The sequence below is a fragment of the Emys orbicularis genome, chromosome 10, assembly GCF_028017835.1.
Source record: "Emys orbicularis isolate rEmyOrb1 chromosome 10, rEmyOrb1.hap1, whole genome shotgun sequence".
Lineage (NCBI taxonomy): Eukaryota > Metazoa > Chordata > Testudines > Emydidae > Emys > Emys orbicularis.
In genome coordinates, this window is record NC_088692.1 from 3,901,011 (window position 1) to 4,045,189 (window position 144,179).

Sequence of the window (144,179 nt, forward strand, 5' to 3'; positions counted from 1 at the left end):
CCACCCCTGTTTCTGTGCCACTCCCTTTCTGTAGTGTTTCTAGATCAGAGATGACATTACCCATAATGCGAGGCATCTTCTTGCAGATCTCATTTTACTGGCTGCTGCTGGTACAGGCTGGGTGCAGGTAGCACAGGGAGGAAGAATTTCCTGTGAATTGAGGACTTGGGTAAGGGCCCAGTTCAGCCAACTATTTATTCAGGTACCTAACTGTAAGCATATGCATAGTTGCACTGACTTCATATGCTTGAAGTTAAGCATCTGCTGAAATACCTTGCTAGATTGGGGCCTATCACTCCCTCCTTCTTGCATTTAGGAGTGTCCCAAGTGCTCACCCGTTCCCTGAGTGCCCCTTTTCTTCTGCCCTGTTAAACTCTAATCTACAGGGGAGGCTTCTTCAGCCCCCAAGTAACATCTGTTTGGAATACAGGTGTATTGAGTTTTGGTGCATCCTGCGCTGTGATTGGTGGGAAAGGTTCATGTTTCTATAATAGAGCTGGAAAAAGCCTGAAATCATTCCTGCATCAATGACCATCTTAACACTATAGAGAAAGAAATGCCTTCAGGCTCAAGAAGATCTTGCAATGTGCTTAGGGGTAGTAGCTGGATTTCAATCCCATTTTACGTTCCCCCCCACCTCCATGTCCACGCAAAAAAAAACCCCACTTGAACATGGAATTGCTGCCTTCAGTGAACTGAATATAACAGAGCCACAATTAGAACTCAATAGCCATTGAACAGCTGGAGTTTTGCATTTTAATTTCTAAGTTCTTTGATTGGGGTAAATATTTAAGTCTCGTTTGAGGGGGAGGGAAGGGGGGGAAGTTTACAGTAGATTTATGCTTTTTGGCTTAGCAGAATTTGAAGCTACTTTTATTTGACATCTGCTTCAAAGCAAATAGGTTTATTTAGAATTCATTTATTACAATTCATTAAGCACTTACATAGACTTTTACCCGTGTGCTAAACTCTGTTTGCATTGGGTTTTAGACTATTGCATAATTAATGCAATGTACATCCAGGATAAAAAGCCTGACACTTGAAGATATTCGAATTGCTGGACAGGCTTCCTAGTATATAATGGTCAGGGCTTCCTACAGAATATACAGCATAGCCCACCTTAAACCACTGCTCCGGGGACCAGCAAAAATCAGTGGCTTAATTGTTTTCTAAAAAAGGTAGGGTAGGAATATGTATTTGAGAGTAGTTAAGGATGGTCTCTGAAAACAGAAGGTTGCCTGATAATCCATTCACTGTCCTTTGCCTTCTTTTTCTACTTACACTGGTAGAAATAAAAGTTTGTGCACAACCGCCTTATGTCCATCTTCTCCCAACGAGGTCCAATGGGAATCACGAGGCCTAAGATCTAGCTCTCCCTAGATTTGCTCTGATCTTGGGCAAATGACTGAATCTCTGCGTGTCCTCCTCTTTCCATAGAGAGTGCAAAGCAGAGGAAGCAGCTGAGGTTTACTATCTATGGATGAAGAGTATGCTATAAATGCTAAGCAGCATTATTTTTCTGCGTGGGGGTAGGAAATACAGACAAAGGCAGGAAGGGCGGATGTTCACAGAAATCAAAAGGTCCAAAGTGCCAATATGCCCCTCAATTCAATTCCTTCCCAACCCCAAAGCTGGGCATCACCTACACCCCTGTGTTGTCAACATAACTCACCCTTGTTACACACCAAACTCCATCTCAGCAGTGGTTGAACGAGGATTCCCGAGGACAGGGGGCTGGTCTTCCCCATGCACATGGCACTTTGCTCAATTGCTCAGACTCATGCTAGTACAAGGGCTCAGCTCCTCTGTTGCTGCCTCTTTCCTGGGGCTGTGAGCTGCCTGTTTATTCCTTGCCCTCCATTGTAAATTTTGCTCTGGCCAATGTTTGTCCATTTTAAGTTTCCCAGCTAGTTCCATGTTTTCCTGTCCTGTTTTCAGGTGGTGATGTACAATGCGCTGGAGTCACGGTTGATGTCTGATGGAAACATCAAGAGGTGTTTGGGTACCCCTGGCACTTGTGAGTGTCCCGGGCCTGGATGGTACACCTCTAGGGCAGTGGGCCAGCCTAGAGGAACCCGTACATGCTGTACTCGGGTTCTAAGGAGGGTCACTGCTTCATGGTCTTGAACACCCTTGTACAGAGTAACACGGATGATTCTCTTGCTGCTGTTCTCTAAGAGTATTAAACCTTTTAACCCCACTCAGCTCAGGTGTCAGTTTTAGGAGGAGCCTGGGAGCAATGTTTAATCAGGTCTCTCTTTTTACCCCAACTCAGGCTGCGGCTGACGGGATTAAGACAACTTCGAGAATGCAAAAGCCTCAGGGAGGTTTCAACGCTTGGAGAAAGGCCATTGATTTATTTCTGCTGCAGGAGGAACCTGTACAATGAGAAGAGAGCTCATAAACTGCACAGTCTTTTCTTCTCGAGCTGGATGGGAGGCAATATTAAGTTGTAAGCCTGTTCCGGGTTAGATTTATAGAGGTAGAATAACCTGTAGAAGAAGGGTTAGGCATTTGCTTTATATATTTTTAAAGTGTGGCATGGATTTAGACAAGCTGCCTAAGGCTGTGAGCACCTCCTGTTTCATAAGCTAAGCAGATGCGAACCTGCTCAATCCTTTTATTACCATGGCATCACGGTTTGGGCCTTATTGTGTTAGGTGCTGTACAAACACAGAAGTGGTCCCCCCCTGTAAAGTTTGTAATCTAAATACAGGACAGTCAAAGGATGGGGGGGAAAGAGGTACCAAAAAGTGAAGTGACTAAGCCCCAGCTCCACCAGGGGTTAGAGGCCAAGCTGGGACTAGAACCCCAGTTTCCTAAATATTAGACCAGAACCCCCACCTCTGGACATGCCTTCTCTCAGCTCTTTGCTGGGGAAAATGATGATGCTCTTCCCTTAGGGTTTGTATCTAACCAATGCTCCAGCATGGTTGGGAGGGGAGGGGAGTTTGTGCTGTGTTGTCTTTAGAGGAGATATGAATGTAGGGTCCACATCATGTGGTGCCCATGGTAATTTTTGCAAGACGTGGCGGCCTGGCTGAAATGCCAGGATGGAGAATGCCCTTCTCACACTCCGGCTGCAGCTCCCAGTAGGCACAAGATTCCTCTTTGCTTGCTGTTGTGTAGTATTGCTGTGCCCTTTTAGACAGCGGTGCACCTGCTTTACCAGCCTAGCCCACCCTGCTCCATGCAGGGTCCCCATGCCCCACACAATCTGACCTGCCACAGCACATAGTGTCATCACTCCCCTCGTCATCTAGCAGTATGCTAATAGACAGCCTGATGTCGAGCAAAAGGAGCCTGCCACTTGCCCTCAGAGAGGTCACTGCCAGGCTGTACACAGTGGCACGTGGGGGGGATTGTGTGATTCAGGCCATGGTGAGAAGTCATCTAAACCTAACTGAGAAATGGCATCCGTCCATGCAATACAATAGAATTCATTCCTCATTTGTCTTCCAGGCTCCTGACCTCACCCTCTTTGTCTCAGCTTCTCTTTCATTTACTTAAGCCCCTTCTTCCCAGATTGCTACCCAAAAAAACCACACTGGTCAAAATAGCTGACATGAAACCAAAGCTCAGAGAGGGCTTGGTGGGACGCTGAGCTGCGGTGGGGATCTTCCGTGGCTTCCACTGGCCGCTCAGCTCCCGGGACCTGGCTTCAGCTCCCAGAGGAGGTAAAAAGGTAAGTAAGTTAGCTGGACTCAGTCTTTCATCTGAGAACATCACAACCCCCCCACTGAGGTAAATGGAACTGGCAGCCTCTGTTCAAGAGAGGCCCTGGCCAGGACTAGCATTGATTGCTGCATGATTGGGCAACCGACTGACAATGGGGTCTTATGGTCAGAGCTTTGGGAGTGGGGTTCAGGCATCACAGAGAAGTGACTGGCCCAGGATTCGGTTACATTGCAGAGCCCCATCCCCTGTCCTCACCCCACAACCACCATTGCCCTGGCACACCATCCAGGGGGGTTGTTAAGCAGAGTCACCACTCTGGATTCCTGGTACCTTCACACTGGATACAGTTATTGCATTCATCCATGCTGCATCAGGAGACCTGCAAAGAAACTGCAGCCAAGACAAACGAGGCACTCCTCGCAGGCATGGGGAGAGGATCCCTTCACTTGTCCTTCAGTTATACAGGGAGCACTTGCTCTAGTATTTGTAATCCACCATGCACTCGCTCACTTAACCTTCAGGTACATCTTTGGAGTGGAAACGCTCCGCTGAGCTAGGACAAACACTATTTGCATACCTGGGGTGTGAAAAGAAACTTACCCGGGAGGCAATTTTTAGTCTCACTGTCTCCAACAATTTTTTCCATACAATTCTACTTACAAACACAGATGGGAGGGGCACCTCGATATGGAAATTTCCAAAGACAGTCGAGACAGGCTTCTTACTGGCGGCCAGTTAAGTTCATGCCTCAGTTTTTTCCCCCCTAACTTGGAGATTATGCAAAGTTTTGTTTGACCCGATTTCCTCCCTGAGCCAATGCCAGACTCCTCGTGGGTTTGCTCATTGTTCTGTAGATTCCAGAAACGTTAGGGCGTATTGATTACAGCCAACCTGACTGCCTACCCTGGGAATTATGTGGGACTGACGAATACAATCAAAGTCAGGGAGGGAAGCACAGGCGCCGAATCTCCCAGCTCATGGTGAGCGAATGCAAGAAAAAGCCTCAGGAAGAATTACTTTGCGACTCCCAAGCATTACAAGACACTTTGCAAAGTTAATGAATTAAGCCCGTAGCATCTCTGTGAGGGAGGTAGCGATTCTTACCTCATTTCACAGGTAAATGTCAGCCAGACACGGAGGCTAGTAACCTGATTCCCAGTCTCCTGTTCCAACCTGTAGCTCATACAGCTGCAACAGTTCCAGCACAACTCAGCCAGGGGGAATTCCTAAAAGGGCCCAGCCCTGTCAGCCTGGATGCATGATAATCTCCTCACAACAGCCACTGGATTGCAGGTTCTTAGTCTACAGAGTGGCTCCCTACCGACCCAGAGAATTTTGTTTGGTGTCTCAACTGTGGAACACACAAGATGCAAACTTAGCAGGCTTTGTGTTCTAAAGGACAGGTGTGCAAACGTAAACATGTTTCTGTACCTAATTTGCACATACAGTTGCCATGATTGTGCACGCAGCCTGGGTATGTGCCTGTGCAAGCTCCCTATTGTCCGGGTACAGTCACGGTAAGTGAGCACATGAATACACCACTGATTTTTTACACACGTGAAAATCAGACCCTGTGAGACCCAATGGGTTGACCATTTGGACAGCTTCAGGGTTTGGGCATCGGTTGGTGGATGCTGCCGCATCCATGCCCAATTTTACAGCCTCACCCTAGTGAGATGTGCTCCATAAATTTACAGGCAAGTGGAGAATGATTCCTATCAATTGTCAGTGTATTGGGGCATTATCTTTTTTAAAGGCACAAGTGGAAGTGAGCCGTGTGCAGCAGGAAGAATCCTGCATTTCACTTCCCCAGCTTCCTGTCCCATTTTTCTTCTCTCAACAGTCACCATAGCAAACAGCCAACCTACTCCTTCTGTCCCCCACCCCACCCGCCGAGCCCAGACCCAGGGATCCACTGAGAGAAATCACAGTCCCAGGTGAATGATCGGAAATGTGGATATTCCTTTCACTTGTTGTGCAGAATCCCATTAGCTCCCCTGGAATCAGCATCCTCCCTGTTCTAGCATCCTGGCAAGGAGGCCAAAATATTCCAAGTCCTCAAGAGGTGCTGAGGCAGCTAGTTCCCGTGGATTTCAATGGAAGTTAGGAGCTAAATGTCTTTCAGGATCCGGGCCCAAGTGACTGCAGGAATGGCTCCCCTAGCCCATCCATTTTGTACTCCAAGGAGCCCAAAGAGGGTTCTCAGGACAAGCTCATCTCACGGAGTCCTTGCCATGACCCCATGGCATGCCTCTCACGCACTCCAGAAGGAAAGGTTCACGTGCACTTTCAGAGGAAGGAAGGATCAGTGCCATCTACAGTCAAAACGCCGGGAGGCTATTAAGTCCCAGTGGCAGAGTTGGGAAGAGAAGGTGGGAGGCCCAACTCTAACCACTGAGGTCACTGGGAGTTTGGGGTGTACCCAACATCTTTTGTTTTCCCTGAATATCTGAATTCTCTTATTCATTGTACTCCTCTGTCAGTGCCCAGGCAGCAAGTTCTCCTCTCAGTCACACTGAAGTCAACAAGCTGGCTGGGTGCCATGGAGAGAAGTACACCTCTACCCCGATAGAACGCTGTCCTCGGGAGCCAAAAAAAAAAAAAAAAAATTCTTACCGCGTTATAGGTGAAACCGCGTTATATCGAACTTGCTTTGATCCGCCGGAGTGCGCAGCCCCGCCCCCCCGGAGCGCTGGTTTACCGCGTTATATCCGAATTCGTGTTCTATCGGGCCGCGTTCTATCGGGGTAGAGGTGTATTTTGGACTTGATTGCTTGCCAGCAGAGTCATCTCTATCCAGTATCAACCCCCGTGACATGGACTGAGGTACCAGCTGTGGCTTCACGTGTGTTGAAGTCTGCATAAACCTCTAGCTGCAAGGGAAGGGTGCCCACAAGAGGGACCCCCAGCACCAGCCATGGGCCATTGGTCTCTGGCGCAGGAGGATTTGGGGCCAGACAGCCTTGTGGGGCACTTGTGGTGAAGTCCCGCTAGAGCCCCCCAGGACGGTTCTGATCTGAGGCAAGTGCAGTTAGAGCATAGCTAGGTCCGGCTTCTTCATCTCGGCGGATGGGGCTGTGTGCTTTGGGAAAGTGTCGGTCTAGAAGCCAGGCGGGGAACCTGGGCGGTAGCAGTGCTCTCCCTTTTATAAGGGTTGGTGATTCTAGAGGCTGGAGTTTGAGGGAGGACTGAAGCTGGCCTAATGCTGCAATCATTTGTTTGTTATTGCTGGTCACACAAAAAGGCCCAGACCTGGAAAAAGGCCCTAAACTCCAGAGAGCGTTTATCCCTGCTTAGCCCTGGGCCTGCTGCTCAGACCCTCTCCAGCAGCTCGATTCCCAGCCGTCAGGGTGATTTTTAGAATTAAAGCAGGCCATGTTTTCATCCCCGTTGTCTTCTGCTGTCCTTGAGCCAAAGGGTTTGTGTCTTGCTGGGCTGCATATTGTGTGTATCTAGCGGGGAAAGTTACTACACACTGCCATCTGCTGGGCCCAAAATCTGGTGTGGGACCAAACCCTGAACAGCTCTTCAGCCATAGATCTCAAATCACATTACAAAGGAGGCCTGTACCATTGTCCCCATTTTACAGATGGGGAAACTGAGGCACGGAGGTGCCGTGACTCGCACCAGGTCTCCCAACAGCTGAGCCAGGAACAGGGCTCCTGGGTCCCAGCTCAGCGTGGCTCATACTGCCTCTCAAAGTGCGGGGACACATACTCACCCGGTCATCCCATTCAGCTTAATAGGACTTCTTGCATCATTGCTACTCAGGGTGAATAAGGGATGCAACACTGAACCCTTCATTTCCACTCAGTTCTTAGGCAAAACTCCCACTGATTTCAGGGGTGGTTTGCCGAACTTAGGAACTGGTCTAGAATGGGGGAGAGAACATTCAACACCAGAGATGCCCAAGCCAAATAGAAGGAAGAGAGACAAGGAAAGCTACTAAGCGAGCTCCTAAGGGAGTATCGGTATTGAGTGGTTAGAACCGGGACTCCTGGGTTCCATTCCCATGTCTGCCCTGGATGCTAGAAATTATTATTACACTTTGATCCTGGCAAGTCAGACACACAGTACAAGCGAGAGCAGAATTTGGATCCATTTCAGCAGGTGCTTAAAGTTCAGCACACGTTTTGCTGAATTGGGGCCTAAATTGGTGTCACTGAGAGCAGAAATTGGGCCCCCACATCAGAAACTGGGCAGCCAGTGCTGAGAGAATTAATCCCCAGGGCAACAATGAAAAACAACAACACACCCAGGTCAGGAGGGGAGTGCAGGAGACCAGCCGGCTGTCACCCAACAAGAAAGTCGACATTCATTCATGCTGATCTTCACAACAGCGGTTTCCTCTCTTGTAAGGAAAAGAAACAGACCAGAGGCCCTGCTCCCAGTCCAGCAGGCGGGAGCCGCACGGAGCCTAGGGAACGAATTGGTTCTGAATAAAGAAATGGCAGAAATACATACAAGAGGCTCAGGAGGGGTTTAAGGTGGAAGCAGCAGATAACAGGGATCAGCCCAGCTCATCTTGGATCCTTCAGAGTCTTATCCTCTTTGGCCTAGATTTTCTCTTTGCCTGTGAAACCCGTAGCTGGCAGGTGCTTGTTGGAGTGAATTCAGAACATAGCGAACTGGGGACATCAGAAAGCAGCCACTGGGAGCAGAGATGCAGTTGTACATTGGTGAATGGGATTAAATCCTGTCCACAAACATCACAAGCCAGATTCTGCCCTGCCAAAGCAAGGCAGCTCTTGTGCTGCCATAGCCACCCTTGGTGGATCCCCCCAGTGCCCAGAGAACCTCCCGTGGCACTGAGGCCGCGCCAATGTCACTTCCCCGGCTGCTGGCATAGGGGGCATGGCCAGGTAATGGAGCAGCCCTGGGGCTTCCCTGGTGACTTCCAGCTGTCCTCTCGGCCCCTCGCTCTGGAGTAAATTAGAGCAGCCAACCCAGGAGCAGGGGAGCGCAAAGCTGGCTTTGAATAAGTCTCCCTTGCTTGCCCACAAGAGCACTCCCTGGGCCAGATCCTCCTGAGCAGGTTCGGGCTCTCGCTTACCTGTGGATTTCACCACAGCAGCTTCCGCTCTGGCAAGGAAAAGAAACAGATGGAAGACGTAACAGAAGATGGAACCTTGCGGCCTTGAATGGGCTTCCACTGGTGTGCCAGAGAGCAGAACGCCACCGATAATTTTCACAGCCCTTCAGTTTCATCCAAACCATTACACAAGTTCTGTAAAGCTTTCCGCCTTCTGCCTTCACCTCTGGGAAGGTCCTATAGAACTGAATGGAGATGAAAGCCAACAGGGTTCTACAGAATCAACTCAAACTCTATAGAGGAGGCTATCCTTTCTGCAGGCTATTTAACCCAACCTATAGGATTGATGCAGAGGGATTAGTATGCCCAGACATTGTTCAAATAGTCTGTAGAGATCCTAGTTCTCATTTTGCTGAACAGTTCTGTAGAGCTTCCCCATCCGGGTAAGTTTAGGACTTTCACCAACTGACAATACCCACTTAAAATCCCCAAAGAGCACTGTATCAGAGGGGTAGCTGTGTTAGTCTGGATCTGGATCAAAGAGCGCTGGGATCCATTCCCAAATAGGCAGAATATGAACTGGGAGGGTAGAGGACAGACTGATGTGACAATTGCTAGGGAAGTGAAAAGATACTTGATTATTTGACTGTGATCCCCTCACTACACAAGTATTCATACCAAAGTGAATGAGACTAAGTGGAAAACACAACGTGGCCCTAGATACAGAGAATGTCCTGCTGGGGCCTTGGAGTGCCAACTGCTAATGGGTTCAAAGGAACTAATTTGGATTGGTAAAACAGGGCAGAGCTGGTAGCTTCATGAAGCAGAGCCGGTTGTTTACAGTGGCAGGAACACAAAGGCCAGGGAGGTGGGAATGACAGGTGAGCTGGCTTCAAACACAGCAGCAAATGCAATATACAAAGACAGCCCTGTGTACTGTCAATACAAAGGGAGACACATTCTCCAAAACAGCATTTATTGCTTTAATAATTCCACTGGCTAGGAGCTGGAAAGTCTGCTGAAAATTCCAACATGGGGGTGGGGAGAAGGGGGAATTTGAAATTTAGGCTTTTTGAACAAGCTTTCCCATGAAACAAATTCCCAAATAATTCCATTTGAGACCATCAAAACATTTTGACTATCATTTTATTGGGACTTATCTGCATTGATATAATAATATTTGAAATATTAACCTAAACATTGTAAAGTCAACACAAAACTAATCAAAATGATATTCCAACCAAAATGGTTGGACTTTTTCCCTGTCAAGTTTCATCAAAATCAACACGGTCCCGTGAATCATTTCAATTTCAACAAGATCGCATTTTTTGACAAAAAACTTTTACCAGAGCAGTTTTCTGACTGGCTCTAATTCCACACCCTAACAGTGCTTGTGTCATCAGAATCAGGCCCACGATTCTTAACCGGACAGGGGTGCCTCTGAACATCTTTTACCGTATTTGATCCGGGGCATGGACCGGAGTACATTTTCTTTTGTGAAACAACTGGCAAAATAAATATCACAGAGTCGGTCCTTGTAGAAAATATTCTGCTCCAATGGAAAACCACGCCACTGTCACTGCCCCAGTGCTGCCATCTCCGACGAGTGCTTTTCTAGACCATTGCGTCCAAGCCTCTGCTGGAGCACCGCAGCAATTCTTCAGTCCGCAAAAGAGCGGCACAATGGCAATGGAGCAAGCTCCCAAAAGAGCAAGAGGCAGTTTTCTGCCAGGCTGGAGCAGTCAGAGGCACCTTCTATTTGCCGTTAAAAACAGAATTGAGAAAATAGGCTGCAGATTCAATTCGGAAATCAAATCTAGCAAGGCACCAAGAGCGAGTCGCCTTCCCCAAGGGAGAGGAGCACACTATTGTCCAGGAGAGTTTGTAGAGATTGATTGAATCCAAGGCTGCAGGTTCTCGGCAGCTGTTCTAGTCCTCGCCACCAACTACAGCAAAGAGAGAGATTGGGTTCCTGTTATTTGGGGGGAGGGAGGAGGCAATATTTAAAATATGCCAACACCAACACTAATTAAAATAGAGACCGGAAGAAGGGCTCTGAGCCTTGAAAGCACGTCCACCAACGGAAGGTGGGCCAATAAGAGGGATGACCTCGCCCACCTTGTCTCACATATTAAAAGAGCCAGCCCACGCCCCATCATTCCTATCACCCCCCCAGACTTCACTCCAGAGCTCTCAGCCCTCATAAGAGCCTGGGGAAACATAAGAGCACCAGAGTTTCAAAGCAGCTCCGTGCTCAGTTCCCATTCAGGCACCCAAGTAGGCAGCCAGATTTCCCAAAAAGCAACAGAGGGTCCTGTAGCACCTTTAAGACTAACAGATTTCCCAAGTTGCACCAGAAGCTCCCATTGCTCTCAGGGGGAGGTTGGGAATTCCCCCCCTTTGGGAATTCCCCGTTGCTCTCAGGGGGAGCTGAGCACTTTTTGAGACTCTTGCCCTTATGTTACATTTCTTTAGATTTAAAGCATGACAGAGATGCTCAGACAGAGCGCTAGGTGGTCTAGCAATTAATTAAATGTACAGTTCCATAAAGGCAGCCCCCCAGCAACACTGAGCTGTCATAGAGGTGACAATGTAAGCCTGTCAGTCAAGGCACTGGATCAACAGAAAAGACCCTTTCATCCCTCTCCGCCTCCCCAGGGACATTCACTCAGCCTTCTCCCCAAGGCCTGTCAGACAAGAGGCTTTTGCAGCATTCTGATTAAATGCACAGTTTAACTTCAGCTAGTGGAATGTATCCTGTAGGGCTTAATTTGCCTGTTTGCACAGCACTGCTCTGAGTCTAAACTGCTGTTATCTTATCAGCGGCCTGGCCAATTTGGAAATGGGCAAAGTGGAACTGCGGAGATAGTTCTCCTAGTGGTTTCTGCGTCTCCTACCTGCTATCTCAATTGTCTCTTAATTGCCCTAAGTGAATTTAGTGCGAGGGCATTGTCAGCCCTGGGGCTGGTTAGCTTCACAGCAACACAGTACAGCGGTTCTGCCTGCACCCACTGACGCCTGCCAATGTTCCTCAGCCCTGCCCTAGTGTTACATTAGCAGAGCCACCACTCAGGGTGAGAGGAAGATTCAAGCTCCATGGTTGGCGGTTGCTGAGAGGGAGCCAGATTAGTGCAACAGTTAGAGGGAGTTCTGTGCGGGTCACATTGTCACTGGGACTCACCAAGGCATTGCACCCAAAATGCCTGCAGACCACTGCCACCCTGGGCTGCAGGGAAAAGGCCCAGCATCCCGGTGAGACACCCAGGCCCACACGGGCAAGATGCAACACGCTGTTGGGTAAGGAATTGGTCTGGGCAATGCTTGGGCAGAGTCAGAGAAGAGGAAATTCCTTGGGGAGTTTTCTTCCTCCAACTGTACTTTAAGGGCCCTGCAGACATTGTTTGCGTGTAGACACAGGGCCCCTTCGGGAACTCGGGCAGGTTCCTCTGAAAGCTTTTGATTCTTATCCCGGGGCCCTGCCCACCACTGACGCAAAGGGTCTCCAGTGCTCTGAGCACCAGGCTCAGGCTGCCCTGTGGGTGGAGGTTGCTCTCCGTTGCGAGGGGGCAGGGAGACTGGGAAAAGGAAACTGCTCCGCCCCAGGTTCAGCCTGGGATCAGGGTGGGCCGGCTTCCTGGCTCAGCCCTGAGCACTTATGGGGCTTTATGTGGCCTTTGGAGCGGAATAAACAGAAAGCGTATCTGCTGGCGAATGGATCGGATAACTGGGTGAACCTTGATAAACTCCCGCCACCCCTTCCAGGAAACCCTCGCTAACCTCAGTCACGTTCCATCCCCTGCAGCTGACAACCGCAAAACAGGCTACACGGGTACAGGATCAAACCTCGCCATGGAGCAGCCGTGTCAGGGATGGGCTCAGACCACAATCCCAGATCCGGGCTCTGGATCCAGATCCAAACTTCATGTCTCTAAAACAGGCAGAGCCAAAACCCTGCACGTGAATGCACCCACCCACACCTCAGAACCCAGCTCGGCCCTGGAACCGTCTCGAAGTTCTGATACCGGTTCAAACTCAGAGCTCCAGTCCATGTTTGGCAACCATCTCGAGTCCAAAGGGAGGCCAATTGCAAGTTACAGGTACAAGGAAATCAATCTGGCATTGTTTAGCTTCGGGATACACCCAGCTGCATCAAACAGGAAACCTCCCAGATCAGACACACAATGAAGTGAATGCTCCGCCTTGCCAGGAGAAAGCATATAAATACCAAGGCAGGTTCTAAGCGGCCCTAACTGTCCCTCCCACAAGCTGTGATGTCTGTCACCTGCAGCCTCAGAAACACGTGAAATTCCTGCCTGCCTTAGTGCCAGCAGCTGAGCCAAAAGACCAAGGGGCAACAAGCACATCCAAGTCTCCAAAGATCAGGATGATGTCTGGGCTTGCCATGTTCAGGACATGGGCCCAGATCCCCAAAGGTATTTAGGCACCTAACTCAGATTGAAATCAATGGGAGTTGGGTACCCAAGTACCTTTAAGGATCTGGGACATGATGCTTAGATACGATGCTGCTGATGGATGCTGTTGGAAGCCTTTAGGCGTATTATGTGGATAGACAGACAAATCTCATCTCTACACAGAGGTCTTCCGCCAATAGCAGAGAGGGGCCAGGCAGCATGCGGATGGGGGGCTATGGCAAAGGAAAGGCAGAGGCATTTGGTCCTACTTTGGACAGAATTCACAGCAATTCTCAAAGAGCAGAGCCTTGATGGTCTAGTGGTGGGTGCATTCACAAAATAGACAGGGGCCCTGACCCGCCGCTGCCCTGCGCTATGTACAGTCGTTTACACCGGTGCAAAGTGGGGATAAATTGCTACCTGCTCAGAATGAGATTTGCTTCCCACTTTGCACCAGGGTAAAGGGCTGCACAAGGCAGGGGCATGCGCAAGGGAGGGCAAGGTGGGCCACAGCCCCTCCCCCAAATCAGTGGGAGCACAGAACTCTGGGGCTGGGGTAGGGAGAGCGAGCTCCTCCGGGCCCAGCGTGTGTGTTGGGGAGGGAGAGCGAGCTCCTCCAGCCCCAGCTCCTCCAGCAGAAAGTGCCCCTCCCAAAGCAGCCAAATTTTTATTCCTGTGCACCCCTCTGGTGCAAGGCAATGGAGAACCAAACCCAGGCAGGGTAATGAAGGTCTGACACCCATTAAGGCAGGAATCATCCATCCACTCTGCTGGCTATAAACAGACAAACTAGACTAGATAACCATGTTAAAGGCATCACCCCCAGACGCCCACCTCCGGTTTTTTGACCCATTCATCTGGCTGCAAAACCTAGGATCAGGTCCTAGGTCCCGCGACGCCGACGTCTGAATAATGACTCTGTCGAAGCAGTCTCCAGCTTTTGCTATTTGGGTTCTATACTCACCAGTTCCTCCAACTCACACAGAGGTTCTTCACCGGATTGGCATCACTGTATCTGCCAGGGGTCGTTAACAACGGACATGGAATCAACATCATCTTGGCATGACCACCAAGTTCAGGATCTAGTCGAGCTGTATCCTCTCCGTGCTGCTCTGAAACATGGACACTGGGACACTGAGTCTGGGCAAAGCTGGAGGCTTTCCACACAAAATGCCAATGCCGTATATTGGGCACAAAGTGAAATGGCTTCATCTGTAATGCAGATGTTTAGTCACGCTGCTCTGCAGACTACTGGGCCATTGTCCGCAGATGGCGTCTTACGCTTTTCGGACATGTCGCCAGAATGCTGCAAGATGTTCCAGTGAATGCTGTTCTCTGGGGGGCTTGTAACATCCGGGATAGAATTCCACCAACCAAGGGTGGGAACAGCCCATGGACAGACCCCCTATTACATGGGTGCATCAAGTCTGTTCCGACATTAGACTTTTGGCCCATCAAGGCCTTGTGGCCGCACAGGAACAGACCAAATTAAAAACGATCACTACAGCTGATCTGGCTAAACTTTGAAGACAACCTGGCTGTCCTCTTGTTTTCCTCTTGAAAAGAAGCGTGTCTCCAATTTATACCAAGATATGCCCTCCAAAACCAACAAGGAATAAAAGGCAAAACCTGGCCATCATTCCAGTGGTTCCAATTCTCTGTGGTATAACTGATTTACATGTTTCTTAGGTAGCTCCCTCCTGGGGTATGACCTCACACAGTGAAGAGGGCTCCCACCCACAGGACGAAAACACTCGGTTCTCTGATAGCATTCCCAAGTCTGGCCATGAGATGGCACTCTACACCTTTCACAGGTTTCCTTTCCCTGGAGGTTCTGGTTGTGCTTTTCACTGAGTTTACAGGTGTTTGCACTTGATTTGTGCTAGATATAAAAGTCTCCCTGAATCCCTCAAAGCGCAACAGTCCCTCTGATGGGGGCAGGGTCCTACCCTTATTTTGTAGGGCTTTCCCACAGGTAATCAGTCGTCTTGAAAGTTGTTGGCAGTCAGCAATACAAATAATGGAAGTTGGTGACTTTCGATCCAGCTGTCTGATTATTATTAATCATGTTTGTTGTGGTAGCATGTAAGCAGTGCCACTCACTGCTGTAGCACCCCCTAGAGTCAGGTCATGGCATTACAGGGGTCTTCACCACTAGCACCCCCAGCTGGTCAACTCTCTGGCCTTGTATTGGCCTGTTTTCTTCCACAACTCAGCCCTCCAGCTGAGTCCAGACCCCTTCTGGGGTAACAAGCCCAACTAAGACTCCAAACATCCCAACAAGAGATTCTCCTGCCTCCACCTCAACCCGTCCTCTGGGCTCAGTTCTCAGCTCCACTCTGGGCTTGTGTTGGGGCTTTTACGCCCCCTTCTGTGGTGCTGGTAGCAGATCCCCACCTCTGCTCTGGGTGCCAGAGGTACCTCGTTCTCAGCAGCTGCTTGCTTCTTCAGACCTGCTGCTGCTTCCCTGGGCCACTTGCTACCCCCCAGCCCCTCGTGCTGGTTCCCAGTAGCCTGTGGTTAGTACATCCTCTCCTCTGGTCCCCAGGCCTCTCCCTGGCTCCTCATTACTCCCACAAACACCAAACCACAGGGCAACCCCACTGGGTCTTGCCCCTTTTCCAGGGCCCACCACAAGTGACTAACTCCATGCCTGGGACTCTCTTCAGCATGCCTTCACCAGGGCCTTCCCAGAGCACAGGAATGCTTCTCACTGCATTCTCTCCCCTCTCTCTTTAGTTCTCCCCAGGGCTTAATTTCTCAGAGTATTTCCCAGGCCCCCATGGGGTGCACCAGGGCTAGGGGCGGATTTGAAAATATTTACCAGAGCTCCGCTTTGGACAGCTCTGACTGAATTTAAGCCCTGGCTCTCCCTGACTTGTCTACAGCTGAGATGACTCAGTTGCAACTGAGTCCAGACCAGCTGGAGGTTAACGGCTATGTCACAGGTAAGGCTGAGCCCAACTCCCCTTAAAGAGCCAGCCAGCCTGTGACCTAGCCCCAGATCCTCAAAAGTTAGGAGCTTAAATACATTTGAGGATCTGGGTCATAGAGCCTAGGGATACCCAGGGACCAAACAAGTCTGGGGTCCCATTGTGCTAGGTACTGTACAAACACAGAAGTACACAGTCCCTGCCCGGAAGAACATGCAGTCTAAGTAGACGGGACAGACAAAAGGAGAGGGAGGAAAGAGGGATATAATTTATGCCATGCTCATGACCATGGAATCTGAGCATCTTCAGTTCCAAATACACACTCTTGAAGACGCCCAGCATGCTACCTAGAAGTCACCACACTATGAAGAAGTCCCCTTCTGGAATCTTTGCTTTGTGATGCTGCTTTTGGCTGAATCCAGGCGTTGTGTGCCCCAGAGTCACATCTGGGTGCGCCCTGCTCTGCTTTCGTCTCCAAGCCCAGAGAGCGCCTAACATATGTTTAAATCCCATCTGCTTTTTTGTAAACCTGGCTATATCTGAAAAGACTGATAGTCCATCTGGTTTGGTTCAACTGTGCTAATGCTGAATATTACAAAGGAATACACAACCCTTCCCAAAATTCCTGTAATTGTGCAAGACTAGATAGAGGGGGAAATTCCTTTGTGTTCCCAGGCTGGTGATCAGCTTATGCCTCTGAATAGAATCATAGAATATCAGGGTTGGAAGGGACCTCAGGAGGTCCTCTAGTCCAACCCCTGCTCAAAGCAGGACCAACCCCAATTAAATCATCCCAGGCAGGGCTTTGTCAAGCTGGGCCTTAAAAACCTCTAAGGAAGGAGATTCCACCACCTCCCTAGGTAACCCATTCCAGTGCTTCACCACCCTCCTAGTGAAATAGTTTTTTCTAATATCCAAGCAGTAGAAAGAATCATTTTACAAGTTTATAACTGAAGAAGCCCCTCTGCTATTTCTGCCCTGGTAATTGGCGGGTAAACAAGTGTTTCCTTCACACACACTGGAATATAACACTCCAATTCCTCCTCTAATCACAGCCTTTCAGCAGCCTCTTCGTGTGTTCTCCCATACAAAGCTGACCTTTACATTTTGCACCTCATTTTATCACTTAACTCCATCAAGAATGGTAATCTGCTTCTATGGCCACTCCAGGCACTGATTGACATTGTTAACAGGTACAAACCCCAGTCCTCTGAAAGCCAGCAGCCTAATGGATTATTTTTAGTCAATGTGACACAGTATTGAATGCAAACAGACTCTAGAAACTTTACAGATTTGAAAATAGGGGAGAAAAAACTTCAGATTAGTAGTGAAGTTGAATTTGTGAAATGAATTTGGTGACATGTGTTCAATTCCCCCTTGATAAGTGCTCACATCACAAAATCCTCAACCGCCATTTGGCACCCCCTTGCTACCCTGGGACTTTCTATGCAATATTCCTGGGGAAAGCACGGACTGTAGGGGAAAACATTCTGGGAAGGTTTTATCTGCCTGTTCCAAACATCCTGCTCTTGTCTGATGCGGATTAGTGCAGCTCAAGGATTCTTGAGCCCCCCCACAAAAGAGTCATGCTGCTCCCGCAGGATACAAGTCAGCCACACAGGTTAGATCTGTCTAGGCTGGTACCAGGGTTGAAAGGGAACATCTAACCGCTGCACTCGACATTTACGTGACTAGGCTGTTCGCGCTGCAGTTTAACATAAGTACTTGGAGAGCCATGGGGAGCCAGCCAGCCATGTTCAGCACATTCCCTGTCCAGAAAGGCAGGGAATGTGTCTTCTTAGATACATACACAGCAGGGTATCCAGGGGTTTGTGCTACATACATTCAGGCATGTCTTCTGCAATGATAGGCCAACTTCCCCACCCCCCTTTCCGCTGATGCCAGCTTTACTTGTCAGCTGAGCATTGTTGAAAAGCAGGAAGTTCACTACAGGAGAGAAAAACTATATTGAAGTCACCTGCTGTTGTGTTTCATTATACAGCTGAAGTTCAACACTGGGCCAGCGGAAGAGTTATTGCCAAAGTTTCCAGACATTCCAAGGCCACCTGGACTCGGTTTCCCACAATGTCAGGGATGAGGTTTTAGGGGCAGGCTGAGGCCCCAGCCATTTGTGGTGTCCGTGGCTGACAATGCCTGCTTTGCAAGGGTCAGTGGGAGACCATCACCACCAACCACCTCAGAGCTGCTGCAATAGACACTCCATTGACTCAAACTCTGCTCCTGCACTTGCAGAAGGCTAGAGCACTCATGGTGGCATAAACTAGTATTACATACGCTACCCTTCCAGGTCTGCAATTCCAACAGCAAGGGGTTGTTCGGGGCACTATTTGCATAATTCAGATCTGAATTTGAGTTTCAAACATCCCCAGAGCTCAGGCGTGCTTGGCTTTGGGCTCAGGCCAGTCTTTGACTTCTAGTTTCACAGGACTCCCTTTCACTGCACAAGGAGAGGGGCAAGATTTGGGGGGCACACATTGGGTGTGAGCATGCATGGACATGCAGTGAGCTGGCGTATTATTTATCTAGGTATCCTCAGAGTGCCCAGGCAAAGTAGAGGAGCATTATCTCCATGTTCTAGATGGGAAACAGGCATGGAGAGATTAAAGGCCTAGTCCAGCAAAACACTTAAACATGGAGTTAAGTTTACACACACAATTCCATTGACTTCAGTGCAACTACTCCTGTGCATAAAGTTAAGCAGGTGCTTGTGGACTTTTCCCAAAGGCCACATGTAATGAGTTGGACACCCCCCCCCATGTGCATTCTAGTGGCCCAGGTACCTTCATGCTCCCTCTTCTACAAACACCACACACTACTCATTCAATCATCACCCTCCCCTGGATCAGGGTTTCTTCAGACAAATAACTCAAAGTCCCAAAAATCTACCCCAAGGCCTGGCTCTTACCTCAGAGCCTGGGCAAGCGAAGGGTTCCTGCAGAGAGGCCCTTCTAGGAGTTCTTCGGGGGTGGTCTACCCTGTGGCTCAGCTTGCAGTTGGCCTACTCGGCACTGACTTCCCACTGTCAGCCTGCTCAAAAAGCTGCTTTGGCTCTCTCTCATAAGGAACCAGCTATTTGAGGGTCCCTCCCTGTGCCAGGTGTCTCTGGTTAGCCCATTTAGCAAGCCTGCATCCAGGGTTCAAGTCTCCTGCAGGCAGTTCCTTCACTCTCTCTGCTTTCTCACCCCACACATTGGGAAAGATGTGGACAAACCAGAGAGGGTCCAGAGGAGAGCAACAAAAATGATCAAAGGTTCAGAAAACCTGACCAGTGAGGAAAAGTGGACAGAGGGGGTAGGGACCTGATAACAGTCTTCAAATAAGTTAAGGGCTGTTGTATAGAGGATAGTGATCAATTGTTCTCCATGTCCACTGAAGATAGGACAAGAAGCAATGGGCTTAACCTGTAGCAAGGAAGATTTAGGTTAGACATTAGGAAAAACTTTTTAATGTTAAGGGTAGTTAAGCTCTGGAATAGGCTTCCAGGGGAGGTTGTGAAATCCCCATCATTGGAGGCTTCTAAGAACAGGTTAGGTAAACACCTGTCAGGGATGGTCTAGGTTTACTTGGTCCTGCCTGAGCGCAGGGGAGTGGGCTTTATGACATCTCAAGGTCTCTTCCAGGCCTCCACAGCTATGATTCTGAGGACAGCAGAGGACTGGGACCTGAATGACTTGCCCCCAATCACACAGGGAGGTTGGAGAAGGGGTGTGAATCGGACTCATATTTTCAGCATCCTAGCCTAGGGCTGTAACCACAAGACCAGCCTTCCTTAAGAAGCTGTTTTGATTGTTCAGAACTTAAAGGGATCAGTAATGAGACTCATCCTGGAAAATAGCTTCCCTTTGTAGGAATGATTAGCTCCTAATCTGCTCTGCCCTGGACACCATAGTGTCTAGAGCTCAGAAATTGCCCATAGTGACTTAGAGGAATCCTGGGAATTTCTCAGGGAATCCAGAACTATGGGTCATCTTGTTACCCCTCTGCCTTAGCAAAAGAGAGCCCTACCTGGGCTAAACTGTGTGTCACTTCCCTGATGCTCACAATCAGTTAACCACCCAACAATGGCCTCCAAAGCTCTGCCAGCCTTTACTTTGCCCGGCAGGTAACCTTTGGTGCCCTCCACTTCCCAAGCCCCCCGGAAGAACGTTCCACTGCAAACAACAATCAGAGATCTAAGCTGACAGGTAAATCAACATTCCTTTGTCTGGGAAAAAATTGCTTATTGACCCTGCCTGGTTACGTAGTAATTAAACATATTTTTAGTATGTACATACAACTTCTTGCATAACACCTGTACATACATCTCACAATGCTTATGATAACCAGTATGATATAAGCTTTTATTTGATACCTTACCTGCCATTCTTTATAAATAAATATGATGACAGCAATGTGTTCGGTGCGGTGAGTTTGTGAGGCCTGATAGGCGTTGCTGTTATTTGACAGTGAACCCTTTGGCAGCTGGCATTTAGGAGTTCACAGGATCATGGTGAGGTGGAGTCACAGTCACAATATTATAAACTTCAGACCAGCTAAGATCTTCTTCATTCAGGGAACCACGTCAAGGAGATGGCAGCTGCGGTACTTACTAGTGCAGGTGTCTCTTGTGGCGCCGCTGCGAAGATGGGGATTTCCCGTGGAAAGGTGGCAGAAGCAGCTGCCATATGGCTGCAGGGAGGGAATTGGTCAACACCACCCCCACTGCATACCAGGAGTGATCGATTGGGGACACTCGGCCATGCACCGTGTACAGAGCAGGATTCTGATCTCTGCACGTAGGGGGAAATCCAGTACCCTCCTTCTGTTGAAGTTCACATCCTGGGGTGAAGTGGGGTCACTGTGGTCCTGCTGCATGCTGCAGGGGCAGAGTATGGGAGGTCGTGCTGTGCGCAACTCCCCTGCGTGCTATGGTGTCTCCAGCCCACGGGGAGGGTTCAAGGAGCATTGGAACTGGGGGATTTACCACTGTGTGTACCCACCTACTGCTGCCTGTCCCCAGGGAGTGGGGGTGCAAAAGCTACTGCAGACCCTGGGTGCAACTGCCGCCTGTGAGTGGGACTTCTCTCCCCTCACCTTAGAACACAGGCCAAGTCATTGCCCCGTGGCTCAGTGACTTCACTGGGAGCTTTGCCTCCGTGAGGGCGGCAGGACTAGCTGAGATTCAATTTCCGTGGCTCATTACGCAAACAGCTGTTGTTTCAGTTGCGCCGTGAGAAACTGGCCAGCCCCTGATGCCAGAACATACCATCCTGTGCAATAGTTATAAGAAGATGGCTGGGCAAAACAGGCGGGTGGAGAGCTGCACAGTATGCAGCAAGTCCCCGTTGAGTGTTTGCAGGCCCTTCGCTCCTTTGCTTGGGCGGCTGAGAATTCTCCTGCCCTGGCACACCGAAGGCGGAGGTTGTAGAGTCCTTGGGATGGTCTGTCAAGGCTTTTGGAAGAACCAAAGAGCCTTTCTCCCAGCACATGAGTCCAGGAGTTTCGTGAGCACTGTGCATGGACACACTCCCGCAGATTGCAGACGAGATCAGTAAGGCTCATAGTGACCGAGTGAATCAGTGCCTTGGTTTAAGGAGCTCTCAGTAACATGGGGGTATAATGGGTGACTGTTCAAAGGTCTGTTAGGTTATTGCTAATGCTCATGGCCACCTGGGAGGCAAACCCATCTTGTAGCTGTAGGGAAAGTGACATTTGCATCTGTGCAGGTAGTGGGCAGTCATTCTTCCATTTACACCCATGGCTCAGACTGGGAAGTGAATGTTTCCAAACAAGAATTTAAGGTCAAGCGCTTGTTCCTAAAGCACAGGCAGTGGAGTCAAGAAATCTGGGTTTTATTTTTGCCTCTGCTCCTGACTCACCGTGTGCTCTTGGGTAAGTCACTTACAACCACATTTTTGAACGTGTTCACTGACTTGGGGTTCATGAGTTTTTGGATGTTCAGTCTGAGAAACTCTGGGCCTGCTGACCTCCTGCAGCTCTCACAGGACTTCAATACACTCCTGTTCCATCTTTATCTAAAGCCCGCGGGCCGTATGCCGCTCTCTGTTACATCCACAATGAACTCAGATCTGTTACAAGGGAGTAGCTACGAGTGGGTTTTGTTCTCAATTCTATTAAGCAATCAAATGTTGACCGTCCCATAAGTGGGCACTTGAGACCAGCCTCCGGATGTTCTGTGGCCTCATCTAAATTATAAAGAAGACCAGATGACATGGAATGCCCCACAGCCCCCTCGACCGGTATTAACATAGTTTAGCTGCTATTTCATTAAGACAAAACAAAGCCATATATGAGGCAAAATAATTGTCAAGATGATCACAGGAAGCGGGATTGAGAACCTCTCGGCCACCTCTCTTCAGACACTCTGAGGTCTGGTGCTTTGAGAAGTGTGTGTGCAGGGGAGTTTCAGAACTCCTGGTTGTGGTCACATTTCTCCTCCTAATTCACTGTGACCTTGGACAAGTCACTCTGCCTCTCTGAGCCTCAGTTTCCCCATCTGTAGAAGACATATATAATAATTCCTACCTTTCTGAGGTGTTGAGAGACTTGTTTGTGTTAATTGCTTGTTGTAAAGTGCTTTGAGCTCAGTGAATGAAAGTGCACGACATTATATTTCTTCTAGCAGACAAAGGAGCCATCCTCTTTTTCCATGTGATGAGAATGCGATTGCTTGGACTTTGATCTAGGCCAGGGCCAAAATTGGAACCTTTAATACTAATCTTTTGAAAACCCAGATTCCCAATCCAAACCCAATTCTAGGGTCCTGGAATAAGTTCAAAACTGGGACAAGATTATTTTCCCAGCTATCAGTTCTGATACAGAAACCTGGCAGGAACAGTCAGTCCAGGGGTGCTGGAACAATGTGTCTAGTGGGGGTACTGTGAGACATTGAACCAAACTGTAAACCCTGCATGTGATGGAAACCACTTCAAGCCAGGGGGTCGGGAGCACCCCCAGCCCCCCTAGTTCCAGCACTCATGAGTCAGTCTCACAAGCGTTTAGCCCAAGCTAGTGGGAGTCTCACGAAAACAGCTCATCTGGCTAGACTTATCTAGGGAGTCTGTGACATCTCCACCACTGGAGGTTTTTAAGAACAGACTACACAAACATCTGTCAGGGATGGTCTAGATATGTATTAATCCTGCCTCAGCACAATGAGATGGACTAAGTGACCCCGTGAGGTCTCTTTCAGTGCTAATGTCTATGATTCTATGATTTGGGATCAAAATCTGCCAAGAACAACTGATGAGATTTCAACACCTTTGAATGCATACCCAGACCCTGACCCTCATTTAGTCTCGGACCCAAAACCCGCCAACCCCAGCTTCATCTGGATCCCAAAACCTCAACTCAGCTCAGCTCTGGTTTAAATGAATCAAGGTCCAAGCCCAAAAATAAACATTAAAAAAGTAGGAACTTACAGCATCTTCGCTCAACCAAGTCCAGTAAAGATTTCTATATACTTATTTATTATTTTAGTGGATTCTTAGCATGATAGTAAATATATAATGGGTCATAAAATAGATTCATGGTAAAGATGTGGAGGAAAATATTCCAAAGAGTTGAAACATCACATCAGAAAAATCTGGGAGAAATCAAACTACTGAATTATCTCTCCCAATTCTGTCCCAGTTCAGGTCTTGATAAAAACGTGTAACACAAAGAAGCAAACATTTCCTTTGATTCGTTCAATTTTAATGAGTGCAGGTTCCTAGAAAGCAAACAGTACATATTGTTGTGATATTGCTAAGAAGCTATTACAGAGATCTAAAAAATAAAGAAAATAAATATCTTCTCTTTGTCTCCATGGTTATAGCACTAGGTCAACTTGAAAACAACAGGAATTTATCACTGTGTTTGCACAGTTGGTATAAAACCAAAGAGATTTTTTTTTAAATGGCAATTGTCTATATGTTTTCATAGAAATCAGAGTGTCAGGAGAACCAGCTTTGAATATCTTCCCCGTCCGCTACAGGAAACAGTTTCCAAGTCAGGCAACCATTGCTCTTCGAATGTCTCTGTTGGGCGAGCTCAGCAGATCAGGAACTATATCTTGGACTCAGAAAGACTGTCGGGAGAAAAAGAAATCATGTGTTTTTCTTAGGTCTGACTGATATGTCTCAGTTGTGCCAGTGCTCAGATATGTTGATCTGGGCAAATCACTTCCCCTAACCATATTTCAGTTTCCACCATTGTAATATGGGGATAATGATACTTAGTCTTTGTAAAGTGCTTTGAGATCCTCTAAGAAATGGCAGTGTATATGGGCAAAATATCAGCATCAATGGAAGTTCAGCTATGGATTTAAATGGGATCAGAATTTGATTTACATTTATTACAGACTTGCTTGCTTCTGTTATAAATTAGCATGTATACAAACCAAACCCCCAGATCCAAATACTCCCAAATATCAGGGTGCTCTAAATTTGACCCCCTTGATTGTGGCTTGGACGGATCTGTAATATACATACACACAAATCTCACCCTCCCACTGAAACATACTCACAGAGAAGAAGCAGAATTACAACCTTAGCACACACATGTAAATTCTGCCCTCAGTTACCCCCAAGCCAACTGCAGTGAAATGAATGGGATAGCATAGGTGTAGTTAAAGGCTGAAGCGTCCTCTGTCTGTACTTTTCAGGCTTGTAACTTTAAACCTCTTAATCAAACCTGGCGGATAAAAAAATAGGGCTCCCCAAATTATTTGTAGGGAAGGGTGGAAGGCAAATTGGCAGAGCACTTCGGGAACAAATTCTACACCCACCAAACTCTCACAGACTTCAGAGGGCGTCTCCAGGGAAGACAGAGTTAGATCCCACCATAAATGTGAGCAAAAGGTATTTAATATTTGAAAGCAACCCCCTGCCCATGCAGATAGATTGTTGCTTTGGTATTACTATAGTCCAAGTTAAAAGCTGGGCTTTAAGGGGAGGGAATGAACGGAGGGGTAGAAATTTAGATCCACATTCTCAAATGGCTGTGGCTCCTTTTAAGTCCATGGAGCTACTCTGTTTTACACTAGCTAAGGAGCTGGCCATTCAAATGGGGTGGGACTGCTGCTCTTTGAGAATCAATGAGAGATGCACTCTTGGAATAGGCTGAGCCTGTGTTGCAGAACGTACCTAGTTAATTTCTATGCTTTTAAAATGAAGCACAAACCTTTTCAAATGTAAATATCTAAGTGGTGAGAGAAATAGCATTATGAACCAGATGTTGCCAGGTTAAGCAGCCAAACTAAAGTTCAGAAACCTACATCCGCAGCATATATTGTGTCATGCAAAGCAAGTACTTGGATTATTTTTAAAGGGTAACAAAGACCCTAATGAACTTGGTTAAATAACATCCATGAGGCGTAAGTGTGAGGTCAGCTGCCAAAGGAACACATTAGCCAGAGATGGAAAAGACTGTGTAGGTAATGGAATCCACACCCCTGTTTGTATAAGCACCTTATTTTACTTTACTGTTTGACTGCAACTTCTGTGCATACAGTCAAACATTTCAGCAACAGCAGACAGACGGGCTTTGGCTTTTTGCATTAGCTTTGGTGAAGCATCAAGTGGTACCAAACCCCACCGTCTCTTGAGTGTTCAATTTAAGCTCCCGAGCCTTGAGAAAGAACGGGACAAGTCTTGACTGCGGCGTTTTGGTGCCTTTCCTATACACACCCAGATAGGCTCGGTGCTGCTGTACTGCTAGTTCCGTCTCTTTCATCCCGGAGGAATAATTCCCGGTAAGGGCTGTGAAGTACCCGAACTGGTCATCTTTCTTTCTTGCTGCCAAACACCCTGACAATAGAGCATCATTTAATAATCCTGAGTTCTCAGCACTGCACAGAAATCTTTGTCTACAACTAGCTTCTGTGTATGCTTCCTTCCAAACAGCCTGTATCTCCAGTATATCCCTCCCCACCACCAAACCAGAGGAAGGTACAAACCAGAAGCGAGCAGCCACCTACCAAGAGGTTTCCAAGAAAATTCCATTGTTCGGCTCAGAGCTGAGAGACAAAACTATTCATCTCAGTCTCCGGTTGAATCGCTAGTTTCAAGAATTTCCTGGCACCTCCAAAGCTCTGCTGTGATCAGTAAATTCGCTGATTTCCCTTCTCATGTGGATTTACAGCAAACAGCGGAACTGCTGCTGCTTCTGCCTGGTCAGGAAAATCTCACTAGGTCACAGCTTTAAACCATTTGGAATAAAACAGTCACCGGATCCCCAACCCATTGAAATCCGTGCCCAGGACTGCCATGGGCTTAGCATCAGGCCCTCAGAGCATGGCTGAGTCCGCAAGGAGAGGAGCGGAAATTGATCAGGGGACAGATGAGTGAGACTGAGCCTGGGAGGGCTGTTGTGCCTGTGTGTGTCAATACACGTCTCTGTTGTGAGAGCAAGAAGGGCTCTGCTGAAGCCCCGGCAGCGGGTCCCCGCTGGGAACCCATCCTCACCATCATGCCATTAACAAAGTAAAGTGCTGGCCGCTCAGCCGACCCCCTAGTTCAAAGCATGGCCACCCGGGGAAGCCCGGCTCCAGGGACCCTGCAGCCACGTGGGGGCTGGTTTCTCTCCCCCCCTTGAGTAGCGAGATGGCTTTTCTTTCCAAGCCTCATACTTACTGGGGGAGATTTACCTTAAGTCCCCGATCCCCTCCTCGCTGCCCTGCGGCTGCTGCTTCATCGCCGTCTCCAGGAGCTTTGGCCTCTTCTTCTCCCGGGTCCCTCCTCGGCTCCAGGGACCCTGCTGGGCGGGCAGCGCTCGGGCTCGCTGCGGGAGGGGGCTGGCACCTGTCTGCAGGGGGGCCCGGTGCTGAGCGATTGTTCGCCTGGCTATTAAGTCCTGCAGGCCCAGCCGTGTGAGGGCCACGGGTTCTCTCCCACGGAGCTCGCCTCTGGCGGGGCGGGGGGCTGGCACCCCGGATGCCTGGGTCCGCGGCCCGGCTGCTCTGAGGTCTGGCCTGCGGTTCTGCAGCAACCTGGGCGCCCTGTTCACCGAGGTGGGGGGCGAGCCCGGGCTCTCTCCTGGCTCATCCCCCAAGTCCCGGCGCCACAGGTACGGGGAGCGTCTGATCCCCATCAGCAGCCCCGAAGCTCGGCCCACCGTGTGGTACCGGGGGCTGGCCACATGCTTGTACCAGGCTCCTACCGGATCGACCAGCAGCATCAGCGCCAGCAAGCCCAGGGTTTTCCATGCGCCCCCAGACGCCTGCCTTAAATTCATGGCGAGCGCAGAACAAACTTCGCGGGGCTTCAGCTAGTCACGGCGGCGGGGGCAGGAAAGAAAAACCGTGTAACTAACTAACTAACTAACACGGGATGAGGGGTCCGCTGGCTCCAGGCGGGAGCTGGCCGAAGCCTGCAGAGCAGCAAGGGCCGAGGGCTGAAGTTAGTTCCCCTTGGAAGAGTTGCTGGAGTTTGGGAGGCTCTGATGCTTGGGGGTCGCTCTTCCCCCCTTGTATATAGCCACCGAGGGGGCGGAGCGGCCAAGCCAGAGTCCCCGCCCCCAGCCAAGGTAACCGCGTGGAAATTGACTAGCATCTTCAGCCAGTCAGCCCTCCTGCTGACTCCCCGCCACCCCCCTGAAAGTGACTAAAGCATCTCCGAGCCGGCTCGGGGGAGGGGGGCAGCAGCCACTCAGCTCCTTCTCCTCCCGCTTTACCCGTCCAGCCCTCCTTCCCCAAAGCCCGGGGCTGCCTGCCCGGTGACAGCAGCACCCGCTGTTTCATGGCAGCAGAAGGGAAGGGGCGAGAAATCCAACCCCAGCCGCCCCATCAATGCCCACGAAGGAGCACTGCACACACACTCACGAAACTAGGGAGTCCGTGACTCACAGTAAATAGGAACCGAAAGCAGGGCTAAATTGCTGTGATTTTCAGCAACATTAGTCCTGAGCCCGGGGCTAAATGGGCTTTGATCTAGCTGGTGTAGATGAAATTCCTGCCTTTGTTATCTATCTCTTGCAGAAAGGATGTTGACTTGTAATTAGACAAGGATGATCCTCCCCCCCCTCACACACTTCTCCCTCTCTTACACATACACACACACAAACCCCCGATCAGTGCAGTTCATTTGTCCTTGCAGTACAAAACCCGCTTGTGTCCACAAAGGGATAATACATTATTAATCATTAATAATGCAAAACCTAGACTCCAATCCTGTCTCCTGCAATTCACTAGCAAATATCCCAGCCTAAGGATGCCCAGGAGATTTCAAAGGCCCAAATGCTCACTGACTTTGGATGCATGGCATTGCTTTGGGGCAGGACAGTCCCAGAATAATTAGTTAATAGTTGCAAAGTGATTAGATAGATAGATAGATAGATAGATAGATAGATAGATAGATAGATAGATAGATAGATAGATAGATAATCACAGCATAACACATATTGAGCTATCTATCTATCTATCTATCTATCTATCTATCTATCTATCTATCCCCATCCACCCACTCTATCTATCCCCATCCACCCCATCCACCCCATCTATCTATCTATCTATCTATCTATCTATCTATCTATCTATCTATCTATCTATCTATCTATCTATCTATCTATCTATCTATCATTTTTACATCACATCTTAAAACAATTGAGAAAGACTGCCTGTCTCCCTATATGAGCAGCTATCTGACTAAATTATAACTTCTGATTTCTCATTTCTTCCTGGGAAGTGGGGGGGGTGGGGGGGTGGGAAAGCGCCTAGCATTTGTTTAGTTTGGAAAGTCTATTAGTTTGCATTCTTTCAACCTTATAGAGTCATAGAATCGTAGGACTGGAAGGGATCTCGAGAAGTCTCCTAGTCCAATGTTGGAGATTCCACAACCTCCCTGGGCAATTTATTCCAGTGCTTAACCACCCTGACAGTTGGAAGTTTTCCCTAAAGTCTAACCTCCCTTGCTGCAATTTAAGCCCATTGTTACCATCCTCCTGATCCAGAAAAACCAGGCAGACCTGACGTTTTCCGCCCAGTCATCATTTAGCTCCTCTAGAACTCTGGGTCAGGCAGGCCTGGCCTTACAGGTGGGTGACATGGGAGACCGCCCAGGGAGCCGTGATCAGGGGTGGGGCACCGTGGTTAAGAGGCTGCAGAAGGGCTGTGCCCACCTGGGGGGTGAGGGGAGGGGCTAAAGGGCAGGAGCCAGGCAGCATGACACCTGCAGGTCTGCAGCCACTCCACCTGCTGCGGGAGTAGTACTTAAGGGGTGCCAAAGATGGTCCAGGGCACCATTTTCCCTAAGATCCTCAGCTGATGTAAACTGGTGTATAACTCACCTCCTCAATGGAGCTACATTGATATCCCCTGCCTGAGGATCTGGCCTAGGCCTCTCAGTTCACCTTTTCTGTTGTGTGAGCAGCCACTTGGAAGCAAATTCAGACCTATCTTTTGTCATACAAAACGATATTTAATTCCTGTATATTTTGCCTGCTATGTTTTTATTATTAAAAGGAATATGTAGCCAGGTGCACAGACACCACAGCACCCAGCGATGCTGCAAACATGCAGCCTCATGAACAGGCTTTCTGCTCCAAAACCACTGCCTTCTAGCCTTCGGATTAAAGGAGAGTCTCCATTATCCGCCAATACTATTTAGCCTGTTTGTCACTTTCCATCCCGAAGAAGGCCAGACAGTCGCAGACACTTGCCTTGAGGCACTCTGATTCAGTGCTGTCCATGCCACTGTGGGCATATTGCTTTTCACCAGAAGCAGTGCGAAGGCAGGTACATGATTACTGCCGTGAATTTGGTCCAAGGATGCCTGTTCCTTATGCAGCCACGTGTCTGATTGTGCACCCTGTTTATTCATACAGGATTTACCAGTCCTTACATGAGTACTGATGCATTTGCATCAGAGCAGGAAACAGATTTCACTTTAGTGACTGCTTCTCTTGTTGGAGTTTGTTCTTTCTAATGTTGCCAAAGTAACAATCCTTTCCTGTAGCTGAGAGAAAACTCCAGAGTGGTCTGGAGAAGAAGGAGGGTGAGGGATTTGGTGAAAAAGCAAAAAGTGGGAGTGAGATGCAGTGAACTGTAAGAGGACTGGCTTGCTGAGCGGCATGCCTGCTCCTATTCTGAAACTCTCTCATGTTCTGCAAAGGATACAAGTCAGTGACAAAGTGTTCCTGGCATGTGAGAAGGGAATTCTGAGCTTTTCCTGAGCAGAGCGCACAAAAATTACATGTGTACATAAGATGAATCCGTTTTTAACTAATCAGACTCTGAGAGCCAAGTCCACTCCTGGTGTAACTTCATGGAAGCCAGTGGAGTTGCACTCAGGATGAATCTGGGCTGTAGTTTTTAACAGTGGTCATTGATGAAGGTGCTATTTCTGGATTTTTAGCCCTTTGAAAGTTATGAATGGCTCCACAGCTTTCATTTTTAATAGAGCCATTAAACGAATGACATCAGTACTGTACACAGACAATCATGCCTCATCCGTCTCTGATCACCAAATACTGGCTCACAATCAGATATGCATTATCAATTTTATTTCATCCAATAAAGAAGTCATTATTCTTCCTTCTCCCTGCTATAGCTGCATGGACTCTGAAAAACCCTGGGCTAGAAAATCATTCGCATTTGGAAAAGTTGGAAGCTCATTTCTAACTTTGCCCCAACTTCCAGTCTAGCAGGGGGGTTGGCAGTTTATGTTGTTTTGTAATGGTAAACGGACACAGGTTAATAAATACCTATCTCTCATATAACGTTTTTCATCAGAAAGTCTCAAAGTGCTTCACAGTCTTTACCGTATTTATCCTCACAGCACCCCTGTCAGGTAAAGGAGTGTTGCTATCCCTATTTTACAGCTGGGTAACTGAGGCACAGAGAGGCTAAATGATTTGCCCAAGGTCACACGGGCCACAGTAAGGTCTTGAACCTGGGGGTCCCAGTCCTGGGCTAATGGCCTAATCACCAGATGATACAGTGTATAACCCTATTCCTATTGAGTCATACCTACCTCTGACAAATACATGAGGGTCTGTATTTTCCTTACACTTTGGCAGCATTTGTATAGTTTGTCGTGCCAATAAAATCTCATTTCACTTCTGTTGGTGAAAGAGACAAGCTTTTCATCACAGAACTGAAGTAGCCTGAAGAAGAGCTCTGTGTAAGCCTGAAAGCTTGTTTCTTTCACCAGCAAAAGTTGGCCCAATAAAAGATATTCCCTCACCAACCTTGTTTCTCTAATGTAAATGTGTACATCTAGGTCATACTGCCAGGAAGGGGGACTCTATCCTGGGAAGCAGAGACAGAAAAAGATTGGGGGGTGGATAATCAGCTGAAAATGAGCTCCCAGTAAATTGCTGTGCCCAAAAGAGCTAATGAGACCCTTGGATGCATAAACTGGGGAATTTCAAGTAGGAGCAGAGAGGTTATTTTACCTCTGTATTTGGCACTGGTGTGACTGCTACTGGAATCCTGTGTCCAGTTCTAGTGTTGACAATCCAAGAAGGATATTGACCTGGAGAAGGTTCAGAGAAGAGTTGCGAGAATGATTCAAGCATCAGAAAACCTGCCTTTAGTGATAGACTGGAGGAGTTCAATCTATTTAGCTTAACAAAGAGGAGGTTGAAGAGCGACATGATTACAGTCTATACAGTCTACCTACATGGGGAACAAATATTTGATAATGGGCTCTTCAATCTAGCAGAAAAAGGTATAACACAACCCAAAGGCTGGAAGCTGCAGGTTGACCAATTCAGACTGGAAATAAGGCATAAATTTTTAAGTAAAGGTAATTAATCATTGGAACAATTTACCAAGAATCATGGTGGATTCTCCATCACTGGCAATTTTTAAATCAAGATTGGATATTTTTCTAAAAGATCTGCTCTAGAATTATTTTGGGGAAGTTCTATACCCTGTGTTATATACAGGAGGTCAGACAAAGGTCCCTTCTGGTCTTGCAATCTATGAATCTATAAGACCCGAGTTCAAGATTCTGTACTGCCCCTGCAATAGCTGATAAAATCATAAATATCTAAACAGAGCCATGAATAACACTCTCTGATCTGTTTTGTCAATGTCAATATCCGATAAGCACAAAACTCAGGCCCTCCTTGGCAGGTAAAAGGCCATTGGGTAAAAGCTTGGCCCCACTAAAGTCAACTGAAGTTTTTCCATTGACTTTAATGGGGCCCAGATTTCACCTTCCTCTTCCTCTTTGAAAGTTGTAGGGTGGGATTTACAAAATAACTCAATGTTGGCCCAATTCTGCTCCCACTGATAAAAAAACCCTCCTTTTGACTTCAATGGGAGCAGAGTTAGTCCAACATTGAGTGCTTTTGAAAAATCCCACCCATACATCTTAGGCTTGGTCTACACTTACCCCCCAAGTCGAAGTAAGGTACGCAAATTCAGCTACGTGAATAACGTAGCTGAATTCGACATACCTTACTTCGAACTTACCGCGGTTCAGACGCGGTCCACACGCGGCAGGCAGGCTCCCCCGTCGACTTCGCGGTACTCCTCTCGTCTAGCTGGAGTACCGCAGTCGACGGGGATCACTTCCTGGTTCGATTTATCGCGTCCACACCAGACGCGATAAATCGAACTCGGAACTTCGATCCGCAGCCGTCGAACTACCCGGTAAGTGTAGACTAGCCCTTATACTAGAAGACCTGAATATACAAATACAACTGACTACATTAACTCAACTACCAACAATGCAAACAACAGGCCAAATTTTGCTCAGCTACTTTGGTGTAAATCCAGCTTAACTCTATTGACTTTGTGGGAGTTATTCTGAATTTACATGGATGAAAATGAGCAGTATTAGGCCCAACAACTGTTATACTGAAATAGATTGAGGTGCTTTCCTTTTAATTCTGCATGGAATTAAATTCTATCAGAGAGATAAACTCTATCACTCCAACACTATCAGAGAGATCAGATTTAATGTGCATGTTGTATTAACTCTGTCTTCTCAACACACTCATGTCTGCACGCTTCAGGAATTGTGGCTCTTCTTGAGGAATGGTCTAAATTAGGGGTGGGCAAAGTACGGTCCGCGGGCCACATCTGGCCCGCCAGCCGATTTTATCCAGCCCTCGAGCTCCTGCTGGGGAGCGGGGTCTGGGGCTTGCCCCGCTCCTGTGCTCCAGCTGGAGAGTGGGGTCAGGGGGCGCTCCGCATGTGCCACAGCTCCGCACAGCTCCAAGAAGCAGCAGCATGTCCCCCCTCTGGCTCCTACATGTAGGGGCAGCCAGGGGGCTCTGCACGCTGCCTGCACCCCAAGCGCCACCCCTGCAGTTCCCATTGGCTGGGAACTGCGGGCCAATGGGAGCTGCAAGGGCGGTACCTGTGGACAGGGCAGCGTGCAGAGCCGCCTGGCTGCGCCTCTGCGTAGGAGCTGGAAGGGGGACATGCCGCTGCTTCCGGGAGCTGCTTGAGGTAAGCACCGCCCGGAGCCTACACCCCTGACCCCCTCCCAGGCCCCAACCCCCTTCCCCAGCCCTGATTCCCCCCGACACCCACCGAACCCCTTGACCCCAGCCTGGAGCACCCTCCTGCACCCCAAACCCCCCATCCCCAGCCCCACCCCAGAGCCCGCACCTCCAGCCAGAGCCCTCACCTCCCCCTGCATCCCATTCCCTGCCCCAGCCCGGAGCCCCCTCCCACACCCTGAACTCCTCATTTCTGGCCTCACCCCAGAGCCCGCACCCCCAGCCAGAGCCCTTCTGCACCCCAACCCCAATTTCATGAGCATTCATGGCCCGCCATACAATTTCCATACCCAGATGTGGCCCTTGTGACAAAAAGTTTGCCCACCCCTGGTCTAAATGAATCTGAAAGAGGCATTTGGAAAATAAACCACTATCGTTTAAAGATAACTTTCTTCCCATTTTTATTATAATGACTCTGGTATTTACTGGGAAGGTTCACAACTCATCCAAGCATGAAAGAAAAGCAACCAGAGAGGCCAGGCTGACTGCAGGGATGGGTCGCTATTATGGTTTGGTTGTTAATGCTCATTTCATACTTGGCACTTTGGTTTTTGCTGTCTGGGGATTAAGTGTTCTGGTGATTTCTACCATTCGGGCTCCACTGCAGCTCTTCCTGGGAAAATAATGTGGTGATGCAGATGCAAATGTCTTGGATGAAGGACCTTATGGATTCTTATGAGGAACATATGTTTTAAGCAGTCCTAACAGGATGATACTACTTTGCCCTTCTCTAGCACCTAACACCCAAGGATCGCAAAGCACTTTGCAAGTCTCACAACAGATTTGTTAGCTATTATTATCCCCATTTTCCAGGCAGGGAAACTAAGGGCAAGAGAGGTTAAGTGACTTGTTCGAAGTCACACAAGCTAGTGGCAGAGCTGGTAAAGAACCCAGAAGTTCTTAGACAAGGAACTGCTCTAATAGCACACCACACTGCCTTCTGACACAATGAGCTACATTCATCTGTAGGTTAAATGGGAGTGCAAGTCACACACTGGGTGTAAGTTAGTAAGAAAATCTGGGTAAGTGCCAAAGTACCATAAGGCGCACCAATATGGAATTCATCAAACGTGCCGAAGAGGCAAAATTAATTGAAGTCTCTGGTGTTACCCTGGTGATGAGTTTAGTCCATTTTGTCTCCTGCACTCACACAAACATATTTTACAAATTAACACTAGTTTGTGTATCTTAAAAGGGTTAATTGCTTCCCGCAATTCTAAGTGTTTATGTGTGTGCATACCCTTTTATAACAGAATCATAGAGATGTCGGGCTGGAAGGGACCTCAAGAGGTCATCTAGTTGAGCCCCCTGTGCTGAGGCAGGATCAAGTAAACCTAGACCAGCCCTGACAGCTGTTTGCCCAACCTGTTCTTTAAAACCTCCAACAATGGAGCTTCACTATCCTTATAGTTAGAAAGTTGTTCCTAGTATCTAACCTAAATCTCCTTTGCTGCAGATTAAGACCATTATTTCTTGTTCTGCCTTCAGTGGACATGGAGAACAATTGATCCTCTTTATAACAGCCTTCCCATATATTTGAAGACCATTATCAGGTCTCCATTTGACCTTCTTTTCTCAAGATTAAACATGCCCAGTTTTTTTAACCTTTCCTCAGAGCTCAGGTTTTCTAAACCTTGGATCATTTTTATTGCTCTCTGTGATGTTGTGCAGTCTATATGGTTTTATAAAAATATGGTAATGAGTGAATATAATGTAACTGGAATATGCTTCAGGCAAAAGGTCTCTTGTAAGGTATCACTACAAAGCTTATAATCTACTGAGTGTGATCATCCTATTTGTATAAATGTACCACTCTTGTATCTGGGAATAGAAATATGAAATTTAACTCTGAGGGCCTATTGTAATTATGCAAAGTGTGGGTAATTAATGGTGGTTTGGAATCTTAATGGCTCCCATCAGCCAGGACAATTGACTGGGGCTCTGTTTGCAGGCAGGCCTTCCTGTGAGTCAGGCTGGGAGGAATGAAGGCTTGGGGTCTTACAGTGACATGTGGTCATGTCACATGAACTGGAATCCATCTTTAACCTGGTGCTTTTCCAGTGAGGGGGGGTGGAAACCCAAAGAGAGACAAAGGATTATGCAAAAGATATATAAAGGGGTGGAACAGAACAAAGAGGAGAGCGATCATGAAGAATCCCCTAGCTACCACCTGAGCTGGAACAAGAGCTGTACCAGGGGAAAGAATTGTGCCCAGGCCTGGAAGGCGTCCAGTCTGAGGAAAAAACTTACTGAAGCATCTCTGAGTGTGAGATTATCTGTATTCAGTTTGATTAGACATAGATTTGCGCATTTTATTTTATTTTGCTTGGTGACTTACTTTGTTCTGTCTGTTACTACTTGGAACCACTTAAGTCCTACTTTCGGTATTTAATAAAATCACTTTTTACTTATTAATTAACTCAGAGTATGTATGAATACCTGGGGGAGCAAACAACTGTGCATATCTCTCTATCAGTGTTATAGAGGGTGAACAATTTATGAGTTTACCCCGCATAAGCTTTATACAGGGTAAAATGGATTTATTTGGGTTTAGACCCCATTGGGAGTTGGACATCTGAGTGTTAAAGACAGGAACACTTCTGTTAGCTGTTTTCAGGTAAACCTGCAGCTTTGGGGCAAGCAATTCAGACCCTGGGTCTTTGTTGGAGCAGACGGGAGTGTCTGGCTCAGCAAGACAGGGTGCTGGAGTCCTGAGCTGGCAGGGAAAACAGGAGCAGAAGTAGTCTTGGCACATCAGTTGGCAGCTCCCAGGGGGGTTTCTGTGATCCAATCCATCGCACTCTCCTCTGGACTCTCTCCAATTTGTCTATATCTTTCTTAAAGTGTGGCACCCAGAACTGGACCCAGTACTAGAGCTGAGACCTCATCAGTACTGAAAAGAATAAGACAATTACTCCTGTGTCTTACATACGACACTCCTGTTAATACACCCCCAAAATGATATTAGTTTTTTTTTTGCCACTGCATCACATTGTTGACTCATGTTCAACTTGTGATAAACTATAACCCCCCAGATCCTTTTCAGCAGTACTACCACCTGGGCAATTATTCCCCATTTTGTAGTTGTGCGTTTCATTTTTCCTTCCTAAGTGTAGTACTTTGCACTTGCCTTTACTAAATATTTTTATTGATTGAATCCCATGTTTTGTTACTTCCACAGTCCTGCAGAATGGTGGCTTTTAAGATTTAGTGAACGAAAAATCCATGGAGATAGCAGTCAATAATGACTGCTCGTAATGAAAAAATGAGATTGAAAAAGAATGGATGTGACTTCCCATTATTTATTATTATTATTTGTACTCAGGCAGCCTCTAAGAACCCCAACTCCATGGTGCAAGGCCCTGTACAAACACAGAATTGAAGACAGTCCTTGCTTAATTTCTAAATTAACTGTCTGTTTGCCATCAAACCCCACCCCACCCCCTATGTGCTGGCAGCACACTCATCCTGCAGCTATACAGCCCTGGAGGCATGACCTCTTCAGACCTCACAAGAGAAGATGTGTCAGGCCTGATTAGTATGTAGATGGAAGACATGTGAAACCCCAGATGCTGCAGGACATGGTAGTGATTCAGTAGGTATCATTTCTGAGTCAGTATCAAGCATGGAGCCGTTTTCAGCTGAGATATACAGCTCAGGATATGAATGACTGGTCATAAAAGCTCCCATGGCCCTTTTCACAATAGTCGTGGTGGTAAGCATGCTGGTCAAACTAGGAACATTCTGCCTCTCTAACCTCTACCTCCCTCCTGAAAGTTTCGTTTGCAGATGGTGTTTTTCACTTCCTCCCCTAGATTTAAACAACTGCCACGTTTTTTCACCTCACAAGTGATTGTATTTTTTAGTGGTAGAAAACATCATTCCTATATATGTGGTTTGCGAAGTGCTTTGGAATCATGATCATTAACCACCCAACTCTGGTACATTCCCACGCACATCCCACATGAGAGTTTTCTTGGTGAATCAGAATGAGTGCATTTTGTTAATGGATACATATGAGCCACTTCTTAGTGATTGGAACCCAAACTGGCTAACCCAATCCCTAAGGTACCAAGGTGACAGGTGTCTTAGATAGGTAGTCCTAGGTATAACAACGTTTGCCATTTTCTCGCATCTAGCATATGTCCTAGTTTAATAAACTCAGATTACTCAGTGGTTCCTTTCATCAGTGATTCAGAACATGCTGATTAAATGCTATTTCCTTGTTCCTCTGAAATAAAGGAGCTACAGCTGATACAAACAAATTATGATTTCACACTTTGAGGCAAGGAGCACCTTGATTTCATTGTAAAGTCTCCTATGTATTTTGTTGTCTCTAGAGAGAAAGAGGGAGAAATAATAGGTGTCTCATGATGTTTTAATTCCTCTTATTAAAGTCCATTAGGTTAATCACTAAACTCTTAACAAATGTCTAACTCATCACTACTTTACAAAAAAGTCAGATGCTGCTTTGAGAGATTTTTTCCTCCAGGGTCCGTGAGTCTGGAAGTTGAGCAGCAAGCTGCAGAGTCTCCAAAGGATAATAAACTCTCCCAAATTACTCTCCTAATGGAACAAAGAGTGTTATAAATGTCACACGCAATGTAGCAAAAGCACAGGAAACCTTTACGTGAAACAATAGATCCATTAGCACTAAGTTAAAACAAGCCAGTCTCATAGGACCGTTGCATGGTTTTATATAGCCTGCTATTCCAAGCCAAATGAACCTGTTTGCTTGCTCCGAAACTCTGGAGCTGATCTCACACCATAGCACGTGGCAATACTAAGAATGTACATGCTTAAACCACCCTTCATCTGAAGATTTCAACGTACTTAACAGACAGTAACTCAGCCACACTACACCCATGTGAGTAAGTGTCATTATCCCCATTTTGCAGATGAGAAAACTGAGGCACAGAGTGGGAACAAAACGAGTCAGTCATTGGAGATGGAAACTGAGCCCAGGTCAAGACTCAGTCTTAGGCTCTAACCATCAGACCACACTAACAGATCACACCACCTGTCCCAACTTTAATGGGGCAGACCTGCATCTTACAAACTAAGGGCATGAACTTGTAAACTTTGCTCACATAAGTAATCCCCACTTAACTTACCTGACTGCAAAGGGACTACTTGCGGGCACATAAGAATTGTCATACTAGATCAGACCTGTGATCCATTTTGTCCAACATCCTGTCTTCGACAGCAGCAGCCAATATATGATTAAGAGTGCCCTTAAATATCTCAGGGGCTGATGCAATGTCATCATAGTGTGATGCCGATGTGGCAACTCAATGCCACAGAACTGTGATGCAAACATCATGAGACTCTGAGGTACCGATTTTTGTCCTAGAGAAACAAAACTGAACAACAAAGACAAAGATAAAAAATGCAGGTGAAAGAGCAGAAGGAGAAGATGACGTCAGGTGGATATCTCTAATGCGAGCAAACTTTTCAGCCCCCTCTGTTCCATGATTCAACCTTTCTCCTGGAAACAATTTATAATAATAATGAAAGTGAGTTAACACCTACCTGTATGGAGTGCAGAGTAAATATGGCTCTGACATGATGCATGTTTTCTGTAATGAAGGACACAGCTGAGAAGCGAACCCTAGACTTTGACTGCTCTAAGAGCCCTTACCTAAAGCCCACATGGCATTGAACTACTTGCTTATTTAGCTGCAAGGCTTAATTAGTTGAGGTAAAATCCTATGCTCAGCAATGTGCATGCAACTTAATTAACTTCAGTAGTGTCAAGAAAGATAGCTGAGGACTGAATCCCTGGCTCTAAGACCACAGTCCTGTAACTGGATCTGCACCGGTGGACCATGTTTTGTATAGCACAGGGTCTGCTGCATTGACCTGAGTGACAGATTGGGGCCTATATTTGTAAAACCCTTTGAGATCCTCAAATGGAAGGCATTCTAGCAGTCCTATATGGTAACAACCATTAAAAAATGGAATTCAGTACACCCAATTGTGTCATAGCAGCAGGAACCAGGGTCATCTCCTCCCTTTGATGCATGTAATGTCTAGTGACATTTAGCAGGAGTGATTTGTGGAGACAATGAAGTCTGAAAAATCTAATGGAAACGGACAAAATCAAGTCCATTCAGAGGCAGTATGGTCTGGTGGACCAGATAGGGAGCCAGGAAAGCTGGGTTTTATTCCCAGGTTTATCAGTGACTTGTTATGTGACCTCAGACAGTTTACCTCCCTGGGCCTCAGTATTCCTTTGTGTAAAATAGGGATAAAATGTTTATCTCCATTTATAAAGCCCTTAGAAATATACAGATGAAAAGTATTATATGCTAAGTACTATGCTGGACCTGGTTGTAATGACACACACAGTTAAGGTTGAGTTATAGATCTGTTTCACATCTGTTATATTACTAAGGTTGCCATTCTTTGCTGAACTCAACGCAGAGTGCCCCCGAATGGCTGCCCAGTATCTGTCTGATAGGTGAGATCATGTGCTTTCCTTAGATCCTATGGATATTCAGACATAAGGCAGTGAGGGAGCGCTTGACACTGAATTGTCTTGCTTTTGCCTGCTTAAGTTAGCTCCCTTAATATCCTTTGAAAGCAGAGCTCTCTCCAAAGGTTGGATTCTGTTCTGGGAACTCACATATTGACTCCTTGACACCTAGAAAGCTCTTTCTTTCTCCCCCCCCCCCCTTTCCTGTGTATGTATATTTTCTCCCCTATTATCTGCTCTTATCATGCTCTCTTATCCTCCAACAAGCAGTTGCTAAATATATACATTTGCGAATTCCACATAAGGCAACTCTCCTTCACAGCATGGATCACTCTGCAGACTTTGCTTACACTCCCAACGCTCACGTGAAGGGCTCACTTCAGTTTTGTTCTGTTCAGAAAAGTTAGTGCCATCAACTTCTATAAAAAACTCCATCATGTTTTGAGAAAAACATTCTGTATCTCACCCCAGAATCTCAGTGGCTTGATCTAAGGACCTTGCCAATAACCTGGAACACAACTTCAACTCTTGCAAAAAGAGCCATATGGCCAGGACCTTGATTTAAAGTTTCACTTGAAATATGGTACATCTGGCAGCACATCTCCTGTAGCACCACCATGAGGAGCTGTTCAGTATTGTCTCAAAGGGAGGAGCAACACCTACTGAACACCAACAACCGTTCCCTGAATATTGTTGAGTTTTCTTTGCAGGACTCCCATCCAACTGCTGCCCAGGCTTTAGCTGTGAGATATGATGAGATTACACCCAGAGGTGGCAGAGCTACAAACTCTTTACCACTAACACATTGAGGGCCAGACCACTTTACTACTAAACCCGCCGATTAAACAATAACAATGGCAAGGGAAACACTGAAAGAATGATCACTGTTAACAGAAAACTTATACAAAATCATCTCTGGCACTTATTCCCTATTTATTTAGCATTTGCATATTTGCCGAGCCAAGCCATAGCGTTCTTAGTGGCCAAGTGGAGCTCTCGGACCCTACCCACACTCCTCAACAATGTGTATCACTGTTTGCTGTGCCGCATGGATTGTCTCGAAGACCCCAACGGTGCTGATTGGCTGCACGGAGGCCTTGCCCAGTCCGGAATGGTTACGAAGGGCCCACTGATGATGTGGCAGGTTGAAGCCGGGCAGGCGAGCAGCAGGGTGTGTGATGAGGAACTGATTGGTGATTGATGTTAAGCCCCAGTCTTCCCACCACAGAGACTCGCTGTCACATCCTGGTGTGGCAGCCTTGACTGCAGTGGGGGCCATACTGAAGAGCTCCTCATTGTGCTGCTAGTAGGAAGTGTACTGCCAGAGGTACCATATTCCAGGTGACTTTAAATCAAGGTCCTGAGATCGTATTCACTAAATATATCCACTGCACATGTACTGTCTCTATTTCAAGTTATAGAAATGAACTTAATCCAAGACGTGACCTTAAAATTTGCACTTTGACAATATTTTGGTGCTAAATTATAAATATTTGATCTGTTGCTCTTCTAAACACGATGGATTTGTTATGTTCATCTGCACAAATATTCATTATTTCAGAGAACATTGCTGATTAAAGTGTCCTTTGCAAGAAGTGTCCTTTTCCTCTGACATTATGTAGTGTTCAGCTAATAAACATGGAAATTAACCAGCAGTAGCATTAATATTAGCTCTTTATCTTTGGAGGCATATATTTCCTGTTAGCCAAGGCATAAGACTAAATACCAGCTGAATTATTTGCACTGCACATTGAGCATAATTAAATATGCATAACTATATTTCTTCATGGCGTTGGTTCACATCAAGTGCTAACATCCAGATTCCATTTGTAATTAGTAGGGGAGTAAGAATGACTTCTTTACGTTATCAGCGAAGAGTGAGTCAATCCACTGAGAGGACATTATAAACACCTCTTTGCTTTTACACTGTGAAAGAAATTTATCTAAATCAGGACTCACATATTGTAGTAATACAATTTTTCATAATCATAATGACTCTGAAGTAGGCTTCAGAGAGAACTTTAAATATCGGCTACCTGTAATTTCATTTTCCAGCTTGCTCTGGATAGGGACTGTGATGCTGCACTCCATATGTCTCTGGGAATATGATAATGAGTGTGAATATAATGTAACTGGAATATGCTTTATGCAAAAGGTCCCTTGTAAGATATCATTATAAAGCTTATAGTCTACTGAGTGTGTTCATCCTATTTGTATATATTCATCATTCTTGTATCTAAAACTAGAAATATGAAGTATAACTCTGAAGTCCTATTGTAATTATGCAAAATGTGGGCCATTAATGGTGGCTTGGAATCTTGATGGCTCCCATTAACTAGGACAATTGACCATAGATGGCTCTGTTTACCTGCAAGCCTCCACTGCATACCTGCGGGTCAGTCCTGGAAGAATGATGGGGGGCTCATAGGACATGTGAACATGTCACATGATACTGGAATCCATCTTTAACTTGGTGCTTTTCCATTTAAAAGGCGGGGTGGGAACCCAGAGAGAGACAAAGGATTCCTGCCTTGTGCCAAAGATATAATAGGGGGCGGAACAGAACAAAGTGGGCTGCCAGTCATGAGAAATCTTCTAGTTACCACCTGAGCTGGAACTAACAAGGACTGTACCAGGGGAAAGAATTGGGCCCAGACTAGGAAGAAGTCTAGTCTGTGAAAGAAGCTTATTGGAACATCTCTAAGGGTGAGATTTACCTGTATTCAGTTTCTTAATGTATCAGGCTTAGACTTGCGTGTTTTGTTTATTTTGCTTGGTAACTTACTTTGTTCTGTCTGTTATTACTTGAAACCACTTAAATCCTACTTTTTATACTTAATAAAATCACTTTTGTTTATTAATTAACCCAGAGTAAGTGACTAATACCTGGGGGAGCAAACAGCTGTGCATATCTCTCTATCAGTATTATAGAGGGCGGACAATTTATGAGTTTACCCTGTATAAGCTTTATACAGAATAAAACGGATGTATTTGGGGTTTGGATCCCATTGAGAGCTGGGTGTCTGGGTGCTGGAGACAGGAGTACTTGCTGAGTTGTTTTCAGTTAAGTCTGCAGCTTTGGGGGCGTGGTTCAGACCCTGGGTCTGTGTTGCCGCAGGCTAGCGTGTCTGGCTCAACAAGACAGGGTTCTGAAGTCTCAAGCTGGCAAAGAAAATGGGCTCAGAGGTAGTTTCAGCACATCAGGTGACAGTCCCAAGGGGGTCTCTGTGACCGAACCTGTCACAGGGACTTCAATAGAACAATAATTAGCTCATCGTAATTATTACTAGTAATTGACTAATATGGAACCTAGACAGATCTATGTTTATACATCTTCAACATATGGCATACAGCTATGGAAGTCACTTACAATATGCATGTTTGGAGCAATAGTCTGTAGTACATCAGGCATAGAGGGCTGCTCAGATCTTCTGTTGAGCAGGGTAACAGGGAGATAACTGTATTAGACAAAGAAATTGAGGGGGGTCCAAATTTTGTTTCACTGAAGATTCCTTTGGCAGCTTGCTAGAAGTCTGGGGACTGGACTTATTTGGCATATATGTGTACATACAATTAAAAATAAAAAGCATAGCATGCAGCAAACCTGCTCTCTCTTGTTCTCTCTCTCTCCCTCTCTCTGTTGCATCTACACATGGATGACTACGAAGGGCCTGATTCAGCTTCTAGTCAACACACCAGTGTTAACTCTATTAACTTCAAGGGAATCACACTTGATTTACATCAGTGTATGTGAGAGGAGGATCAGGCCTCTTTGTTAGATGAGCATAAAGCTATGGGATCTGATTCTCTTCCCTTAAGGGAGAATCATATATTGCAGGAAGGGAATAGGGCCAGTGCAGTCAATCATGTTTGCTGTCCACCTTATGGTTATAGGTAGAGGATGGCTGCATTTGGCCTCCAGGCTGCATTGAGGGTGCCCTAATTTTACTTGCCCTTCCTTCAAGATCAACTCCTTGGCTTCACTCGTAAAACTCCAGAGCTAGGTGAGTTTGGGAAATCTGATCTGATGAGCAAAAAAAGAAAAAGTTCTCTACATTCAATGGCTTGTTAAATCTGAGAACATTAAGCCCTTAAACAGCTCCCCCTTCAGGCCTTGATCATTCTAAAGATTAGCAGAGAAGCAGAACATGTCACAATTGATCTGTTGGCAGAAAATGTTGCCTGCAAGGTGCCCTGATTATGTAAAACAACATACTGGTAAATGGCAGGTTATTTCCCCTCAGCAGACCAGGCCCTGCTCTCTAGAACACCTGAAAGAGACTAGTCACAGGGGTAAGGTATACTTTATATGAGTAAGGTCTGTAGGCTCAGGCAGGGCCGGCTCCAGGGTTTTGGCCGCCCCAAGCAGCCAAACAAAACAAAACAAAACAAAACAAAAAGCCGCGATCGCAATCGCGATCTGCAGCGGCAATTCGGCGGGAGGTCCTTCGCTCCGAGCGGGAGTGAGGGACCGTCCGCCGAATTGCCGCCGAATAGCTGGACGTGCCGCCCCCCTCCAGAGTGGCCGCCCCAAGCACCTGCTTGCCAGGCTGGTGCCTGGAGCCGGCCCTGGGCTCAGGCCCCGGACACTCCAGAGCCAGCATTCAAATGCCTGGTTTACACTTAAAAGTTAGAAAGACACAACTACAGCACTCAGGGGTGTGAAAAATTCGCACTCCCGAGGGCAGTAGCTATGCCAACCTAGCCCTTGTGTAGGCATGGCTAGGTTGATGAAAGAAGTGTTCTATCTACCGCTGCTCAGAAAGGTGGATTACCTACATCGACGGAAAAAAACCCTTCCTTCGCTGTAGAAAGCATCTACACTACAGGTCTACAGAGGCATAACTGCAGTGTCATAGCTGTGCTGCTGTAGTGCCCATAGCATAGACATGGCCAAAGAGTTCTAGATGACTGCAACAGGCATCAGTTCCTACTGACATAACGTGAAACCTTTGAGACAAGAGCTGAAAAGTACGACTAGTGGTTCTGCCCAACTGCTTTGTCACAATGATCATTATGATGAGTAACGTCATTTTAAAGCCTAATTATGAAGGTATATTTATTATCCCACACTTGGCCGTATCACTGGGGTACTTGCGTAATTTCACAGAAGAGTGACACTTAAGGCAGCCCATTACTGTCAGCAGCCTCCATCTCATTTCATGCTAATTGCTCTCCAAAATTGGTAGGATGCAGTTTTGACATGAAAACATTTTCAACAGTATCATTAATTTAGGGGGGAAATTTCATGGAGTAATTACAGCCAACATCCTCAGCCGGTCCTCATTATCTCCCCCAGCCCCTGCACACTTTAATGCTGATTACCAAAAAGGCGTATATTATCTACTCCTAATTCTGAAGTACCATAAATGGATCTCTTTAAGCATCTTCAAAGAGAAGGTAAAGGTTACCTGATATATCTAATGGCCTGAGTCGCCAAAATACTTAGTTTTTCTTATGGTCAAAAGACTTAACTAATTTATACTCTCCCCGCCCCCGCCCCCCCCCCCCCCATAGATATTATTAAATGCTATCAGTGTTGAATTGGAGAAGAACAGTATGTGTAGATTTTCCTTTAGCTCAAGTGTCCGAGCCCAATCATTTTTGGAGCAGGAGGATCTGAGTTCTATCCCTGCTGCTGCTTCTGCCATGAAGTTCCAAGTAGGCACTACGTGCAGCAGAATGATGCCTATCGAGGCCTACATAGCCTTGAATTTCTTAAAATATTTAATACATTAACTTAATACATTTCTGCTCCTCTTGATTCTTTCACCTCTGTAGAAAATCTTCTTCCAAGGAAAAGGTCTGTTCTCCAGTTCTTGCAAGTACATAACCCAGTCCCAGTGGGGAACAATATCTTATCTGTATTTGCCCAAATAGTCATGCTGTGACATCCCATCTCAACGTAACAATATTCATTTATTTATATTGTGATGTCATATTTTCACATGTCAATACATTATTGCGCACAGCCACAGCGGGCAACATCTACATGCTTCACTGCATCATCATGGGGCCTTGAAACATTTTTGAATTGTCCGGTGATTGCAGGTGCAGGAGGGATCCCATGGAAGTTAGAACCATCTTGCCAACGCGAGGAGAGATGGCAATCCTTGGGTTAGTGGGAGTTAGGCACCTGTATTTCAAGTGAGGTGGGGAAGCAGATCTTTGGTAATATTCTTTATCCCGAGTGAGCTTGATGTCTCATCTGATGGTGGCAGAGTGAGAGCTTAGAGCACAGACCTTTGCTTTTTTTGAGACACTACTTGGAAAGACCGAGGAACAGAAATGATAGGCTCTAAAGAAATCTGCTCCAGCCCTCCACAAATGGAAGGATAAGTCAGCCCAAGATGGGTCATCTGAAGGAGACTGGGGAGAAAAAAGGGGTGATTCTGAAAGACTGAAAAAAAATATACCAGTATCTCTCATTTTATATAAACTCCCAAGAAGATTTTATATTTTCAGATTAACACAGCTGTTCAATCCATGTTAAATCCATTCTCTGTATTACTCAGAACCCTCTTCAGAATCACAAATTTCCCTATTAAAGAAACAGACACGTTGATGGTTAATTCTGGCTCACATCACTAGCTTACCTATCAAAGCCTTAAAACAAAACCTGACCTTATTAAATGTTCTGATTCTGTGTCACTCTTTGCAGCATGTATCTACACAATCTCTTAGTGGCTCTTCACACTACATAGTTCTTAGGATCTGTAACATTGGCACTATTGTAAGTAACATCTTTTCTATCTATTTTAAATTCAAAGTATAGACATCCTGTCAGGGCCGGCTCTGGCTTTTTTCTGGCTGGAGTGCCGGGGGAGGGCGGCCCCGCTCTCCCCGGCCGGCCAGAGCGCCGTGGGGAGGGCGGCGAGCCAGGCCGCGGCCCCGCTCTCCCCGACCGGCCGGAGCGCCGGGAGGAGGGCGGTGAGCCCGGTCGCGGGCCCGCTCTCCCCGGCCGGCCGGAGCGCCGGGGGGAGGGCGGTGAGCCCGGTCGCGGGCCCGCTCTCCCCGGCCGGCCGGAGCGCCGGGGGGAGGGCGGCGAGCCCGGCCGCGGCCCCGCTCTCCCCGGCCGGCTAGAGCGCCGGGGGGAGGACGGCGAGCCCGGCCGTGGCCCCGCTCTCCCCGGCCGGCCGGAGCGCCGCGGGGAGGGCGGCGAGCCTGGCCGCGGCCCCGCTCTCCCCGACCGGCTGGAGCGCCGGGAGGAGGGCGGTGAGCCCGGTCGCGGGCCCGCTGTCCCCGGCCGGCCGGAGCGCCGGGGGGAGGGCGGCGAGCCCGGCCGCGGCCCCGCTCTCCCCGGCCGGCCAGAGCGCCGGGAGGAGGGTGGCGAGCCTGGCCGCGGCCCCGCTCTCCCCGGCCGGCCGGAGCGCCGGGAGGAGGGCGGTGAGCCCGACCGGGGCCCCGCTCTCCCCGACCGGCCAGAGCGCCGGGGGGAGGGCAGCGAGCCCGGCCGCGGCTCCGCTCTCCCCGGGTGAGCGCCGCCCCCCTCCAGGTGCCGCCCCAAGCACGTGCTTGGTAGGCTGGTGCCTGGAGCTGGCCCTGCATCCTGTAGATCAGTGGTTCTCAACCTTTCCAGACTACTGGACCCCTTTCAGGAGTCTGATTTGTTTTGTGTACTCCAGGTTTCACCTCACTTAAAAACTACTTGCTTACAAAATCAGACATAAAAATACAAAAGTGTCACAGCACACTATTACTGAAAAATTGCTGACTTTATAATTGTTACCATATAATTATAAAATAAATCAACTGGAAATAAATATCGTACTTACATTTCATTGTGTAGTATATGGAGCAGTATAAGCAGTAATTGTCTGTATGAAATTTTAGTTTGTACTGACTTCGCTAGTGCTTTTTATGTAGTCTGATGTAAAACTAGGCAAATATCTAGATAAGTTGATGTACCCCTGGAAGACTTCTGCGTACCCCCATGTTGAGAACTACTGCAGCAGATTATATATGCTAGTCAGGATTCGTATTCAGTATTATATCAGATTGAGAGGCAGGATTGCTGATCTTGTCCATTGTGTGCTAAACATATCTGTCAAGTTGCTGTGTTGCTCTTTCACAGCACCAATAGGATCAAAACTTGTTTCAGAACATAATCATGCTATGTTAACTGGTCATCACGCTGCAATGTGGTGAGGATGCTTCCAAAACCATCACCACAGGTTGTGAAAAATATCATTGTGTCATAGACTGAGTGCCATATCTATCCTCACCAAAAGCTTGAGATACAGGATTTCTGTAAAAAGCAACAAAGAGTCCTGTGGCACCTTAAAGACTAACAGATGTATTGGAGCATAAGCTTTCGTGGGTAAATGCCCACTTCGTCAGACTTCTGCCCACTTCATCAGACACATTTCTGGGATTTCCTCAGCTCTCCAGGGCTGTCTTGGAACATCTCTGGATTTTTGGTAGTGCCAGGGTGGATGCCAAACTGTGAAAACTGCATTGGACAGAATAAGGGGGCAAGGATGGAGAGTCCAGGAAGGGCACAGAGTGAATACTCCCCCCTTTGGAAGTATTGCCTGGATTCACTTTACATCGAGGACTGGTCACTTTTCTCATTAAATGTATTTAATGTCAATATTTTCTCTTCTGTCCAAAGGCAGAGAGAATCCTCAAGGCTGGGTGGGGTATGGGAGGGTTCATCTGAGGAGAAAATCCCAAGCATTTCACTAGCCCATTGTAGGCAGGGGGCAAAGTGAGTGCCCAGGCTCCTGAGTGAGAAAGGCTGAGGCTGGTTTTTAGGTGCCAACCTCACACAGCACAAGGCCCTGCATGTGGCTGTTGCCTCACAGGCCCTGAGGCCAGGCACCAAGAAGGTACAGGCCACCTGTGGGCTCTCCTGGTGCTCTTGGGCCACTCCCAAGCCCTCAGGCTGGGTCACCAAGATGAGGGGTCCCTTCCCTGGGTGGTCGTCATAGTGACAGTGGGTTTGCATCTCTTGATGGTAAATATTTGATTCCAGCCCTTAAGTCCCCAAGGATTGGGGTGAAATGTCCCTATGAGGAGGACTCCAGTTTAGTGGAGGTCTGTCAGCAGGGATAGAGGGGGCCTGCCAGCGGGGGCACTCTATAGTCATTCTCTATGGTTACAGAGAGTGATGGGTAGAGAGACGCTGGGCTGGAGGGAGGCGCTCTAGGTTGCGTCTCTATTGTCAGAATGCTGGAGGAGTACTGGGCAGCGAGATGAAGGAGTGGCGACGCTCTAGCCCTATCTCCTTGGCCGCGAAAGGGTTGGAGTTGGTGCTCTAAGCGGAGACTCTATGGTTAGGCGAGGCCGGCGCTGGCAGCGGGGTGCTGGGAAGACAGCGCTCTGGGCCGGCATCCGGGATCTCTATGGTCGGAGGAGCGCCAGCCGGAGAGTTGCGTACGGTTTGGAGCGGCGCTCTAGGCCGGCTGGATCTCTATGCTCCGGGCCGGTTGCTAGGCTGAGCGGGGCCTAGGCCGCGGCGTGTCCGGGGCGCCATGGCCGCCTCCCCGTCCCCGGCGGCGGGTCCCCCGGACGGGCTCTGCGTGCTGTGCTGTGGGGAGCTGGAGGTGGTGGCGCTGGGCCGCTGCGACCACCCGATCTGCTACCGCTGCTCGGTGCGGATGCGGGCGCTGTGCGGGGTGCGGTACTGCGCGGTGTGCCGGGAGGAGCTGGGCCAGGTGAGGCCGGGGAGAGCGCTCGGGAGGGGGCCGGGGGCGGCAGGCGAGATGGGCGGGAGCGGGGTGGAGGGATGAGAAGGGGGAGGGCGGCCCGGGGAGGGTCCCGGGGCCGCAGGGCAGGATCGGGGCTGTGCGGGGCTGGGCAGGGTGTGACTTCCCACGTGGACACTCTGCTCCGGGTGGGTCTGTCTCGCCGCGGGAGGAAGCTGAAGCAGCTGTAACTCGAGTCGCTGCTTGGGTTGAACAAGGTCTCGGGGTAGTTTAGACAGTGCCCTGCCGTCGCGTGGCCTAGTTCCTGCTTTAGGTGAGCAGTGTGGGTCGGTCTGGCTGGCTGGCTGCGGGGCAGGGTCTGGTATATGGGACGAAACCTTTGGGGCCTTCAGACTCTGCGTCTCGGATCCGAGACCCCTCGCTGCAGGGGCGGGAAGAAATCCCTCTGGGCTGCCAAGGGCACAGCACTGCCCAGCCATCAGGGTACTAGCCAGGACATGGTGCCTCCCTCTTCGTTGTGAAGTGTTCTCTGGCAGGCTGAGCAACCCAGCTAGATCCATGGGCTGCTGATCTAGTATGGAGAATCCTGCAGGGCTAAATATGGTAACATGTTCCCAGGGAGAAGGGCTAAGTATTATTTATCATTCCAGAGACCATCTGTTTGTTCTACTTGGGGTTTGGAGCTGTCACGACTATAAAAGCTAATTAATCTAACAAAGAGCAAAGACAGCCTTATATATAGAGGGTGGGGACCCAGATCCACCCTGTTTGTCTGGTAACACCCTAGAGACCAAGATACACACAGCCAGTAGTACAAAAGCCGGTTTAGCTTGAGGAAGGGAGGTTTCTGTCTCACTAACAAAACCACCAAGTTGGGAATTAGTGTGTTGGGACTCATGGAGTTGTAGGAACCCTGCCAATAAAGTTTACCTGTTAAAGCAAACTTTAATAGAAAAGAGGATTGATGATGTTGTCCCATATGGTCACACAGCTGTTCTGGACATGGGTTCTACTTCTGTGGGCCACTGAAATGCTGAACAAATTTGTGCTGGAGGTCAGACTGTGGAAATGATGGATCCTAGAATAGTTTATGGCTAAATCAGATCTGTAGCTAGAGAGAAATCCTTTCTATTTCTTTCACATAGAAAAGCTTTCTAGCTTCACTTCTGGGTATATTGCTTGGCCTTGAGCTCTGCCCCTAATGATGCAGCTACTGTTCAGGTGCAAAGAGAAGGATATTGAAAAGCAAGATATTAAGAGATTATTTCTCCTCTTTGATTTTTATTTTAAATATTTAAGTAAACCTATCCTTGTTCTCTAGTATTAGTATTAAGGCGACACTGAATCAGTCTGCCTGTAACCTTGCTGGATTCTTGCTTTGATTTTAAGCTTGGGGGAAGGTGTTTTACATGCTCTGTTCTGGACTTGCGCAAGTCCTGTATTACAAAACATCGTGATGGTGACGTATCTACTTTTACAGCTCCTTCAAGTAGGAGGATTCTGCAGTGCTTTCTTTAAACAAGGAAAAAACTTATCTGAACTTTATTTAATGTGCTTTTATATGTTGAAATTGACCCCTTCTTTACAAATCAGTATTGTGAACTCCTACTGCAGTGCACAAGAGCAAGTCAGCCACATCCAGTTATCTAATTGCATAATCTGAAATGTCTCTTTGGAAGGGGAGCAAGAATGTAGCAAGGTGGCAAACAAGCTTATTTTTGAAATATAAGAAAACTTTCTCCCACTTGAGTTCTTCAGAGAGGATGAGATGATTTCTGGGTCAGTGCAAAAGGCAATATAGATAATGCTTCAGCATGTGCAATATCCTTTTATTATTATTACTTCAAATGTACATCCTGAGACAATGAAATGTGTTGGGTTTTCAGACCCGTGAATTTATGCAGGGTGACTTTGGAGCAGCCTCTGTGTGTTAGCTTTCTGCTGCTCAACAAACCTCTTCTGAATTTCTGCCTCTCTTCTCAACAAACTTTTGACTTGTCCAGACATCATCCTGGTATGTATGTAGTTGTGGAGATAAAAGATATTGGAACCATATTGAATTACTGAACTTTCAAGGTAGTTGGCCCTGAAGATGCTGATCTTTTCCCATGGTAGAAACTACTTGCCACTTATGCATGCTACATTCTTTGCTGTCATGGTTCCTCACTGCTTTCCCAGTTCTCCATTTTTACAGACTTAATTCCCTGTCCAGCCACTGGATTGCCCTTCCTGTCTGCAGTTCATATTTTCACTCATATTTACTCCATTATTCTGTTACCTATCCTCACTTGATGTTAGATTTAGTGTATTTTCCATCTACTTTTCTCAGAGTGTCAATATCAGCAGGTACTTCTCTTTGCATAATATTAAGAATATAATCTTTGGGGACTGGAAGTGCCAGGGAACTAATCAGCCATTCATCACTAGGTTGGAGATTTGAGTACAGCCAGGGTTGGTAGTGAGCCTCTGATGGCTGGTGACTGATGTGGAATGAGTTTGAAGGATCTCAGTCCAGTTTCCAAAGAAAAATGTTCACGTCCCTAAGAACACCGTAATTAACACTTTTCATTGGCGGTCTCAGTAAACAAGTCAAAAAGATGAATGGAGTCTTAACAGCCTTCTTACCCTGAAGGGGAGGTTCTCTGGGTCAGAGTTGAGGCACCTTGATGGCAGCGTGGAGAAGCTTGTGCTAGTGCTTCCTGTTCTATAAACAAGACTTCAGTTTCCAGAGCCACAAGCTGTTTTTCAAGAATGTTAAATTCACATTTAAAAATTGTCAGCCTTCAAAATGTTTTTTATTATTTGTGCAGCACTGATGTGGGGAGAGATCTGAGCCATTTAAGAAATAATAATTAACACCCAAATTGACTGATTGAAATGGTATTCTAACAATGAATTGTAGGTGCTAGGAAATTAAGTCTGAACAGTTGTTTTTTCCTTGCCAAATGAAGGGCTCCTCCCAAATAAACTGTTTGCATTGGCTGCTTTTCAATTACTCTAAGCATTTTAGCAATGTGAAGATCGTTTATCGATGTGCATAGGAGACCGAGAGTTTGTGGAAGCCAGAAGTCCATTGTTTGTTTTTCTCCTCATTACTATGTAAATTTGTTAACAATAGTTTAGAATGCCATACCACTTGATTTAAAATTCTATTTAGGGATATTGATAGGATGATAATTTTTACCCAGACTACGTACATCTTCTGCAGTTCTGTCTTTGTCTTGTTGTATTCTGATGGTTGAAGATCTTGGTTTAATCCACCCACCAAGGTGAGGAAATGCAGATTGGTAAATATGTAATCAGTCAAGTGCATGTGGTTTTATCCACATGGTGGAATGAGAACAAAGCTTAAGTACATGAAATGAGAGTGAATAAAAGGTGGACATTCTACATTCACTTAGTGATGATCACAACTATGAAACATGAAGTTAAACTAACAGCAGGTGCAAGAGAAATGATTATTTGACATTAAACTGCCTGATTTCAGAACATAACATTTAAATGAAGGTGGTAGTGGAAAGAGGAGTCTCCTACAAAGAAGCTTAGAGGGAGTAGCAGGTAACGTTGCTGGGGAAAGTATTTTAGAAAATGGATAAAAGCTTTGTCTCAGTCTGGTAGTTTCTGCACGTGTGAATAATCCTCTGGGTCTGCTTCAAGGCCTGGGATAGAAGTAAATTCTGTGACGAGCCTTTACATATTCCCATTCCTGGGATGTGCTGGCAGTCCAGCTTGGCTGGTAGAGCGCTCTCCTGCCCCTTCCCTCCCTGTTCTCAAACCTTCTGAGGGCAAGGTTATAAAAGGGGGTGTGCTGTTCCAGCAGCCTGCGTTCCTTCTAACTAGAGTTGCAGACAGACTGGAACCTCTCTGGCTGGCTAAGACTTGTGTGCCTACCTGTCTGAGGTGGTGGTACGTTTTCTGTTGGTCCTCTTCACGCTCTCTGAGGCTGAATATGATGTCAAGTACCAGTGTGTTCAAACCTAGTGCATCTGTAGCTTAGGGTGAATTGCTTGGCAAGGAAAGCGCCTATGCTGTAACCTAAGCATGCTCGCAGGGATAGACCCTATAGTTGTAGGCTTATTACCTCTAAGCATCTAGTTTCCTGCTGCTGTCCAAGGGAGCAGCAAACTGATATATTTCTGTCTTTGCTGAAACCAGCTGGTGGTCTTAGCCACGTGGACAGGGCATTAACCTTTGCAGCTATTCCGTTTTGTAGTAATTGCTATATTTTGTGGGCTCAGCTTTTGTTCCTTATGCCATCTTTCACCCATTTGAATTATTTCAAACAATCCTTTTATTGTAATCCCTGGCTCTTATATAGCACATTTCATCAGTAGATCTCAAAGCACTTCACTATTTTTAGTGTATTTAGCCTCACAATACCCCTGTGAGGTAGTACTAGGGTGGCTAAGTGACTAGCCCAAGGTCACACAGGAAGTTTCTAGTGGAGCAAGGAATTGAACCTGGGTCTCCCAAGTCATAGGCTAGTGTCCTAACCACTGGGCCATCCTTCCTCACTCATAGTTGCTCCAGATATTGTCTTTGTTTTTTAGTGGCTACAGACTTCCTTTTTAGCCCACCTGTAGTATTGTTGTGTGTGTGGGGGGGAAAAATCAGGATAGACTGTGGCAAATGACAAGTAAGTCCTTGACTGAAAAGAGTGGAGCTATAGGCACTACAGCTGGGTTGCTTTGTAGAATAGGTCTGTTAGTAGCATAGTGTTTGTGTGTGATCAGGAAAGGCAGCTAGGAATGTCAGTATGACTAAATATCCTCTGGTGACACACTAATGCTGACTGAAGTGGCAAAAGTAATGGTCATAGAATCAACATAGTGTTTGGGGCGGATGAAAGTAGGTTTAAAGATGAACGACAGTGTAGTGTATAATGGAGTAAGAAAACAGGCCATACTTGTTTGAGTCATGTGCACATTTAGGGATATGTCATGGAGAATACTGTTTTGGTTAAATGATATTACTTTGGAAGAAGCCAGTAGACTCATAATGATCATACTACATGCACACACAGTACCTCAGACCTGCTATTGAGCTATTGTGAGGTATTTCATGAACAGTAGCAGTCCTAGTGTCAACTGAAAAACAATTAGAGATCTACTGTAACTTGTCTGAATTGGTGCAGGTGATTCTGACTGTTGCATTATTGGTGTGATTCCTTTATGTTTCTCTGTTCTTGGCTGGCTGTTTATTAGGGAAGAGAATTATGTTTTCTTTTTATTGGGCTGCTCGTTTCTTTGTAAACAATACTTACACAGGATGCATCTGAATTTACTAATCCTTTAAAAAATCTTTTTTGCATTTTTTTTCTTATTGACTCTTGTTAGCTTGTTTCCTTGATGAGACTCTGGCTTATGTCACTGAGCACTTACATCATAAAAGTTCATTGTATTATCTCCCAGCAGCACATAGGGAGTGGGGTGGGAAACAGTGTTCAGTATGTCTGGGATTCAATACACACTTACCAATATTCATAACAAGTTTCGGTTATAATGGTGATCGAGTGTAGACCACAATAACATACAACTTCATATGTGCTTTCTCTAATCTTTCCTGTTTGTTGTCTGTAGGTGGTCTTTGGAAGGAAGCTTGCATCCTTTTCAACAATACCAATCAACCAGTTGCAGCATGAGAAGAAATATGACATCTATTTTGCTGATGGAAAAGTTTTTGCACTGTATAGGTAAAACTTAGCATTCTCTTCTCCTTCCTAGCATTATCCTATTTTCCCTTCCTTTTTTCCTTGGGTCATCTGAGCAGTGGGCTTTGAAACAGGAAGCACACCTAGGAGATGACCTTGATTATAGCTGTGGTTTTGTCTTAGCCTAACAACCCTGGCATCTTCAGTTGATTTCTGGGTATATTGAGTTCAGAAAGATGAGGGTAGACAGATTAGAAAAAGGATCCTAGGCAGGTACAGCAGGTAGCCTGTGGCTTTAATATGACATCTCTAAAATAATACCTTGTCCTCAGTATGTAACAGGAAATGCATGCTGCCCTTAGGTAAAACAGTGCAGACTCGGCTTGTGGAAATTTCATTGCAATGTGTGTATTTTGTACCATGCTGCAGAATGGAGAAAATTGAACATGTGTGCCTGGAAATGTCCAAGAGACCTGGGGCTGCAAAACGGACACATCTTTAAGTCTGAAATCCTAGGTCTTCAGCGGCTTAATATGTGATTTGTCATTAAAAGTCACTTTTCCGTCTTTCCCACCTGCGGCCATGAGCAAGATGCTGAGTGACCTCTACTCCTTATATTGGTGCTGTCTCTGTTAGTAAGAACAATATCATCACCTGATTTATTAATCATGTTTTTTCATAGTGTTTAAGAACCAACCAAGAATGGGACCGCATTGTGTTTGTATAGTGCCTCACACGGAGTAGTAGATAGATTGTAAGTCCCTGTCTTGGAGAGCTAATTAGACAATACAGACTGGTGGGGGAAAGGAGTGTAACACAAGCAGAATGAACAATGGGATGGCAGCAAATGTCATGTTAGTTCAATGTTTGGGTTTTTTGTGTGGATTCAGTTAGGAGGGGGATCAGCTAAATGGAAAGATAGGGGACAGGAGACGGGACATGGAAGGGTATAGGGCTGAGGAGTAAATGCAGCCAATGCCTTTTCTTGGAGACTAGTGCAATGCATTCAGTCTTGTTTGGCCCAAGGACGGGATTCAATAGGTGCGTCGGTATTCTCTTACGGCTTGGCGTTTGCTGGATTGGATAGTGGGTTTGGTGGCCTTCTGACCTAGAATGGAAAATGGAAGTATGTTGTGGGATGTTGCTATACTAACTGTCTGAGGAGTTTTCAGATAAGTGAGATACGGTTCCACTGTACTAAGTGTTTCCAGAAACATGTTGCTTGCTGCCTCCTATTATTAGTAAATGACTACAGGATAAGTAGGAAATGCATTCTGATGAATTAAATACGTTTGCTCTGAGCAGTTGTATTTTGTAATGATGTGTCTGTTTAGAAATGTCACAGTTTTTGAAAGCCAAACCCAGTGATTTGTTGCTGAGGTTTCTGAATGCCAGGAATAGCTGCAGAATGACAGTCAGGAGCTAAACCCATTAAGCTGTTCCCTAATAGCCAGGCCTGTGTTTCTGCTTCTGCTATCACCTTGGAGAATGGTGCTTTACTTGTTTCCTCTTTCAGTACTAGGGCTTTTCCTTTTCCCGCCCCCTTACACTCATATTGAATTAGCTGCAGATTAGGTCACTGTTCGACTATATCATGTAGATACAATATTGCATGAAGTTGTTGCCTGTTGAAGAGATTTAACTTGATTGGATTTTAACAAATCACAGATTAAACTGCAAACTTGGTACCGTTACCTTTGGAGGAAGTTGAGAACACACCCTTGTGTTAGAATCCTCTAACACATTACCGCCTGTTCATAGGCCGTGCCACTCTTGTATTGTATCACTTTTCAAGCAGTAGCTGTACTGCTCCCCTCCTGCTATTCAAGCTTCCATATAGTTTACTTCAGTTTTGCTCCTGGAATGATCGAGGGTATTTTTGGAATAAGCATAATCCTAACCTCCTTGAGTTAGAAATTGCTGTGACTGCTTAAAAAAAAGTAACACTGTTGCTTATAAAACATTTTTCTTTTCAGTGAAGTGTAGGTACTTTTTCTGAAGTGTAGGTTTTTGGGATGGGATTTGAAATAACCTTGATAAACCTTCCTCGAATATCTTTGTCCTTTAGGAAGCTACTGCAGCATGAATGCCCTCTGTGTCCAGATGTGCGGCCATTCAACACAGTTGTGGACTTGGAACAGCACATGAGAAAACAGCATGAGCTCTTCTGTTGTAAACTGTGTGTTAAACACCTGAAGGTGAGCCATACAAATGTGCTTTAGGGCAGGGAAAAAGAGACTTCATTGCATGGGAATCTGTGTAACTGTAAGTTTGTAGGAGCCTTGCTGGAGAGGGAGGGGCAGAACGGAAAAGAGGACACGGTGGAGAAATGGAATCAATGACCCAGTAGAAGTTTCTTCCACCCCACCAATTTTGTTTGAGTGACTTGCAGCATTTTATAACCACCGCTTGTCATAAATTGGTTAATTAAGGAAATCTAAGGCTTTCAGTCTGGATTCTATTTTAAATATATATATTTATAGCCCCGCCATCTCAAAAAACCTTATGACGTTAGCTCCACCCCAGGTGTGGATTAATGCCATGGGTCTAATTTCCTGCTTGCAGTCACATCAGAAAGTCTGACTATAGAGATCTGCTTTCTGTAGAACCACTTGTGTTTTTTTAAAAAAAACCAACCCAAAACCAATTCTAAAAAAGTTCAGCGCCAATTCAGAGAACAAGGTGCATAATAGGACCTGAGAGTCCTCCTCAAGAGCAAAACCAACTCAGAGGTATTTAGAACTTGCAGTGAGTTCATGTATATGATGAGAAATCACCTGAGCAAGTTAAAAGGAATAGAATTGTATTTCATTACCCTGTGTGGCTGTGCAGAGGCAGATCTGTTGTATCTTGCTATAAAGTCGTGGTGACACGGGATGAAACAGCAGTACTTAACTTGCTCACACACAATGCGATAACTGACTGTTTTAACACCTGTTTTGCAACACTAGATTCCACTGGAAAACTGAGTTGTCTCTAACCTTGACAGGTCACTATGCAGTGGGCCTTAAAACTGCATATTGCTATCTTTTTTCCCTACATGGATTCTGTTTTTAATGGCCATTGTTATGTGGCCTGCAATGTGCAGGAAGTCAGATTAGATTATCATAATGGAGATGATCATAATGGTCCCTTCTGGTCTTAAAGTCTGAGTGTGTGTAGAGCTAGGCAGTTAATACTTTATACCATCTGAAAGGTTAAATTTGAGCTTTCAGAGTAGAAAGCAGCACTCTAGCCAAAGTGGTTCAGCTAAAATCACCAGCTGCTGCTGAAAGAACACTTGTAACCTCTAACCTCCAATATGACTGATACTCATCAGCACTGGTTAATGCAGAGGGAAGGAATTCCTTCAGAGCATGAAGAAAATATATTTGGCACTCTTCACCCATCATTTTGTGATTACGTTTTTTACTTTCACTGACGTTGAATAAGAAATACCAGGCTGGACGCGGGCACTTAAGTAGACAGTAGATAGAAAGAATGGGTCTGTTATTGGTTATTGATAAGAGCCCAGAGCAGAAAAGAAGGTCCTAGTTCCATTGAGAATTAAAGCTGCTCCAGTCTGTTGATGTTAATGAAGCCAAAGTAATCCCTGCCCAAGATGAGTTTAATACCTTTGGTCTAGACTAGATATATATTGAATATCTACCACCAGTTTTTGGAGAGTCTTTGGCAATGTTAATTTTTTGGTTTGCTTTCAAACAGTTGTATCTAATCAATGCCTAATGTCGTTTGTATATATGTGTATTTTGTTGGTATCCTCGGTTTTATAAGCTCTCTTCCTAGAGAAACAAGTTCCGTGCCAGTAGTGACAAGATATTGGCAAGTGGTGCAGCAGTTGTGGACTGAGCCAATGTTTGTGTGTAGGCATGGCACCCAGTAGCTGTATGAGGAATGTTACCAAATGCATAACAGCTGACTCATTTCATTTTACATTTTCCCAATCTTGGGTAAGCAGAATACTAAGTGTTTTCAGAAGATGGTTTAGATTTAAAGACTTTTCCTACAGATTTTGTAGCCCAAACTGCTACATTGTTAGTACATGAAACAAAATTTACTAGGAGAAAAGTGAAACTGACTGGTCTGTTTTCCTTGTTCCGGGTGAGTGAAATGTAAATTAGATTTAAGTTGGAGAGGGACTTGAATTCTTACACCCATTCACTGAACCATTGAACCACAGATTGTTCATAGCCTGAAAGTGGGAAATTGCTTTGACTAGTAACGTTGGCCAATGACATCAAGACTGGTAGAACCTGATTTACTCCATCAGTAAACTGCATAGTTCTCTGTTGACATGAGGTAATTCTTTCTTTAAGATCTTTACACATGAACGTAAGTGGTATTCCCGCAAAGACCTCGCTCGACATCGAATACATGGGGACCCAGACGACACATCTCATCGTGGGCATCCCCTTTGCAAATTCTGTGATGAGCGTTATTTAGACAACGACGAGTTATTGAAACACTTGAGACGAGATCACTATTTCTGCCACTTTTGTGATTCAGAGGGTGCTCAGGAATATTACAGGTTTGTGAGAGTGGCTGACGTGGGTTTCTTTTAATTCAGTTAAAGATTTCAATCTTGATGGAAAGGTGGCTGCATCTGTTTTCAAGCTCTGAGCGTAGGTTGTCCAAAGGCACCCAACGCAAGAGTGAGCAGATTGCTTTCGATCTTTGTTTGAATTTGCATTGAGGATGGAACGCTGGGACTGACAGACCCACCTTTTCTCCTGTTCGGCGGCTTGTCTCTTCTGAAGCTAACAGCCAGGCTGTACTGAAAATGGGATGTATGTATTGCTTAGCGCTAGATCAGTGCAAACGGAGCCATTGAGCTTTAAAAGTTGTATAAAACTGTATATATGCATGAGAGATACTGATTATACCATGTGCTGTGCAGTGAATTGCCCTTAAATGCTGTGGCAAGAGGCAATCCCGCTGAACGCAGCAGCAGTCCTCAGTGGCAGACTGGAAATGCTGAGCGGCTATGGCTACATTTACATTTAATAAAGGAAGGGAGGTTTGTAAAGAACTATTTAATTAGTGCAGCAGCTGGTCTCTATTTTTGTGTTTAAAATCAATGTATTTATTACTGCTCCCTCGCTTTCCGTTTTTAAGTGAATTTGCTGGTACTTAATTCTCACGGGGGAGCCTGAGGGTTTGGCAGGTATCTGAGCCATATTTGGGAAATTCGCCTTTGAGACTTTGGATGGTTTAGGATTATTGGACCGATACATCAGATGGATGTTTCTGATGATTATTTCACTACAAATCATTTTAACCGTTGACATTTAAACTGTCATCTTTAGGGCTCACATTAACACACTAAGACGAGTGGGACAGTTCACACGTCTGAGATCTTGCTTCAGACTGTCTGCAGATTCAGACAGTCCATCATCCATTTATATCCAGTTCATGCTTTTAAGGTTTCTTCACACTTGAAGGCTAAAAACAAAAATTAGACTCTGGAGTGCAGTTGTGTGGCAATTTCTGCAGCTCTGCTACATAAGCCCATAATAGCCAACGGTCTAAGATTTATTTGGGGAAAAGCAGGTCTGAATAAAGTTCCTTTTATGGAGGAGATTTTGTGCAGGGCTAATGTGACAAGGTCAGGGAGGCATCATGCAGTGAATTTGGTTTAACTTCTCTGAGACATTCAATAAACTGTTCTGTGTCCTGACACACACAGAAGCGAGTACAGAAGGTCGCTATTCTAGAGTTTGCAAAATGGAGTGACAACACTCAGTGTTTTTAAAGAATGAACAATTCTTTTAAGTTGACTGCATTGCTGAACTAACCAATCGATGTCTGCCCTCTTCCCAGCGATTACGAATACCTTCGCGAACACTTCCGTGAAAAGCACTTCCTTTGTGAAGAGGGACAGTGCAGTACAGAACAGTTCACTCATGCTTTCCGTACAGAAATAGATTACAAAGCACACAAAACAGCCTGCCACAGCAAAAACAGGGCCGAGGCCAGACAGAACCGACAGATTGATCTTCAGTTCAACTATGCTCCCAGGCACCAACGGAGGAATGAGGGTAAATCAGATTGGAAAGAATAAGTTGCCAGAAATACCTTCTTATTTCTTAATGCTTTGAAAGTTTTCAGGAACTCGGTGTGTAAATTGGCCATTTGTGGACTGAAAACTCATTACATCCCATTTCAAAATAAGGGGATTATTTTCACGGCTGACTTTCTGGTCTACCTTAGAATTGCTTGGGATACAGGTAATATGAATGAAGGGAGTGATAACCATGGTACTCCGAGGGGTACATCTGGTACTAAGAGTGGGGAGGTACATGGATATTTTTTACTTTATTGGAAGCTGTACGTGGAAATCTCTGCACATCAAGATGAAATTTGTCCTAAACTTGAATCACAATCCCATAATGTATGGAATCCATATACTGCTAAATGCGTTTTAATGCAATAATGGTAAAGGCTAGCTAGTTTTATAAAATCAGTGATTGCTGATTGAAAGATGCTAAAATATACTGGTACAAAAGGACTTTTCCTGACTCTCAATCACCTATGGAGCGATGGGGTTATGTTCCTAGATTAGAAAAACAACGGAGAGAATGATTGGACATGTCTCCTGGTCAGGTATTGTAGGTGGAGAGGACTATGAAGAAGTTGACAGATATAACAGACAAGGACGACCAGGTAGATCGGGACTCCGAGGAGGGCAGCAAAACAGAAGAGGGAGCTGGAGATATAAGAGGTGAGTAACCCAGTGTGCTGTAGAACTTACTGCTGAATATTTTCTGATTTCTTAAATGGTATAAACTTATAAAGAGTTATAAAGTTTGTAGACGATACCAAGCTGGTAGGGGTTGCAAGTGCTTTGGAGGATAGGATTAAAATTCAAAATGATCTGGACAAACTGGAGAAATGGTCTGAAGTAAATAGGATGAAATTCAATAAGGACAAATGCAAAGTACTTCACTTAGGAAGGAACAAACAATTGCACAATACAAAATGGGAAATGACTGCCTAGGAAGAAGTACTGTGGAAAGGGATCTAGGGGTTATAGTGGATCAAAAGCTAAATATCAGTGAGCAGTGTAACACTATTGCAAAAAAAGCAAACATCATTCTGGGATGTATTAGCAGGAGTGTTGTAAGCAAGACACGAGAAGTAATTCTTCCGCTCTACTCCACGCTGATATGGCCTCAACTGGAGTATTGTGTCCAGTTCCGGGGGCCACATTTCAGGAAAGATGTGGACATATTGGAGAAAGTCCAGAGAAGAGCAACAAAAATGATTAAAGGTCTAGAAAACATGACCTATGAGGGAAGATTGAAAAAATTGGGTTAGTTTAGTCTGGAGAAGAGAAGACTGAGAGGGGACATGATACCAGTTTTCAAGTACATAAAAGGTTGTTACAAGGAGGAGGGAGAGAAATTGTTTTTCTTACTCTCTCAGGATAAGACAAGAAGCAATGGGCTTAAATTGCAGCAAGGGAGGTTTAGTTTGGAGATTAGGAAAAATGTCCTAACTGCCAGGGTAGCTAAGCACTGGAACAGATTGCCTAGGGAGGTTGTGGAATCTCCATCAGGAGAGGATTTTGTCTAATCTGTTCTTAAACACCTGTCAGGTGTGGTCTAGAGTACAGGGGATTGGACAAGATGACCTATTGAGGTCCCTTTTCCAGTCTCACCTCTGTGATGGTATTTTGGTGGGAAGGAAGTGAGAAAAATGAGGAAACTGCAGTACCAACTCCTTAGATAAGGATGTGACTAGTTTTTGGTAGAAGTCTGGGCACCCCATGCACACAATTAAACAAAAGTATTTTACATGAAATTTCGAGACTCTGCACTTGCCAAAGTAGATGAGCATTGTAATCTTAAAGCTATCCTGAACTCTCCAACGTGTGGGTTAGTATAACGGAGAATTTTCTGGTTTAAGATAATTATTTTCATTCCTGACTTTTCTAAGTAGGATTTTCTGAAGTAACTGACATGCCTTTGCAGGCTTAGGGAACCTTTTTAGGTTTGGGCAATCATTAAGTTCCTGTTCTAAGGACCGTGCTTTTTTATTGAACTAACAGATCTCTGGTGGGCCTGTGCTTTGGAAAAAGAAGAGGGTTAAGTATTGAAATTAAATGGCACGTTGTCTCCTTTCATCCACATAATATCTAAGAGCTTCGTACCTACTGTACATCTATTTTTCTTTCTTGCTGGGCAATCAGTGGTGTGTTTGTTACCGGTAACTTCACTGGGAAAATCCATCTCCAGGCACCATATATGTTGGTGTGTCGCATGTGGATCTTGCATGTGTTGAAAGTTCATGATGAGCCATATTACACTGAGTTACTTGGACTAACAAGTGAGGTTTTCATACCTTGAAAATGAATGGGAGAGACTAGTGTTCCCATGCATCTCTGATATGGTCATCCTGGTTCCTGCTGTACTTAGATATTGGTTATCACCATATGTGGAATTTAAAAGTCCGGTGAATGAATGTTGCCTGTTTCATCAGAGCCTGAACCTGGATGTGATGATATGAATTAAGTTGAGTTTCAGTTGCAACCTTTCCCAGCAGGTGGCAGCATAAGGCAGTTGACATAAAGTAGTTTGAATGTGAAATTTAAAGGTGAGAGTTGGAGTGAGAGACAAAGGTGCTTAAAAGCCCATTAGTCCTTTCTGTTAGACCTAAAAAACCTGACCTGTCCTGTCCTATAGGGAAGAAGAAGACCGAGATATTGCAGCAGCAGTCAGGGCATCAGTAGCAGCAAAACGGCAAGAAGAAAAGAAACAATTTGAGGATAAAGAGGATGGCAGTCGAGGTAAAAAAGAAGAATTGAGGGATCCAGAAGTGTCCAACACTAAGCGAGTGCCAAAGCCTTCAAATGAAGCCACAGGTTAGTTGTGTGCGTGTTCTGATGGCTGTAGAGAATTCCAACAGGCATGGGCAAAGGTGTGAATGGTTATGGAATGCATGGCAAAGAATTGATTTTGGCCATTAAAGACCAGCACAGCTAGCCTGCCTTGAAACAAGTCCAAATGTAATTCCTTCCTTTGGGATTCCGGCAGCGTGTTCATATTTTAAATGGATCTGGGCAGAAATACTTGAACAGCCAAAATAATCAAACCAAAGTGTGCACAACATCCTGATTTGGCGTACAGACACTGGTAGGTTTAGATTGCACTCCTCTCTAAGTTGCATATCTCCCTTAGCGTGAAGAATTTAATTTCCAGTATTGGTGTAAAATTGCTAGAATCAGAAAGTTAAGGCCTGCCATGTGGTACTTTTCCAAGTGAGGTCATTTTGGTCTTAACAAATTATATACTAAGTACTGGTGTTTTAATGTCATTCTGTAACCTAAGTGCGAAACATTCCGGATACAGTATCCTAAAATACACTGAAGACTCGTATAGCATTAACATCTCTATTTATTTGGATTATATTTGGAGTCAAGTATCAAACCTGTCATATATAAACCAGTGGCTTAGTGTCACTCTTTTTGACTATAGTTAATGTGCTGCAAGTTAAACCCAGGACATGGGGAAACAGTAGCAAATGTAGTTATCAGAATGAAAAAGTGCATTTTTACATTTGTTTAAAGTGCACATCCATTTTTCTGAATTAGAATATCACAGTTAGCAGCAGCATAAAGTACCAAGAACGGAATTAGTTGTGGTGTCCTGATGCTCGTTGATAGATCCCAGGCAGAACTGAATGAATTTTAGTTAAGAGCATTTCTTTGGTCTTTTTGTCAAAGTTCCAAAAGAAGCAGCTGCTAATGGTGCTTTAAGCCAAGATGACTTTCCAGTGATTGGCTCAGCAGCAGGGCCCCTACAACGGTAAGTTTGTGCAAGATCATAGCAAAGTGAAGTCTGGTTTATAAGCTCACTTGGGTTCCGAGTTTGGCAGATAATAGTTCTACAGATAATTTGAAGTTAAATTATTTCTGAGAAATTACTCCCCCCCCCCTCCCCCCCTCCCCCCAAATTCTGGCTACCCAAACCACCCACGTGGCCTCAGTGGGACTGCTTGACAAGGTGTAGGCTGTCACTTCCCATGACTTGCTCGATCTAAAGGTTGCTTCAGATATGTTTCTAATCATCCCATAGCCCATCCTCTTGGACCACTACTCCTTTTCTAGCCCTGCAGTTTATCTCCAGTAGATACACATCCACGCTCCCACAATACTTGCTGGCTATCTTCCTCTGAAGCCAGTGGTGGTCCCTAAAGTGGCTACCAGGCGACCGTCTCAAAGCTGGTGGCTACTGGAGTGCCCCTCTAAGGCTTGTGGTTGCTTCTGCTGTGTCTGGAATGTGAGCCTTCTAAGGCAGCGTCCAAGTCCAGGCCCAGACAACGTGCTGCTGAAGTCTCACTAGCCTTGCAGTGTGCCATCTCGTGGGAAGGCTTTTGTAACACATGACCTATTTGTAAGCACGCATGCATTTTAATTTTACCCACAATTACTTGTGAGTCTCGACGCCTCCTCTAAGCGATAGTATTTTTGAGGGAAAACTGCAGTTAGACGTTGAGCTCTTTCTGCCCAGTGGATTTGTCTCTCCTCTGTGCTGACCGTGTGACTGCTGTACACAATGTTGTTTTCACTTCCCACAGCTCTGCTCAGCCAGCATCCGTTAAGCTGAAGGAAGAAGATTTCCCAAGCCTTTCCTCTTCTGCAGCACCCACCATCGCTTCTGGGGTGTCTTTAACATACACAGTTGCTGCCAAGAAAACAGCCTTTCAAGAGGAGGACTTTCCGGCTCTGGTGTCCAAAATGAGGCCTAATGCTAGAACAGTGTCTAACATTACATCTGCATGGAGCAACAGTTCCAGTAAAAGCGCGGTTAAAGCCGTCACTTCCCTCAGCTCCAGTTCAAACCATCTGGCCAAAAAACCAGCCCCCTCGAACAGCAATAAAGGAAGCAGGAAGAGCGGTAAACTCTCCCTGTCCGATGACGAAGACAGTGGCAGTGGCTTGACGACCCAGGAGATCAGAAATGCACCGACAATGTTGGATGTATCCTCCTTGCTGGCAGCTTCCACCTCACAGACTTTTACGAAAGTGAGCAAGAAAAAGAAGATGGGAGTTGAGAAGCAAAGAGCGTCATCTCCCCAGCTGCCAGAGGAGACCTTGCCTCCTGCAGCAGCTTTGGAAAAACGGGCAGAAGCTGAGCAGACTCCAAGTGCCCCTGCAAATCTTCACCTCCCCGGCAGATCCGCAGCGGTCACGAATGGTCACGTGGAAAAATCAGTAGCAATTTGTAGTGCATCCAAAGAGCCACCTGGCCTTAAAAAGCTTCCAGTGACTAACCAATGCCCTTTATCTCAGGAAGACTTCCCAGCGCTTGGGAGCTCGGGACCATCTAGAATGCCACCACCAGGTAACCCCTGCAAAAAGTCAGTCCCATTCTGACTAGCTCAAATGAATGGGGTATGTGAAACACGCAAGAGAGAGGCGTGGCTTCCATGGGTAGCCAAAATTACTCTTAAAATGGGAACAGTTTCCTGTAGCTCGCAGGGCTAGAGAGTAAAGTAGAAACATTTTAGCCCAGCAAACCTCATTGAGCAGTTTAAACTCCTTCCTGTTAAAATCCATTGAAATGTTGGGACCTACCTGCCTCATTGAACAGCAGAGCTGTTGTGCTCGGTCTGACACTTCGGGTAACTTGTAGATAAGCAGCCAGCCTCTGAACACTCCTGCTTGTCTAATGAGTGATCCCAGGTGTACCTGTGCGCTTGCGTATTTCAAGGGCTAGTTTGGAAGCTCCTTTGTGGAGGTACAGTCTGTCTTTCTACTGTGAGTGAACAGTGCCTAGCAGCATGATCCCAGTATAAATACACGTAGGCTTCATTGGTCAGTTACTCTGGTTTTACACTGATGTAATGCCCTTGCTTTTAGTGGTGCTATGATAGGTGTAACACAATGGGAAGTAACACAATAGTGAATCAGGCCCCTAGAATTGTGTAGTTTAATGTAGTCTGTGTGTATAGCTAATAGATAGGGCAGTTCACTGATAAACACAGTCCTGCTGTGTTCCTAGTGGAAAATTCATGCTGAGAGCTCTCCCAGAGCAAAAGAATGACCTAAATGGCAGGGAAGAATCTGCGCTTTGGCGGAAAGTATCACTGAGAGGTTGAGAGCTGGTAGCGACTATTTCAGATTGCCGTAGTTCAGTGTCTCTCGTACACCCAGTGCACCACATGGCACTTGCATCTCATGAAGGTGGCAACACAACAGCCATTGGTAGTAGAGCTCTCTGTTATGTGTAATGCCAGATGGCAGCCTGCTGGAAAATGTCAGTTGTGTGGTTCAGGTGAAGTAAAGCTGTGATCTTGCCTTTTGTTCCATTATGTAAAAAATGTGTTTGCCACCAGTGCATGTTTGTACTTCACTTTCTGTGGAAGCAGTAAATCAAGAATTAGGGCTTGAACTTTGTGTCAGAAGAACAGCCAGTTCGTAGCATCTCTTGGTCTGACTAGGCTCAGTGGCCTGTGAAACAGCAGATTAATCCCTTCATTTGAACTGTCTTCAGATACACTGGTACCTTTTGAGCTGTTTGGATCTTCTAAATGGTAACGTAGCATCTCGGCAGACTTTTGAGGGAAGGGAAGGAGTGGATCTGAGAGATGATGGGCTGTGTAGCATAGACAGTGCACTAATTTCCTCCCCATTCTGTGTTGTTTTAATCTAGGCTTTATCTCTGTGGCGCTATTAAAGAGTCCCCCTCCGCCTCCGGGGCTGTCAGTGCCTGTTAGTAAACCACCTCCAGGTTTTACTGTTATTCCATCCACCAGTGTCTCTGATCCTGCCACTACATCTCTGAACGAGTAAGTAAAAGCGCTTTGAGAATTCACATTAGTCTACACACAGTCTGTGCTTCAATTCCTCCATGTAGGGCTTCTTAATATTGCATGCTGCTTTGGGGTGATTAGCCTGAACAGGTGAGGTTTAAGAGGCCGGCAGTATACAAACGTAAGGACCTGATTCAGATCTCTGTTGTAGGGTCTGTGAGTCAGATTCCTGCTGATGTATAGAGAGGGAGGTGTCAGTTACATTTTGGTAGATAGGTCTGAATCTGAGCAAGTCTAAACAGATGCAACATGCATGTTTTTTTTGGGGGGGGGGGGGTAACCAGCTCAGAGTCCCTCATATTTGTCCCTAAACCTACAACAAGAAATCCTTAAAAACCTTGCATAGTGACTCCATCTCACCAGGGGAAGCATGACTTGCTGTCAAAGAAAGCGGCTCACTTCTAGTGTTGCACAAACATATGAAAGTTCCCTGCATAAGATACCCACACCCATGGTTTGTAAACACCAAGCTGAATTTGAAAGTGGGTTTTTAATTACTTAGGATTTGTGGAGTTTCCACCTGATGCCACCATGCTCTTTAAGTAACTGGGGCAGTGGGTTGGGTTATGATAGTAGATCAGAAACCTTTTTCCATTCTGCTTCCATATTGCTGGAGTCCTTATTGCTGGAGCAATAAGCAGAGTCTTGAATTTGCCTCCACTCTAGTAGTTGCAATATGCTGCTGCCTTGTTTTCTCTTTGTTTTCCATTAAGATTGCTAACACGAGATAACTGTCCTCCACATGCAGACATCTTGGGTTGTAAATAACTCCCCTTTTGGTCCCAGTATGCACAAGGCCTTTGTGACTTGTATCAGTTAGTTAACACAGTTCATGAAGCGTGTTTCAGATCAGGCCAGTTTGGATCAAGAATAGATTAAACTTGCATTTTAAGTGTTCTCCCCATCCAGGAAGAACTGGGAGCAGATCCCCTAATCCTTAGGTGATGCCATTCCAGCATCTCCTTGGGATGGGTGCATGTTGCCAATGGGAGTTCCGTGTATAATTGGGTGAAGCGGGTAGCATACCCCGTGGTGAGAGAGTGGCAAGGGCCACTGTAACAAATCGAAGACATTTTTCAGTCACTTTCCATTGCATGGAGTGTTAATTCACTTTCTTTCCAAATGCAGGCCAAAACCCTGTCGAGGCTCTTACTTGATACCAGAAAATTTTCAACAAAGGAACATTCAGTTAATACAGTCTATAAAGGAATTTCTTCAAAGTGATGAGTCTAGATTCAATCAATTTAAAACTCATTCTGGACAGTTCAGACAGGTAAGTAGTGGAAACCCTTAGAAATATTTGAAGTCCTACTTGGTTGTCAGCTCATTGAGGGTTGAGGCAACAAATGAACAGTGAGGTTGAGTGGTTAGAGGTACCGAGGGATGAATTTCACCCTCGGTCAGTAGACTCTTCCTTTTCGTTGCTAATTGTCCTGATTCTCTTTTAAATAAAGGGGCTAATTTCTGCGGCAGAGTATTACCAAAGCTGCCGAGAGCTGCTTGGAGAGAACTTCACGAAAATCTTTAATGAGTTATTGGTCTTGTTGCCAGACGCAGCTAAGCAGCAAGAACTGCTTTCTGCTCACAATGACTTCAGAATCAAGGAGAAACAAGGCTCAAACAAACCCAAAAAGAACAAAAAGAATGTCTGGCAAATGGACTCCGCTTCTGCCCTGGACTGCTGCATCTGCCCGACGTGTCAGCAAGTGCTGACCCAGCAGGACATAGCCTCTCACAAAGCTTTGCATATTGAGGATGAAGAATTCCCTTCCTTACAAGCAATCAGCAGAATCATCAGTTAGCTTTCACAAAGACCAATAAAACAGTCTCAATCTTAAACGTGCACTTTTTGGAACGAGGTTTGACAGTGTAGTGCAGCCAACTGTGAGGGCCAGTTGAGTAGTCTTACGCAGGTTAGCATTGGGAGGCTCAGTGCAGCCCTGCCTAAAAGTGCTGTGTAAAGGGATCACTGGACTACACCTGTATCGAATTAACACCCAAAATGTTAGCGTCCTAAACACCTGATTAGAAACAGGCTAACATTGCAGGTTCGTCAGGCGAGTGGCCACCTTCCAAGACACTACAGTTAAAAGGTGGAAATCTATCATTGCTATTGGTGGAAACGGCTCTACGGTGGTTTCCTTAATATTCTGGTTGCAGCTAATATTCTGTCTTTGTGGCCACAAAGAGTGAGGGAGGTAATTGGTGCAGAGTTAGGGAGAGAGATGGAAGCTGCTACATTGGTGAATAAGACCATTAAAATGTATGCTGTAAACACCTAGCGGTTTATATAGCAAAGAATATTCCTGGCTGAAAGCTAAAATACTACTACTACTACTTGAATTGGACTGATCTTTCTCTGTGATTAGTTGAACCTGGGATTTGAAGTTGCCTCTGACTTTCTATGTAATCGTGTTCTTTAAAGAAACTTACTTTGTAGTACTGCATGTAGTAAAGTAGCGTTCAAAGCTTTATCCTCTTCAAAGGGCATTTTGTTCATAATTTTATTTAACAACTGCCATGTTTGATTTCTTGGATGTGTTAATGGTGTTAGCACAAAACAAACAGCATATTGGAACATGAAATGCTGCTGGTCGCTGACCATTCTGGTATTCTGCAGTGCCTTTAAGTGCATTTATCTGTTTGCAGTGGTCTGCAGTGAAGGGGATAAGCTGTTAAGAATTGTAGGAGTGTTTTACTTCCTGGGACTCCCTTGGTGACAACAGTCTGGAGGAGCTTTGCTCCTACCACGTGGCATTTATAAATCCCAATTGGAGGGGCTGGGGGGGATCTGTCAATCATCTGAAGCAACTCCTCCAGCAGCAGCGTTAACTCGAGGGAGTGTCGAGAAGCTTTCCTGTGGTGCACTTTCATAGCTGTAGCTTCTTAGTGTCTGACGCACACCAATCATGGCAGACCATGTTTAATTTTTACCACATAGGAATACAAATGAAAATTAATTTTTGAGCGACAAGACACTGCTTTTATTTAAGCAGCACTTCTATGAAACTGAGCTTGAGCTGTTGAAGCATTAGTCTTGGCTACAGAAATGAATGATCTTTGCCTTCTCTTTTATTATTGATTTTGCTTGATGCCAGACTGCACTATCTGTGGGTTATTTGTTTTCATATAACTCAGGATATTTTGGAGTACCTGATCTTGTACCATTATTCATAGGGCCAGGCTATATCCCCTGAAATGGAGAAGAAAAATGATTTTCTAAGGGGTGTATCTTGTTGCATGATTGTGTATATTATGCATGTATATATAGCAAAGGTTAATGTTTTCAAATTATTGTTCCTAAGTTTTAAATCTCTATTTCCCATGCAGTAGAGATTGGTATTTTTACGTTGGTCATGCTACCACAATTAAAAAGTACTTTCACTGTGAAAGCACTTACATGCTTATCTGTTAGCTATTGACCCATGATGTAAACTGCTTTCCCCTTGTTGCTTAATTTGGTTTGTAAAGTTCAGAGGTGATGAAATGCATATTCTTTGAAAGAGCATCTTATGTCTTCCCTTTATTTTCAGTTAGTTTCTTCTGTGTTATCAAACCGTTATGTAGTCCTCACCTAGGGGATTGAGAACTTGAAGTGACCCATCTATCTAGCCTGATGCAGGTTCGTTGTTCCATGTGCTCACATAATTAAATAAAGTATTATTGGAGTTTTCAGGCCACATCTATTAATTTTTAAATCTTTATTGAAAATAAGTTGCAGTTGGTACACGGACACTGAAAATACACAATCACAGATTGTTCTTTCAAAAGATCAATACAAAAATTGTAAACATTTTTATTTACTCCCATACATAGTCCACTCTATACTACAATGCACGTAGGATTACTGACAACTGCAACTCCTTGAAGCAGTCTGCTTGTAAAGAGGTATCTGCAAAAAATTAAATTCGCAAACCACATTTGGTATCAGTTTGATATTAAAAACTATTAAAGAATCTGAGGTTTAAATGCATATTGCAACAAAATACAGGCAGCTAAATTTGGGCTTTAAGTTGATACATGAAAAGGCCATCGTTTAAGCCTCATTTGTGAGGGTTTTCTTGACACAAATGGCCCCAAGAAGCACGGTTTGTTAAAGTACCATGAATAAATGTATAATGGAAATGGGCTAACAGGCTCCCTACACACACACACTGTAGAAAAAAGGCCAAAAAGTGAGTTTGTGAAATTTTAAGGTAGTTCTATATAAAAGAAATACTGATTCCATGGAAATGACTTTGTGATAAATGATGTCCTTAAAGTTAGCCTGTATCACACCTCCAGCATGTAGAACTGAAACGTAATCTGCAAACACTAACTTTTTGATTTGTGGTGGGAGAGAAGAGGGAGTGTGAATTACTGGGAATGCAGACCTGAGGAAAAATAGGAAATGTACATGCTAGAATAGTAAGTGCTAAGTATTAACATGAACTGATCTTCAACATAGCTGTGAAGTAGGGTAAGTACTATGGGCACTTTACAGGCCAGGAAACTGGCCTACTTCAAAGCATCTGTGCAAAAAACAAAACTTAACTCTGTGGTGGTGATGACGTTACTAGCACAGGGACCAAACTCTGTACACTATTTTAAAGACATTTTGTTATGGACAAAGAAAAAAACCAAACTTTTCTACTAAACCTCAGTTTATCATGTCCTCTTTACTCACTGGGAATAATGAAAAGGTAGGAAATGATACTTTTTCCTCAGTGAGACATTGCCAATATACAGCTGTTCTTTCGACCCTACGATATTGAACATGCGAAAACAACAATGAAGCTTACACAAAAGCACGTGGTTTGCTTGTTCACCTCGGTGTTGAGCTGTATCTCTGTTGCTGCACCAAGGCATCCTCTATCATGGCTATTTCTATAGAACAACTCTCCAGCAAGGCATAGGTGACTTTTTTTTAAGCTCTATTCTTTACACCCAAACTTCATGCTAACACGAATGCAGAAGCTTTCAGCAGACTAGCCTGAGAGCAGCATAAACTGGCCCTCTGTATGGTAAATTATCTACTGGGCTTTTGGAGATCTCTAGGGAACACGATGCAGTATATATGTAAACAGCCTGCAAAAACAGCATATGGAGAGCAACTGGCATGACACTCAAATACACAGCAAAATCCTGGCATGCTTATAAGATTTGGTCTGGATCGTTACAAGAAAAGCAGCTAATATCTACTGAACCACAGTGACTTTACAACAGAAAAATAGGAAAGAGAAAGGGGTGATCTGAATAAGTAATATGGGAACCCACAAATAATGTACTACAGTTACTACACCTACATCTAGTAATTTGCTATCCATAGTCCATAAGAATCTATTTAATTACATCTGTATCTGTGTATACTAGTCTACTTCACAATTCACTGATACATAGATGTGCTACCACAACAGTTAATAAACAGCACTATTAACACTAAAAATGGCTACAGGGAACGCCTTGGAATCTTGGAAACAGGATTTAATGCAAGTGGTAGGCACGTCTCATTACTGGCTGCAGTGAGGTCAGATGTCTTATGCTACCTTTAAGCATATCTGTTAATTCAGAAGGTTCTTTAACAACTAATAATCTATGCTACTACCCAGTAAAATAGAGTTAAACAGGAAGTTCACCATGCTGGCAAACAAGCCAGGAAAAATGTCTTTAAAAGTTTTGTAAATACTGTTTCCAAGGCAGGTGTGACTTGCACATTTCAATACAACATGAATTACACTTCTCTGACGTGACTGGCTAAACCAGCCTCAAGTGTAATTCATCACTGTTGCCTAGATAGGCCAGCAAGTGTGCAGTGACTACCCAGGCTTCCACACTGCTGTCCCGACACTAAAGGCAGATCAGCGTTGAGTCCAGGGAGGCTGGAGCATGGCACTTGCTTTTATTCTCTTAAGCACCAGTACAGCAGGGAGTGGAATAATTGGGGTACAGGGAAGGGTTTCAGCAGTAGAGAGAGCGGGGCAGGACTGTCTTCAGCTGAGCGAGTGCTGCTGTAATCTAACGTTGCCCTGACTGAGTAGGTTCTAGCTTTGTACGCCTCTGATTCTAAGCCAGTAGCAATCTAAGCCACCACTAAAATGTCCCTGGTGCTCAATCCACCTCCCCAAACCTGGAAAAGTAGCTAGTTTCCTAAGGGGGGGCTACATTAAAAGTGTCATTAAACATAGTGACTATTTGAGCGAAGATTGGGAAATGAAATGTGGCCCTGAGGAGAGCAATGGTGCCCCTTGATTGTGAAGTTAATGCCTGCAGGTGTTAAGTCACAGCCACATTGTCTTGCCTCTGATCCTCGTGCAATACTTTAGGGTTGCTGCCCTCAAGGCCAGTCATTATTGGTGTGTCTGTGTGCAGCTATATATTTTTTTGCATTGACTGTACTCTTGTACAGACCTCAGCGGAAATCCATTGAGTGTTCCATTTGGGGAGGAAAAAATGAGAAAATGCAATGTAGGCCTCAGGTGCTTACATTCATATTGTAATATTTAGCACGTGTACACCACTGATCAGGACAGTTCTAGCAGTCAGACAGAACTTAGTTCTTTACAGTTACAAGGAAACTCTGGAACAGGTATATAGTTAGAAAAAATACAATGTACTGAACAAACATTATCTCACATGTACAATCAATTTAAGTAAACATTTAAATTGATTATAATTTTGCTAAAATATTAACACAAGTCTGTTTTGTGCTGCTAAATTTTCAGTGTTCCCTCTAAGGAAAATATTGCTACGGCTCTACTGTACCCTGTAGGAAAATAATTTGATTTTTTCCCCCCCAGCAAGGCTGATTTGGTAGAGAATCACAATGGTCATATAATTAACTTAGGTGTATAATGTACTAGGATTCAGATGTTCTCTGTCCTCTTAATGTGAGGGTTTCTCAGTGCGTTCCTGTCAACTGCAACCTTCCCTAATGCATTTGCCTGTTGCATCTCCTTGCTTCAGGCCAGCAGCAGTCTGTGGCTTGCCCTCAGCTCCTTTGCTGTTTGGGACAGGAACCCCTTGGCAATGGGATTGAGTCATGCACAAATTCTCAGGTGTTTGGAATGTCAGATTGGGTGCAAATACATCTCAAAGCAGTGCCAGAAATGACTGGAGCTAAACGGGGAGAAGTTTTTAGTTTGGTCACTGCAATGTGAAAAACGTGCTCTGGTTTATTTTTCTGGACACTGGCAGCTAAGCTTGCGTCTTTCAGGTGCAGTAAATGTAACTTTCACCGGAAATGCACATTTTAACCCTTTCTGAAAAGTCAGGAGTTCAACGAACTCCATTTTGTCAGTGACGGAAACTGCTTATGACTGTGTGTCACTGTTAATTAACGTATTTCTTTGTAATTTAAATAGCTGTTGAAATGAGCCGCATTAATGATGACAAAATGGTTTTTTTACTACAAGAAAAGTGGGGGGAAAGTCATTTTAACTAGTTGCTCATCATGAGGTCAGCAATCATAAGACCTTTCCACTGCCTCACTAACACACACATTTTGCAAACAAGAAATATACTTTTGAACTGGCTCTCATTTTAAAGAAAAATATTAACCAAATAAAATTGATCCAGATTAGCAATGGATGATCTTAAATACAGAGCAAAGCTCCCATCCTGGCACTAGGAGCATCAACATTTAACTCATCCAGATGTGTCTGCTATCCTTGAAGTTTGTTCTCAGAGAGAAAATGCCACACAACCACCACCTTTGGTCAGCTGGATAACCTGGGACAGCGTATTACTGGGATAGACTATCTGCTGGATTTTGTATGGTTTACATTCATTTGATTCTAATAAGCCAATCATTTTGCAAATGATAACTAAAATTCAGGCATTTTCCCCTTCACATTTTATATGAACTCACTTTGTTAATTCGCTCACATTAATTGAACATACGGGTCATGGTTTACTCTTCATTTACTGCTCACGCTATCAAGCTGAATGGCTTTTCAGTCTTCTTTATAACATCTGAATGGTTTACATATTTCTAGCAGCTGCAATGTAACAATATATTCACACCTGAGTTTATTTGCTTCTGTTAATGGCAGATGGTGGCACTTGCCAATATCAAAATAAAGGCCATGCTTTCCAATTGATTAGATTTAAAGTTGAGTCACTGTGTTTTAACACGCCCACGCCACTTGTGTCGGCAACTTTAAATTACAGAGTAAATAGCTGTTCAGTATCCCTGGGAGCATCCCATTGTAAATTTGCAAACTGTTTAGTATGACAAACTGAACGTTGGCGTTGAACAGTAACATACCATATTTCCCACTAATAAGTGGTCTTTCCACTTTCCACCATCATTTGCAGAATTGTTTTCCAAACCAAGTTGAGAACAGTAATTTTTAATATCCTAAACAGATACAATGTTGAAGCAGATAAGAGATTTGGTTATTCAACATTTTTTTTAAAAAAAAAAGTAAAAAGCAAAAACAGTGATGCCTGAATCCTAAGCTAAAGTTTGCGACATCGGTTCCGTTTTTTTGTACAGTACATATATACAAACTAGAAACAACACAGAGATGATTCTTTTTTCTTTTTAAATTTGGCACTTTCCATAGACTCTACTTTCTCTGCAGCACAAGAAAGCTCTGTAGTGGCTTCTCGCAGTGGGAAGGTTTGAGGCTAGAATGAACAGGCGCTGTGTGTGCAACCCCAGGTTCATCAAAACGAGAACAATTCTGTGTTAGCTCTGGAAGAACGAGATAACCATCAACTCATCAGCTATTGTGTTTTCTAACAGGAGAATTATTGTCTACTTTCCTGGGTGCTCAGCAAAATTCAATGCTAATGTTTGGCATTCAAACAAGTCAAAGAGAATTGTGGTGTTGTTTTTGTGGTTGCCACGTGTATTTTGTGTAGTAGCAACCTTCCTTCTGTTTCAAACTTAGAGGGAACACTGCTTTTATAAAAAAACCCTTAGGTAAGACAAGAACCAATACTACTGTACAGAATTTACTGCACAACTAGCTAATAGTAAGTTACCCAGCACTGACTTGCCACATTAAGGAAATGGTACTTAATACACTTGCAATCAACCAGTTAACTGTACTGCACCATGAGGAGACTTCGTCTATTTTTACATGACCGTGCTGAGCCCGCCGTCCTTTAGTAAGTTGGCACCTGGTAACCTTTTGGACTGGTGTCTAAGGTCTCAGAAAATGGTGGGCTCTGATAGGTTTCCGTGCTTTCAATGCCGCTGCCAGTGGGGTATCCTGGGTATCCTGTATTGGGGTCAGTGGCAAACTGATCCGTGGCAAAGAGAGACATGTCAGTCCCCAGGTGGTATCTCTGCATGGCCATCACCGTCAGGGCAACCTTTAATGAGGATTAGGGAGTTCAGAGAGTTAGCGAAGGCATCAGCGGTTCATGACACCATGTTCCTAGACAGATGTTCCCACCCTCATCTGCCTGTTCGTCACCTTACACAGGGACGTGTGTGCCTTCTCCCATCCGGCCCCCTATGCGTGGTACCATCAGCCCCATCAGCCCATGCCTACATCCAAAGACCACTTCCTCCCTGCTGCTGCTGACTCCACTACTTGCTCCCCTTCCCTAGCCTGTGTGTGTGTCAGGCCTTAGACTGTGATTGCTACAGGCCAGGGGCTGAGTGTGTGCACAGCCCCTACCGCCGAGCAGGGAAGCGGGGCTACAGCCTACATTGCTGGAGCCTGCCCCTTGCGTGGTAACCAACAGCTCAACTCCACTGACTAACACGAGGCTAAAGGACGTGTTTTCCCCACCACCAGGGAAAAGCCAGAGTCTGTTTGGGGCTGGCAGGCCTTGCTGCCTGGGGTCCATGGAACCAGCTCTCCAGAGCCAGGAAGTGTTGGGTGATGTTCCTTCCCCTGGCTGGCCAGCCAGGTATGGGGGGCAGTACAAGGCCCTCTGAGACTGAGACAGCCTTTATTGTCCTCCAGCCCCAGAGAGCCACTTGCTCTTGGGCTTGCGTTGCTGTAACCACCGGCAGAATTCAGGTCATTGTACTGGGGCAAATCTTGGTAGTCTCAGAAACCCAGCAAGTAGGTCAATTTTGCAGAGACTCCTTGACCCTTTTTTTGAGGTTACAAATATTCAGGTCATAGACTGTGGGAGATGTGCCCAGTGGCGCTGCAGGAATGACACACCTGCTTTTATTTCAGGCTGGTTCATTAACAAGTCAATTAGTTTACACGTGACAGGCTTGCGGAAAACTGCCCGCGGAAGCTGCGAGCCGCTGCCTTGCTGCTGACAACGTCTCCGCCACGTCTCACTTTGATATACTAGCAGTGCCCATGGACTAGCTGTTTATTTTCTGTGTATTGATTATGTAAAGCACAAGGGTTTATTAGCAACAGCAGCAGGCTCAATGTCAGAATAGCTCTGCACTGATGGGGGGGGGGGTCGAGTGGCAAAGGAGTCCAACCACTTCAAACTTGTGACAACACCTGGGTAATTGCACAAAACTCAGCAACGTTCTCGGCTTCATCGGATCGTCTATCGGCCAGTTTCATTAAAAGGATGGCAAGGATGGCCGCAGATCTGTGCTACTCTCAGTCTTCACTCCGAACCCCGCACTGACATCAGGATGGGACCCACCCGGGGAGAGAATAAGGACCCAGCCACGTGTACCGGGGAGGATAATTTTCCCAGTGCTTCTATGAAAGGCTTTGTTCATCTTGGGAAAGGATTTCACAGGGAGCCGTCGAGCTGGCTCTGGTATGAACTCCTAGGCTTGCTCGAGGCAAAGGGCCAGCGCAGCGACAAATCGGGCCTGTGCACACAGGACCAGAGGTCCAGAAGCACTCAGCCCCCAGCAGCTTCCACTGAGACCAATGGGGACTCCCCAGCCCTGAGCACAAACGGGTGCTTCCAGGAGCTGCACTCGACTGCAAAACTGTCCAAAAGGCTCGGGGTCTGGCCCGGAGAGCGAATTGTTTGTGTCCCAAGCTGGACAGCTAGAGGGAGCCTGTCTGGCTGGCGGATTGGTAATGGGGCTATACAGCCCTTCCCTGCTGGGTCACTGATGCTATTCCAGCCCCAAAAAGTTGTTATTGCTGGGAGGCCCTCACAGGAGTGAGTGGGTTGCCGTGAATGGCGCTGTACATTGCGGGGGGTATTTGGGCAAGGGACCGCACCATTTTTAGCAAAGCAGCTGCCCAAAAGTCTGCCCGTCATTGGGCATAAATGGAACTAACCCAATCCATGCAAAAGCCCATCTGGGTCAGCCCCCATCCATCCGACACATCACACGCAACAGCCAGGCTGAGTGGTGGTGGTCTGGGCAAGGAGGAAGTTGCCCAGTGACCAATAGGATGGGGAGGGCGTCTCTCCCAGTGCACCTTTGTGGACTGCTGCATTAAATACAGAGTGTAGCAATGAAGAGATCAGGGCCTGTGAATTAAGTGGGGCTACAGGGAAGCTGGGATGAAAAAAGTTTGATTGGGATAATTATAGAGCCAGGGAGCTGGAGAAGCCCAGACTATCCTTTGCATGAGATGATCCATTTCCTATAGTGCAGGATGATGGAATTACTGCAGATCTTACAGGGTAACATGCTCAGGACCCCGTATAAAGCTTACGTGGGCAATGACAGGAAGCGTGGGGGAGCACAGACTCTCCCCTACACACAACCCCGAGCTCTTTAGTAAGCACACAGAGTATTGTCTGACAGATCATTTCAGCTGGAGGGCCATACCCGGTCTGGTTGTGTTACCAGTTGGAGGTGTGAACGCCAACAGGGCATCCTAAGGAGTGGGTCTGAGATTAGCTTTCTGTACACGGTGCCTGTCGAATTCAAGCAGTTATCAGTTTTGCTGTCATATTTGGCACATCTTCTGGGTAAAGTACTGCTGCAATTCAACATGCCACGCATGTACCAGAGGAGCGTCACGCTGATAGATGACTCCTACCGAAGGAGACAAGCAAAGCAGCTGGTTCTTGCTATTTGCAGGCAGGACACCTTGGGCTGTGATCTTGTCAGATGTCGCAAGCTAAGCCGTGTTAGGCCTGGGCAGTACTCGGGTTAGGGGCCTGCACTGCTGGGGGTGCTGCTGACTGGCTTGCAGAGGAAGGTGTAAAACTGAGGTGCATTTGGATGGTGACTGAAAAATCGCCTGGCACTCTTTGCAAGAGTCCGGGTATCCTGGACCAATTCTATCTTGGGGGATACATTCTACTTGTCCTACCTACATTTGCCAGGCTGTCTCAATGAATTGGCTGCTCTGAGGATCTCAGTTCTTTCCATGGGATTGTTACGCTCTGAGGCACAAGGCAGAGCAGGGCTTGCAGTATCTGTGCTCACACTGGTTGTTCGTACCGTGTGTTTTGTTCTTTCACTTCTGTTATTGCCTTCTTTTATGGGAAAAGGAAGCACGCTTTGCTTTACTTTCATTTCTCTCGCCCCTGGGGTTTGCAGGAAGAGCTGACAAATCAAACCCGGGGCCTAAAGGCAGCCTGAGTCACTAATTGGCAGAAAATGGAGAATATCTGTCCTGGAGGGGAGGGATTTTCCAAAGCACTCAGCACTGGTCCTGCTCTGCTCCCCGATAGGTCAATGATCAGTGATAAAGCCTCCCACTGGTGCAATGAGAGCAGAGTTAGGTCAACCCGGAGAGCTGCTGCACACTGTTAGTCTTAAAGGTGCCACAGGACTCTCTGTTACCCCACTCAAAGACAACGTTCCTGCCAGAGGAGGCTTCTGGGAGGCGGACGGGCTAGTAGCTGGGAGGTATTTCTGTGGGTTTGGGGATTTGTTTCTTGAAATCAAATCACTCACGGAGCTCTAACTACAGACACTGAAATGATGGTGTTTCCTGGCTTGCTCGCTAGTTCCAGTGGCAGGTGGAGGCGCTCTGCACTCCACAGGACTGGGGCCTTGGGAGGCCGGGGGAAGTTTGGAATTCCCCAGACTAAAGGGAGTTATCCAGCCAAGTACCCACAGGTTTCAGCCTTACTCCTCAGGGGTTAGCGGTTTCACTATAGTTGCACTGTAATTATTTCTTTACTACAAACCATCTTTGTTGGGCAGAACCCCGGTTCCCCAAATCACATTTCCCAATTCCCCTTTCTGCCGCTCGGCTGTGCTCAGATCGGATTTCATTTCCCTGTTTCTTTTCCCTCGTGACCTTTGCTTTCTCTCACTCTTGGGCCCTTTCTGCTGCAAACTCTTTGTTCCTACCAGGGGGGTGAATGATCATGGAGCTGTACGTAGCCCGGTTACACAGCTAAGGCCCAGCACCACGCTTGGAAAGCTGGCATGGGAGGGGCACCTTGGAGGATGATGGCTACCAGAGCTCCGACCTCACAGCACAGAGCAGGCAGGACGGGCACAGACTTAGCGCTTGTCTATACTAGGAAAACTGAGACAAGTACTTCTCCATCTGCTCAGCTCCTATGGCGGGAGCTACTGCGGACACGGTGCAGGCGTCTTCCCCCACCTGCTCAGAACCCGGTAAAAACCCTGCCAGTCTGCACTACAACTTCAACTACTGCTACGCCCCTCCCCGGAGAACTAGAAGCCTGGCTTTTCCCAGAGTCACTGCACTTTTGATTGATCAGGGTGCTGAAATTCCCAGTAATGAAGAAAAATCTCAATGTGATAACTGACAGTGATGGCAGGGTGAGTGCAGTTCTGGTGAGATATGTGGAGTATTCCATTGCTCCGTGGTGAGATTTCTAGTGATCCTGCTACTTCATCCTCCTGCACTGTGACAGGACTGATTTTGGGGTCCCCAAACCATAACTCATACATGGGCATCTAATCGGTCCCTGAGACAATGATTCCAACTGCTCTCTGGACAATGTGATGTGTTGGCCCCAAATTGTTCTTTTGGCCATAAAAACATTCCTAAAGATTTTCCCTGCTGAAGCTCAGCTATGAAAGAGAATCAGAGCCCGGATTTCCCTCTGTGCCCAGGAACTCCCCGCACAGTGACACGTCCCTGAATGAAATGAGAGACACACTCTTAACTCCGTAAATCATTAAGATCTCGGCACTCGGTGGCTGAGGGCACAAATCCACTTACACTGAGGCCATGGGAGTCCTGCCCTTCGCTCCACTGGGTGCAGGACCCATCGCTGAATTCACATCGCCAAGGATGAGGAATAGGACGGCCCTGGTAACCATGTGCCTCCGATTAATCTAATGCAGTGGGCATTGTGCTGCAGTCCCTTGTCCCTGCTGGTTATTTCCTGTAGGCCATGATTTCCTCCCACCCACATGTCTGTGATCGGCTAAGCATCTGGAACCTAAACTCACCCAGGAGAGGATGGAGAAGAATGAGAAGGCGATGGCTGCCCGGGCAGCATCAGCTCCTTGAGACACCCCTTTGCTGACTGGTGTGTGCTGCCACTGGTTGGCCAGGAAGCAGAAAGCTACGAACCACAGGAAGGACCACAAACCTGGAAGAGAAGGAAGGTTGTTAGTGGGGGCCACAGCCAACTGGCACTGCTGTTATGCACCATAGAGAATCGCAGACCTTCCAGCTCTCTGAAAACCAGGCCCCTTTTTCAGGGTTTCACGGGAAGCCAGGACATAGGACTGGAAGGGCCTTCAGGGGTCCATGGAGCCCAATCCCCTGCTATTGCAGTCAACCCCCTCATATCATCCCCTGCATAAACTTACTGAGCTTCATCTTAAAACTAGTTAGATTTCCAACTGGACCCCCAAGGACAGAGGCACCCCGAAACACCAGTCCCTTCTGACAATCCTGGCCAATGCTGGTAGGTGTGTCTATAGCACCTTTCATCCCAAAGGCCCTCAAAGAATTTTAAACAAATTTAGAGCCAGAGCTCAGAAATCCCTACCCAGGCAGGAAGTCCTGTTGTCCTCAGTGGGTCTATTCACACCACTAAGGATTGCAGCCTTGGGCTGTTAAGCTCATGTTCCTACCATGCTCGGAGATGGCTTCACCCACCTATCTAATGCAGCCACCTCTGGGTGGAAAGTGGCAGCTGTTTTAACAGCTGACTGTACCCAATGGAAATGGCAGCGGGTCCTTAGAAAGCCAGATTGTAATTCCCTAAGGTGGAATGTGGCCAGGTCAGTGAGGTCAACGCCCTTACCCTTGACCCCAAGGGTTCAGGGCCTTGGTTCTGTGTGCTGCATAAGGAACAAGCAAAAGCAGGAAAATGAACTGTTCTTCTTGTGAACCTATCCCCCAATCTGCCCACGCAGCACCAAGGGAACCACATGGCCTCAGGCTCCCTCTTCTCTGCTGCTCTCACGTAAACGGGCTATCGTTCTGTAGCCTGACGGAGACAGGGAAGACGAAGCTGGTGATAATTTCCTACTGGCATCCAAGGCGGGCTGAGACTGCAGATCCCTCCCATCCAGTCACTTGACAGCATCAGTAGCTGGTACTAAGGTCTTGGGGGAAAGCAACCCCTATCAGGAAGCAAACACCACTGTCACTCCCTTCAGCAGATCTCCGGGCCCCAGAGTCGGGAGTCCATGTTCAGGGTTTCAGGTGAAACCCTGACTGTCCATGGCAGTTACCATCCCCACCCCCGGCCCCTAACACCTAACTGACCATTTCAAAGTGTTGGAGTACGGCGGGAACGTGAACCCTGGGAACTGGGCTGCAGCACTGTCAGGCAGGAGTCTGAGGAATGTAGCAAGTCACTGTAAGGATACGGACTATAAACCTGTGGGGCCAGCGAGCTAAAGTCACTCTGTGACTGCGGGGAGAGAAAAACGAAGCTTGTTTTGTTCCTATTTTACTTTGCCAGAGGCTCTTAAGTACAATACAAAACAGTGTTTTTCTTGGCGCAGAGATTTGTGTGCACGCACACGCCCAAGTCTTTCAGTTCCTGAGATTGTGTTAAATATACTTTGAGGAAACAGCACAACAATTTCTCCTACTGCAGAGCATGGAAAACTCCCCCTTACCAAACAAATCCAAATCTTCAGCTGTCAATTTCCCCCTGGTTCTGTATGATTCATTTGTCTCCAGGGTGGGCAAGGTCTGTGGACCTTATTACTCAAAGAAAGGAAATTCCCAGGTGAAAACAGAGACAGTTTCCTATTCTTCATCGTGCTAAGGGCCACAGATCTGTAACAATGGGGGTTTCACAGCAGTGCCTCCAGGGTGAGAAGTAGGATCATCCTTGAAATATGGACAATGAAAACAAGGTCTGTTATATCTCCTTCCTCTTCCCCTGGACATTGAGGCTTGGAGAAGACTTCTGCCAGAACAATGGCACTGGCTAAGATCGGATGACCAAGATAGAGAACTTGGTGAATCTATTGTGACAGACCCAGACCAGTGGGGTACAGGAGTCCGGTAGAGGGCAAATATACCGGTCACTGGATGAGTAGTTTTCTGTTCCTTGAGTGACCAGAGCAGGGGCTGTACTAGAGTAATCAGGAACCTGCTAGAACCAGTTAAGGCAGGCAGGCTAATTAGGACACCTGGAGCCAATTAAGCAGAAGCTGCTAGAATCAATTAAGGCAGGCTAATCAGGGCACCTGGGTTTTAAAAGGAGCTCACTTCAGTTTGTGGTGGGAGTGTGAGGAGCTGGGAGCAAGAGGCGCAAGGAGCTGAGAGTGAGAGGGTGTGCTGCTGGAGGACTGAGGAGCACAAGCACTATCAGACACCAGGAGGAAGGTCCTGTGGTGAGACTAAGGAAGGTGTTTGGAGGAGGCCATGGGGAAGTAGCCCAGGGAGTTGTAGCTGTCATGCAGCTGTTACAGGAGGCACTATAGACAGCTGCAGCCCACAGGGCCCTGGGCTGGAACCCGGAGTAGAGGGCGGGCCCGGGTTCCCCCCAAACCTCCCAATTGACCTGGACTGTGGGTTCTTCCAGAGGGGAAGGTCTCTGGGCTGTTCCCCAACCCACATGGTGAATCTCTGAGGCAAGAAAATCCGCCAATAAGCGCAGGACCCACCAAGATAGAGGAGGAACTTTGTCACACTATGTATTGATGGCCGTGGGGCTGCCCAGCCGTTCTCAATGCAAGAGACAGGCCTTCTCTGCCTGGCTGTCAGGACTCGTAACGACTGGACTTTGATGCTTAACAGACAGAAGACGACGACTTGAATTTACTTTGGGCCGGGAGGACCCTCAGTCTGAATTCAAAGTACAGCAGTGGGGCTCATCAGAGAAAGTGTTCAGCTTCGAAAGCTAATCTGATTGGAGATGGTAGCTATTGGGACGGCTCTACAGGTGGAGAGGAGAGACAGTGACGCCCCCCACAGGGGTTCAGTCTGGAGAGCGCGGCAAGGGGCCAAATGAGGTTCCAAGGTCATGCGCTCTGACCTGGGGGGCGGGGAATAAGGGTTGACACTCTTACACCATCACCTGGAGGCCTGCCCGGAGGTACTGGAGGCCGTTTCACTGGTTTGACGTGGCGGTTGATTGAACTATAGATTATGCACCGACCAGCAGGATCCGTTTATTGGTGATTCTTGTTGGGGTCCCTGAGGGAGATAATCACTTCCCCCAAATATCCACTTGGAACCCTGGATAGCTGCTGTGGAGAGGAGGTGGGGGCAAGGCCTGGGAGGCTGCTGCAGAAGCTGGGAAGAATAACACGGACATTAGGGCGTGGCCGTGGCAGCTGGGGCCGACAACTTGATGCCTTCCCATTCTCTTCGGAGTGGCAGGAAATCCCCATCCCGCTATTCCGTCTCCCCAGGGAGCGCGAGAGGGAGACAGAGCAAGAGCATGTTCAGGGCAGCTGTGGACGTCGGAAGTGTCATTTCCCGGTCCTCAGCGCTCTGCTGGGAGGAGGCTATGCTCTGACAGTCCTTGTTCGTTTTCAGTATATATTTTTTCATATACGCCCAGAGGAATCAGCACAGGTCTGTGACCTGCTCCTTCCCACACTGATCCGCCACGCTGCGCGCTGATTTTATTTACTTGTTTATTTCCCCCTTGGCGTTTGCCCCCGTGATCCAGCTCCAAGGTGGGTCGGAGGAACGGAGCTGGGAGATTGCTCTGGAAATATTTCCAGTGGCTAGCCATCTCCCTGCCGTCAGAGACCAGCCACGTCGTCTCTCCTCCCCGACACTGGCCCCTTCTGGCTCTCTCCGGGAAGGAGCTGACCTGGGACAACGGACGGGCTCCCCAGCAGCTCCAGCTCTCTCTACTGCATGGGCGCCACATGGGTCTGATAGGTCAGTTTTCCCTGGAGGGCCCGCCTGGGATATCAGCAGGGACCCCCTGGGAGGGCTGTGATAGAGGAGAGAGCTGGACCCATTTCCCCACTTCCGTAACCCAGAGGGAGCTGAGCTCTGCAGTGAGGAGCATGCCGGCTGGTGCAGGCTCTAGGGGCTCGGGCATGAAGATCTTCCATCTGGTGTCGCTGTCCCTCTGGGGGCTGCTTGTCCCTGGAATGAGTTTTTCCAATCCTGCCTGGCCTAGCTCACTAGCCTCAGCCCTTGCAAATGCCTCCAAAGGGGAAGCGGAGCTGAGGGGACAATCTCCCGCCAAGGGCAAATGCAGCCCTGGAACGCAGCTGGGAATTAGACGGACACTTGACTGAGCCACAGGGTTAGTCAGAAATCTGAAATCAAGTTTGAAATTTCCCTCCTAAAAGCTCAGCAGCAGGAGGGCTGGGGAAGCCGCTGGGACAGGCCGGGGACACACACAGACAGACAGGTCAGGGGCCAGGCAATCCCCTGCTGCTAGCGGCTGACAGGGCTGGTTCTGCCCCCCGAGCTGTAAGCAGGCCGAAGTATCCACTGTGGACCGCAGCACGATGAAGAAAAGGAAGGTGCTAAGACGAACTGTAAAAGTCAGTGGATAATTATAGTTTTGGGATCTGCAGACATCCGAGTGCAAACACCAAGGAAGAGATGTTACCGCCATAATTACAGCCTGGTTTTAAACGAGCTCACTTCTAAAAGAGCAGCTGTAAGAGCAGATGGAAGAGAAAGCAGCAAATGCTGAACTGTACAGCTTCAGTGTCTTTGCTGCTTGGGCCACAATACAATATTCCACCAACCTGTCAGAGGGATTCGGGTGTCAAAATTCTCTGCCCCTTTCCAATAACAACCGTTCTGCCTAAAAACAGGGAAAGCTTGGTACGTCTGCACTGCCCACAACACCGAGCCTCCCAGCTTGGGTCCACAGGTGTGCACTATAGCTCTCAAACCAGCTGTGTAGGCATTGCCGCTCGGGCTGGAGCGTGGGCTCGGAGACCCCACGAGGAGGGAGGGCCCTGAGCCCAGGCTACAGCCTGAGCCCGAACATCTACACCGCAACAGCCCCAAGTGGGGACAAGCATTCCAGCTCCACCATAGACTGTATGTCCAGTCTTCATCCCAGTGTGAGAAACCTCCTGGGCTAACTCTTTCCTGGCTACTAAACCTTCCTTCCAACCATCAGAGACTGTAAACTGTCCTTCCTTTTGAGTCGCAGGGGCAATTCTATTTTGTGTCGGTGTGTCTATATATGTACGCAGTCGCACACACACACACAAGGCTAGCGTCTCAGCTGGCGTACACCGGCGTAGCCCCATTGACAGAACGGCGCTGAGGACGTGCCTCATAATTAGAGCTGGCCAGAGGACTCTGTGACACACCGACAATTTCTTTCCACATCCTGAATGAACTTTATGGGATGAAGTTAACCCTTACTGAATTCGTTTTAACATCTTTGGGGTTCATTGGATTAAAAAATCCAATTGTGCACGTGTTATTGTGACACGGTATGCACCTTCTCAAGTGAGGAGGGGCCATGCTAATGAATTTCCTCTGCTATTAACCTGCTGAAGCCACCCCCCTGGAGAAGTGCGCAGATTAGTTCCAACTAGATTCTCCAGGGCCCAACAGACAAAGAAAGGAGAAATAGCCTGGTTTTAAACTGCCGCAGGGCCTCCTTCCTGATCCAGCAAACGGACAGGACCCCTGCTCCACACAGCGCTCCAATCCTTAGGGTGGGTTGGATGGACTGAGCCTGCCAGAATCCATGCTAGGCAGGGGCGGCAAGCCGCGGGGGGCGGCCTGCCGGTCGCCGTGAGGGTGGCAGTCAGGCTGCCTTTGGCGGCGTGCCTGCGGGAGGTCCGCCGGTCCCGCGGTTTCGGCGGCAATTCGGCGGCGGGTACACCAAAGGCACGGGACCGGCAGACCTCCCACAGGCATGCCACCAAAGGCTGCCTGAGTGCCGTGCTTGGGGCTGCAAAATATATAGAGCCGCCCCTGATGCTAGGGGGCAGAGTTAACTCTGATAAGCCTGTTAGCAGGCACCTAGGTTCTTCTATTGTTTTTAATATGGTTTCTCTATAAAGCTTTTTACCTTAAGAATAAAGCAGGCGTGCACAGGAAGTGCCGTGCGATACCTTATAACTGTAGCAATTACACCTGTTAACCGGTCTCTGAAGAGAAAGCCAGCAGGTGTTTCTGGGCTACCTGGCTGTGCTGGGAAGTGCAGAGTGAAGGCAGGGATCTGTGCAGCCTGGGAATACCCTGGTCAGAAGAGTGAGAGAGATGCAGGTCTCCACCCAGAAAGGCAATGGCTGGGGAGTGGGTGTGTGACAGATTTTCGTTACCAATCCTCGTCAGCCTGGCTGGACCACTGAGGGGAAATACAGGTGCAGCTGCCCTGGACTGTGACAGATTAATCTGGAGATGTTTAAAAAACATAACTGAATTGCAGGGCTTGCATGGTGTGTCGTACAGCCCAGCTCTGCTCAGCTCACCGGCTGCCACTGGCCGGTTTCATGCCCAAGGCCTGTCAGCGCACAAGTGGATATGACAGTCTTTGATCTGTGGGACTACAGAGGCTGTAAGCTCCAGTACAATGAAGCACTTTTTTCAGTCTCTGCTGTGAGAGACCTGTTTGTACACATGCTGGTTATGAAAGCAACTAACTGCCTGCCATTTATCTGTGAGAGTCTGGGGGGATGGGGCGGGTGTGTGGGTGCAGTACTGCGTGTAAACAATGCTTTGGGCAGCAATCATTTTAGAAAAGTGGAGACAGAGAGTATACGAACATGGTAAAAAATAGCTGGAAGCTGCAGGGTTCCCCAGCCACTGGCCGTGGCTGCAGCTGGGCAGTGTGGGGAGTCCCCACTGCAGCTGGGCAGATGCAGGAGATCCGCCGGCCGCCCACCGTGGTTGGCCAGCTGCGGGGAGTCCCCACACCTGCTCACCGCAGCTGGGCAGCTGCAGGGTCCTCCAGCCCCCTGCTGCGGCTGGGCAGCTGCAGGGTCCGCCCACCAGGTTGGGGGCTGGGAGCTGCGAGGGCGGGGCTGGCTGGAAGCTCCAGCCCCAGGGCAGAAAATGTCACGGAGGTCAATGGAAGTCACAGATTCCGTGACTTCCGTGACATAATCGTAGCCTTACTGATCACGAATAGGAGATCCCATTGTACGGTGGCACTGAAGAAACAAGTGCCTAGGGACCAAGATGATGGGCACAATAGAAAAACGCCTAAGATAGGTACAAATGAGTACACTTTCCTGCATCATCTTATACTTCTAGTTCTAGGTCCACATAGGGTTTGCAGATCTGCCATGTAAGAGTTTCCCAAGAAAGGAGGTTAAATCCCCATCACTTAGGATAGAGCTTCACAAACTTTTTTCATGGGGTAACCCCACTTTAAACATCTCATGGACAACTCCCCTCCCCTTGGTGATCTCATGAATCACTTGCCCCTACATTGGTCACCTCATGGATCACCTCACTTCCCACCGGTCACCTGTTGGGTCACCTCGTCTCCCATTGGTCACTTCATGGATCACCGGGTCTCCCAATGGTGAGCCCTGTATCCGCATGACCTGCATTTAAGGGGTTTGTTTAGGAGGCATAAAGTGGCTTATTTTCCACTGTAGGCGTTCATGGGGGGAAAGATCTCTCTCCGGGAAAAATTAAGCTCTTTGCAATCCATACCCAGAAAACACAAAAAGGGCGAAATGGGGTAATTTACACCCATTGACATCTACAGAGCTACATCCCCAAGCCTTCAGCTGCTTCCTAGCAAAATGTCTTTTCACATGATCCCTGTGCATTGGATTGCAACAAACATACACCAGTATAAAGACTTAGAACCAACCCTGCGGTTTTCCCCCAGGAGTAGGCTTGAAAGGATAAGATTTTTATCAGTAATTATGTGGGTAAACGTCAATTTCACCATAAACACACAAACCAACAAAAGAACATTTCGATCAATAATAATTGAAATGTACAGCGAGGCCAAGTCAGAAAAATGCTGCTTGAGAACTTATTAAAGCTGGCTTTAAGGATATTTACTTTTGTATCGTTTGACGTCATGTTGATAATTTGTGTTTTAACAGTGACAAATAATTAGCTTTTTGAATCTCAACTTCGATCGTCATTAAATAATTGTCTGATCCCCCCCGTAATTTTCCCAAACTGAACATTTCAATCGATTACAAACGGAAAGAAATGCATAAAAATAAACATAAATATTGTCTGTTGAAATGATAAGAAATTAAAAATCTAATTCTGCCAGACCTCTCTCCGAGTGACTCTCTTGGAAATCAATGGAAGGTGTGCACACACAAGGGCTGCGGGATCGGACCCGTCAGTGGTAGAAACCCAACAATTACACAGGTTATACACCTAAGGAGACCGGTGTAAGTGAGGGAAGAATGAGGCCTTGAATCAGAAGGACAGCATTTTACACACACCTTGCACAGCGTAAATGGCTATACAAGATGGTGGAGGATCAGACCTTGACTCTGAGATTTTCAAAGCAGCCTAAGGTATTTATTTGGATGCTCAATGAATGGACCCTAGGCATCTAAATCCCTTAGGGGGCATTGTAACTCTCAGCCTCCCTAAGCGTTGTACACTAGCTTTCTGATGTCATAGAAATAGAGTCTTTACGGTATATTTCCAGCTACCGTGGGTACAGAATATTCCCTCCCACTCCCCTCTGGAGTGTTCTACCTGGCACTTTTCATTCTTAACAACAGACACTGATGGTGATGTGACGATGCACTGAGGGGTGCTTTCATTTGGGATCAGACAGTTGCAAGCTCCCTGGTGCTGGAAAAATCACCCTCAGACTTTTAAAACATGAGGGCTGGAAATCCAGAACCTCAGGCCAAATGCAACTTCCAGATGAGCTGAGCTCAGGATAATCCTGCTGGTTCAGTGGATCCAGCTACGTGAGCCTGGTCCCGCTCCCATTTAGGTCATTGGGACTTTTGCCTTTGATTATAGGAGAAAGGTCTGACACTGTAAGTTTTCCAGCAAAGGACCCAGCTACAGTAAACACCATAGCCCCTGCTCCTGGAGTCAGGTGATTATATCAGAATCTCAGTTTGTATTAAAAAAAAGTAAGTCTCTAACCCTCATGGTTGTGGGGGAGAAAAGCTTGAAAGCATGACCCTGGGTAACTGACCCAGAGACATCTGCCTGAGTCTGCAGAGAGCCTGAAACAATAGCTCTGAAAGGAGTGAACTTCCCAATGTGTCTCAAAAGAGAATTAACTCCTAGATCCATTGCTCCAGGGGGCCTCGCCAATTCCACCCCGCAGAGGGCTGTGAATGGCAGGGGCAGAATGCAGTGGACGTGGCCCATCCACCCAAGCAGATAGACCTTGACTGCTGAGCTAATTACAAGGACTTGCTGCCACCCTTACTGCTTCAGAGGGTAGGGGGTCCTGTTGTCCCTGCTGGAGGGAGAAAATGGGACCCCATACTGCTGCCCTTGCCACTTCAATTGAGGGGCAGAGCAAAGGGGGGCCCCCATATGTTGGTGTGCCTAGTGCCTCGGATTGCCTTAATCCAGCTCTGGGCAACCTCCACTGCCAACACAGCCCAGCCGATGGCATACCTGAAAACCCCAGGTCCAGCAGGACAACCCGTTTCCGGTCCTTCACGCTGCTGATCTGCTGGAAGTAGAGGTCGACGATGAAGAAGAAGATGCAGACAAAGAAGGCAATGATGCCGATGGCGATGCCATAGTTGCAGGCATCCTCGTTCTCTTTGAAGACGCACCTGAGTTCCGCCTCCGTGCCATCGTTGACGTAGCCCTCGTTGATGATGGAGCCGAACACCACGATGGAGAAGACCTAGGAAGGGGAAAGCACAACTGGTAGCTGTTTACACTGAACTCTGTTTTCTAACAGCGAGATAATTGGACTCAGTCTTCCATTTGATTCCATGGCAATGTGGCACTCATTAGAGGGATCCCTACGCTTGCCTGGTTGGTGGCTTAAAAACAACGGGCTGGTGAAAGGTTCCCAGTTCCTCCATCATAGCGATTTCGCCTTTGCTTTGCAGTGAGTCGGTCTGCAATGCATTTTAGGGGACGTTCTTCTCGATCCACACCAGGCAGAGGGAGACTAGATCACCCAGGTCCAAGCACAGCCTTTTTGCCTGCATCACTCTCAGCTGTCAGGCTGCGCTCAATAAACCGCCTTGAGTCACTAGGGACCGGAGAGAAATGAAGTTACAGAGAATAATTGAGTTGCCGAACACATTGCTCCTGAAAAAGCCTAAATGCGCAGGGTGGAGATGAGAGGGGAGCAGACAGGGAAAGCCCAAGGGAAGCTCAGCTGCTGCCAGGAAGGAGAGTCATGGTCATGCCCTAAGTGAAGGGCCGGTCAATGTTATGCTCAGCACTGCTGGGGCTGGAGACCGCAAGGGGATAAATCTGTATCTGGGGACCTGGCTTGCAACCAGCTGAAGGACAAAAGTGAGACAGGTTTGCTGGCCTCCCTCTGGTCCCTAACGGCGTGGCTTGCAAAGCTGCTGTGGGATTGGCAGGTGCTGCTCGGGAGAGGCCCTGGAACAGGATAATAGGGGTCTGACAGATCAGGACTGAGGCGGGACAGCAGAGCTTCGGGGTAGAGGGGAGAGCTTGCATGGTGCCCTCTGCTCGGATCTACCCAGGATCAAACTCCTTTGCAATGACCTTCACTGAGGAATTACTTTAAAAAAGCCACTTCTCCTGCTGTCCAAGCCCTTCCCCTTCTCAGCAGACACACTAGGGTCACTGCAGGGCTTTCAAGGACACAGATGATTTCTTGTATGGGGATAGTGCACATAAGGGGGAAGAGAACCAGCAAAAAGGCCTAGGCACCACTTAAGTCTCACACCATCTGCATGGGGTGAATTTCACCCAACCCGCTCAGGGTTGGGTCTCTGCAAGATGGGGTAGGATGCGGCTGGATGGGGGTCTGGGGATGGAGCCAGAGTTGGCTCTCTACAAGGCATGACTCACTTTGAGCCTGCCGGATTCCTGCGTTCTTCCCCACTGACATCATTTTCTGGCTCCACACCTTCCACCTAGAACAGCAGGAGGCAGGTACTGCCGGATAATCAATGTCTCCTCCAGGAGGCACGCTCCCGTCCCGGAAGACAACTGGGGCCTGGGAGAGTAGTGCAGAAACCCCTGCCCTCTGTGCAGATGCCCCGAATCCCTGCAGATTCCAGGCCACATTCCCTGTCCTGGCAGGCAGGAAAGCACCACGGCCTAAGTGTGTAGCAAGCCTTATGCGTGTGGATATCACTGCTGCATTTTAGGGTTACACGGCACATGAAACCAAAGAGACAAGGTGTATCCACGGGACTGACTCCATTATAAGGCACTTCAGAGCCTCGCCTGTCTTTGCCCAGACAGCACTGCACTGTGGTTTCGATTCAAATGCTGCCAGTGGAGAGCAAAGCAAGGCCTGCCAGTGCCCCTCATTCAAGCTGTGAATCTCTGATCTTGTCTCGTCACTGCCAATGCGCAGGATCCTTGTCTGTTTCGATGCCCTGCTGGCTCATAAGGATGCAGCAGGAGGCAGAGACAGAGAGCTTAACTTGAGAGCAAAGGCAACACCAGGGCTCCTGGCCTGTTGTGGCTCAAATTCCCTAGCTTCTACGAGGGCGACTAGTAATGCTGCAGCTGTTGGCCTGGTGGCCTGGTGGCCTTTCTGGTACCAATGACACATTATAAAGTAGTTGACAGACAGAGAGAATGACCGTGATAATAGAGTGCCCCTTTGACCGCTTCACCTGCACTCTGGCCCCTAACCCAGCTCCCGCACGACTGAGCCGACACTCCGAACCTCGGAGCAGCTTTCAGATAGCCGCCTTTCTCAAACCAATCAACCCACCTACCACAAACCCTATTCTGTCCTATCCAGGACCTTACACCGCGCTCAGCGCTGGACTAAGTGACAGGACTAACATCTGTTACGGGGTTGGTTGGTTGGTTTTTTTGCTATTGTATGACACTGTCCCATGGCAACATTCGGTTCTGTCCCACTGACTCACAACCCCTTGTAAGGAGGGAAACTGAGGCACAGAGCAGTGCAATGACTTGCTGAAGTTCACACGTGGAGTCAGTGGCAGAGTTGAGAATCCAGGAGTCCTCATTCCCAGTCCCCTGCTCCAACCACCAGACTGGACACTCAATACATGATTCTAACTTTCTCCTTTTCTTTTGCATTTTCCTCTCTCCCCTGTTGTGTGGGGTTGAATCTCCCTTGCTTTCCCTAATGAGCTGCTGGTAACACACCAAGTACAAAATTCTGCCCTTGGACACACACACTCGGTAGCCTGTGCAGCAAAACTGCAGAAGAAATTCATAAGGGTCCAATCCTGCAGCGAATACTCTCAGGAGTCAATGGGGCTACTCATGTGAGGAAGGATTGCTTATCTCCATTTATTGGGGAAACACTCACATTGTTACCCACCCATATGTTCTAGGCACACTTGACACCATTTAAAAACACAGCAACAGAAGACAACCCACCATAAATCCCCCTCCCCCTCTATTTTCCACCCCAATAATTATAATCCCAATTTTCAAGCGTCTGGGCAAACAAGACGAGCCTCGCAGTTTGAGTCAAGGTTACAGGATCGGGTCCTAACGTCGGGCCGAAGCCAGCAGTCCTTACTGCAGCCAATGCAGTTCCAGCAGAGCAAAACGGGGGAAATGAGAACAAAAATCAAGCCTTTAATTATTAGCCAACTGGCTAGAGAGCCCCGGTGACTGTTCATTCCACCCACCTCCCTCTATTCCCACCTCACAAGAGGACTCTTTCCTGGATGTGCTTTAAACTGGGACAGGGCTTGTTCTTTCGGAAGCTCGTCACGAATGCGAGCATCTCGTTAGCAGGCAGGTCTCAGAAGGTCTCTATTAATCTCCCCCAAACTGGAGGTGACAGCAAAGAGGTGGGTCTGAAGCCATCCCAGCAGCCTGTGCAGGGGAGTGACGTGATAACGTTGGTGGGTTTTTTTCTAAAGAAGGTGCAAGTTGAAATAAACAATGGCTAGTACCAGCAAAAACCATCTCCTGAGAAAGGGCACTATTCACACATATGGTAGCGTCCTGAACTTTCATGGCTGCTTTGCCCCTGACTTCCATGAACATAGGATCAAGCCCTGGATGTGCAGGCTAGTAGTGGATGTGAAGAATGCACTAGACCACCCCATTCCCCTTGCTTCAAATGGATCAGAACCCCAGCTTCCCCGCTGCGGAAACGGGGCTGGTGGATTGGTTTTGATTTTTAAATAAATTAATCTCAGAGCTCAACTAATGGCGGCAGCTTGATTTAACCGCTCGTGCTTTAAATTCAGGACACACCGTGGCCATGGCCTGTTTGCCTCGGGCGTGTGCCGCTCCCCAGGGCGTCCCAAGGGGACATCGTGTCATTTATGTCCTGGCAACTGTGTCAGGAAGTAGCAGTGCAGCGTGATGATGCTTCGTGGAAATGTAGCCATGATGCTGAGAGTAAAGGCCATCGCATCATGCCTCAGTGCTGTGACACAATGAAGTCGTGTGAGATTTTGGTACCCAGGAATGCGAGCAGTCCCAGTCCTCGACAATCCAGCCCTGACCCTACAGGGCCTGTCTTCGCAGCCTCTATCCATCTGTCTGGATGAGATGCTTTCCACACCCTGTAAGACTGACAGGAGATGGACATACAGGTTCCTGGCTGCCTGCTTTTCAGATGACCTGGTGGCCCCTGTGAGGCTGGTCAGAACTCTGTACAAGCCCCAGCAACGATAGGCCAAAGAGCTGATGCTTTCGATAGGCAGGTGAATAACTGAGGGCTCAGGCCAAAGCACACCAGGGGCATGACAGTTACCCCTTGTAGAGAGGTCACTGAGTTATCATCCCCCTAACAACCCAGGCACGAAGCTTCCTCCTTGTGCTTCTGCACAACTCTGAAAGTCCATCATCTCATACACCCCTCGATAAGCTCCGTGGCGACAGGGAAACGTGGCCTGAACCCTTGTTCTTCACCTCCTCTCACAATGCTCCACCCCAACGTGAGCTCCATCTCCCTCCCAGCTCCTGCTCTGGCTCCCTGAGCGAATGAGACCCCTCATGCCACCGTCAACCCTGCCTCCCCACTGCTCGCCTCAGGGCTCCTGTCTTCTTGGGCCTGATCTACCGATGGGACCAGGTTCTCCTGTTGCTGGTCCCCAGCCGGCCGGGGTGTGTGTGTGTGTCAGGAATCACCAAGAGTGGAAGCTGAGAGCACACACTGCTGTTCAGATCCCCCACACCCGCAAACAACGATTCCGCTACCTCAAATCACATCCTCCTGGGAAGGCACGACTTAAAATCAGAGGTGGGACTGTGAACTTTGGATCTGGGTCTTAATCCTCAGCACATTTGGGGTGTTTGATTCAACCCATAGCACAGATCGTAAGAACATAAGAACGGCCATACTGGGTCAGACCAAAGGTCCATCTATCCCAGTATCCTGTCTTCCGAGAGTGGCCAGTGCCAGGTGCCCCAGAGGGAATGAACAGAACAGGGAATCATCAAGTGATCCATCCCCCGTCGCCCATTCCCAAATTCTGGCAAACAGAGGCTAGGGACAACATCCCTGCTGATCCTGGCTAATAGCCATTGATGGACCTATCCTCCATGAACTTATCTAGGTCTTTTTTGAACCCTGTTATAGTTTTGGCCTTCACAACATCCTCTGGCAAGGAGTTCCACAGGTTGACTGTGCATTGTGTGAAAAAACAGAGAACAGCCAGCTGCACAATTCACATGCAGATTCTCAACCCCTCAAAACCTAAGGGTGTCTGGGCCTGCAGTTTTGGCTCAGGCTATAAACCAGCAGGTCCTCCTTGCCCCTCCTTGTTCTCCTCCATTCTCCGTCACGTGGGAGATGATCAGATCCTGCTCCCTGAGCTTTCCCTGCTCTTCCTGCTCAATCAATCTCCACTGCTCCCTGCTCCAACCGCGGCCCTACCTACCTTGACTCTGAGCATCAGCCTTAAAGTCTATTGCAGCCTGCCTCATTCGCTTTCACTTGCACGTATTGCCCAGATAGCAATCTCCTTTGTGGAGCACTCCGTTGTCACAGCGCGATGGGAACGCCACCACGCAAAACAGAAATATGCTGCGTTGAAAGAAAATCCCCAGCAATCATAATTCTCGCTCTGCATTGGCAACAGCTGTCATCTCAGCATTTGTAAAAATCTGTTCATAAATAATGTAAAGTTGTTGGTTGCCTTCGGAAATACCAGCAGCATTTAAAAAACAGGCCCTGACAAAAATAATGTGAGCCTGGACAGCATGAATAATTGAGAACATCTGATTTCACAGGATTATTTTGCTGGCAGGTCAGCGGATAGTGCGGTGTGTCTAGCATCTCACTCTACTGTCTTACTCAGTCCTTCCAGGAATAACAACCTGGATTTCTCCTTCATGCTATTAACTGTCTAATCAATACTCCTGGAGTTTTAGCATGTTACGAATTGTCTGCTTAAAATGAGACATGCCTGCTCAGTGTATAATATGCCCAGTGCACAAGTCTGTAAGCAAGCTGTCGTGAACTTTTAGAGCCATAGCCATTCAGCCCTGGTATGTGGGCAGTGAAATGACGACTCCCTCCAGCACTTGAGAAATGCAACAGAGCATGCTGGAGTGTATTATTACTGGACTTTAAAAGGGCCTCTGGTCAAATCCAGCCCAACATGCAGGTATAGGGCTGATCCAGCATCAACAGAAAGCTTCCCAATGGGCACTGGACTGGAATGTTCGAAGCTAACGGGTAAAATTTTCAGACGTGCCAAAGTGACTTGGGAGCCCGAGGCTTATGCTACTAAGTACCTAAGTCACTTCTGAAGATTTAGGTTCCTAAGTCACTTAGGTGTTTCTGGAAATTTTGCCCAAGATCATTTTAAAAAATTCACTGATTAACTTTCAATTCCAGTGGCAATGTGGGTTTTTTTTAACAAATAAACCTCCCCTGCAGCCTTTGTGAGCCAGACATTGCACCATAATGATAGCGCATGAGAACGGGTCTGAATATCTCGCTATACACCAAAGGGACATTGACTGATGATGAATGTATCGCTGTCCGAGGGGAAAGGGATCCAAAAGAAGTAAATTCCATTTTTAAAACCCTTCCAGTTTCAATCATCTCAGGATGTGGCCAGTAACGCTGGGGAGGAGATTTGTGGTTTTAAAATATACAAGTTTTCACCTGAAACTGTCCCCCCAAAAGAGGTAGATAATAATAACAATTCAGGGCTATTTTCACCATTTGGTTAATGAGTTCTGACCAGCATGGCCTCCTAACTACAGCTTGAATTCCTCCAGAACCTGCCTGCACAGGGACAACTGCTTAGCACCTCACCTTTATGATTATTATTTGCTACGGTAGCACCTCTCTATCTATCTATCGCGTTACCGGAATATCTGAGCACCTCACAACCTTTAACATATTTATCCTCACACACCCCCGGGAGGGAGGTATTATTATCCCCATGGTACACATAGGAGAGAGACTAAGGCTCAGATCCTCAAAGGTATTTAAGGCTCCAAAGTCCCACTGAAATCAGTGGCAGTTACATGCCTAAATACCTTTGAGGATCTGGGCCTAAGTGATTTGTACACTTAGAAATCTGTGGTGGAGCAGGCAGGCCCCAAATGAATTCAGGCCCTCCCTGGGGTAGGTGCTGTATATTCAGACAGTAAGAGTCAGTCACGAGCCAGCACAGCTTACAGTCTCACAGATAAGAGGGGAAATGCCCAGGACCACCCAGCAATCCAGTGAGAGAGTCAGGAATGGAACCCAGCCCTCCTGACCCCCAGTGCAGTGTCCTATCCACTAGACCACACTGCCTCTCCACTTACAAGTACTAAATTCACGCCCAAGGCTCCCCAAGGATAATGGGGCTGCGAGACAGCACAATCCTCCCAGGAGAACCCGCACCGGCCTCCTCCCACCGACACTCTTGCCACATCTGGCTGCAAACCTGGGGCGCGCAGAGTGGAGGGGCTGGAGGCATGGCCAAGTTCTGGGGGAAAGGGGTTGTGCTCTGCTCTGAAATCCACTCGCTTTCCACCGGGGGTGCCTGGTCATGGAGCCTCTAGGCCTTGGCGCCGTGGAGCTCAAGTTCAGCCCCGAAAACAGTGAATCCAGAGCTCTGCCACGAGCCCCAGCTTCAGGAGCAGAGACGCTCAGGAGTGACTTGCAAGCAACCAGAAGGAGCGAGCTGACTGAACGCTGCTTGCAGCTGCTACCACCCCTCAGATGGCCCGGATGGCGTGGCCTTGGTGGGCCTCAAGCCAGTACCCAGAATACCCCAGTGCCCTCCTCACTGAAACCACCTGCCCGACTGGCACTAATTGGCATCCATGTTGGCCAGGCGTGGCCGATGAGCATGTTGTTATCATTTAGGATTTATATCCAGTGCCATCAGCGAGCAGGGTGCTGTACAGAGAAAAAAGACGCTGGGTGCCATTCTGTGCCATGCCCCTTGGGTTTAGCACTGGTGAAAGGGGCTGGATCGATGGCCGAGACGACTGGAGGCCTTCATTTTCCCACAAACCAGGGACAGCAAGGACAGAGGCAGGGCAAGCTTCCCCCCACACCATCCACTGCCCCAGGGCCTGTTCTGCCTGCAAAGGGGAGAGGGGATCAGGATTCCTGGCCTGGATTGTAATCTCCTCAGGGAGTTCATGCCTGCCACAGTCCCTGTACACTGCTGGCCATGAGAGCAGGCCAAGAACTAACAGGGCCATAGAGTCCAGTTCACCCCACACACACACACACACACACACACACCAGTTTGAAGGGCTTTCTCCAAGTCACGGCTGAGCGTGCACATTGCTGGCCAGGCAGCACCCATTCTGCAGGACTTCACCTTCCAGGGCTGGCAACCTCTGCAAAATCCAACGTATGGAAGAACAGGCTGCCTGTGTTAAAGCAGATGGCAAGCACCAGCCCTAACATATGTGACCAGCACCTACTCAGCCAATCCCCGGCGGTCTCGCTGCTGCCCTCCGTGCTAGTCCTTTCACATGGATGGATGGTTTATGGAGACAATCAGGCACAGATGAGGCTACTCTCCAACATCATCCCTTCAGCTCCTCTCTTCCTATCTGTGTCAAGATTCCGTATGTGACTGTGTACCCTCAGGGTTACCTTGTGCAGGGATGTGCACTGAGCACCAGCAGTGAAGGACGGGGAGACTGCACTTGTGTTTCAGGCATCAGAAGTGACACTCCCTGCATGCCAGTTCAGTCTGCAATCGCCCAGGAATCCAAGCCGTTCCTGGGTGTTGCTCATTTCATGCTAGGGAATGCGGACAGCGCCTTATTAGGGGCACTTGCAGTTTCCTCTCATATGGTTAAAAAAAACAAATTCAAGTGTAGGCATCTGAAAGCTATGCTCCATAAGCAGAGCTGCCTGAAATGTTCTCATCAAAACCTTTTTTTTTTTCCAACCAAAACCAAAATTCTTCACAGAAAAACGTCATTTGGGTTGAAAATGTACACTGAAATTCGAGGTAAAACAGTTCAGGGTTTGGTAAAACGTTTTACCAAAAAAATCATTTTTGAAAATCAACATTTTTTTCATTTTCCAGCTACTGGTTGAAAAAGTTTTTGAAAAAAACAAACCCCACCTTCACATGATTAAAAACAAACAAACAAACAAAAATCTGACAAAAAACAACTGGCCTTTCCCAAGCAGCTCAGTCCAACAGCCGCTTTGCCCACAGTGTTCATCAGAGAATTATCACAACCATGTGGAGAAAAAAATAAAAAGTCTGAGATTTTTCCAACCTGCCTGGTGATTATCAAGTGTCTAACCTGAGACACCATATAGGCCCTGGTTTCCAGAGAACGGATGCTCAGCACTTTCTGATTGGGTACCCGAAATCACTAGTCATTTTGGAAAAATTGTGGCCTAAATTCTCCCCACTTCTGGCTTTCAGAGTGCACCCCACTGTGCACGACTGTAAACTCCTGGGGGCATGGACGGTCTGTCCTTTGGTTTATTGGGCAGTGCCAAGCACCCTGCTTGTGTCTGGCACAAATAATAGCTACCCTAATTAATATAATACCCATCATCTTGGGAGAGGCCCTGCCCACAGCACAGAGAGCTTCCATATCCCAAATGGCCATGCTGCCAGTGCAATAGCCAAGGTAAAAAGAACCCGGGGGTACTTAGCCCATGGATGTGTCTGCTGGGTGAATTAGCACGTATCCAGCACATGCATTCTTCTACACGGCTTTTGCATCCTCCACGTGCTTTCACACACATTCATTGGCCCTGGGTCCCTTAGCTGCTTAGGTATTATCCCCAATTTCCAGATGGGGAAATGGAAACAGAGGGGGACAAAGTTTGCTGTCAGTGGTGCAATTCAACCACATGCAGAGAGCCAGTACAAAGCCTGTGATCTCTACACAGGGGTGAACTTTGTCCCGTAGCCCCACTCTGCAGATTTTTGCTGAGGTTAAATTATTCACCCAAGGATACAGTGGCACTGGTCACAGAGGTGGGATTCGAGCCCAGGGGCTCCTGGCTTCCAGTCTTGTGCTCAGGTCGCTCACCCTCGACTCTGAATATTCAGTTTTAGTAACAACAGGCACGCAGCGGTGAGATGCTGAGCGCCTCTGGAGTCCTGGCTAGCGCAGATCTGATTGCAGACCCCATTCGTTTATTTCCCCGCATTAAACTGTGCTCCACATGAATGGCCGAGGGTGGGAGTTGGGAGATTTTTCTTCCCTGTTCGTGTCCCATGAGACACACACTTCAGAGGAGCGATCCACTCCTGTTCTGGAGCCCACTTATCCTTCCAAGATCCATGCACAGAGGGCAACCTCCAGGCTTGGCTATGCCCACCCCGTGTAAGGAAGCCATCTGCCTCTGCAGCACCAGCCCCTCCCATTCCAGGCTCCGTGGAGAGGTGCAGGGAGGGATTGGACTAGGCAGCAGATGGGGACACCTGGACCATGCCCCCGCCCCAGTTCTGTGTAGAAGCTAATGACAGCTAATTTCCCCGTGGCCTTTCCCCGCAGAGTGGGACTTGCATACAGGATGTGTCTCCATAGCAGCTGGGAGGTAGAAATACACGCGCTGGCTGTGATTGTGCTAGTGAGCTCTAACAGCAGCATGGCCATGCAGGAGGTGGCTTGAGCCAGCCACACGAGTGCAGTGCTGTCTGAGGTACGCCCTCGGGCAGCGAGCCTGAGCCGCTCCGGCCAGGCTGCTATTTGTTAGTTTGATCAGAGCCAGCATGTGCACGTCTCCCCCAGATGGCAATGACTCCTCCCAGTGGGGCAAGCGCTGGTGGGGAAAGTGCTGGCAGGTGTGGCTCCTTCCTTCCCTCCTGGGAGCTAGGAGGAGGCAGGGAGCCTCAGGGAGCAGAATCCCCCAGGATCTGCAGGGTTTCAGGCCATGTTCATCCTGTGGGGCTGGGGCCAACCCAGGAGCTCCCAATGGAACAGGCTGGGGAACGCGCCGCAAAAGACTCTTTCCCTCCACCACCCCAGCAGCCTCCTCTCATGAGAGGGGACGATCATGCATGGACAACCATGCATTTAGGACATTCCTGCTTTGCATATACAGGGCCTGATTCTGAGAATTTTGCCTGTCTCAGGGCTGCCAGATGAGGCCCAGATTATATTATATTAGTGGAGAGAGACAAAATTTGTCTGCAGGGATTAAGTTTAAAGCTAAATTCTGTCTACAAAGACACATGTCCCACCCCACAATCTCCTTGTGAGCCCTAGGCATGCATGTAAATGCAGGGTTTAGACCTGGTACCTTTGCTATTATTAACTGATATATTCATCGCTCAGGTGCCCATCCCCATAGTATCAAGGCTCTGCTACAAAGATCAAAACATGCACCATCTGTCCTTCAGGAGCTGTGAGTGTGGGGCTGCCTCCATGCATTTTTTGAGATCACAAAAAAGAACTAGTCCAGATTATACTAGAAAGGCCTAGAATATTTCATTAAGAAAACCACCTCTCAGTTGCTGGCTCAGTTATGTGAACACCACCAAAGAGGCCGAGGTGAGTAGACTCTGCATTTTGGGCCTATTCCCACCACTGATTTTGTGTGTAAATCTTGCCTTACACTTCGATTGGAAGCTCTTTGGGGCATGGACTCTCTCTTTGTTCTCTGTTCGTACAGCGCCTAGCGCTGGTCCATGATTAGGGCACCCAGGCGCTGCCTTAATACAAATAATAAATTATAATCATAACAATAACAACGGAAAGTGTGCCTGTGATGCTTGAGCCTGGAGTGGGGTTTTTTTTTAGTCCCATCCTAAAACTCTTCCCTTGCTGAAGACCTGACTCAGCAAGGAGCTGAGCGCTTCTTGTAAGGTGCTGAGCTCCCTCGATCACGTTCGGACAACACCAGATAGGAGGTATGCAGCAAGACTGGGCCTTGGTAGGGATGCCACAGCACAGTTATCTCATGGGCCCAATCCTGCAAAGGATGAAATTCACCCCTTGCATAGGCCCAACACAATGGGCACTGGCTATGCACCATTTCAGTTCCACTTAAACCCTGGTCTTAAGAGGGTCATTGTGCTGGCACGCTGCACAGAGGTGATTTCACTTTTGGTGAGGTGCTGAGTGCCCTGAACTCAGACCCTTGGTGGATTGGGCCCCCTGTTACTCTCCTATTCCTCTTTATTGTTGCCATTTCTAGGGAAGTTCCCACCCCAGAATGGCTCAAGAGCATTTACAGGCAGGATGTGGAGCCTCAGAGATACTTTATGCGCTGCAAGATCTTTCAAGAGGGTCCATGGCTAAGCCTACAAAGCAAAGATTTGACTCCAGACTCTGGCACAAAAGAGGCTGCTAGCTGATGCTGATGGCAATATGTTTAAGGGCATGTCTAACCGACTAATCAGCTCATGAAAGGTGCACATTGATGAACACATGATCAATTCTTGCTAAATTTATGTTTTGTTATATGGCAACGATGTTGGCAAAAACTGATTGTCCATTCAAAGCTCCTAATCTAGTAACGCAATTTGAGCACATGTCAAGCAGACTGCATTTCCAACTAGTGCTGACAGGAAAAAGGGAATTTAGTAACAGTTTAAGCTCAGACACAAGGGAACTTCTGTATAATTCAATTACCAAGAAGTTATATTTAAGTTATGTAAAGTTCTGCATGTAATCTACAAAACAAGGAAGTACAGAATTAATACAGAAAATCCAGAGTTCCTAAACCAAACAGTCACGTAGACCAGAAAAAATCCAGAAGTTAATATTCCACTAATAATACTTAACATAAATATGGGGTTAAATGCTCAACTGATGTAAACTAGGATTGCTGGAAACAGAACCCAGAACTTCTGAGTTGCAGTAGAATATCATAAGCACAAGATCATCCTTACCCTCCCCCCGTCTCTGATTTAAAAAGCAAGGAGCCAGTGGTGGCCTTGGAGACAATGGGAGCAATTTAACAGCTTGCTGAATTGGGCCAGACTCTCCTCTGTTGTCACTGTCTCATAGGAGGTGCCCAGCCCACTTCGTAGGATGGGGCCGGCCAGACCACCTTAAGGATCTAGCTAGAGGCTGATCTGGATGGCACGCCATCTGCAAGGATCTTTGTGGGATTTGCCATGACGATAATGACCCCAAGTGATCAGTCCAATCTGCTCAGCTTCAGTAGCACTCTTTGAATGACCAAGACTTACTCGGGTGAGTAAAGGTTTGCAGGATCCAGCCCGAATCACTTGGAACAATTTTGTTTCCAAATGTTGTACAAAACAAACCACCACCCAGTCAAAATGAGGAACCTTCCACTCCTGGCCTCCCGCAGCTCCCCCTGAAGCCAAATTTCTGTCTGCGTGATACTCCCTAGGAAGGGAGGACGTGGACAGCACATCCCAGCAGATCGCTTAAGTACAGTGACAAGAATAACACTGGCACTGTATTCTCCTTGTTTTGCTGCCCATCTGTTCTACTACCAGGCATGGGGTTTTTTTTCCTACTAGACACATCTTGTACCAGGAGCACAAATAGAAGCCAGCTCTGGCCCTATTCTCCTTCTGGCAAAACAAAACAAACTTGAGCTAGGAATAAAGGGAAAGACCGCAACTTCTGTCATTCAAAGCATCATCAGCTTTCCTTAATACAGCGAAACCAGTACAGAGATCTCTTCATTAGGGCCACAGTTCAGCAAAGCACTTCAGCACATGCTTAACTGCTTTGCTGAGTAGGGAGGGTTTGCTATAACCGGGCATAGGCAACCTACTGTCAGAAGAGGCCACCCAAAGGCACTTCTCAGAAACTATAGAGACTGTTACAATGCTACTCCACCTCTGTTAAGCAACTGATTTTGGCCTGTCCCCTGTCTGGTTGCTTAAGACAGGTTTCACTCTCAACAGTGTAGAGAGGGTTGCAAAAAAACCCCAAAACAGGCGAATTCACTGCAAAGGAGAGGCTTTCTATATGGAACCCGACAGCATAAACTAGAAATTAACTTTTATTAAGAAAATAAAAACAAATGGGACCAACTATTTAAGGGTAGCTGTCAAGAGTCACAGGGCAGATCCTCCCCTGGTTTAAATCAACAGGCTCCAAAGAGGTTGATGGTGCATTGCTGTGGAACCTCCATCATTAGCAGTTTTTAAGCACAGGTTGGACAAACACCTGTCAGGGCTGGTCTAGGTTTACTTGGGCCTTCCTCAATGCAGGGGGCTGGACTTGATGACCTCTCGAGGTCCCTTCCAGCCCGGTATCTCTATGATTCACACCAGATGAGCATCTGGCCCGACAATATATTTTTTTTAAATATCCAATTCCTTATCTGTGTTACTAATCAACTTAGGCCCTGCTCCTGCATTGAGATTCACTCTAGCAGGCCCTGGAGCCCAAGTGAAGCCTATGTGGTTCCATACAAGCATGGTCATTCAAAGCACCCTGGGGAGCCCTGGGGAGCTGGATCAGGACCTTAGGTTATAAATAATTTCAAAAATTATATCCCCCCCTTTAGACTATTTCTGTTTTCATACCTATCTCATAGAGCTAGAAGGGACCCTGAAAGGTCATTGAGTCCAGCCCCCTGCTGTCACTAGCAGGACCAAGAACTGATTTTGCCCCAGATCCCTAAGTGGGGGACTGAACTCACAACCCTGGGTTTAGCAAGCCAATGCTCAAACCACTGAGCTATCCCCCCCATGTCTCACAGGCCAATCAGTTTCATTTTCCACTTACGATCAGTTTCGTTTTCTGGTTCACAGTGCATAGAGAAGGCAGAATTTGATTTTTTATCATTTCAATGGATAATATTGATGTTTATTTTTAAGCCTTTTGTAGATTTTTATCTATTTAAATTTTCACAGTTGCAGGAAATTATGCGGAATCAGAGAATGGGGTGGGGTCAGAGTGATTATTTAAGGACAGTAGACACTGAGATTCAGAAAGTTAAAGCTTTATAACCATTAAAACACAAACTGCCAGTATCATATGTCAAAATACACAAAGTAAACTACCTTAAATCAAATTCTAATAAGTTCTCAAGCAGCATTTTTCTTACTTTGCATGTACTATCTGTACATTTTGATTATTACGAATGGAAATATTTTTTCACTGGTTTGTGTGCACACAGTGCAATCAATGTTTATCAGCATTGACCGACAACAATTGAATCCTTCCAAGCCTACACTTGCACTAGTGCAATGTGACTGTGTTTGGGAATTTCCAACCTTAGCAGGGGGGGAAAACCCTTTACTGAAATTCAAGAGAATTTGTCAAAATCTTTCTATCCAGACTAGGTTTGTTAAATCTTATTTTAAACATCAAACATAAATGTATGTCTACATTAAATTGAAGGTGTCCCATTTTCGACTATACAACAATTTTAAAATGTCTATATTAATAATAGGACAGATGTAAAAGAAAGGAGCAGGTGACCGCATGAACTCCTGTTGACTCCCAAGTTCATTTCACTCCATAAAAAACAAGTGTTATCATATCTTGACTCACTAGCTGCATCAGCTGTGAGTGAAGAGACAAATGAGGAACGGTTTCATGGGGCTTTCCAGTTATGACAGCCAGAAAGTTCTGCGTATGCCAGGAGCCTTTTGTTCTTCAGAAATTAATGCTATAGTATATTTAAAGAAATCGTTTTCATTCTATCTGGAACTGTAAACTTCACTGGGGATTTCTGAGCTGGTCAACAGTCATCAGTAAGGCCCTCAAATGTCAGACGAAGGGCTCACTCCTGCAGCCCATGTGTAACTCTGTACTGCTAGAATCCCACTAGGCCCTGCCTGCTCCCAGTGAAACCAGCAATGAAACTCCCATTGATTTCAGTGCTGGAGGATCACGGCCTGAAATGGGACATACATAATGCGCAGGTCTTGCATTGCTCTGCTGCACCCAAGAAGGCTTCCACTGACTTCAATGAAACGACTCCGATGAGAGAGGCAAGCAGAACTGGGCTCGAATATTGGCTGAACAGTAAAATGACTCTCCTGCTCCCCTCTGTGCCCCCACCCAAAAATATCCAACAAGCCACACTGCATCTGATAGCCAACCCTTTGGTGTCAGGGCAATTCCACACTGGAGGAGATTGAGCTGGGCAGTTGGAAGGGACTGAATCATGGAGGAGTGGTCCAATTACTTTAACTGCATGCTTAAAAATATATAGGAACACGTGTTTTAAGGGGTATAAAGAGAAGGAATCACCCCTAGTAAACAACAGATAAACTCTGCTCTTCCTCCTACTTAGATTACAAGTCCTTTGGGGGCAAGGACAGTCTTTTTGCTCTGGGTTTGTACAGCACCTAGCACACCTCGGGGTCCTGGTCCATGATTGGGGGTCCTAAATGCTACTGCAGTGGAAATAATAAATAATCACAATAATATTCTATGCCAGGATAGCTGCATTTCATATCCCAAATCCAGCAATCTGGGGTATGACTGCAGCAAAAACGGCTGAAACGAGCTGGAAGGCAAGAACTGCCTTTTGTCTTCTCAATATACCCTTCACGCAACGCCTGGGCTTACAAGGTCTGCAAACAATGTTTTAAAAATGTAAGGTACAGTGAATGTGCTTTCTTGAGGCTGTAGGATGCAATAATGTTACGGAATTTGACGGCTGCCCACACACAAGTGGACAGGCGTTCAGGAGGAAAACTGACCCAACAAATGCAGCAGGCTAACTCATCAGGACATGCGAGGCCACAAGGAAATTTGTCCGTCTGCACAGGAGTCTTGTTGACTGAAACACGGCTTTAAGCCAGTTCAAGCTGATTTGATTGAAGCACACTTCAGCTGGCCACTGTGAGCAAGACCCAAATGTGTACCAGCCGTTGCCCCAAGCCTGCAAGCTGATCCGTGTAGGTGCAGGGTTCCCTGCAGAGATCGGCTTGCAAAATCAGGGCCTATATTTGGAAAATGTGGCCTGCAGCATTTTTCAATGAACTCATGCAGGTGTTTGGAGCTTCATCCAAAGACCACTGAAGTGAGCTGAAAGATGCCCTTTGACTTCAATGGGCTTTGGATCAGGCCCTTGACCCTGCAAACAACTTATGCTTGGGCTTAAATTTAAGCACTTGAATAGATTCAAAGTAAATGGGAAGACTCACATGCTTAGAATTAATCTGATGTGTAAGTGCTAGCAGTTTCAGGCCCTTCCTTCTCCCTTTGGGACAGATCCCTTGTGGTTTAAAATTTCCCAAAGATTCCTGTTTGATCAATCAGCCACTGAACATGCGCAGGAACTTTTTCTGAGCTGTTTTTTAATGCCATATTCTGTATTCTGTTCCTGTTTCCCAACTGTAGTACCCAAGTCTTCCATGCTGGATCCAGGTGACGCATCATAAGCATCTATGAAGATGTCACTGCCACGCACTGTGTCAATCATGTGCAAAAGAACCGATCTACAACCGGACTTGACGTTTCGTGCCGGCAATCGGCCTCCATTTTCGTCCACGCAGCATCACATTTGGATGCTTTCTCAAAGCACCGGAGAATGGGTTACGGCTCTGACCCGGCAAAGCCCTCAAGCATGTCATAGATTCATAGATTCTAGGACTGGAAGGGACCTCGAGAGGTCATCGAGTCCAGTCCCCTGCCCGCATGGCAGGACCAAATACTGTCTAGACCATCCCTGATAGACATTTATCTAACCTACTCTTAAATATCTCCAGAGATGGAGATTCCACAACCTCCCTAGGCAATTTATTCCAGTGTTTAACCACCCTGACAGTTAGGAACTTTTTCCTAATGTCCAACCTAGACCTCCCTTGCTGCAGTTTAAGCCCATTGCTTCTTGTTCTATCCTTAGAGGCTAAGGTGAACAAGTTTTCTCCCTCCTCCTTATGACACCCTTTTAGATACCTGAAAACTGCTATCATGTCCCCTCTCAGTCTTCTCTTTTCCAAACTAAACAAACCCAATTCTTTCAGCCTTCCTTCATAGGTCATGTTCTCAAGACCTTTAATCATTCTTGTTGCTCTTCTCTGGACCCTTTCCAATTTCTCCACATCTTTCTTGAAATGCGGTGCCCAGAACTGGACACAATACTCCAGCTGAGGCCTAACCAGAGCAGAGTAGAGCGGAAGAATGACTTCTCGTGTCTTGCTCACAACAATGGTCACTTCAATGGTTTTACTCATGTGCTTATGGAAAGGTGACACGTTGACTGCTCTGGACACTGAAGGCCTCCATCCACAGGACAGGTAGAGCCAGGGCAACAGCAGTGCAAGCTTCCCCCTATACACCACTGTACCTCACCCTGAACCTAAAAGGACCCTCCCTGCCTTTAAATCAGAAAAAGGGGTCCACCGCCATCTCAACCCCTGGCCTCTCTGCTGAGGCTCCCATCAAGGGGACCGCATTAGAGGTGCTTATTGTGATGTGGGCTTTTGGCTAAGGTCTTTTAGGAGAAGGCCTGAGGCGCCCAATTCACCAAAGCGCCGTCAGCACAGGCTCGCAGGTCTCAGCACATAAAACCTAAGCACAATGAGGCAAGTTATGGGTGGAGTGTCGGCCTTAACCCTTGTACCACCTGGCATAATCAATTTAAGCAAAGCTCTTTACGTAGCTTTCCATATTGCTGCCCATGGAACACCAACGATCAAAGCCACCCTAAAGCAGGCGTCCGGAGAACATATTCAGTCTGGTGCTTTCGGCAAGGCAACAGGAATTTCAAATAAAAAATAGCCAGCCAGCAAACCATTATATCATTTTGCATTAACATAGGGATCTAGGTAGGGATAGATCATGAAGTATAGAAGAAAAAATGTCTTCTGACCACTGATTTCTACAGGCTTTTCCTCAACATCCTACCATTCGTTTAAGCATCAGAAAAGACAGAGACCATGAAAAACGACCCATCTACAGTTGCAAAATAAAGCCCTAAAAATACCCTCCTTTTTACAGAGAGGAGGCAGAGACTTCCACTTCCCTGGGCAAACAGAAGTGATCTTTCCACTCTGCAAATACTGTAATAATAATACAAAAATCAGCATTTGTGACTATTGCTCCTGTCATTTTGACTGGGGTTTCGGGAGGAATGACAACACAAACTGGTCAGAAAAAAATGGTTAGCCGTTTCCCCCTCACACTCTTCCTGATCGCTGTCCCCATTTCCCCTCCCTCTTGCTTAGCAAAAAAAAAAAGAAAGAAAGAAAATAAAGCAAACAGCCTAGGCCACCAACAATTACAAGAAAAAACAAAGCCATGCATGCCAGGTATTGCTTATTAACACTCCAGCAGCCCCTTTTTGCACTGCGATCTTGCACGGCTGGAGGGTGCCAGAGAAAACGAGGACGAAGGGAGCAATGTCTTCACGGGGGGGGGGAATAAATAAATGACCATTTAAAACGACGACGCTCTGCCTTACCCAGGACACTATCCTGAGAATGGTCTGAGGCTGCTTGAGGAAATCCACAGGGTCAACGGTCCCCCCTGCCCTGCCCGCTCCAAAGGAGGCTCCTTCCATCTTCCCCAGGCGCTGGGCTGCTTGCTTGAGCTTCGCCTCCTGGCTGTGCAGCAGAGACCCAGCCGGCGCGTGCGAGCAGGGAGTGGGGGAGGCTCGCGCCACCGCCTGCCCGGGTGCCCGTGTCTCGCGTCTCGCGCACAGACCTTGCCGCGGCTGGCGCAGTCAGAGCCTGCCTCTCTGCCGCTGACCCCTGTTCCTTGCCGCATGGGCTCGCCTGGTGTCGTGTGCGTGTTAGGGAGTGGGCGGTACCATGGAGGGCGGGGGGGAGGGGGTGGAGAGTCTGGGTGGACATACAGGTGCATCCTTCTCTTCGTCGTTGCACCCGGATCTGTTTCGATTTTTATTCCTACCTTTATTTCCTTATTGCACCATCACCAGCTTTGCTCGTTGCATGGATTTCTGTTTGTTAACTGGGTGCTTCAGGCTGCATGCCCTGCAAATGGCCTGCTGTTTATCTGCCTCCCTTATTGCAATGGGGCTACTGCCTTGAGGGGACTAGTTCAGGAGGTGCACAGGGCAAAATAGGGCAGCAATGCAGGGGGGAAAAGCAGCACCACCCCCTACCCACCCCCATCCCTCTGCAAATGTGCTTCCTGATTTCTTCAAAGCTACCCCACCTTCTCACCCTCTTCCCACAGTGGCCCACACATGCAAAACTGCAGTTATACCAGAAGCCCAGCTTCTGTTCTCTGCCCTGTCAAGCAGCTCAGAGACAAGCGCCTCCCACAGAGCCACCAACAGACACCCCAGTGCAGTCGTTGGTGAGCTGGAAAGAGGTGTGTGAGGAGCACTGACAGAGCCTGTGCTGGGAGGGGGCATTCCCCATCCTCCTTCCCCTCCCAAGAGGTGAAAGGCTCCCACAAAAGAGGCTGGGACCCTTGGTTTATATCTAAGGGGAGTGGATGCAAAGCAGAAAAGGGTCACAGTGTCAGGCATGGACTAGTGTGACTGATCGCTAAGCTGGGTGCATTTGCTGGCTCTTGGGTCAGTGGAACCCCTCCTCCACACTGCAGGGATGGGTTCTAGTCACTAAACTGCTATATACCTGTTATCTGGCCTAAAAATAGGAAGTGAAGGGCCGCTGGGCTGTAGCTTGTGTTTTCCTCCTGCAGGAAATGAGAAACTGCCTTTTGCCAGCCACAGACTCTGTTAGGCTGGGGACGTCTCTTCCCCTTCCCCCTGCTATTCCTCTCCCCTCCCCTACTAAAGGATGAAGAAGAAAAAAGAAATCAGGTACAGGTCCTGTGGAGGGAAAACCCCATTGATTCCAAAGGGAGTCTCCCCCCCGGCAGGATCATGTCCTTATTTAGTTTTTCTTACACGATGATGATGATTTCGGTTCCATAGATACTGATGCCATGACAACTCTGACATCATCCTTTGGCTCAGGCCAGAAGCAGCAGGAAAAGTAACAAAGAGGAATCCACCTGCACACTTTTGACCTGAGCAGGCGTATGGTCAGGAGCTCCTGGGTTCTGTTCCTGAGTCATCTTCTGATCCTGGGCAATCCACATCACCTCTCTGTACCTCCATTTCCCCATCAGTGAAATGTGGATAATATTACTGACCTACCTCACATGGTGCATGTATGTGTGATACGCTTTGAGATCCTTGTGTACAAAATGCTATCATAGTGCAAAGCGTTACCCATGTTCTATGCTATCCCTGCCAAACCAGCCTGGCCTTTGGGTTGGTCAATATCCTCCTTCTGGCAGATGGAGTCAGAAAGATTTAACTTTTCAATCTCATTCTGATGCCATTCACTTTTTCTCGATTGCAGGTGAGTCATCGTCTCTCCAGATCTATTTCTGACACCCAGCAGGAAGGGCAGGACTCAGCCTTTCGTTCCTCAATGGCACCAGCACAGTGAAAATCACATTTTCGTATGTAAAAAATAAACAGCTATTCAGGGAATGCCGGGCTAGCACCTAGGGCCTGTGCTTCAGCGGTGTGGCTCACTGGACTGGTGCAAAATATTCAACAAGGTGTCTAAAGGTGTCAGAGCTGCAGACTGGGCTGGCAGAATATTTATTTTCAGTGTCACCGGGGGAAGGGGGGGATGTTCAAAGGGGCCCAAGTGACTTAGGAGCACAAGGCTCTCCATGGGATTTGTGCTCCAAAATCACTTGGGTGCTTTTGAAAATCCCCATCCCTAAACGATAAACCCAGAGACATTTATGTGTGTAGGGCCTGATCCTGCTTCATTTGGAGTCATGGGCAAACTCCCATTGACTTTCATGGGGAAAGGATCAAGTCCATAGAGACCTCAAGAAGAAAAAGGCAAAGATCCAGAGCGAGTGGCAAAGGCTCAAAGGGAGGAAGAAGACGACAGCTCAGGAAGATTTGTTGGGTACTCTGGAGCCTTTTGTTTCTAGGACACAGACCAGATTGGTCGTGGTCAAAAATTGCAACTGACTTCAGTGGGAATTGACAACACTCAGCACTTGACAGGACTGAGCCCTCTGTGAGCTGAACTGGCGAGTCTCAGTATAATCACAGGTTTCAGAGTAGCAGCCGTGTTAGTCTGTATCCGCAAAAATAACAGGAGTACTTGTGGCACCTTAGAGACTAACAAATTTATTAGACCATAAGCTTTTGTGGGCTACAACCCACTTCTTCGGATGCATATCAGTATAATCCTTACTGTAGCTTACCTGCCTACAATGTACCATTGAAAAGCCAAAGTTTTTCCTCTCTGCCTAACCCCACCACTCCCACACACTGGTGCGATTTGTAAAATAAAACCCTTTATTGTTTGATGTGCGTAACCAATAATGCGTCTAACACGCACACAGATTCAAAGATGAAGGCATAGACCTAAATACACATTTTAATCGACACCTGAGAGGTGGTGACTCATCAGTCAATCAGAAAGCATACCTAATAATTGTGCACTAGAAGTAAAAACACTCAAAATAAAAACCATCTGAGGGTTCGAGCCTGGGCACCGGATGGGACAGTGTGAGATTGTGGAGGTGTGTCAGCAGGTCCATAGTTAAGGTTGCATTCAGCTCTGTAGTGAAAGTGGTTGATAACAGCCAGGCAGGTGGGAGCTACAGTGTACACACTGCTAGTTATGCAGAAATGTGGTATTATTATTGTTACAAGTATTATTGTTACACCGCCTTTCTCCTTTTGCCCCTATCTGTCACCACAGAACTTACTATGTGCAATGAGAAAACAAGGAAATTCACAATCAAAACTCCACACCCTGAGTGACGATGAAGGTTGCTGGCCTATAGCTAATACCATCCACACAAGCATTCAGAACAGAGGAATGAACAGTTAAGCAAATAAACTCCAAGCAGAAATCTCAGACATACTACATGCTCCTCCCAGCATGCAATCCCGATACTCCCGACACCACTGCTCAATCCAACAGCAAACCAAAGTCACAACCTTCCCATCCACCCACTGGTGGCCTTTATGGGTCACATGTAGAATGTGTTGCCTTTTTAGAAATAGTTGAGGATATATGGGTTGTATGGATGGGTATGTCTACACTGCAATTAAAAACTCGAGGCTGGCCTGTGACAGCTGACGTGGGATCACAGGGCTGGGACTAAGGGGCTGTTTCATTGTGGTGTAGATGTTTGGGCTCAGGCTGGATATGGCTCCAGGACACTGCGAGGTGGGAGGGTCCCAGAGCTCAGGCTACAGCCCAAGCCTGAACGTCTACACTGCAATTTAAACAGCCCCTTAGCCCGAGCCCGAGTCCACTGGCACAGGCCAGCCGCGGGTGTCTAACTGCAGTGTAGACATCCCCTCTGTGTTTATGGGATGTGTTGTGTGTTTATATGATCTATTGTACACATGTGTTTATGGGATGTGTTGTGTGTTTGTGATGCATTGTACATGTGTTTATGGGATGTGTTGTATGTATGTGTGTGCCAGGCTGTTCACCCCACACCAACCCTGAAGGGGTTAAGTTGGTGCAGCTAGGACCAATTAACTTTATTGGCTGCACCTGATGGAGAGTCTGGCTTAATTGAAAATGACTAATGGCTGATAAAGCCCCTCTGGTGGAGAAGCTGGCTAAGGTCTAAAGCCAGGAAGTTTGAAGAAGAAAGAGGCTGCAGTGTAGAAGCTGATAGTCACTCTCTGGGCTTAGAGAGGGAAAAGAAGGAAACCAGGTTGCGGGGGAGAGAAGCCCTTGGTTCCTGGCCCTGAGGGAAGGGTTTACCCAGAAGGGTGGAGAAGAGAGCCTGTAGGAGGTGGACTAGGAAGCAGCCCAGGGAAAGAGCAGCAAGGTTAGAGATTGTGCAGACGTTGACTGCTGATTTTAAGGTCCCAGGGCTGGAACCTGGAATAGTTGGCAGGCCTGGGTTCCTCTACCAGTCACTGAGAAGTGGCACAGGATTGTGGGAGATGCTAACCAGACAGCTGGTCCAGAGAGACTTAGATACTCCGGAGGGGTGCGCTGTATAATGACCTAGCTGGAGGGCTGAGTCCTGAGGAGAGAGAGGCTGCGGGGTGAGTGAATGACGGAAGGGGGCGCCAGACCCGATGAGAGCTGATTCCCCAGATGCAGCCATAAGGAGACGACTCAGGAGTGAGTATATACTGTGACAATGTGTTTATGTGATATATTGTACACGTGTTTATGGGTGTGTGCATGTAGCAGAAACTACCCTTCTTTGGACACTGTGCAAAGTACCCATTTTTTTATTTATCTGTACCAGAGATCACATACTTTCTAAGTTTTCACACTCTCCACTGAGGACGGGAAAATCAATGCATTTAGTTAGTCATTAATTAGAGAATACTAAAGTGAGTTGTGAATAGGATTATATTTGCATTTAGTGCTGCGCTGATGGTTTAAGAGACATGTTCATGGATGTAGGTCAGAGGTAAAGTTGCAGTTTTTGTTTGGAGCTAGACTAGGGAGCTGTGTTTGCAATATCGGAATGTGTGCTGGAAGGTTGAGATTTCTGCCTGGAGGTTGCTTTCTGGTGATGTAACTGTTCATGATTTTGCTAGAAAAGGTTCAGAAAAGGGCAACTAAAATGATTAAGGGTTTGGAACGGGTCCCATATGAGGAGAGATTAAAGAGGCTAGGACTCTTCAGCTTGGAAAAGAGGAGACTAAGGGGGGATATGATAGAGGTATATAAAATCATGAGTGATGTGGAGAAAGTGGATAAGGAAAAGTTATTTACTTATTCCCATAATACAAGAACTAGGGGTCATCAAATGAAATTAATAGGCAGCAGGTTTAAAACAAATAAAAGGAAGTTCTTCTTCACGCAGCGCACAGTCAACTTGTGGAACTCCTTACCTGAAGAGGTTGTGAAGGCTAGGACTATAACAGAGTTTAAGAGAACTGGATAAATTCATGGTGGTTAAGTCCATTAATGGCTATTAGCCAGGACGGGTAAGGAATGGTGTCCCTAGCCTCTGTCTGTCAGAGGGTGGAGATGGATGGCAGGAGAGAGATCACTTGATCATTGCCTGTTAGGTTCACTCCCTCTGGGGCACCTGGCATTGGCCACTGTCGGTAGACAGGATACTGGGCTAGATGGACCTTTAGTCTGACCCGGTACGGCCTTTCTTATGTTATGTTCTTATGCTGTTTTACATTTGTTAGCAACTTATATGTTCACACAACGTAGCTCTTTGTTTATGAATGTACACTTATGATCCGCTACCCTCGGTGTAGTGATGCAAGTGGTCATGAATGGGTAAGATCAATACTAGAGTAGCTTTTAACATGAACCAAAAAATTCCCCCAAATGACACTGTGCCCTGATAGTTAACTTTGTACCTGTATATTATAAATTAATCTTTCTAAGGATGCATCTTCACCTTGGCAGTCCCTGTTCTAACTGTTGCTGTATGATCAGTGTTCCACTGACACAGCAGTAACCTCTTTGCATAAGACAAGGCTGTGAACAGATACTTTCTCAGTCTCAGAACAATGGATGATACTAAAATGTGGCAGGATTCATTGTGCAGAGAGGCAGCTTGGTCCAGTGAATAGGGTACTGGACTGCGAGTCAGGAGACGTGGTCATTGTTCCTGGCTCTGTGTAACTTTGAGCAAGTCATTTCACCTCTGTACCGCATTTCCCCTTAGGGTGACCAGATGTCCCAATTTTATAGGGACAGTCCCGATTTTGGGGTCTTTTTCTTATATAGGCTCCTATTACCCTCCACCTCCTGTCCCGATTTTTCACACTTGCTGTCTGGTCACCCTATTTCTCCTCCACACTCTGTCTTGTCTATTTAGATTACAAGTATTTTGGGTCAGGAATAGTCTCTTACTATGTATTTGTACAGTGCCCAGCACAATGGGGCCATAATTTTGGCAGGATCCTCTAGGCACTACTGGCATTAATTTCAGGACAAATAAATGTCCAGACCAAATTAAGTTTGGAGTCTTTGGAGCATGACCAAAGCACATAAATTAAGTTCCGCAGAAAGATCCCAGATCTGTGGCTTGTCGCTTTTCGCTCAAGTCTCATCTGTCTAACTTCTGCAGAGTCCAGTACATCCTGTGCAACAGTTTATCATGTAGCGGCTTTAGCTTTCCTTCCCTGATGGTTTTATGCTCATAATGCAGAACCGCTACCCATTGTAAACTGTACTTGTTATCCCATTTAATTTCATGTTGCTGAAAACCAGTATCAGGGTATACATGGCCAACCAACAACAGATAAGCTGGGGGCATGTCTGAAATGTCAGGCAGAAATCCAGCCCCTTCCCTATGTTGTAATATTGAACGACTGGACGGGGGTCTATTTGCCTCTGAAGCACGCAGGATAAGTCTCTGTTGGAGACAGGGTAGCAGACAGGCTAGCTCACTGTCCTGCTCCAGCATGACAGGTCTCGTGTTCCTTCATGGCAGACCAGGATGGCTTCTTTAGAACCACAGTGTACTAGGTAAATACTCCACAAAAGCCCTGTGATATGTGTTTACACTGTGCAGATGGAATTCCCTCCCCCCAGAGAAGGGGCACAAATCGTTTGCACAGCCATGGGCTATAGCAACCACAGCCCACTGCGCCGCTTCTATGTAGGGTTATGGCCAGTAGATCCTTGCAGACCGACCACGTTTTCATCACTTAGTTGACCCACCCCCAACAGCCCTCCATGTTTCTTGCAGCTAGAGTTTCCACAGGGCCCAGCTTCACAGTCCACAGGAAGCTGTGGAGTTCCAGCTCCCCGTTGCAGGGCAGGAGTGGAGCAAGCGCTGTAGGATTGCATCAGTTCTGTTGTATCTGTTTGCTTTTCCTAGAATGCACAGCATTGCCAAACCATAGTGTTCAAAAACCAGGAGCTAGACTGCCCTCCCCCCGCAAAAAATCATGAGCCTTGAAGAAAAAAGGTGAGATTCTTTTTATTTGGTTTTTATTTCTGAGCTGTCAGAATGTGCTTGTCACATTTTCAAACTTATCTACAGACACAAGGTGCCTAATAATTTACCTCTCTTAAAAGATAACGACTGAGACGCTTACCTAATCACATGACTCCTGGAGCTGGGGCTTTAAGAAAAAACACCGAATATAGCAAGACTCGTGATAAAATTATGAGAGTTGGTAACACTGAATGCATTGTGGTGGGAGATGAGACAGGTCTCCCCCCCGCCCCCCCCAAGATGGAGATGAAATGACTGCCTAGGAAGACTGCCTTCTGTGGAAAGGGATCTGGAGGTCATAGTGGATCAGAAGCTAAATATGAGTCAACAGTGTAACGGTGTTGCAAAAAAGCAAACATCATTCTGGGATGTATTAACAGGAGTGTTGTAAGCAAGACACGAGAAGTAATTCTTCCGCTCTACTCCACGCTGATATGGCCTCAACTAGAGTATTGTGTCCAGTTCTGGGCACCACATTTCAGGAAAGATGTGGACAAATTGGAGAAAGTCCAGAGGCCAGCAACAAAAAAGATTAAAGGTCTAGAAAACATGACCTATGAGGGAAGATTGAAAAAAAACTGGAGAAGACGACGACTGAGAGGGGACATAATAACAGTTTTCAAGTACAGAAAAGGTTGTTACAAGGAGGAGGGGAAAAAATTGTCTCCTCCTTAACCTCTGAGGATAGGACAAGAAGCAATGGGCTTAAATTGCAGCAAGGGAGGTTTAGTTTGGACATTAGGAAAAACTTCCTAACTGTCAGGGTGGTTAAGTACTGGAATAAATTGCCTAGGGAGGTTGTGAAATCTCCATCATTGGAGGTTTGTCTACCCTGCTCTTAAAATCACTTGTCAGGGATGGCCACATAATACTTAGTCCTACCATGAGTGCAGGGGACTGGACTAGATGACCTCTCGAGTTCTATGATTCTGTGATTGGAGCCTTAACAGCCTGCACACCCACAGTGCTCTAAGACCTGATTCGTTTTTGGGCATGAGCCCAGCACCTGGAGTTACTGCTTTGAAAGTAAGATATGGGAAGGAAATGTCAACATTAACCCCAGAGACTTGACTAATTAATCTTTCAGTTGGCCTGATGCAGATTTTCATGGCTGCAGTAAACTAAACTTAGAGCATGGGATAAAACACTCAGCAGCAACTGTTTTGCACTGAGATAAAATTCTTTGAGAGAGGAAAAGACATTGTAAAACGCATTCTTAGGCCTGATATGAGTATAAACGAGACCAATTGTTCTAAAGAGCCTGGTGCTGTGAATCTTTCACTCATTTCTTAGAGGGTTTTAGACATTCAGAAGGCTACATGTATATAATACAAGACATTGATTATGTAATTACTGCAGGCCTCCCAAACCTCTACTGACTGCTGTGTCTTGGGGCGTGTATACACTTGTTCTTGTCAATCCATAATTTATTCTTCTATCATTAAGAATTGCAGTTGTTTCTTTTTTATTGATGGGTGCCCAATACGCGCTCATGTCCATTGGGTGAATTCTGCTCCTAGCTATTCTTATGTAGCTTTCAGTGAAGTAATTACTCCTGTGTCACTGAGGGGCTGGTCTACACTAGAAAATTAATCAACCCAGGTATGTTGCTTCGGGGTGTGAAAAAGCCACACCCCGGAGTGACGTAGTTAAACTGACCTAAGTCCCCATGTAGACAGTGCGAGGTTGACAGAAATTCTTCCCTTGACCTTGCCACCACCTCTCAGAGGTGTATTTACTACAGTGACCGGAGAACCCCTCCCATCGCTGTAGTACATGTCGCCACTGAAGGACTACCATGGCACAGCCGCTACGCTGCAGGTGTGCCGCCGTAGCGTTCAGTCTAGACACAGCCCGAGAAGGAGATCTGCCCCTTCATCACTCAGGTCTTGTCTACATGCAGAAGTTATAGGATAGTTTATATCCCTATACTGCAATGATTGTGTCCATTCACACTGCTGTGCATACACGGGTCACTGGGGTAAGCTCCATTGCTTTTGAAGCAGTTTTCACATTAGGCAGCACTGTTTGATAGACATGTGCTGCACATTGAGGAGGTATCCCAGGGTACCCAGTGCTGCCTTTAGGCTCTAAGCATTCTGGAAAAATGTTGTGGCAGATTATGAGATACCACCCAGAGGAACTGTGAGACTTGGTTTAAACTCACTTGATCCCTCCTGCTGTACCCCAGAAATCATCTGGCTCTTGTTGGCCGACACCAACACCTGGAGATGTTCAGATATCCCTGTCATGGGGGGCTTGGGCGTTAGCAAAGCTGCCACATTGAAATTCTCCTGTATATTAATATAATCCATTTAGCTCCTGGAGTGTGGGATCTTGCTCCCATTGAAGTCAATAACCAAACTCCCGCTGACTCTCATGGTCAGGCCCATAATGACGCCCTGATCTCCTCTCATGCTGCTTTTTAGGCTATGTCTATACTACGGACCTTACAGTGGCACAGCTGTAAAGTCTCCCGTGTAGCCGCTCTTTAACGGCAGGAGAGAGCTCTCCTGCCGGCATAATTAACCCCCTCCCCCCAATGAGTGACATTAGCGATGTCGGCAGGAGAGTCTCTCCTGCCCACTTAGCACTGTCCACTCCAGCACTTGGAAACATATGTCAGACAGGGGGCTGTTTTTTCACACCCCTGGCTGACAAAAGCTTTACCAATGGAAGTGCTAGTGTAGAGAAAGCCGTAGAATGGCTTGTCCATGCAGTGTAAAGGGCATCATCCCTAAAGACCAGATTTAGCACTGATTTCACTGGGCACAGGATCAGGCCCATATGAAGTATGGCAGCAGGCAACATAAGCCAATGCAACCAAATGCATTGAGGGCCTTGACCTCTTCCCTGCACCAGAGTTGCAGTGGACGATGTTTTTTCTCTGTCCCTGCTCTTCCTCGAGATTAACCCAATCTATGGCCACATCCGCTTCGTTGAAAGCCTAAAAACAAATTACCGATGTGAAACTCTTCAGCCCTGATGGCAATAAATTTACAGTGAAACCGATTCAGATCGGCACTCGGAATAAGTTAAGAGTAAGAACTTTTCAGATGCTTGGCCCCTGCAAGCCAATGGGCCAGATTTCATCCATGGTATAAAGTCCAGTGACTTCAGCTAAACCACATCAGGCTGAATTTGACCTGGTCTGTTCAAACAGATGGGAATGGTGATACAGCATGTTCTCGGTTTATTACTGGACTGGCACATGCAATTGCAATGCTTTGCCCTTTAGCAAATATAAACATGTTGTTGTTTATGATCATGCTGCTCTGAAATGCTTTGCTTGGCACCCACCAGCGTCTGAATAAAATTGCCTCATACAATTAGCCTCTGGGAAGATAGAAAAGAGCTAATGGAAATCTTTTCAGGGAGTGTGTGGGAATCCATGATGCACAGTACCAGAGCTAATGGATTAGTCCACTGACAATACCTGAGCACGCTGTTATTCTAGAACTACATAGTGTCTTCCATTCTGGAGCATCCCAAAGTTACCTTAAGGCTACTTATATAATGTTCACTCATCCACTGCTGAAATGCAGCCACCTCTGAGGTGGAATTCAGCAGCCATTTAATAAGCAGAAAACACAAGATGATATTTTTGTAAAAGGAGGGGAAGTGGAGAGTAACTTCTCTAATGGAAACTGCCAGGGGAATCTTGGTTCATTGCATTCTGCATCCCTAAGACGCTATTTGCATTAGACAAATGGGTTCACAAAACCCCAAGACTGGCCAAAAAAATCCCAGAGGATTTTATAATAACCACGGGGGGGAGGAGTTCTGGGGGTGCAATCCAATCCAGTGAACATGGTGTTTGTTCCTTCACTAAAGGTTTCAGAGCACAACACATTTTTGGGGGAGTTCCAAATATTGGATTTTCCAAACCTTTAATCTAGCCTGGCATGAGGCCAGGGCTGAATGTTGGTAGGTCAAGAAAGAGCTCAGATTCATCCGATTCATCGTGAAGTAAGGGAAAGAGGATCCCTAGCTGAACTCCATACACTCCATTGGATCTAGGGCAGCAAGTCACATTCTGTGGAGAGCCAGTCCAAAGAGTTGCTTTTTGCACTAGTCACCTGCTATCTGTTCAGTACTCCAGCGAAGCAGGGATGGTAATGAGAACAGAGATGGACAGCTACAAAGACAAGGGGCAGATTCATGGTAGCCTGAGCGGTGATCTGACATGTGTAGCTACTACAGCTCTCATCTGAGCTACAGTGAACCATTAGGAACCCTTGCAAGAGGAGCACTTGCAGTTCGTTTGGTTTTGTATTTCTCTGTTGCCTGAGAATACAAGAGCTGTCAGGCGAGGTCTGCAAAAACCTAGAAATGGGTGATGAGGATGGGATCTGCAGTTACATTTTGAAAATGGGGAATGGCTTTTTGTGTTTTAAATGATCATGCACTGTGAATACTAAAGGAATCCCTGGAGTTCAGAGGAAAATTGCAGCTTGACAAAAAAACTTGTGGAGCCTTCTTGTATTACAATAGCACATACTAAGTTCAGGACCCCACTGCGCTAGGTGCTGTACATACTCAGAGAGAATCACAGTCCCACTCCCCAAAAGCTTATAATCTAAACAGGAAAGGCAGGGAGAATTTCCCCCATGTTACAGATGGGGAACTAAGGCCAGAGAGACTGACTTACCCAAAGTCACATAGGGAGTCTGACAGTGCTGGGAATTGAAGCAAGATCTCCTCAGTCCCAGCCCTTTTCCTTACCCCCAAGGCCAACCTTCTCCACTACTTTGCACCTTGTATTGTCATTTAAACTTGTCCAAAGTGAGCGTAAACCATACCCAGTCACAATTCTCCACTTATTTACAGCACTGGTAGCGTTTCACACCAGCTGTAAATGACAAAGGCAGAGAAAAGCTGGGTCCTGTCTAAACCTAAAAAGAACAGGAGTACTTGTGGCACCTTAGAGACTAACAAATTTGTTAGTCTCTAAGGTGCCACAAGTACTCCTGTTCTTTTTGCAGATACAGACGAACACGGCTGCTACTCTGAAACCTGTCTAAACCTAGTTAAGAGTCAAAGGGGGAAGTGCTCACTGTCACGGTCCAGTGCTTGTGTTTTAGAAAATACAGCTCAGTGCTTTAACAAAAGAGAGAAACACTCTGCAGGGGGCTGGGTGGAACGTCTGACTTGGTTTTTAAAGGGGGGGTGGGGTTATTTAACATTGCCATTTGCTCTCTCTCTCTTGCACCCATGCAAACTCAGAGGTTCTTCCACACAAAGCGAGCTGTGATCACTGCTCCTGGCTAAGAATGGTACACATCCTATTACGTTTGTTACCATCTCACCCACCTGTTATATCTGGTCTTTAGCCTGCAAGCTCTTAAGGCCAGGGACTAGCATTTTCTGTTTGTACAACACTCAGCACAGTCAGGCCTGGCTTGTTTGAGGTTTCTAGGTGCTACTGCAATATATATAAATATATATTTAAAATAATAATGAACTTCCTTGTTCTTGTTGAGACCTCAGCACTGTTCGCTGGTGCAGAGACAGCAAAACAGTGAGTTGACCAATGACTCTTATTGTTCAGGTGAGATCCTGGTTGCAGCACAGGGGCCGAATTCAGCCCTGGGCTAGGCGGTCTTCAGGAAAAGGTAGGAGGCACTGATTGGAGAGGAATCAAGAGAGCCAGGACACATGCTGATTCAATTGATCTCCTCTGCAGCCTCTGCCATTGGGTGAAGGATCTGTGAAGCAGACCATAACTTAAAGCTGCTCTCTGGCAGCAGGCCACCGAAGGGAGGAAGAAGCAGGGCAGCCCTTCCCCCAGGGGTGGGAGGAGCTGATACAACACACAAGGTAGGGACCATTAATGCCAACATTTATTTAGTCTGTAAATTCCTTAGGGCAGGGATTATCTAGGTAGTGTGGCATAGTTGCTAAAGCACTGAACTAGGACTCAAGAGACCTGGGGTCCATTCCTAACTCTGCCAATAGCCTGTTGAGTGACCCTGGGCAAGTCACCTCACTCCTCTCTGCCTCAGTTTCCCCATGGGTAAAGCGGTTTGAGAACGGATGCTAAAAGCTATTATTAGTTTTAGTTGTCTTTACAGAATCTAGCACCATTTGCAATGCAGCAAAAAATAAATACACCCCAGAAAAATCCTTTAGCTGAGAAAATGATTATAAAATGAGCAGATGAGGCAAATGCTTTTAAAGTGGCTTTTCCATTTCCTTATTTGCCATATGCTTGGGAGTAGTGGCTGGGTTCTTCAACATATTGGGAATAACTACTAGGAACACCAGGTAGAAAGCATGCTGGACATATTGTCTGGCTCCTGGTGGGTGTTGCCTATGGTGCTGAGTGCAGATTTCAGCGACAGGCAGGGGAGTTCCCCCTCTCTCACTTCTCTCCATAAAAGGGAACAATGAAAGGAGCAGTGCACATGGCAGGTAACCACAGACCCAGGCTGAAAATCAACATGTCATTGGTTTGAAGAGTAACAAATGAGAAATTCCCTCCCACCATCCACAGAAAGGGGACAAGTAGCAGGCAGAAACCCAGGGGTGGCTTGGACAGTTTCTGCGGTGATCTAAAAGCATGAGAAAGAAATGGGGAAGTCAAGGAAATATATGCTCTGTTGCCCTCCAGTGGCTACTTGGTTGAAATGCAAAAGAACTCTTCTGCAGAGCTGATACAAACTTCAACATCACGGTGTAGCTGAGATCCTAAAGGGGGTTGGGGTGGGCAGTGCTGTAGGGGCAAGCGTGATCGTGTGTCATGCATGAGAGGAAAACTTGGCCCAACAGAGCTTTTACATGGATGGATGGATGGCTGTAACATCAAGGAAATGCAAACACCTGTGCCGGCACAATGCACAGAAATCACACTTTGCGCTGACAGAGCATCTTTCAACATGGGGCACACAGCGACGCAGTGGGCATCAGGAACAGAACCCAGGAGTCCCGCCTACCGGGCCCTGATCTAATCACTGCCACTCAGGTTGCAGGGTTTTCCACTGGAGAAGTCTTTCATGCAGCGTACCCATGAGGACTCCATTACAACTCTTGGTGCTGTAGAAGCTTCTGATTCACTAAGCACTGATAGACCAAGATTATCACATGCCCAAGGCAGGGAGAACAGTTTCAAAGCTAGGCAGATAAAATACTGGTGCTGCTGGTTATCTTTGTTACTGGAAACTTTAAGAGGAATCATAACAATGAAGTTGATGGCTCAAGGGATTAGTAATAGAATATGAGCATTGGTTCAAATTTGACCTAGGTTAGTAGCAAGCAACAACCCTAAACCTGTTAGCTGTTTGGTGATCGACATGAATGAGTCAGTGTTTTCATTCCCAGTGGATACTGCCCACATCACAATTACCTTGCAGACAGTCTCTAGAGAAGTGCTGGGTATTGGATATCCATGGAGACAGCACTTGTGTTTTCATTCCTGCAAGCAGACCCTCCACATCAATGCACAGTGGAGGGGGAGCTTGCACTGCCGTCCCCTGTGCTGTAGGCAAGAGAGGCTTGTAGGGCTAGGAAACCAGCAGTCATTTTTTTTTTTTTTTTTTTAAAGCACAGAGCATAGTCCCTGTCTGCAGCAGTCAACATAAGATGGATATCATGAAATTGCAGCAGGAAAGAGGAGATTCCTTACATTCGCTGACACAGGTTTAAAGGGTAAAAAAATCAATGGGTAGAACTATCCCCAGTGCTCTAGCTGTAAAGGAGAATATTTACACCCAATACACTGCACAGAAACAGATAATCCTTGAGAAAATCTTAGACATTGTCCCTCCCAAAGCTTCAGTCAGTATCCCCACAGATTACTTGCCAGCAATGGGAGGTAGAGCTGCCTTATTCGTGAGTTAGATGATTCCCTTGTTGCTCTGATCTCTGTTCTGCAAGCCCCACCACCATTGTGAATGCAAACTGGCCAGCGAGAGCAGCACGTTATTTGTGATGCTAAATGCTGCAAGGAGCAGTGTTGGAATTATATCCCAGGTGATCATTAAGGAGCACCTGCCTCTCCTCACCCTAGTTCATCGCATAATGGGAAGTCCTGTTGGGGCTGCAGCCTCCCTCATTCTGGTGGCAGCACAGGGGAGCTTGAAGCCGGGCAGCTTGCATGTAGTTAACATGAATATCCCCTTTACATGGGCTACTAGCCACTATGGATGAAAACTCTGGACACCTGTCTGCTTGAGTTCTGCCACATTTCAGTTGTTCTGTGGTGCAGTTACAGGTCTGATCCTGAGAGGGTGTGTTGAATCCACAATTTGTCTTCCACTGCGTCAATGAGAGTAGCAGGTACTCTGCCCTTAGCCAAATTAGGGCAAAAACTGACAGGCAAGAACCTTGCCTACTGAATAACTTCATGTCTATGGCCCCTTTCACTGAAGGGAATCACAGCACTTTACTAGCATTAATGATGCCTTCTAATAACCCTGTGGGGTAGGTTTAATTCCATTTACTGTTTCTCAGATGGGGATACAAACACAGGCCAGGAGGGAGGGATAGCTCAGTGGTCTGAGTATTGGCCTGCTAAACCCAGGGTTGTGAGTTCAATCCTTGAGGGGGCCATTTAGGGATCTGGGGCAAAAATCTGTCTGGGGATTGGTCCTGGTTTGAGCAGGGGGTTGGACTAGATGACCTCCTGAGGTGCCTTCCAACCCTGATATTCTATTATCTGTTCTCTTCATAAAACCCCATGGAGTGGAGAAATCAGAGGTGAAATAATTTGTCCTATTTTGATATCAATAGGAAATAGATAGGAATACTGATTCTTAGAACTACATTCATCATATGCATTACAAGATTAAAAACTCATGCTTTTTCCCTCCCTACATGACTACAAACATCCTAAAGAAATTGCACAAATAAGATCAAAATGTTAGATGTGACCTTCAATGAGGGGGAAAAAAACATGAAGCAAAAGCACAGATATGAAATTAGGCCTGAGAAATACATGACAAATCAAAGCAGTCATGTAAAGTGTAAATATAAAAGAAAAAAGAGAACACTAACTTTTGCTATTGTTACCAGCTAACCACTCAGCGCAGTTACAATCTGCTCTATTAACAAACAAGTAGCCAGAATTTGCTGATGAGCGAATGCAATCAGCAGATGTTAACTGAGGATACTGAATTAAGCACCGTTTTGAGATCTGCAGAGGGATGTTAGTGGTGCATAGGCCTTGTGCTGATCCTCTGCCCAGGTATGAATTTCACACTATTGTAAATATTTGATTCTGAGGGCGAGATATTTGGAATGTCTTGGTTCCAAGAAGCTAAACATACACCGAGACACTTTTAATGAGCTTTTTTTAATAACCTGAATCATGTCCTGAAGTCCCAATTCAGTTAAATCATAAAAATGATATGAAATCAAGCTTCAGTTTAATTAGAATGAAAGGTTACACATAGGATCAATATTGCAGACAGTGAGATAAAATACACCACCTGCTGAATGCAACTAACTCGGAAAGAAACACAGTATGGTATTGTTTTAACAGGTCTGGCTTGAAAGGGTTCAAATCATCTGAACACTTTCTCAAAGCTTTGATTGTTTATATGTTCTCCAAGGAGCCCTTGGTACCATAGTCTCGGGATCAGATGTTTGCTAACAGGAGGTATTAGCGCCCTGTTCACTTACAGAGATGCCACCCATTACAATTTCCATGCCACCCCCGATCTACTTCCATAAATCACTGCTTATGTTGAAATAGCTCAGGAGACGACACACTTAGGATGCTCACCAAAAAACCCCAAATAGTTTTAAAACATCAGCAGAAAATAGAGACCCAGAAGATACTGTCACATTTCACACGTCACATGACCATTTGGTACCCAGAAATCTGTATAAATTTAAGGAAAAAAGACTGCATGCTATATCTTTAATATCTTGCAATAATTCTAACAATTTAAATCTGTCTACATAGACAAAGTCCAGCAAAGCAACTAAAGTATTTTAAACAAGCGGTTTTTATTTCACGTTCATCTGAAATTCTCTCTCACCACCACCATCTCACACACACACACACACACACACACACAAAGAGTGCGGACCTAGCAGCCCAATACACAGTATGGAACTTGACCAGTTACTAGGGGTGAATTTCACACCATGCACCACTTTAAGTCCACAATGCAGGGCCTAGGTATTATTTAAGACTAACACAAGACAAGTGGGATTCAAATGCTGCATAGAACTTAGAGCAAAGGGCCTGCCCAAGAGAGAATTTCACCTTAGGAGCATACAGACCAGTCCAGTCTGTGATTATCTATCAAGGATTTCAGAACACAGACAGTATTTTACCACTCTTATATGTAAAACTCATCTGAATTGGCTTCATTACAACCAGATAACACACACTCACACATCATTGCAACCACTTCTACACACAACAAAAGTTCACGGCAGAGATTAAAAATAAATATATATGTTAAAAGCAGGTGGTTCCATGGGAATTCTTACATCATGCTCCTAATGAGCCCAAACAATTAGCAATCAAATCACAATGTTTAATATCCAGCTAATTAATTTGTGCCATTTGTTCTACTTGAGGTTTTTGTGCTTCTTTCTTTTTTTCTTCCTGCAATGCCCTCTTGAAAGATTAGACAAAGGAACATACAAAATGAGGATATTTATCATGGCTGGAATGAGAGACCTGGATTCCATGATTTGTAATGTTTAAATAAAATCTCCCTGCCTTGAGGCCTTTTAGCAAGTAAGTGGGCGGCAGGTGAATTAATGGTTAAATAGCATTAACAGACAATAGCTCATAGACTTTGGAAGAAGAGATCAAGGATGACACGGAAGGCACAGAATGGAGCAGACTTATGGATTTGTATTGGGGTGCCAGTTGTAAGACCAGCAGAACAGGCTGAAGTGACACAGAGGAAGAAAGGCACTGCCTAAAACTTGAAGGCAATGTTTGCAGATAAACAAAAATGTAGAAGAGGAGGAGGCTAAGACTATGTAAAAAGTGAAAGGAACAGCAGTCACGAGGTGCCCCTAGAACTATAAAAATTGAGAGACTTTTCCTTACTGTGAACTGTCCCAGTGACAGAGTTTTGCAAGTTTCTGGCAGTTCCTGTGGCACATGTATGGTCCCAGTCCCAGCAGCTACATGACCATATATTAGTTACCCCCTAAAACAATATTCTGTTGGGATGAGATCTCTGAGTTGCCTTTTAGAGCAGGAGAAACATTTATTTCCACAAGTCATGTCAGCCACACGTACAAACTATTGAGCTGCATCTCCCTGTACTGAGTTCACATCAGGGATGATTCTTATTATACTAGAATTGGTCTGATTTCCTGTAGAGTCTCTACAGATTAATCACAGGAACCATCTTTCCAACCATCTCGCCAGCGTTCATCCACCCGGGAGCAGTCGAATTCAGACTTCCCCAACTTCCTGTTGATGTCATTATGAAGCAGGCATAGCCACTGGGATAAATTATTCCTGCTTCTGGCATCAGGCTGACTTGTGCGTAATCTGCAGAGGGAAGAGGAATCAAACGCTGTTTACTACTTTATAGGCACTGATTTCACTCTCCAAAGCAGGTGTGTGGCCCACAGATGGTCAGAGCCTCCCTCATCCTCTATTTTGAGATGTCTCACAGAGACCATAAAGGCCAGCATACCGAGATCTGTATTCATTGCAGGCTGCACCTCCACATTAACGGCTGCAATTGGCTTGGATGCATGTGAGTTAGGTGCACTCCTGAAGGTCCTTATCAGTCACATCCTTGGTTGGGAAAAAATTAGATGCCAATCAAAACAGTTTATCCATGGCAAAAGTATTCAGGCTCATAAATAATTTGATTTGAGAGAATCTCTTGGCAAATTAAGTAAATAATAATGAGCATCTTTTCTATATTGGGCTCCATCAAGGTGTTTTAGTCACTAACGAGCTCTCAAATACAAAACTATCTTTTTTTGCACTAGATAATTCCATTTGTGGGTAATTAATTGGCTTGGGTGTACAGAAGATGAAGCTCCGCCCCCTAGCAAACAGAATATATATCAGCCCTCTTCATGTATTGTATTCAGCCATTCCTTCTACTGCCTGAGCTAGCGTAAGCTGATTCTTTCAGTCACTGAGGCAAGGCTGTTTTTGGAAGCTCAAAATCATTGATTCTATTTCCCCAATGTGACACAGGCTGGCTAGCAACCACAGAATCTGCATTATGCAGCTGCTAATGGTGATAAAGTGGTACCCCTCCACAGCAGTAAAAATATCATTACTGGAGTAGCTTTTTAAGATCTATTTGCTCCGGTAAAAGACCAGAGGATTTCTCATCTCCATGTAACAATATGAAGCTCTGTACTGAATCTTTAGTCACCTTTTGAAAGAAGCACGCAAACATTTCTATAAACTTCTTCATGCAGTTCACTTTTCTTGCTAGGTTAGGATATTGATTTGATACCAGAGATTCTTAGCTTTGTGTGACGCTGTATGGAATATGTGGAACACTTTATAATATTGTTAATAGCAATATTATAAAATTGCAAGGAATCTGACCAGATATGACACATGGTATCTGTTAAAATGTTATGATTGGCCAAGTAAGTTAATCTTGTTTAGATGTTTGTATCATCTTTTTATTGTGAGTTATAGATATGGATGGTATATCCATATTTCAAAACTTGTGCTGTGTTTCTGGGTGACACCCCCAGACAGATTGGCATCAGCACTGCCTAGCCTGTCATCGGTGGTACAATGAAGCCATGGAACAGAGCCTGGGGATACACCTTGTGAGTCAGCAAGACATGTAAGGGCAGGCCTGTGGGCAGAGAACTCCAAGGCTTTTCCATGCCATGTGCCGTGAAGCTTGTGTTTGGGACAAAGGAAGTACAAGCCACATGGCAAAAGAATATAAAGAGTAGCTGCATCTTCTCCATTTTGTCTTCGTTCCTGCTTCTTACCTCTGGAGTAACTTTTCTACAAACGAAGCTCTGAACAAAGGACTGAATGACCCATCCAAGCTGTGGATGTGTTCCAAAGGGACTTTCAAGCCAGTGAACTCACCAACACTGCTAAGAACCTGATAGATGGACTTTGTAGTCTCATGTATGTACCTAATCGCTTTACCATTTAACAACTCTCTTCTTGTTCTTTTTTCTTTATAATAAACCTTTAGTTTTAGACACTAAAGGATTGGCTGGCAGTGTGGTATTTTGAGTAAGATCCAACCTAATATTGACCTGGCAATGTGGCTGCCCTTTGGGGTTCAGAAGAACATTTTGTATAGTGAGCAGAGTTTGGGTAGTGAGCTGGGAATGAGTGACAGGGGATGGATCACTTGATGATTCCCTGTTCTGTTAACTCCCTCTGGGGCACCTGGCATTGGCCACTGTTGGAAGACAGGACACTGGGCTAGATGGACCTTTGGTCTGACCCAGTGTGGCCATTCTTATGAACCAGCAAACAAATAAAACTCCTTTCACTAGTTCTTGGAGCTACTGTGCTGTCTGACAGCAGTAGAGTGTTTGTCCTCTGAATGTATATGTCCTGTGTCTTTGTTTATGATTTATTCAATCATAAAACTACATTTTTGCAACACAAAATACAATACAGAATAGGCATAAAGATACCAACTACTGGAAAAGTTGATCTGCAAACCAGACCATTAGAGTCCAACACTTTAGGTTGATCTCTTTACCTGTAGATATATTTTTAAAAGACTCACCTTTCCCTCAGATCTTCTGCACATTCATCACAAGGGAAAAACTTGGAAAATAAGTTAATGAACTGTGTCATATCTTGCTGCTGGGAATTGCTTGGGTGATCTGGGTAATATGCTGCCATAGTGTGAAGGAAAGACCATGTGTTTCTCCCGAGTTCTTCTCTGTCTAGAGGACAATCTGGAGGCTTCTCCTTCTCCTCTTCAACATATGCTTCCTGGGTCAGAAAAATAAGAGGGTTATGTGTGCACATTAGTACTCGGGATAAAAAATGAACATACCTTACACTAACCCCATATGCTTTGTGTTTCTAGCGCACCTTCAATTCAAGGCCCACACAGATATTAGCTAATTAAACCTCCTTTTAAATGAGGTGAACAAATATGATTACTCCCCTTTTTGTTGATAGGGGCACAGGAAGGTTAAGTAACTTGCCTATAGTCTCATACTCCTTCTGTCCATCAACCATGGCCTGTGAAGGGGAGGTTCTAGGTGGGGGGGTGTCTCATTCCTACCCCCTGTCAACCATAGCCTGTGAAGGAGAGTTCGGGGGTGGGGTGTCTCATTTGGACTCCCCCGTTAACCATTGCCTGTGAAGGACTGTGCTGGGGGGCGGCGTGGGGAGAGGTTCTCATTCGTACTCCCCCATTAACCATTGCCGGTGAAGACAAGTTTTTTTTTTTGGGGGGGGGGTCTCATTCATATCCCCCCATTAACTATTGCCTGTGAAAGGGAGTCTCATTCCTATCCCCATCAACCATAGCCTGTGAAGGGCTGTGCTGGCGGGGTGGGGGTTCTCATTCATACTATCCTGTAAGGGGAGTCTTGGGGAAGTGTGTGTCTCACTCATATGCCCCCCATCATCACTGAGTGAGGGGGGAAGGGGGCTCATTCGTACTCCCCTGCCAACCATTGTCTGTAGGGAGAGGGATTCTGGAGAGGGGTCATTCCCAGGGGGTGGGGAACTCGTGAAGGGAACCATCCTCCCCCTCGCGGCGGGAGGGGCATGGGGATCGCTGGGGGTCATCTCTCCTCCCAGCCCCTCCCGCGCTGCTCCCCGGCCGCCCCCTCACCCCGCTCTGCGAGGCCGTCTGCTTCCGTTGCTCCCGGATCCAGCTCCTGAAATCCGTGCAGGCCCGGCACGGCTTCTTCCTGGGCTGCTGCTCCGCCCCGGCGCCGGGCGGCCCGGGCAGGGGGAAAGGGAAAGGGCCGGGGCCGGCAGCCGGGCCAGAAGCCGGGTTTCCTCTACGCTCACTGGGCGCCGCCATCTTGGAACCGCAATGCATGTTGGGCCGGGTGGCATTCTTCACTCCCCGCTGCAACTGCTCGCCTTGGGCAGGGGAGGCGGCCTGGCAGGCGGGAGAGATGCCTCTGAGTGAGGGATGGAGGAGTAGGGAGCAAAGATGAAAGGGAGGAAGAGGTGAAGGAAACAGAAAAGAAAAAAGAGAAAAAATTCTCTTGGGGGTTTCCCTCTTCCGCTGGCCTTGGCCTACCCTAGAGCAGCAGCTACAGAGAGTGAAACTGAAATAGGATAGTATCAGAGGGGTAGGCATGTTAGTCTGGATCTGTAAAAAGCAACAAAGAGTCCTCTGGACCTTATAGACTAACAGACGTATTGGAGCATAAGCTTTCGTGGGTGAATACCCACTTCATCAAATAGGATAAAAGAATCTGCTGGAGCCTACGCAGATTTGTCTGTAGTTAGAACCTGAGCAGCATAGACTGACTTTGAATAACATCCTTGCATCCATTTCTTGCCATAGGTGAAAAACATAAAATATTCTCATTTACAAAATTCTGGTTATCCAAGTTTTAGACAGTGCTACCCAAAATGGCTGAAGTTTGAAATTTGGTTTGGATGCGATGCTCACTGAGGCTTTGTGCCTTTGCTTGGTTTAGAAAATAAAACTGTTTTGAGCATGTACAATACAGCATAACCATGTAAATCCATGTTTGTAGTTAGCAGGGAGAGACCCATGTTTAAGTTTTTAAACAAAAATGTTACAGTCCCCCATGTTCTCAAAAACTTAATTGAGGCTAAAGGTGATTTCATTATTCCAGTGCCCATTAATTGGTCTGAGATGCTGGCATCTCTGAGTAAAGGAAACAAAAAGATGGAAAACACAACTTAAGGTCATGCTCCTGTGAACATTTATTAACATATTGACATCAATGGACTTATGGAATATTTAAAGGCTTGATCTGATAAAACTTGTCACAATTTCTGACATGACTTGTGACCGTGTTCCCATGACAGGCCTAAAGTCCTAGTCTTAGCAGCTACATAATCACTTACAATTGGGTTCTTTCCCTGAGAATTCAGTTGAGGAATGAGCTCTCTGAGTTGCAGGTGAAAATAGGAAGCTTCTTGAGAAAAGACACATGTACACATATGTTTACTTGTATTGTTTTTAATTATATTGCACCAGGTTCAGTTCTTATTGTATTTAAATCATCATAACATCAGTCTTATTTCCAATGGCATCTCCATAAACTAGACACAAGAACCATCTTTCCAGCCCTCTCGCCAGCGTTCATCCATCTGGGAGCAGTCAAACTCGGGTTTGCCCAACATCTTGTTCACATCGTTATGAAGCAGGCACATCCACTGGGATAGCTTCTTCCTGTTGCTGGTGTCTGGCTTTTTTATGCTTAAACTGCAGAGGTGGAAAAGAATCAAAACACTAATTACTCCAGTCCAGAGTCACTGATTTCACTTGCCAAACAAGGAGTCACTAAAGTGCTTGCAGAGTTTATAGAGGTGGCCAGAGGCCACCCCCAGCTTCAATACAGAAATTGTTCTTACAGAAAATATAGGTCCCATGCTCCATCTTGGTCTGAACCACCTCAACTCATCAAGGTGAAACACACCATGCAGATTCTTGTATCCTCTATAGTTCATATCTTAATAACTGATAACTCTCATTAATGATGAGGCGTCTGCAATCTGTTCCATTTTATAGCCCTCCAGGCTCCTGGCAAGTTATTGATGCTAACTCAAGCTAGGCAAAGTTTGGATGCCCCCGTCCAAACTGCTTTGCCTCTGCAAAAACCATCACATTCTCGGAGCTCACTAATACTTTAAAATATTCCCATTGATCAGTTCCTTACAGGAGAAAACCTGTTGGCAGATTTAATAACATTTAGCTGATGTGTATTTCGGGCTCCTTGTAATTCATTTTTTCAAAATCAGTATCTATGTCTCCAATACAAACCCCCGCCCTCTCCTTGTTGGTTTTGTACATTTGTCCGGCAAGGACTAGGCCTTCATCTATAGTTAGAGAGCACATTTCGAGTGCTACCGTAATCATAATAACAATAGTAATATAATACAATTCCCATTGTGTGTAATGAATAGGCTCCAGTTTACAGTAGGTGTAACACTGCCCTCTAGAGGAGGGAATATATCCCAGGCTTGCTTAAATGTTTACCTGCTTTCTGCTGGTTAAGCTTGTGGAACTGATTATTTTACTTGCTGGGTAGAAGTTGTTTTTGGAAGCTGAAAGTCACTGTTTCCCCAGCATGACACAGGCTGACTGTATCCACAGTGTCTGTAACAAGTTCTCATGGATTGTGATAAACTGGAACCCATTCAAAAGCACTGAAAACACTGCTGGAGGAGTGCTCTCAGGTCCATTAGCTCCTGTGAGCAACAGGATTCCCCACCACAGAGCCTGCGCTGTCTCAGGAGTTGTGTGTTATTCATGATATGTCTTATGATGCATTTAAACACAGAATATATCATTTGGGGATGGTGAAAAGGCATCTGCACCCCTGGGAAACAGGCTGATTTACATCCCGCGTTAACAGAGACCAGCACCTGAAGCCAGCTTCCTGCATGTAGATTGTCTTGATGCTTGTCTATATGCAGAGTTGCACTGGTTTAATGTAAGGTGTGATTTTTTTAAACCAATTTAAATGTAAACCAGTGCAAGAACAGGTTTAAACTAAACTTAAATAAGAATATCCAATTAAAGTCTAGCATTGGTTTAGTTCAGGGGTCGGCAACCTTTCAGAAGTGCTGTGCCGAGTCTTCATTTATTCACTCTAATGTAAGGTTTTGCGTGCCAGTAATACATTTCAACGTTTTTAGAAGGTCTCTTTCTATAAGTCTATAATATAGAACTAAACTATTGTTGTATGTAAAGTAAATAAGGTTTTTAAAATATTTAAGAAGCTTAATTTAAAATTAAATTAAAATGCAGAGCCCCTTGGACCGGTGGCCAGGACCCGGGCAGTGTGAGTGCCACTGAAAATCAGCTCACGTGCCGCCTTTGGCACACATGCCATAGGTTGCCTACCCCTGGTTTAGTTAAACAGGTGCATGTTTGTGAGCAGACTAGACCTTATTCCACAAGGACTCACCTTTTCCTTAGATTTTTTGCACACTTTACACAAGGATAAAACTTGCTCAATAAATCCATGAACTGAGCCATCTCGTGTTGCTGGGTGTTGCTGGGATGCTCCGGGTAATATGCTGCCATGGTGTGAAGGAAAGCCCATGTGTTTCGCCCCAGTTCTTCTGTATTGAGTGGACAATTTGAATGTTGCGCTTTCTTCTTAACCTGGGGTCAGGAAAACCAAAGGAATTGCAAGCGCATTAAGACGGTGATAGAACAGCCCTTTCCACTCAGCTTGCATTTAAATCCGCTTGGTCAGTCTAGCACAGGGGTTCTCAAACTGGGGGTCGTGACCCCTCAAGGGGTCGCAAGGTTATTACTGGGGGGTCGTGAGCTGTCAGTCTCTACCCCCATGCCCTGCTTCACTTCCAGCATTTATAATAGTGTGAAATATAAACAATGTTTTTAATTTATATGGGGGTGGGTCATACTCAGAGGCTTGCTGTGTGAAAGGGGTCAACACTACAAAAGTTTGAGAACCCCTGGTCTAGCACCATATTTAAGGGAACAAACAAGGACATTTAAACTCCAAAACAATATGGATTTATGAGAGAGCCACAGGCCTGGTCTATACCTAAAACTTAGGTCAACCTCGCTACATCGCTCAGGGCTGTGGGGAAAAAATCACACACCTTGTGTGGCATAATTAGGTTGACCTCACCCCCGCTGTAGGTGCAGCTAGGATGATGGAAGAATGTTGCCATCGACCTAGCTATTGCCTCTCCAGGGAGTAGACTCCCTACCTTGATGGGAAAACCCCTTCCCTCAGTGTAGGAAGCATCTGCACTACAGCGCTACAGAGGGACAGCTGCTGCATTGGGCCTGTGCTGCTGTAGTGTAGACATGTCCTAACATTCCAACGCTCTTAATGGGGACTCTGAAGACAAAGAAAAATACTTCCGGTACCTAGACGCCTCATTAAAATGCAGTGGCTAGATGAGTTTGTTTGGAGGGTTAGAACTGGGAACACAATAATTTTTCTTCCCAGAAGAGAGGAGGAAATGTTGACCAGGAGTGACTGTGGAGCCTGCAAATTGTACGTACAAGGATGGTTAACGATCACAGGGTTTGTAGCTCAGCCTTAGCTGGGTCATCTATAAAGCTAAGAGCCCCTGCAAGGGTCTGCAAATAAAGTGAAATTAATCTGGCAGTTTTTGAGGACAAATGTGAAATGTCCCAGGAATGGAGGAGGAAAGTGAAGGGAATGGGGGTGGGAAGTAAAGAAAAAGGTGAGTGGCCATTTGGTGGGGAGGGGTTTGGGGGTCATACACACTCTCAGAAGGATTTGCATCAGTCATCAGCCATTCTTGAGGTTAGCGGGGTGTGACTTCTAGATATGCAATTGCTATATAGGTAGTTCATGTTTCCCACATTAGCACTGGCTCTCATGGAAGCAGCCTCTTTTGAATATTACAGAGACGGAACATCTATAGAAGCATGGCATTCTCTCTCTGGATATGGAACGCCTACCTTCTTCCCATGTGGGGCCCAGCCTCCAATTCCTGTCCTCCATTGCCACCCACCCATAATCCCCACCAGCCACTCCTTTGGGCTAATCCCTGCCCCCCTTATCAACCTTTCCCCCGGCATCCCCATTATCCCTTCCTTGGGAGGCTGACCTCCCCCACCCATTCCTGTCGGGGAAATGATCCCCCTTCCATCAATTACTCCTCGGGGACCATTTCTGATCCCCCTTCAACCATCCCTATGCGGTGACAAGAAAACTCCCCGACCCCTTACTCCGTCCTGCCCCGTCCAATTGCCCTTACCCTGGCTGCTGAAACCGAATCCCTCCTCTTCTTGCCCATGGAGTCTTGGCAGACTGGGCAGTCTTTCCTCTTGAACCTATTCTCGGCCACAACAAATGAGGCTCCCCCGAGGAGACCAGGCAGAGCTCCGTCCTCCGGGGCAGGCCAGCTGGACGAAGCTGGGCTGCCTTTCTTCTTGCGGGGTGCTGTCAGCTTAGATCCACCAGGCACATGGGGCTGGGTGCTGCTGCTAGGGGCAGTGGTCTCAGTGGGACTAGGAGAAGGTGACGATGCGGAAGGCTCCGAGGGAGGAGAGGGCAGGTTCTTCCCTGGCTTGTTCTTTTTCCAGTAAAACACCAGCATTAGGTGGCTCTTTTTCCGGAGCTTGGCCTGTGCTAAAGGCTTGGTCTGCCGTGGCGGTGCCATGAAAGAGGGTTTTAAACTGAGGCCACAAGATGAGTCTTTCACCTCTGACGCTGCTATTTAGAGTGTGGAATAAGTATCTGTCTTCCCCCTTCACATCCTACAGTTAAAGGAAACAATACACTAAATTTGTTGATAAGCTGTACCGGGCCTGTCCAGAACAATCTCCCTGACTCCTGCCCTAGGGCTGGGCTGTTACTGGATCAGTACAGTGATGGATGATGGAGAGGGCGGGAGTTAATTGTATAGACTTGATGTGGCTCCAATACACTCCTGAGCCCTCAGCCATGGATGCTGTGGCAGCCCAGGGTGGAATATGATGACAGCGTGATGTGACATCACAATGCCTCTTTGGGACTGGTGGTTGCATTTTGGCATGAGCAGGTGAGTCAGGCGGGAGATGGAAGGCGCTGTTTGGGTGGATACAGCTTTGTCTCTCCTAATCTATTCCTGGCTCTGTCACTAACTCACTCAATGACCTCTGGGGAGTCACTTCACCCCTCAGTGCCCACATCTGTAGAACCAGCGTAATTATGGGTAGTGTGTTGTATAAATAGTTAGCTAGCCCATGCAACCCTCGACCCCAGAGAAGTAGGGAAGTGTTTCCCCATTTTACCAGTGGGGAAACTGAGGCACAGAGCTGAAATGACTCGCCCTCACAGTGAGTAAGCGGCAGAGCCAGGACTACAACTCAGATGTCCTGACTTGCAGTCCCCTGCTCTAACCACTAACTACGCTCTTCCCATCTTGGTGAGCAGATAGATGGTTTCCCCGCAGGAAACTTTTAGCTAGTCCTACAGAAATGCTAATGGATAATGGAGCACACTATGCTATAGAACTATTCTGTCCGGGTTTCCCATCACCTAACTGCCCTTCTTGACATCAGCTAAGAGAGGACACAGCTAGGCTGGACACCAGAAAAACCATTAATACAAGACAGGACCAATTAGTGTGTGCGTTGATCTGCGCAAAGTCTAACTGAGATCCCAGCACTAGCGTGTGTGGGAGTAAGTAAAGACACACTAGCTGGACTGAGTGGGGGAAAATTCTGCACACGTCCAGGAGGTTTGGTTCGAACAGGGTTTACAAACCCTGTTCTTCCTGATGAGCAAAATCCCCGCTCTTCCCATTTCAACACAGCTGAAACAACAGTAAATACCAGGTGAAAAAACAAAGTCTGTCTGCAGAGTCTCTCAGTACAAGTCAAATAGTATAGAGCCATTCACCCTCTCTGGGGGCCTGATCCAAAGCCCATTGAAGCCAATGAGAAAACTCACTGATAGGATCATCCAACCCTGGGTAGGAGAAACCTATTTAAAATGGTGAAGACTGTTTCAAACATGAGATGTGACCTTCCAAAGTCAGCCACTGTGTCTTTAACCCTTGCAAGGATGGGTGTGTAATGACCTGAGAAATGTGCCTTGTCCAACTGGGGGAACAGAGGCTTGAATCCTGAGATGGATGAGGAGTGTCACATGTTGCTTACAGGTCCCTCGTCTCCAGACAAAACCTCGGATCTGGATCTGACGTGGGGTGAAGCGCTGTCTTTTATTGGATTGCTGTGGAAATGGTATTTCACTCCAGCCGAGGTACCTGCCTCGCAAACGGAATAGTCTCTATGGAGTCCTCGTCTGTAAATCCCCTGCGACAGCACTCATAGCTGCAGCCTCTGTGTCTTGTCTAAGAGCGTCTCTAGCTGATCTCAGAGGAATATCGCTGCAGGAAGCTACATGACAGCATTCTGGGGTGGGTCCTTGCCCCCTTTTCCTCTCCCACTTCTACGCGTCTAGCACAAGCCTCCTCCATTTCCCTGGGCATGAGAGTCTTCTCCTCCGCCACCCTCACCATCTGGAAACAGCCTGCCTGTACTTCTCCATCTTGTCCTTCTTCCAGCTCATTTCTTACCTCCGCTGAAAATACCTTTCTCTCCCCGCCCCCATGCCCAAGCTTCTAAATGGCCTTCTGCTGGTAGGGTCAATTCTATTGCATTATGAACTCTGCAAAGTATTGTGGGAGGGGCAATTTGTCTGAAAGCTGCTGTACAACATGAAGTTCCCTGGTAAAGTGTTATCCTCTGATGCTAGATAGTTAGCACCATGCAAAGTAACGTTTCCAGTAGGAAACGGGCCGCCCTCAGAAAAGTTTGGAGGTTCATCTTTGACCAGCATTCTAAACCTCCTGGTTTGGTTGGCTCTGACCTGGATTCCTACTATGCTCTAGGCCTGATTTTGTTTAAAGGGGTCTTCACCCATCCCCCCTTTATGAGGGTGCAGTTTTGTGGGGAAATTTATTTGACACCAATGAGGAAATATACTTGTTACTATCTTCCCTGGTTAAATGTAGGTGCCGTGGGTGGATTTGTTTGGTTGTTTGTTTTGGTTTTGGTCCAGGGAGTAGGGTGTTACACTTAGGCCTTGTCTACACTATCAAGTTTTGTCGCCCAAAACTGCCTTTTGGCGACAAAACAGCAAGAGCGTACACACTACAATGGGACTTTTGTCACGAAAAACGCCCAGTTTTGGTGACAAAAAACTTCCACCCCACGAGAGACTTTTGTCTTTTCCCCTCCCTTTATTGTCGACAAAGAGCCAGTGTAGACGCTGCTGATTGTTTTGTGGACAGAACTGGCTTCCCCCAGTATCCCACAGTGCCTGCCCTGATCGCTCTGCTCAGTGTTTTGATCTCTGCTGCCCTGCAGGCATGCGCCCCTCTCCTTTCAAAGCTCCGGGAAGTATCCGAGTGCTGCTCCGTGTGGCGAACAAAGAGCAAATCATTGGACTGCTCCTGTTCTGCCCGGCACTAGGGACACAGACAGCTGCTGCCAGGGGAGGGGGCTAGACTGTGGTGCTGCTTTGCCATTCCTGAGCACGGGAGAGCTCACAGAGCTGCCCATGATGCTGCTCTCGGCAGCTGAGGGGGCTGTGGGAGAACTCATGCAGCGATCAGCTCTTCCGTCCCACAACACTGCACTGTGGGATACATCCCCACGGTGCATTGCTCACACTCTCAATGTGGACGTGATCTGTTGACAGAGGGAGCAAGTGTGAACACCCTTTGGAGATTTTTGTTGTGTCGACTTTTGGGTGTCGACATAAGTTTTAGAGGGGTAGCCGTGTTAGTCTGGATCTGTAAAAAGCAACAGAGGGTCCTGTGGCACCTTTAAGACTAACAGATGGATTGGAGCATAAGCTTTCGTGGGTGAATACCCACTTCGTCAGATGTCATGCGTCTGACGAAGTGGGTGTTCACCCACGAAAGCTTATGCTCCAATACATCTGTTAGTCTTAAAGGTGCCACAGGACTCTCTGTTGTTTTTGACATAAGTTTTGTCAGCAAAACTTGGTAGGGTAGACAAGCAGGGTGGCCAGAGGGGACTTTCCCAGAACACTTTACAGTCCAGTATTACAGTAGTTAAACACAGGGGAGGGGATGCCTGGAGGCCAAAGTGATCTCAATGGTGCATAGTTAATATCCAATATGATCATCTCTCTACTTCCTGGTCTTGGATTTTTTTTTACAGGAGTGGGGACACATAAATACGACTGACTGCTTTAAAAACAAAACCGGCTGCATTAGACAGAGGGGCCTGGAGGAGAAGAGGATGTAGCAAAACTCTCCATTTGGGGGGGCAAGTGCTTCATTCTACTCCAGAGTGCCTCCTTCTGGTCGGCGAAAGAACAGTATGTGCCGACTGGTCTGTGCAATATGGGACCTACAGAGTGGCCAGGAATGTCAAGGGGGAAATGAAGAGGCCTTCACAGCTCCAAGGGAGCCAGGAGGCCCACCTTACCTCTAGGGAAAAAGGAGCCACTTGAATTCAATCAAAAAATAAAAATATAAACTCTTGAGTTTTTCCCTGTAAGGGGAGGAATGTAGTCGAGTGGATAGCGCAGTGGCTTAGCCATCAGGACTCCTGGGTTCCAGTCCCACCTCTGCTACTGACTCACTTTGTGACCTTGGGCAGGTCAGTTAAACTTTATGAGCTAAATTCTGCCTTCATTTACAACCCCCTTTTGTCCCAGGGACTTAAGTGGGTTCTCCGGGGTGCAAGTCAGGACAGAATTTTGCCTTCAATTTCCCACTTGCTGACCAGAGATAATAATACTGGGTAACCGCACGCAGAGTGATGGGAGGAGTAAGTAAAGCTGTTCACAGACTCTGAATGAAATGAGTTCTAGAAATGCAAAGGATTGATGTCAGTTATTTATTAACAACAATAAAATGACTGATGAATATTAAAATAGAACTAAGAATGAATACTAATATCTTGTTGTCATAGAGTGACTTATAAAACATTATTTCGCCCCATTCCTCCCACCTTTGTTTCTCTCCTTTTCATTCACTCTCTTTTGGGCCCATCTGCTGATTTTGGTGTTTTACTTGGTAACCCATTAGAATGGCACTTCTTTACGAGTCGCTTTTCAGATCTTTTTTAGCCATGATTTTCTGTACTGCAGCCAGCTGGGGGTTCTGCCACTGGAGTGCAATCTGACCTTCCAACCAAGCAAAGCATCTCTAAGCTCCCTCCCAGGCAGCAAATTGTTTCATTGTCACCTTTTTTTAAATATTAAATAAAGCTTCTGGACTGAACAAGGTGTCGAATCCTGATCAGGACTTTGGGACAAGCAGTGATGACTAAATTTGCAGATGACACAAAAATTGGGAGAGTGGTAATAATGAGGAGGAGGATACATCCCTGATACAGAGTGATCAGGATCACTTGGTTAACTGGGTTCAAGCAAGCAATATGCATTTTAATATGGCTAAATGTATCTATCTAGGAACAAAGAACATAGGCCATACTTACAGGATGGGGGAATCTATCCTGGGAAGCAGTGGCTCTGAAAAAGATTTGGGTTGTGTATGTGTGTGTGTGGATAATCAGCCGAACATGAATTCCCAGTGCAATGCAGCAGCCAGAAGGGGTTCATGCGATCCTTTGATGCATAAATGGGAATCTCAAGGAGGAGCAGAGAGATTATTTGACTTTTGTATTTGGTGGTAGTGTGACCACTGTTAAAATACTGTGTCCAAATCTGGTGCCCACAATTCAAGAAGGGAGTTGGTAAATTGGAGAGAGTTCAGAGAAGGGTGACAAGATTAGAAAACCTGCCTTATTGTGAATGAGCTCCTTGAGTCTGTCTATTTAGCTGAACAAAGAGAAGGTTGTGGGGGTGGGGTGACTTGATTACAGGCTATAAGTACCTACATGGGGAACAAATATTTAATAATGGACTCTTCGGGCAAGCAGAGAAAAGTATGACGTGATCCAACGACTTGAAGTTGAAGTGAGGCAAATTCAGACTGGAGATAATGTGTAAACTTTTAACAGTCCAGTAATTAATCATTGAACATTTCCCCAAGCGTCTGGGTGGATTCTTCATCACTGATAAATTTTAAATCAAGACTGGATGTTTGTC

The 144,179-nt window shown here is 46.6% G+C and overlaps 3 protein-coding genes across 3 annotated transcripts; 1 reads left to right on the plus strand and 2 right to left on the minus strand.

The window, feature by feature from the left end:
- The first annotated feature begins 49,466 nt into the window (after positions 1 to 49,466).
- ZNF598 (zinc finger protein 598, E3 ubiquitin ligase) lies at positions 49,467 to 71,779 on the plus strand. The gene is made up of 12 exons (XM_065411665.1): positions 49,467 to 49,649; positions 55,220 to 55,332; positions 57,359 to 57,488; positions 59,607 to 59,818; positions 61,111 to 61,328; positions 61,894 to 62,011; positions 63,975 to 64,153; positions 65,015 to 65,096; positions 65,869 to 66,635; positions 67,947 to 68,082; positions 69,235 to 69,379; positions 69,561 to 71,779. Exons 1-12 carry the CDS (start codon positions 49,467 to 49,469, stop codon positions 69,906 to 69,908), a joined length of 2,631 nt encoding a protein of 876 aa, XP_065267737.1. The 3' UTR covers positions 69,909 to 71,779.
- Positions 71,780 to 77,003: 5,224 nt separating this feature from the next.
- SYNGR3 (synaptogyrin 3) lies at positions 77,004 to 111,377 on the minus strand. Its single transcript, XM_065412429.1, is given in 5 exon segments — positions 77,004 to 77,409; positions 82,331 to 82,473; positions 91,824 to 92,061; positions 111,073 to 111,198; positions 111,201 to 111,377. Coding segments are annotated over 5 exon segments (894 nt in total). The 3' UTR covers positions 77,004 to 77,199.
- A 17,945-nt stretch (positions 111,378 to 129,322) lies between these two features.
- Positions 129,323 to 133,474, minus strand: GFER (growth factor, augmenter of liver regeneration). The gene is made up of 3 exons (XM_065412040.1): positions 133,262 to 133,474; positions 132,194 to 132,405; positions 129,323 to 129,996 (listed from the first exon to the last, which is right to left on the minus strand). The coding sequence occupies exons 1-3, from the start codon at positions 133,472 to 133,474 to the stop codon at positions 129,834 to 129,836; spliced, it is 588 nt and encodes a 195-aa protein (XP_065268112.1). The 3' UTR covers positions 129,323 to 129,833.
- Positions 133,475 to 144,179: the final 10,705 nt, after the last annotated feature.

Coding starts and splice junctions, on each gene's coding strand:
- GFER (XM_065412040.1), bottom strand. CDS start 133,474: ATGCATTGCGGTTCCAAGATGGCGGCGCCCAGTGAGCGTAGAGGAAAC. Junction 132,406..133,261: donor AGACGGCCTCGCAGAGCGGG/GTGAGGGGGCGG, acceptor TTTCTGACCCAG/GAAGCATATGTTGAAGAGGA. Junction 129,997..132,193: donor GCAGAAGATCTGAGGGAAAG/GTGAGTCTTTTA, acceptor TTCCCTCTGCAG/ATTACGCACAAGTCAGCCTG.
- ZNF598 (XM_065411665.1), top strand. CDS start 49,467: ATGGCCGCCTCCCCGTCCCCGGCGGCGGGTCCCCCGGACGGGCTCTGC. Junction 57,489..59,606: donor TGTGTGTTAAACACCTGAAG/GTGAGCCATACA, acceptor TCTTTCTTTAAG/ATCTTTACACATGAACGTAA. Junction 66,636..67,946: donor ATCTAGAATGCCACCACCAG/GTAACCCCTGCA, acceptor GTTTTAATCTAG/GCTTTATCTCTGTGGCGCTA.